The sequence below is a fragment of the Wyeomyia smithii genome, chromosome 2 (assembly GCF_029784165.1).
Source record: "Wyeomyia smithii strain HCP4-BCI-WySm-NY-G18 chromosome 2, ASM2978416v1, whole genome shotgun sequence".
In the NCBI taxonomy this organism is placed as follows: Eukaryota; Metazoa; Arthropoda; class Insecta; order Diptera; family Culicidae; genus Wyeomyia; species Wyeomyia smithii.
The window spans coordinates 44,987,393-45,131,571 of NC_073695.1; the positions used below are offsets into that span (position 1 = coordinate 44,987,393).

The following is a 144,179-nucleotide window of genomic DNA, read 5'->3' on the forward strand; positions in this document are numbered from 1 at the left end:
ACCTCTTTCGACGAACTGAGCATTTTCTGTATGTATGTATGTATGTGTGTATGTGTGTATGTGTGTGTGTATGTGCAACTTTTTTTTTCTCACTCGATTTTCTCAGAAATGGCTGGACCGATTTTCATAAAATTAATTGCAAATGAAAGGTCTAGTTGCGGCATAGGTTGCTATTGAATTTCATTGTAATCGGATTTTTAGTTTAGAGGTTAAGTATCAAAATGTAAAAATCACGAAACATCAATATCTGAGAAACCACATAACCGATTTCAATAAATCTGGTTTCAAATGATTGGGCTGTCTCCAGAACCCTTAACTTTTAAATTTCGTTATGATTGAACATATGGTTCAAAAGCTATGTAAAGAAAAGTTATCCTGAGGTTGTTTAAACTCACTCATTTTTCTCAGAGATGGCTGAACCGATTTCCACATAATTAGTGTCAAATGAAAGGTCTAGTTGCCCCATAGGTTGCTATTGAATTTCATTGTAATCGGATTGTAACTTTGTCCGTTGTTCATAAAAATGTGAAATCACATAATGAAAGTAAACATATTGACTTTCTCCTAACGATCACTGGCTAATTAAAAGGTAGAAAAGTGATCCTGGTAGAAAAAAGGCTGAATATCATATACTACTCGACTCAATTCGACAAATCGAGCATTTTCTGCATGTATGCATGTATAAGTGTATATGTTTGTGTGTGGGTGTGTACGTCTGTATGTGCACCTTTTTTTCGCACTCACTTTTCTCAGAGATGGTCTGACTGATTCTTTCTATCTTGGTGTCAAATGAAGGGTCTATTTGCTGCTTATGTTGCTTTTGAATTTCATTGTAATAAAACTTTTAGTTTTGGCGCTGCGTCAGAATGTGAAAATCGCTTTTATATCTCAAAAGCTATGAACATAGTTGAATTCAAATTAATGAGCGTTTGAACCCTTAAACAATGAATTTCATAATGTTTGAACACGTGGTTTGAAAGTTATAGAAAGAAACGTAACCCGCAGACTGTTTAAAACTATAGCTACAATCAAAATATGTGGCCTCAACATCATTTCAATTTGATATTGTACTATTTCAATGTTTGCGGCCTTGCTCGGGATTGAAGTTGAAATTAAAAGTCATTTCTATCATTTCACTTTTTTTAAAGTCATTTCAATCATTCCACTTTTTCAAAAGGGCCAAATGTCGTATATCCCTCAACTCAGTTTGACGAGCTGAGCATTTTCTGTATGTGTGTGTGTAACGCTCTCATAATCTCACTCGATTTTCTCAAAAATGGCTGAACCGATTTCAATGTAAATAATTGCAAATGAAAGGTCTAGTTGCCACATAAGACCCTATTGAATTTTATTGTAATATGATTTCTAGTTTAGAGGTTATGTATCAAAATGTAAAAATCACGAAACATCAATATCTCAGAAACCACACAACCGATTTGAACAAAATTGATTTTAAATGAACGGGCTACCTAAAAAACCCTTAACTTTCGAATTTTATGAAGATTGAACATGTGGTTTAAAAGTTATGGAAAGAAACGTGCTCTGGAGACTATTTAATCTCACTCAATTTTCTCAGAGATGGCTGCACCGATTCTCATAAAATCAGTGTCATATGGAAGGTCTTGTTGCCCCATAAGTCCCTATTGATTTCTTCTGCAAACGGATTATAAATCTAATTTTAGATATAATAGGTTTGAATGAAAAAAGCTGAGTCTGACCGCTAGGTGGATTAACTTAGGTTTTTTTTCTTGGTGCTACATTCCGATTCGGAACTCGACTTTCTGTTCATTTTACACAGACTATGCAGCCAACTGTTAAGTATACAGGACAATTGCGCGTCTAGCGCTACGATCCTACTGACACTAACAGTCTCGCTCGAGTCGAGACTCGAACCTACGACGACTGGCTTGTTAGGCCACCATCGTGCGAGACCAGCTGGGAGGGTTATTTATTTCCCATCTAACATCCGCATAAATAATGTGCTTGTTGAACCCGCTTTCTTAACCACAGTTACTACTTATTAGAGTCAGGTAATGTGAAAAACATTTTTGGAATCATACTAATGTCAGTATTATAAACTACTCTGATTACAGTTAGACAGATAGTTAGAATATTTAAGCTTTTATTTTCAGAGAAAATAGCTAATCATTCTCACCTAGGATAAACACAAATCAGCTTACGAAGAAATCACTGCATCTTTCCCCTTCACACCCTAACCGAACGGCAGAATCGACGTCTGTTTATGAGTAATTGCATCCAGCAGAAGGTGACAGCGGCAGAAGTGTCGTTTTCCTGGCTCCCCTCGCACAGGCTCAGTGCACTGGTGCCTACCAAGAGAGGCAAAGAATGTGTTGCAGCACGACACTTTAGAAAGAGTTGCTATTTTACTGTCACCACACAATTCAATGTTCTGTTTGGCGGGCCGTAAAAGTGAGACATTTTATGGGCCCCCTTCAACAGAATTACCAGAGAAAAGACTGGCCAGATTGGGATGTTAAGCTCGATTCTCCAAATGTTCTGTTTTGAATATCTGAATGCCAAAAGTGGAAAAGCTATGGAAATGGGATTGATAAACAGATGGGCGTTGGTCTGGCGATGAGGTTGAAAACTCCGTAGAACAGGATTAAGTTGTTATATCACGGACAGATATCCGAAACAGATTCCGCTTGGCAAACGGAAGCTAGTACAAACACAAATACACACATGGCAACGTTGTTGATCCGATGGACGTACGCTAGTTTGGTTTTCCGTTCGTATCATTTCAATCATGGGATTGCCTCGGGTTGGATTAATTCCGTGCTGTTGTTCTGTTTTGACAAGGTCCTACCGACGGAGGTTGCTCGGAATGCGTCGGAAGAAGTGATTACTGGTTGTTAGAACGAGCGGGGAGCACACCTACATACTTATACTGATGAATGAACATTTGCAGTCAATGCTAGTTAAGTTTAAAGTGTAGTGGAGAGTAAGGGAACAATTGATATGTAGAATGATTCGAAGAAGATTTAATCACGCTATGGCCGAGAGCAAGTTTTTATGTCAGTCTCCTAGACCAATAAACCTTTGAGCTTATTAGATTCCTAGAGGGTGCTCATGTTACTAAATCTCCCAATTAGTCTCGAGGAACGATGCTGGTATAACAAGCCAGTCGTCGTGAGTTCGAGTTCGGCTCAGGAGTGACTGTTAGCACAGACGTAACACTGCAAAATATCTCCATCGTCACAAAAAAAGATCATTTCAAATTCCCAATCCAATAACAGTCTTCGCGCGACAACGCCGCTTGGGGCGCTATCATGCAATCTCATACATATTTTGTGGTTTCCCATTTGACACATGCCGTAACGCTAGCGCTGATGTCGAAATACATGACGCAGCGCGAACACGGCAGCAGATGGTGCTGGTGTTACTAACGTAAAGTACTGGTATCGTCCTCCTAACCATGATTTTATTGAAAATTTGTTCGAAGTGTTATGTATGCTGGTCTGTGCTGTTAGTGTCAGTAGGATTGTAGTGCTAGTCCCGCAATTGTCCTGTACACTAAACAGTCGGCTGCGAAGTCTGTGTATAAATAAACGGAAGGCCGAATTCCAAATCGGAATGGCGCAACAAGGCTTTGCTTTTCAATTTCAAAATGTAATAATAATGCGATGGGTATCGCTAAACAATTGATAACGAACTGATAAACCATTTCCAATGGATTAGGGCTCAAAAGCTGCGTCTTCTGGGAAAAAATCCCTTGCAAAATTTCAGCTGAATCGCACTTAAAAAACACGTACTTGATGTTACAATTTTACTTATTCGACTATTTTTTCTCATACATATCATTACTACCATAATGCAAACAACTGTGAAGTAAACACAGAATATTGTATTTAGCTGCACACTGCATTCAAACCTATCATTTCCAACATTGTGAAGAACGCGTAAGTCAGAAACAACTCCTGAAACAACTGATTTACACCTTTCCAATATATTTTTATTTTTCAATCAAATTCGATCGATCCAACTCTGGCTCTGGCTAAAGCTACTTCATCAACCGAATCATCGTTGCATGAAATCCGAATTCCATTCTACCAGATCCACATTCCATCGCTCACCTCTCTTTTTATGCTGTGCAACCAGAGCCAAAGCTGCAGCCTCAATCCCAGCTTCAGACATGAGTGCATAATCAATTAGCAACGACGTGGAAGAAAAAGTGGAAAAGCTATTAGGTGCACACAAAGCGCTTCCACCAAATGCTGCATCGGTCCCCCGAAATGGAATTACTCGCTCTCCCCCCTTCACGGTTGGGCCACCCATCAGATTGACAAAGCCGAATCCGAGGGAAAAAAAGCTGAGCCCTCCTCTCACAGGATTGACGATCTTCTGGCAGTCATTCGCTCCGGTTGCAATAAATGCACGCCCTTCGCTTTTGGTCGAACCCCGAAAGCTCCTTCTCGATTCGGATCGAATCGAGTAAAAGCAGATTTTTACCCCCACCAACATCAGTGAATCGTTTTCCAAAACAATCAAGATTGTACAACATGACAAATAAAGAAACGATTGCCTTCCGTAGTGCTTGCGCGCTCCGAATCGAGGAGGGTGTCACAAAGAGAAAAAAATCAACCACCCAAACGCAAAACGCAATCCAGGCGACGTCTGCAGTTGACATTTTTCCGACTTTGATGTTTTCTCCGCCGCCGCTGTGGACCAAGAGTTTGAAATTGATTTAATCTGATGTTATCGGGGATCGTAATGAATATTTGCCGCTTTTCCGGTCGGTCGATTCGCCTGTCGGCCGTCGTTCGTCGTCTGAATTTTCCGCTGAGGGAGTTTTTATGGCCCCGAGCAAAACGAACTGCTTATATATTGATGCTCATGAGCCGTGAAATCACCAGCTCTCCAGAGGGATCATTACTTCCAGACTGCAGCCTAGCGGCGGTGGTGGTGGCGAAGAAGTGTGGAGGGAGGGAAAAACTTTCTCGCTGATTCGAGTCAACCCGGCATGGGAGTCATGGTTTTGCTCTCGGAGGCGATTAATCTTCAATTACCTTATCATCGCATCTTTTCCAACTGCTTTCGATTGGATTGGTGTGGGTGAAGCTGAGGTTAAATTCTCATTATATCAAATCGCCGTTTACCTACCGCTTAAGAAGGGACCAAAGAAGTGCTAACGAGTGTGGCTTAAGGAGGGCGGGAAGGTGCTACGAGAGTTTGAAATTTAATCTTCCGTTTTCAATAAAGTTTTTATTGGCGAAGCGTTTGGATGAAAAGTTTTTTTTTCCTCCCAAGCGCCGGATGGCCGGATGGCCGGAAGGAAGCATGGGGCTGGAGATTTTCCCGAGAAGCGGCGAAATTTTATTGAATCAAATTGCAATTATTTCGGGGCTGGTGTTCTCATTATTTTGGACTTGTTTGTCAGAATGAGGAGGCCATTCAAACTCTGGGGAAACAACCATTTCACTGTGAGATTTACTTTTTAATTGCTGATTGGAAAATTTCAGTTATGAGTTAATTTAGTATGTTTTGCCGTTCTCCTAGAAAGGTATAGCAATTACTGGAAAAACCAAAGGTATAAAAGTGGTTCCGAGGGCCGAATGTCATATACCACTCGATTCAGTTTGACGAACTGAGCATTTTCTGTATGTATGTATGCATGTGTGTGTGTGTGTGTGTTTGCATGTGCAACTTTTTTTTCTCACTCACTTTTCTCAAAGATGGCTGGACCGATTTTCATGAAATTAATTGCAAATGAAAGGTCTAGTTGCGTCATAGGTTGCTACTGAATTTCATTGTAATCGTATTTTTAGTTTAGAGGTTAAGTATCAAAATGTAAAAATCACAAAACATCAATATCTCAGAAACCACACAACCGATTTCAATAAAACTGGATGCAAATGATTGGGCTGCCTCCAAAACCCTTAACTTTTAAATTTCGTAATTATTGAACATATGGTTCAAAAGTTATGTAAAGAAAAGTTATCCTGAGGTGGTTTAAACTCACTCATTTTTCTCAGAGATGGCTGAACCGATTTTCACAAAATTAGTCTCAAATGAAAGATCTAGTTGCCCCATAGGTTGCTATTGAATTTCATTGTAATCGGATTGTAACTTTGTCCGTTGTTAACCTTCATCCCAGTAGCGTAGCTAGGGGGATGCGGTTGGTGCGGTCCGCACCAGGCCCACCACTCAAGGGGGCCCCAAAACCTTGCGAACACCGAACCGGTCTAACTGCCCATCTGAACTTAACCTCATGTATTTGTACTCGCCACTCTGCTCTCGTGATCCACACGGACAAAGAATACGTAGTGATTCGTGATTCGACTGACGCCGAAGTTGAATGTTTTGCGATCGCGGAAAACATTCGATGCAACGTCGAAACACGCAACGAAGGAGCGATTTTTTGCAATCCTGAAAACCAGACTTGGTAAAGCACGCACCGCACTAGAAGCGGAACGAAAATTGAGCTCTTGCTTGCTAGGTATCACGCACTTGAGCTGGGTGCTTCGGTCGATGATTCGGCACGCGAAGAATGAAGAATACCACCAGCACCACAGAGCGGATATCTCTTCGTTGGTGTTTTTCTAAAGTTACATAGAGCGCACGGTGTAGCCCCGAATCATTTTGCTTACTTTTTGCATCGGGCTAGGTGCTTTGGTCTTCAGCTTGGTGCGCAACAAATTAAAAAAAGCATCACACAGAAAATATCTCGTCACGGATCAAAACAAAACGAAACGCCGAGCTGGTGCTTGCTACGAATGTCACATAAGACCAGGGTTGCCAATGTTCCAGTTTAAACTCGATTTCTCCAGTTTTTTTTTTCAAGTGATCCAGTCAAACAGTTTATTCCCAAAATCTTCCAGTTTTTCAGATATTCACCAGATTTATTAAGTTTTTTATTCACTGAAGCTTCGATTGATTGATGAATATTTTTTTCAAAACGTAAATATTGTAGATTGATAAACTACTTTGACAATTCTTAACAGCGTTCTCAGTATGCTATCTTCTTGCACGAAACACGGTCAAATTAAAGGCTGCATGACATGGTTGAGATAAAACCAAACAAATAGATTTTACCAGACCATGAAAAAATTTTTTGTTTATTTTCTGTTGTGTACCAGTTAAAAAATTATTAGAAGAATTAGATACCAAAAGATAGCGAAGTCAGAAATAATTGAAATTTAAACTTCACTGATGTAACGGAAGAAAATTTTGCTCTATTTTCTTAATTTTGAGATAGATTGATTGCGTAATTTTAAATTGCGCTGCTGTTAGAGGAAATTTTCCAGTCCATAATTTTAACAAAATGTAAGCCCGAAACAAAACAGTTCTGATTGAAATGAGTCATTTTTTGCGAAGAGTTATCTCTTTTAGTTGCTTCATTAAAAACTGTCACTGGATTCAGTCCCCATAACAGAAAAGCACAATCACAATAATTTTTTTACTTTACGAACTAATTCCATTTTTTGTCATATTGACTTACATTTTAAGTTTAGTAAAGCGGGCAATGTATGTAGTTTCGCGGGAATGCGAAGATGAACGGGAATAGAAGGTGTGACTAGAATTAGAAAAATTTTTCCCTCGTCCAGAGTCGTAAAGAGACCACTCTCTCAATTGACAGAAATAAACTTCCACAGGGCAGTGTGTGCAGTTTCATCGCGGCGTGCTGAGATGCGGGAACACAATAGTAGAGGGTGATTCGACATTGGTCTTAGGAAGAGTTACCCTTACCCAGTAGTTTAATTGGCCAAAACACCTTGCCGGAGACAACGGAGATTGCGGGTTCGTGTCCCGTCTGGACGAGGGAAAATTTCTTCTAATTCTAGTCACACCTTCTATTCCCGTTCATCTTCGCATTCCCGCGAAACTACATACATTTCCCGCTTTACTAAACTTAAAATAATTTTTTTGCTTTTTTAAATTTATTTGGATTCCAGTTTTTTCTTCAACCTTTTTCCAGTTAAATCGAAAATTTTATTGGCAACTCTGCATAAGACGATAATACGCTCGTGGTGCTTGGTGTCTATAATGTGGCGATGTCACCGAGCGGCTCGGAGCGGTGCTTTTACCAAGTCTGGAAAACGCTGTCTATCTGTGTTGCTGTGTGGCCAACGAAAACATGAAACAGAGCGAGGGAAATAATCTGCGTTCATGCGAGACTATATGCACTCGAAAACAGTTGGCTCTAAGTTTAAGTTGATCAAGTTTCTCTGAGTTAAAGTTATCAAGAACTATTTGAGGTCAACGATGTGTAACCTGAGATTAACAAACCTTACCCTTTTATCAATCGAACGTGAAATCACTGATTCCATTGATTTTGAACCTGTGATTTCTGATTTTGCCAGCCAAACGGCTCGGAAAGTGAGTATCTAAATACCTTATTATTGATTTTGAGGACAACGGAATAAATAAGTAGAAAAATTTAAGTTTTTTGTTTGTCTTAATTTCTTTCATGGAAGAAAGAACTGCCCAGTCATTTTCATTGGGGGCCCACATTTTTGTTACCGCACCAGGCCCACCCAACCATAGCTACGCCACTGCTTCATCCTAGCCTTGTGTGGAAAACCACACAAATGAATTATGTTTCGATTTTTTTTACGAAAACTTCTCGATCGATTTTGCCAAATTTCTTGACAATTCCTAAACCATCAATTTAACACAAAATACGTTTTTTCCAAGGAAAATTTTTTTTTGGTTGATGAGATATTCAAAAACTTACGTTGTCTACCCTGGTGTGTGGTTTTCCACACATACAACATTTGAATTTATTTTGGACAAGAAACTTAATTTTGCCCCAAACAATTTTTTTTTCATTGAGTTCTTACATACTCGAAGCTATAGGTACCAAATAATCCTGTTTCGAAAATCGAGTAAGGTATGTATGCGTGCGGAAGTATGTAAATGTGTGTTTATTTTCATTCTTACGACCAATATATTTCGATTTTCTCAGCATCGGCTGAACCGATTCGATTGTTCTTGGTCGCGTTTGAAAGAGCTTAAAGTCTAGTTAGTTGATGGAAAATATCGTTTTGATCCGGAATTTCATTCAAAAATGACGTAACAAAATGTGATCAGTTTATATGGGAACTTTTAAACTATCCGGGAAGGATCATGCGAAGACAAATAGTTATTGTATCTTCGAGTATCGCTTAAATTCTTGATATTACATTCAACAGATTTCAAATAAGTTAATCTAACGTCGAGATAAACCTATTCTAGTATTATAGGGGAATCGGGGCGAAATTGACATATAACTGACTTTTTACGTAGATCAGACACCTACCAATCGATTCCTGAGACTTTTTCACTCAATATAAGACAGATTTTAACTACCATTTTTAGATATTAGCGCATTACTATTTAGGCTTATACATTCTCGATATTATTTAGTTTTGTGAAATATACTAAAACCATGCCAGAACCGCGTTTTCGTAAAATCAGCGTTTCGAGCTCAGTTTATGTAAGATTTGAGATCTGTTTTTTTAAAGATTGGTCAAAAGATGCTAATATATGGACAAACTCTTAGAATTTTGATATATGGCTTAAGAACAAAATGGCGTCACAAGAATATCGAAAATTTCCGATTTCTCGAAAATTCAAAATGGCGCCATTGTTGCCCCTTGAAGTGAAAATGGTCTAAGCTCGGGAAAATTTATTTCTACACCAAACTACTTGAAATATCATATATAAAAGTCAAGGTAACAGAAACAGTAAATTTTTGTTGCACTGTGCTATTTGACACAAATCAGACATTTGCACACAAGTAAAAGTATATGTCGCCACAATAAAATCTCAAACATGTCAAAGCGGTTTATTGACCACATCCCTCAGCTTGGTTCATCACGCTTTAGATATACACTAAGTTCTCTTTTAGACGAAGGATGCATTCCAAATTTGTAAAAATTGACTCGTTTGACTATCATAGTAGTCAATCTAGTGGCTGAAAAGCAATATTTAAAACTGGAAGCATTCACTCCAAAAATTGTAGTTTTTTTCGAAAACGGATTATGATTACTTTTGGTCTAAAACGAGAAACGTGATTCAACTAATATCTTGTACCGTTTTTGAGAAATAGAGAAAAGCAAACCGCGTAAGAAACAGCGTGAAAAAACCTTACTGTATTAAGATTGACCTGCACTCACTGTTGACGCCATATAAATAGCGAAAACTTAGTTGCGCACTTAATAATTTGAATAGAATTATTAAATCTATCTTTTTCGTGTGCATATTTTTTTGGCAATTGCTTTCATGTTCCTCTCATAATTGTCATTATGCTTTCCTATGGTTTTCTTATACCTAATTATTACACAAATTCTTGTCTGATTCTGTGTTGTATTTCATCGTTGCCAATATTTTATTAGGACTTAGCATATTTTGGTGCCGGTTTGTTTCGAATGTTTTCCTCAATTTTGCATTTATTAGACATTTTTATGTAGTTATGCATTATTCATGATATGTGTGAGTCATCATTGTGAGGAGATTATTTTATAACCAAATTTTTCATTTCGCTGTTGTCTTACTTTGTTTTATTGTTTTATTATTCAATCATTCATATGCTTTGTAAAACTCTAGTCAAAATATGTTTTATATTTTTTAATTATGGGTCATTCCATACGAAGTGACCACGAAGAAGCACAAAATTGGACAGGACCATCACAGATTTTGTTCCCATATAGTAAAAGTAACTACTAGAAAGTTAGAACAATATAAAAACAAGGTAACAGTTTTCTATGATTGTCAAAACAAAAAATTTTATAAAGTCTTGAGAGTACCTAAGTTGAATGAATAAAATCTCAAAACATTTTGCATTGTTTTGACCATTACAGACAAAATTATAAACAAAAAACCGATTTTAAGGAGGTGTGTTCCACAGAAAACTCGATTTTGTCGTGTCCAACGTACAGATAGGACATCGTAGCATTCAGCAATTGTTTTTCTTTTAAACTTTTCCACAACTTTGCTGAAGGAAGCAATCTGGTATTTTGAAAATCAGAAACAATATTTCATTTATCTAACTGCTAGGTGGATTGATCGAAAAACTAAAAACACCAGAAGTAAGGCCTTGTTCTATGAAAAAATTTTGCTGGAAACATTGAGTACATAAAATCATTTTTTCACAGTCAAATCTAGAACGATCACTATTTTTAGAGTTTAGACCACTGTGCACTGTGGGATTTTCAAATAAATCTTTCCACCAATTGTTAATGTCTTGAAATATAACCCTTGGAATGTGTAGAAACTATTTTGGAAATCATTTCATAAAATGGTGGTTGAAAACCTGCTTGACAATATGTATTTCGTCGTTTTTATATCACTTTTTTATTTTATTTTGTATCACTTTTATGTTGCGTAAATGAGTGCGGTATCTTCTGTTATCTGCCTCTATACAACACTATTATTGAAAATAATAAATGCTGAAACGCAGATTTCGATTGATCTGATTGATCAGTCCTTGCTCGTGCTCCCTAACACGATCGACAAAATATACCTTGCTAACCGGAAATGCACTCTTTGGACTATATAAAGCGACATTCATAAATTACGTAACGCAAAAAAACCCAATTTTTTATCCCACTCCACATATGTAATAGAACGTAACGCCCCAACCCCCCCACATAAGCACAAGAATGCCCTTAATAACAACGCTCGTTTTTAAAGTAGCCTTACCAAAAATTTTTGTTACGTAACGCTGATTCTACCCTCCCCTCCTACCCTATGTAACAATTTGTAACGCTCAATGGTACCCCCCTCCCCCTATGAGAGTTACGTGATTTATGGATGTCACCTAAGAACCTGCTGCTGATTAAACCAATCAGTTTACTAGTGGATAGCCACTAACACGTTCCTCACGAAGTAGCAGCCAGCAGCAGAAGTAGCGGCCGCAGAGGATATCCGATCACTTTTGCAAGAGGTTGATTTATTGCGAACTGGATCGATCAGCAGCAAGCAGAGCTGCAGTAGGCGGCGATTTAGGATATCGTGCTGCCTTCTATAGCGAACGGAAGAACAGAGTGAACAGCGCCTTCCACAGCGCTAGACTTCGGATCTCTCTTCTGTGTGGAAAGCACCATCGAAACAAAAGCATGTCTTCAGCTTTGTGAAAAGTAAAACCAACTATCCTTTTAAGGGGTTATATACCTTTTTTTTTTTCAAGAAAAAAGAGCAAAGTTTAGAATTTTTCAAGCGTGTAGCACCTTTTATATTGCGTAAAATTAGTAATTCTCTAAAAGTTCAGTTAGTCAACAATAACAAAACACGTTTGTTCATTAAAAAATGTCAATTATTTGGGGAGTTATGTCCGTTTCCCCGAAACGCTTTTTTTGACAGAGGTTTGCGGTGTTTACGATAGTCACGCAGCAGATCAACAGAAATCAAAAAACTCATATCATTTCATTAGTTTAGAATTGTGCCGGGTATCTAAACGATCGCTTTCATAAGTATTTTATTTTCAGTGCAAACGGGAATGTTTTTCTCGAAAAAACATATTTTCAGCGCTGAAAATTGCATTGAATTTTTTTTTCCGGCAAATTTGAAATTCGTGTATCAAAAATTGATCGTTCGACTACCGGAGAATTTAATAACGGACATTTTAAAATAAGATGAAGAGGATCGGTTCAGTAGTTTCACCGCAATCGTAAACACGGCGAAGTCATTTTTGAGAAACACCATTCCGAGATAAACGCGTATAAAGTTTCATGTTTAGCTTATGCGCCCGCGGCGAGGTGCGCTGCATATCGCTCTAACTTTTTCCCTATTACTCAGATCTTTATGAAAATTTGTGAAAACGTTCTCAAGATGTTGTACTTTAAGATACTGCAATAAAAAAAAATTTCAATTTTTTGATGAATTAAAAGGTATATTACCCCATATATTTTCAATCGGAGTAGTAAAAATCAGTTTTCCACATTTGAGTACTACAATAACCGTGAATTTTCTATCATGAAACAGAGAGCTTTTTATTACTACGAACTGTAAGGATCCTGGTAAGAAAATACAGCACTCGTGATTGATTCGCAGTAACTTTACAGAACGAATACCGAACAAAAAATTGAAAATGCGTTGCTGCACCAAATTAGAAACCCCAGATGTTTTGAACGAAAATTAACACCAACTTGAAAGTTTCAAAATTTTGTCAAAAATACTTTTTTTAAAAATTTGTCAGTGCCTCAGAACATATTTTTTCACATACTGTTTTAAATAGTTACTACAGTGATCACCCGATTATATCACCCCCTGCTGATTTTTAAGGTGTTAAAATAGGAAAAGTGATAAAATCGGGAAATTTTTCAAATTTTATTTTTTTTATTGAAGATGTTAAATCAATTACTAAATACGTAAATTCAGTGATTTAAATTTTTTTTGGAAAATTTATCTGTACAAACATATGAAAAAAGCTGCAGTTGTTTTTGTATAAATCGATATATCTGAATAATGACAAAAGATAGAGAAAAGTTGTCAAGGGATGAATTTGAGAAAACTGTCTAACCTTTTTAAAAATATTGGAAAAATTCAATTTGAAATCTTGTACTGAAAAAAAAATATTTCAAAAACAAAAAGTGGTTATAAAAAATCTGTCATCACTGTTTTTTTTTAAATTTTTTTTTTTTTGTAGCGCAGTACTACATCCAGAATGATGTTATTCTACACAGAATTATGAAAAAGTTCTAAAATATTGAAGCGTAATAGAAAATCAGTTCATCATGACATTTTTCTAATGAAATGTTTTATGATGATAAAATCGGGCGAAAAATGTGATAAAATCCGGAGCAGACAAAATCGGGTACTGATATAATCGGGTGATTACTGTATTGAAAAAAAAATAAATGTTTTTATGTTGTTTCTTCTTAATGTTTTTATACATTAAGATTAAGATGCATCGCATCTGCTGTGAAAATTTCGTCAATTTCAATGCAATATTCTTAAAGGTATGTCTATTTCAAAAGAAGATTGACTGAAATTTCAAATGACAATAACAACTTGAAAACTCACTCAAATTCAACAGAAGTTGGAAAATCAACTTCCCAAGTGAAGCTCTTGAAGTTTTTATTATATATTTGAAATAATTAGGCATCGCGATTTTTAGTGATCCGTTTCACGAATTCTGACTCAAATGTAAACAAAATTCGAAATTGAAGAAAAAAAGATGGCTCTGGTTCATTGGGTCCTACAGTTTAACATGGTTTTCTGATTTTTATATATCAGCTAAAAGAGTATAATTTTCTGAGCAAAACGTAATTTACTAAAAATGTTTACCATTGTCCTTCGATTTTTAAATAAGGAATGTTGAGAATAACAAAAGGTAACAATGCAATAAACAAAGTTAAAAGCGAAACAAAATTAAATTATCATTTAAAATAAAATAAATCATGAGCAGAGAAAAAAATTAACCAGGCTTGTATATTTTCACACACATGAACTTTTCTCGAAAATTTTCTTCATTTTTTTAAGAAACAGATTTCTTGACAAGTGTAACTTCGCGATCTTAGAGTGATAGAGAATAATCCGATTGATCAAGACGAGAACCCAAATCCACAAAGGTATGCCCTTCAGTGACACTCAGGTAGATTAGAATCGCATTTCAAAACGATAATTACGGAGAAACATGAAGTTACCACCACTTACTAAACGGTAGCGGCCATCGTCTAAAAATGAAGTCGAAACTCCAAGCAAAAAATAATCATTAACCGTCATCACTGTGTACGAGTTTATCTTCAACCTCAGCGAGCAACGAATGATGACGACCAACAGAGGGGCAATGGGAAAAGCGCCTGCGCGTTTTCCCCGATGGGTGGAAACTCTCAGTACACTCCGTTCGCAAGTTCTCTCTCCGAGACTCCATTTTCATCGATTCAAAGCCACACACTGAGGAAGTAGCTTGCAAGTGTTAGTTTCAAGCAGAAAAAAAAGAATTCAGTCCATTCTTGCGAGTAAAATTTATTCAAACGATTTGATTCCGAGAGGCGAACTGAGCTAGAGATTTTGGTCGAATATTATCCCATTCATTCCTCATGAGGGCAGTAAATAAAACAACTCATGCCGAAACGCACAAAAAAATCTCTGCACGATGCTCGAAGGGAAGTAAACTCACATCCATTCAGTTAATGGCTTTATATAAAAGCAAGGCGGAGCAATGTTCTTTTATGTTTTTGCAGCTTGACTTTTTTTTTTCAACAGCTTAGGGTACACAGCCAGCAAACGATCGCTACGCTACTAACCAGCCGCCCATCCAGCCTCGTTTGAATGTTTTTTTCTGGTTTCGGCTTACATAAGCTCCGTTGTTTGGACATAATCCAGTGTAGTTGTGTACAGTAAGGGGCTGATAACTACGCCATAAAATTCATGTCCTTTACCATGTAGAAAGTCGTGCGGTTCACGCCTGGCAAAGAATCCAATATTTATGTACGACACTATTCACAGCTAGCCAGGAATTCAATTAGATGACAAAACAAGACTAGTGTAAACAAATGAATAAATCATTAGCAGCCGTGGTGGCGGAACGTCATCGTAAACCAGAAGGGGTTTTCTGCCTTCAAACGATGTTGCAAACTACAAACACAGTAGGTACCCACCTGAGAGTCCTTGAGACCGAGTCGTTCGGCCAGTTTCTTCCGGTCCGGTTTGCTTATGTATTTTTGCAATTGAAACCGTTTCTCCAGTCCTTTCCGTTGTGAATCTGTGAGAAAAATAAACGCAAATTTTCAAGAATTAGAACCAATTTCTTATTGAGTAGAGAAATAAAGTAGCATAAAATGACAAATTAACAACAGACAAATCATCGTTTGAGGGTGATTTAAACTCATTTTACCGCAATAGAAACACAATTTTAGTATTTGTATCGGCTGTACAATATTACTTATTTAATTTAAAACAAAAACGCATCAAATACCGAAGCTTGCCACATCCAGTGCAGATCGATTGATAATAATATAAATAATAAGAATTACATCGTCGATGTCAAACAAGAGATTCAAATAGTTGAATTTTGGTATGGATTAGTAATTCCGATATTTGATGTCAAATAACAATCGCCCCCCAGCTGGTCTCGAAGTACGATGGCGGCCTAACAAGCCAGTCGTCGTAGGTTCGAATCTTGGCTCGGGAGAGACTGTTAGTGTCAGTAGGATCGGAGCGCTAGACCCGCAATTGTCCTGTACACTTAACAGTTGGCTGCGAAGTCTGTGTATAATAAACAGAAGGTCGAGTTCTGAATCGGAATGTAGCACCAAGACCTTGCTTTGCTTTTTAACAATCGCAATAGCGCAAAATGAAAAAACTCACAGTCAAATTTTTACACAAAACTACGCTTTTAAATAAGTGCACATTTTCAATGACTCAGTCCAATGAAGCTATTGACTAGCTTAATTTTGTAAAATGTTGGTTTAACTTTATACAACAAACGTAAACCGAACGCGATTGAATGGCTACCGTAACGGAAATTAGAAGTTCTAATACTTTGTTGTTTTTATTTATTTATCGGTTTTATAATCTACAAATATTTTCACAGTCAAAACGGTTTGTTTGATTGGCATAGTTTCTCTGGCAAAGTTGTAGATAATAATTTTGTTCTTCTATAAAAAAATGTACCCTGTGAAAAAATATTTTTTTTTTTCAGAAAATCATAACTTTATTTACTTGATTTCTCTATAATCGGACCGGTTTCATTGTTTAGGTAATCTTTTGTAATTTAAAAAAATATATATATTTTCAAAATATAAACTTTTTTATATAATAAAGTTTTACATTTTCTTTTAACTTTTATTTCAAAAAATAAATAATTTTTTTTAGAGTATATGTTTTTTTTCTGAAAGACAAAATCATCAAAATCATCAGACAAACCGTTTTGGCCCAAAAAACATTTGTTATCATCAGTACCTTCCCAAAATAGCATTTTACAATAGCTTCTCTAAAATGAGTCGTGTTTTGAAAAGTTAAATCAATAGCACAAAATGGCATCCTTTGCCTATAGGAACTTCCATGCAAAGTTTCAACCAAATCGAAAATGACAATTTAAAGAATATTAAAACTGGGACATTTTTTTGTGAAACTGCTCCCTTGGAAAAACTTCAAAAAATTTTGATATTGCCTCAGAAACCTCCCGTATTTCAATACCAAATATCAAATTTCGAATATAGACAAATGTTTAAGAACAAATTGGTAAATTTGAGCAGAATTTACCACAAGTATAAAAGTCAAAGGAAAACGCAACCATCTTTAGCCGCTTGCCATCGACTTACATGCAGATATGCAGCTGGAACATTTATCATACCTTTTTTAAGTCCTAAAGCTTTCGTTTGATGGTAATTTGGTGATAGTATTTTGCGCGGAACACATTCAAAAGTTTACATAAATTACGACTAATTATGATCACAGTTTAGCACATACCTATTCAAACAACACCGTTATAGCAAAACGTATCTGTTTTCTGAAGGTTAATGATGAAAGTATGCAGATAAACTAATTGAGTTTTTTTTCCATAACGAATATATACACAATGTAAAAAACATGTACTGCTTAAGCTGATTTTACAAGTGTCGAACACCTTTACTTATTCCGTGCTAAAGAGTAAACTGTTCACAAAATAGGCAAACAAAAACGGCTCTGCTTCATTCTCAGGTTCATAATCGATCCATTGAATCGATAATAACCACGAAACAAACAAACGTTATTTTTTTTTTCAATTTTTGACCTATGTGTTAACCACGGATACGTCGAAAAGACTGGCAACAAGGCCCGCTGAGTGTTGTGCGTGTTTTATCACTACGTGAAGTTTACCTAATTTATGCTATGGTGGCGAACCAGCCTGTGGCTGAAAGCAACCTTAATATAGTAATAAAAAAAAATAATTTAGCTGTTCTCCCTCAAATAAAATTAGTATATTCAGTGAGTTTCAAAGTTACATAGTTGCTGGTTACCGGAACAGTGGAAAAAGTAGCGGATAGAAAAGCGAGACCGTAGAGGTGTGCATAAATAAGTTGCGCATATAATTCACTCATATTCTACTTATATTTTCACTCATATTATTGCGGGTACGTTAGGCAATCCCATTTTACCATTTAACCATTTTACGAACTGCTAAGGTAGGATACACGGTATTTGCTGTTCCATATTTTCTGTGAAAATATTATTCATGAATTTAAATCTGAACGTCTCGAAAAATGGTTTCTGTTTCGCTCAACCTGTGAATCGTCGCATCACGGTGCTCCGATTTTTCCACTTTTTGCCGATAACGTTCGTGGTTGTGATAAATGCGTGAACGTGTGGATGATCTGTTTAGATGACTTTATGCGATGAATAGTCGTAGAAAAGAGCGACACGTCTGGGCAAGCGCTGCAATGTTTTTGTAATAACCTATTTCAATTTATGTTTTCAGCCGCTGAATGGAGCTCAACATGTCATGAATTAGTCTTGAAAAAGTTCAACAATTCTTTTGGGAACACAACACTTTTTATATGTTTTTCGAATTCTTTTTTATTATTTTTTTTTGCGTTCTCCACGTTAAAAATTTGAAAATTTCAGCTATGAAAGGCAGTCAACCGAGATCTTCATTACATACCTCTTACCTCTGTATTTTATAATTTATTTTTATTAATCTCACATTATACATGATCATATTTACAATGTTTGGATGACTTTATCAATGGTTGCGCTGCAATGTCGTTGTAATAACTTATTTCAATAATTGTTTTCAGCCGCCGAAAGCAGCACAATAACTACTATTGAAATATCTAAAATATGTTCATCTATTCTATTTTAGCACAACATGACGGATGTTTACCATATCTTTTTCAAATCTATATTTAATATATCTTTTGCGTTTTCTGTGTTAAAAATTCAGATATTTTAGCTATTGAAGGCAGCTAACCGAGATCTTTTTTACTACCATAGTACTTTTTATTGTATTTAAGAATTCTTCTTTATTAATCTCATATTATATGTATATGATCATATCTATATTGTTATTTTAATCAAATTCCACCCCACTAACAAAAATTACTTTTCGTGGTCTTTGTAGGGATGCAGAGGTATACTCGGTCTCTAACAAAGCAAAAACTACATTCTAACATTCCTTCCATATTGTAGGTTTCATGCGTCACTGGCACAACTCGAAATTCCTAGCTCTAAGTAAAACGGGATTGAAAAGTTGGAGTTTAAAATTAACCATGAGCAAGTTCAAATCTATTTTTACTATCTTTGGAACATGTTTTTGATTTTGAATCCAAAGACGCATCAGCTTATAATTCAGTTTTTATTTTGTGAATTTTGAAACAAGTCTTTGTGGAATAAAACTTAATCATATTTGTCATCATTTGACTGCAAAATGCAAATTTTTGAGTTGTACCGGAGTTGTGCGAAATCGACGATATCCCCACCTGACTTTAAGGACGTGGCCGGTGCCGTTATTGGTCTATAAAATATCGGGTCATTGAATGATGCACAGTGAGAAGGAATAACCACTCCCAGTCTTTCTTTCAGTTGATTTATTGTGCATCATGAGTGGCTCGGACCCATCACGGAGTAGCAATCATTGATATGTACAGTAGAACTAATTATATTTATTATTTTTGCAAGCTTACTTGCAAAAAGTCTTCACCCTTGCGAGCGACCCACAGGTGGTTCGCCCATAGGCCAAAAATAAAAAAAAGGTTTTTTATTTTCTCCTTAGGCTGATACAAATTTCGAAATCTTTTGATGTCCAAGGTTATCAAAGTTAGCAGAGGGGGTGGCAAAAAATAAATAACACCGAGTCGAAAAAAAAGAAATATCTTTGATCAAAGTTTGTGTGCAAGTTATGACGTTTGTAACTTGCACTCAAATAAATGTTGAAAAATAACACTTTATTATTATTATTATTTATTTTCCTTGCCTTTCGACGATACTCTCGCTGTCACCTGACTTGTTTGTTGCTAAATTAAGCATTTATGCTGTCGGAAAACCAATGAAATGAACAAAACGGTTTGAGCTTTTTTTTTCTTCCCCTTCCCATATTCAAGATTTTTGAAGGGGGGGGGGGGGGCATAAAATGAAAATAACATTTTTAACGACCTTATTATCAATTTAATGGATCCTATTGGCCTATTGTATGAACAGTTAACTTTTGAGCGCGAGTTAAGTAAAGGTGTTTGACACTTGCATAATCAGCTTAAACAGTACGTGTTTTTACATGTGTATATATCCGCTTTGGAACAAATTCAGTCGCTTGATCTGTTTATTTTCATTATAAACCTTCAGAAAACATGTTTGTTTTACTATGGCGGTGTTGTTTGGATAGGTTTGTGCTAAACTGTAATCAAAATTAGTCGTAAGAGCATATATTTGCATCCAAGTCGACGACAAGCGGCTAAAGATGGTTACTTTTTCGCCTGAATTTTATGTTTTTGGCATAGTTTCTTGAAAAGGTTGTGGTACATTCAGCTAAAATTTACACATTTGTTCTCAAACATTCGTCCATATTCGAATTTTGATATTTGGTGTTGAAATACGGGAGGTTTCTGAGACAATATCAAATTTGTTTGAGGTTTTCCAATGGTAGAAAAGTCAAACTTTGATCGCTTCGAGGGTTCACATAACGAAGCCCGATTGAGTATAAATTTTGCATAGGGACTTTTTTCGAGAAGGCAAAACTTTTGAAAACTGCCGCATTTTAAAATTCAATGGTCAAACTTTTCTCTATATTCTATAGGCACCCTATTATGTATGCATGATAATGGGAATACGAGAAAAATTGAAACAAGTTGGATGATGACAGTCCCAAAAAGTTTGTTATAGTCAAAACACATCTGATTCTATCGATTTCAGAAGTTTTCAAGAACAATATTGTACAGAAATGATTTATGACCGCACTTGCCATACAATTCGATCCACTGTGCAGCAGTTACCTTAAACATTCGCCATGGCGGACGAAAACATGTTTATGGGTTCTTTCTTCGTTATATTTATCGATTCCTCCTCAGTTTTCGCGACAAAATTGTTGGAGTAGATCTTACGCTTCATGTTTGCTCAGAAATCCTCGATTAGACGCAACTTGGGGACGTTGGGCGGGTTCGTCAACTTGGGTATCACATCGATATTCACCGCTTCATCTCCTCCAACGATCACTTCGAAAAATGGACCGACGCCAGATCCGGCCAAAACAACGTATCTTCGCCCTTAATGAAAGACAGGTACTTCGTGCTATAAATTCCCCCGTTCCAGGCCAGTCCGGAACAAAAGAAAAGCGATTGTCAGCCACAGCACTTCTCGGGGAACTTGGTGTATGAAATGAACTTCACCTCGATGCTCACTTCCTTCGTGGAGGAAGTAGAATACGAAGTGCCCTGCCAATCGTTGCCATCTAGAGTTCGATAGATTTCGTCGTCCTCCACCACCGCCACGTTGCGATTTGCTGGGAAAATCGACTTGATCATCTTATTCAGACGCTGCCGCTGCGTTATTACCAGATACTTTTTCACTGTTTGGCCGCCACCGGCACGCAGCGATGTAGCCACTATTTTCTCGGTTAGTCTCCTCAGCATCCTTCGGAAACTTCTTGTCACTCAGGGTCATCAGCAGTCCGGAACCGGGCTTTCTTTAGATGCTCTGATTGTGGTGCCAAGATGTTTTAGATTACGGAACGGGCGTATCCGGTGTCCACGAGCTGCCGAACGATGTCCGTTTTCGACGCGACGGGGTACCGTTTTTTGAACGCGTACACTTTTGATCGAAGTGTTCTCGCCATCACGGTTATAGTTCGACTGATAGAGCTGTCAACTTTTTTCTGCTGACTCATGGGTTACTATGATTGATGCTGCATGGGTAGTTTCGTCAATGCGTGTGAAGCCAAACCCATGAATAATCAGCAAGCTTTGTCCATTTTTGTTTGATATTGTCAAGCTGATTCGTTCATATGGCGAATTAACGACCGGCAAAGATAATATTCAGCAGAAACCCGGATAGAAGCCAACGATTACGAGGCAACCGAGCAGCGAGTGTAGGGGGGGACTTAAGAGGAGTTGCCCCAAACCAAGTTTTATGGAGACGTATTCTCAATTTGGTATTGGATTTCTATGATCTGTCGTCTGTAAAGTAGTAGAAGTGGATAAATTCCTGATCAGTGTAAAAATCACGTAAAAGCGACTTCAGTGTGCTTGAGGAAGAGCTTCTCTTCTTCTCATCAATCGGAGGTGACGCTTTTTTCACCTCGAAAAAATTTAAGGAAATCATCACCTACTGATGAGAAGACTTTCTTGATAACCAGAAAATTACGTATTTCGTTTTCTATAGAATCTATTACAGAGGATTTAAAATAACTTAAAAATCAGAAATCATTTACAAAAAACGAGAACGATTACATTAATAGTAAAAACAAGTGTTGGAGTTCCACAGGGAAGTAATATTGGACATATTACCTAAAGCCAGATGAAAAATAAGTTTGATTTCTCTCTATAATCTCATTCCTCCCGGCGTGACTGAATTACCTCAGAGCTTTGATTCAGAGTTTGATTCTCAAAAATCGCTTTCTTGATGCGAATCCCATTTAATTCCCTATTTTCCGCCAACTCCGTAGTACTTACGGGAATGTCACTGAGTCGGTGCGCTCCTATTAAGTAAGTATCCCATCATCAATATCCTTTCTCATATCCCCAAGCTACGGTAGAGATGGAAGTGACCAGTAAGGATAATTGCCAGACCTTCTTTAGCTAAGATTGATTCAAATGTTACCTCCAAACATTGTTCTTCAAGCAATCTAAGTGGGAGTGATAGTCATGAGTCTGCAATCTACAAAGTATACCAGGCTTACGCTACGGTACCATCAATTTCTAAATTTATTTAAATTAATAAAAAAAAACAGTCATTTAAAAGTCAATTATAAATCAGTATGAAAAATTATTACCAATTTAAACGCTTGACAATTTCGTATAAAATTGCAACGAATTATTCAAAAAAGGAAAAAAAAAACATTGTACAAAACGACAAACAATATCGCACGCTAGACTGGAGGCATATATCTTAAAATAACAATATAGTTCACTCTCGGATTTCCCATATATTTCCGTGAAGACAGACAGGAAAACACCCCCTCTTGTGGTGAAAAAGGTAACTAAACTCATTGCACAGTGGTATAGTAAGGCATTTTAGGCGGACATAAGCTTTTCGTTGCGATTTTGGTTTGCGGTTTAAAGCCATAGTTTTTGTAAAAAGTTGTTTTTTATACATAGTCCTCTATTTATGTGCAAATGAAAATTAGGGTGGTCCTAAAATCAACGAAATAAAAACAAACTAACTTGTTTTTATTTGAATAAATAATTGTAAACATTCTTTGGCAAACTTGTAGATCAACTAATTCTAAGTAACTTTTTTGTAGACAATAAATTTGGTTTCCAAAAACAGTCTTTTTGCTCTATTTTTTCAATTCAAATTTAAAAACAAAGTTTTCTTCGGTAACTTTAATCAAAAATACGCCAATTTTGACGAAAAAACATGGTCGATATATTGTACAGATGAAGAGTTTTCACTATTTCTATTTTAAAAATAGGCCCTTTTAAAATATAAATGTCTCCGTTTAGGGCAAACATAAATAATATTTTTTGGTATCATTTGAAAGAACAAATATTGTATAAATATTGTGAAGAAATACCGAAAGTTGCTCAAAATTAGTTGATCTACAACTGTGCCGATGAATGTATACATTTATTTCTGCAAATAAAAAAGTTGGTTTTTTTATTTAGTCGATTTCAACACCACCCTAATTTTCATTTGTACATAAAAAATTGACGAAATAGACTAAACTCATGTCCGCCTACATTGCCTTACTGTACCACTGTGCATTGTTGTTGAATTTCTGTGAGCGTGTGACATTCTCACACACGAAACTGAGTTTACTCAATTTTAGATTTAGTTGACTCAATTTCATACTTTCACAGAAAAAAATATGTTGTAGATTTCGTGCGTATATTGTTTGTATGTAAAACTAACGCCATTCCGGGAGTTAAATATTGATAATATAATAGATGTAGCTTATCGAGGCACGAAGAAGAAATATTCAAATAATCAGGCCACGACGTGTAAATGTAAACTAATCCCAAGCAGTGATGGAAACGAAACGAATATGATGCAATCATCGTTTAATCGGCAGTTTCCCATTCACCGGAAGTCATCATTTTACAATTCATAATGTTGTCTGAGGTCGATTTGTAGCTTTAGTGCATCATAACAATCCCGGAAATACCCATAATGAGTGTTATTTGGTCTTTTGCCACTGTTGTTTAGGAACCGGAAGTCGCCATATTTGGTCATTCGCCGCTGTTTTTCAGAAACCGGAAGTCGCCATCTTGGGTTTCAAACTGGCATTTGGCGACAATTTCTGGCCTCTGAGCGTCATTCCGGTTAAAAAAAAACACCCATATTAGGTGGTATTTGGTCATTTTCGGCAGTTTTCCAGTCACCGGAAGTCGCTATTTTACAACTCAAAATATTGTCGGAGGTCGACAAACGTACAAACCGTGGAACACCACCCATGGATTGCCTCATACATTGACGAAGTTTACTATTATAAAATATTCGGCCGAGTCCACTTCACAATAAAATGAGCATTTTTTTCAGTGTACCCATTAGGGTAATATTATTGTCAAAAGTTACTCTATTTCGCATGTCGTGTAGAACAAAATCAGAAGTGGCGCACCTAGCGGTCGAAAAGGTGACTAACGCTTCTGTCATTTTCAATTTGTCTTCATAATTTCACGTAAGTGAACTATATTGATATTTAAGATATTTGCTGGAGGTTAATGCGGTCTCGATCAACTAGATTAGTTGAGAGAATTCGTTATCGATATTGTTTTCAGCACATTTTGCATGTTGTAGGATAAGTACAACGATACACCGTGCCTCAGTGCTGAGTCGAGAAAATTTCCAGCTCGAAAAGTTCCTCGACCTGATCGGGAATCGAACCCGATATCACAACCGTGTGGGAGAGCTAGCCGACCGACATCGCTAACCACAGAACCACGGGGACCACAAAACGACAAACATCTGTAATTAAGCCTAACTCAAAAAATAACACGTTCAGCTACCACTCTACCGTCATAAAATGGTCCATAATCAAACAAGTTTTATTATCTATGCTCTTGATTAGACGTTTCTGGCAAACCATATAAACCTCTTGTCTTGCCGAGTGTTTAAGTAAGCTTTTAATGGCGAGACACAACCCTGTCTCCTACTCAAATTACACAAGGAACGTGCTAAATCATGCCTGAAACGTGTTTAAACTATTGATGAAAAAAAAAAGGTAATTTTAGTGTAGTTTCGATTTGAAACAAGTTTCAGTCGTGGCAAAAACATCGAGGCAATTTCAGAAACAAAAGCAAGTTTTGGGATTATGCTTAGTTAATGTTCAACTCACCTGAGAACACAGCTCGTCGCATCATCCCCCGTCGGGGTTTCCCTCGGGTCGAGTGCGCCCACGGGAAGCCTTGGCCGGGTGGCAAAGGAAACACTTGCGGACCTCCTGCGGTGCGAGAAGGCAAACCGTTAAGAACGTGAGTACGTTATACGAGTAGGTGACACCAGAGAATGACTACTTACCGGGCAGGTATGGATTCCGACAGTGAGCCAACAGCGAGTGGAGATGAGGATGATTTAGTCCATGCTGCAGAAAAGGCATCGGCCGGCTTGGGAGTGGTTTCGCGATGATTTTATTATCTCGAGACTGCTGCTGAGTGGCTCCTGACTGTTGTTGCTGTTGCGTTTGCTGCTGCTGCTGCTGAAGACGAGAACCGTCATCTTGTAGGTCCGGACTATTTGGCAAGCTGCCAGTTTCACTAGTGGTGTTACTACAGCTATTATTGTTATTGCAATTACTACCATTGCTGTTGCTAGTGTTGTTGTTGTTGTTGTTATTGTTGTGGTTATTGCCTACAGAAGGACTGTTTCCGTTGACTCCGTTGACTAGATGATGGTGATGATGAGGGGACAATGGTTGTTGGGGATGGTGATGGGGAAGGTGGTTCGCAAGAAACGCAGGATTTACTAAATGATTTTGCTGGATAAGGTTTTGTTGTATATAAGGCCAAAGGTGTTGAGGTTGTATAAATTCTGAAACGACAATAGAAAGAGTTAATCAGAATAAAATGACTTTAGCATTTTATTGCTGCGTTCATCAAAAACCAATAAAATCAAATCACAAGTTTGAATGCACTTTTTCCCTCCAAACCCTCCATTGCAGTCAATTCCAAAAAAACATATTCCAACAATAAAACACTACAACTATCACTCAAATATGACCAGTCCAGCCCACTTTCGGCTGTCGGTCACTCCCAGAGCTGCCAGGCTCGTTCGGGAAAACGCACTGTTTATTGCATTTTTTTTATCGATTGTTCCCCCGGAAATTTATGCGTCCCACATTTTGCCGGTTCTTTTATCGCTTTTCAATAGACTGTGTGTCATTTAATGGATGGGCAATAAAATGGCATAAAAAGATTCACCCGAGCCGATAATCACCTCGACATGCCGCACAGACAAACCCACTGAGCAAAAAAAAAAATTGGCAGGACCTTCAGTCGAACCCATAAAAAATAAAACTTGCACATATTTTTTGATTGAATGCCCGTTTGTAAAGGTTTTGGACGTTGACGCACGAGAATAAAAAACGATAGACCTAAGCACTCTCAATAAAGCACGAAATAAAATAATAATAATAACAATTGATGATCACTGCTCTCTGCGCCGACAGTACGAGCAACAACAGATGAACAGAACCTCTGAAAAAGCAGATTAGCTAACCCGAAGGGGCGAGGTGATCCTCCGCTGCAACAGTTTATTCCTTTCTTCATGCAGCAAAAAAAAGGGTCTCCGGACAGTTGCACATTTCCCAACAAGCAAGCGAGACAGACAAGCTTCGTGATCCTTAGACAATAATTTAAACATGATTATAAATTACTGTTTTTACAGCCTGTCTCTCTGTTACTCGCGGGCGCAACAAAATACGCACTGTTTTCCTTCTGCTAATGTTTCCATTTTACTGAAGGATTTACGCCAGTCTGGTAGGAATTGTTGTTTTCGTTGATCCCGGACCAATGTTGTTACATGACCGTTTTTTGTTTTCAGCTTTTTCAAGAGTGCAGCAACCACCCTGTTTTGGGGTGTTGATGTTGTTGCTGCTGCTGCTGCTGCTGATGGTGATGACGATGATATAGTGCATTTAAAGACCGGTAACCACAACCGAATGAACGGCTTGCCGTGACGGATACGCCTTATATTTTTATTTGGGATTAGGAAATTTAATAAACTGTTTTATTGAACATCGAGCCAGCTGAATGAACAGAAAGATCGGGTGAAACGCTGAAGAAATGAATTGCCTTGAAGCGTTCGCGGTTTGGCTTGACATGGTTAGAATATTTAACGTATTAAACCTTTAACTATGTGCTGGGGATTTAACTTCATTTGAAATTTTATGTACAAAAGGTTTGAAATAATTTTATCCCTCGTAAGGATTATACACCGGAAAACGAAAACCTAAAACTCAACCTCAAAAGCACATTTTAAAAAAAATATTTTTTTATAAATGGTCACATCATGATGAAATAAAAAATTAAAGAGTTGAAATTTTCTATAAAAAGGAAAAATTACAGCACCCCAGGTTTGTTTGATTAGTGTGCTGTCTTCGGAAAAGTTGTAGATAGTGTTTTTGGTTTTCCAAATATATATACACCATAAGAAAAACAAATGCTTTTGAAGAAAGACACACAAAGAATATTATTTGAACAACCGCCAATATGTAGCTAACATTATGAAGTTTTCATAAAAATAAACAGAAATTTTGAAAAGTTTGGCTAATGAGGTGATAACTTTTCTCAAAAAACTAAAAAACTGATAATTGCTGCAGACATTATATACCAATCAAACAAACCATTTTGGCACCATTTTTTGACGTGGGACACGTCTTTGTTTACTATACTGGGATGCATTCTGTAAAATTGGAAATGAAACGGGCAAATGTTGCGTCAGATTTCAAACGCTAATAACAGCATAACCACATGATGGATAACAATAACCAATATGTTGTTGGATAGATAAAATGTATAACAATTTTGTAATGTGTTAATTATCACTCTAATTTCATTGCTAAGCGGTAAAATTGATAATAATTTCAATAACAAATTTACGCGAATAATGAACCAATTACATGCGAGCATTCCTAGCACAGACGACGTGAATGGACACCATCCGTTCCCTGTGATATTCCCTTTATCAAATTCGAAATAAAAATTGACAGAGTCTCCCCGTCCCAATAGGTCAATTTATTTTTGCTTCCATGAGCTTAGACTAATATGATGTCTCGAAGGTAAAAGTTTTCCTAAAAGTTTGAAACAATACCCATCCTTGAACAATCTCTAAACCTGCGTGTTAGGTACTGTAGAACCTAATAAAAACTGATGTCTTGAAAGAAAACATGCCAGTAAAAGCAACAGTACCAGTGGAGTATAGAACCGCAGGTCTCTCGTCGTCTAAGATTACATTGGTACTCTTCTATTCGTACTGCAGCAGTACTATTCGTATTGCAGTGGTACACTTTTGTTCGTACATTTCTATTCGTATGCAATTGAGGAAAAACTACAATGCTGCTGTTGATGGTGATTGAAAGTTTATTTCATAAATATGATTGCCATGAATTACTCAACAAGAATTGTAAATTTTTGCAACGGATATTTTTTAAATTTTATCTTCGATATTCACTAAATAATCGTGACCGGATAGTATCGAAAGAGTAAATTCCTAAATATATACATTTATAGAAGAGTAAGAACCTGCGAATGCTTGAGATTTTTTAGTTTATTTAGTAAGATTCGTACAGAATCTCTTTTTATATTTCAAAATTGTTAGATGATATATTATTATTCTAAGCTTTACCATAATAAACGTATATTTCCTGTCTTCGTAATACAGCGAATGTAGTTGCAGGCAAATGAAAAATTGTCAAGCAAAAAATGAAAATGTAATTGTGGATTTCTACGATTTTTTGCTGGAACTTGTTAGGAATTTTGTTCAAAATATTTTCTTATGTTTTCCAATTGATGAACCTTTGTAAGGGCTTCCATATTATTTTGAAAGTAATATCCATACTATAGATTTGATTTTGTTAGAGTTAAATAAGACAAAACCATTCATTATGATAACGTAAGCATTATTGGATTTGGTTTTTGAGGATATAGAGATAATTCTGACTTTGACGCATTATGAGAAATTCTTGGTGCTTCTTCAACAAGCACGATATGCTTGTGCCTTGTTAAATACATATTTTTTTGCACAAAAAAAAATACTAAAGGCATAATATCGCCAAATATAAATGATATTTCTTCGAGTGTTGTTGAATATATTCCAAAAATTGATTTCCAGGGGAGGCTGAAAATAAACACATTGATTCTGTCTGCAGACTCTGTATATTTTGTAACAAAAAATCCCCTAATTACAGTGTTTAGTCCCACGTCACCATTTCATACAACCCTAGGGCTGTATACCTTGTAGTATTTTATTAAATTTCGGCTTCTAAATCTTATTTTACCCATGATCAGACTACCATCAATTTTTAGTTCACATTTTACAGGTTTCAAGGTGTTTTTCGCTTTTTAGTGATACCACTTACCGTGCAGCGGATTTTGCTACGGTTTTAGGTTACATGGCGGTCTGCTTCTATCTGTCTTATATCAAATAGATCCGCTGAGGATGACCGAAAAAAAAATAATAAAGTAGGTCGAAAAGTTCGGAAATATTTGCCTTATGAGTCTACCGTTCGCCGAAACTGTCGATTATCCAACATATATAAAAAATTATTCCTCTTCAAATGTTACTTAAGACAAATCTTTGAAAAATGAACACAAGTTCAAAGTTTGATTGGATTCTGAAGGATGCTGCCAACATCTGATCGCGGCGCGATATCCGCCATTTATCATATATTTATAAGTGTCGTAAAAATGTCCTAGATATCCTAAATGTCCTAAACGTCATAAATGACATAAATAAATGTGATTATAGTGACAAAAGTGCAAAAACTGAAACGAAGGATGATTTTAAACCTTCAAAACATGTATCGTTTGTTTACTGCAGAAGGTTTAAAAATAAAGGTTTAAATCGCAAGCGTTCCAAACTGCCGGGGCAGAACGCCCCAGATGTAGTATCATATGCCCCATGCAGTAGCTTCATAGTAGGGATGTTACGGATATCCGCATCAGCATTCGTAAATGCGCATTAAAATTGATATCCGCATTCGCATCCGCATCCGCATTATGTATCCTAGATCCAGATATCCACATCCGCATCCATAAATGCGGAACATCCGCATGAAAATCGACATCCGCATTCACATCTGCATTCGTAATCACATATCTGCATCCGCATCTGCAGATGTCTTTTCTTAAGGTGGCGGGAAAATCTGCGAACAGACACCTAAGAAGAGAACTCAGGGTGTAGCGATGAAACTAGGGGAGAGATGCTGGGGTAGTTACACTCCCTCAAACACCTACTGGTCCCTGTCCCGACCCACTAAAACCCCTCCAGTCTCCAGCCCTGGTCGGGGAGTGACTTTCATGCGTGATGCACCCTCTTTACTCTTATAACATCCTAGTCAACTACCTGGAGACTAATAGCTACCACTGGCTTGTTGGTGGGTGACCCGCCACACACGTTGCAGCTCCAAGACGATCGGGGAGGCGGCCTCACAGGACATCATACGAGATAGTGTTGCAATAGCCGATGAGGCCCTCTTACAGGCATAGTCGAGGTGACTTTCGAACGTAAACTTATCGTCAACAATAATCCCCGAGAGCTTCAGAGATCGCTTTGAGGTGATGGTGCAGTCTCCGACTCTTACCACCGCCTGTTGCTCCGGTTTACGGTAGTTCACAACCGTGACTTCCGTCTCATGATGAGCAAGCTCCAGTTTCCTAGAGCACATCCAGTCCTCGACCTTGCGTATACAGTGCGCGGCCGTCAACTCAACCTCCTCGATCGCCGTAAACCTCTAGCGTCTGCAAAACCGACGATCACAACTCCTACAGGGAACCTGAGTTTCAACACACCGTCATACATGACATTTCACAACACCGGACCTAGGATAGAACCTTGCGGAACTCCTGCGGTGATTAGAACGCACTTCTGACCCTCCTCCGTGTTGTAAACAAGCACTCGATCCTGGAAGTAAGTTTCCAGAACCTTGTACAGCGACACTAGTACATGGATGCTCCTGAGCGCGAGCACTCTGGAGTCCCAACTGGTGCTATTGAACGCATTCTTCACGTCGAGCATAACGATTGCGCAATAGCGTATTCCCCTTCTCTCGCACTGGAGTGCTACCTCCGCCATCTTGGTGACACAGGAGATGGCATCCAGCATGGACCTCCCCTTTCGGAAGCCGAACTGGTCCGTGTACCTCACCAGTCTGTTGGGGATAATCCTCTCAAGCACTTTGTCCGCAATATCCAGCAGGCAGATTGGCCGATATGCAGATCCTCTGGCAGTTTCCCAGCCTTCGGCAGTAAGACCAGTTTTTCTGCCGGAAGGAGACAGTCATCCAGGCACCTCTGCATGACTGCTCGGAAAAGCCCGGGGGCCGTTTTTTTTTTCGCCAGCCCGATTGCCAGGTCAGGGATACCATCCGGTCTTGCTCACCTTTAGGAATTTGGCGATCACAATGAGTTTCTCATTCGTAACCCTTGCCTCCTCCTCAACCTCGACACGGCTGTCGTCGCTCACGGATTTGATGTTCGGTAGGCTGGTCGATCATCACCTGGCCTATGTCTGAGATACTGGAACGTCGGACGTGAGACTCGACCGCCGTAGGCTGGCTCGTGGCGCGGAAAGAGTCCTTCGATGATACGCTCCAGCATCTTTTGTGATCGCTCTGCAGGCGCCAGCGCGCCTCTGGTCTTGGCCATTACGATCCTGTAGGCGTCATCCCACGGGTTCGTATTGGCACTCGCACATTGCCTGTCGAAGCAGGCCCTCTTGCTTGCCTTTATCGCATTTTTTAGCATCGATCACGGAGCCACGCACTGCGAAGGTCGTTTCGCGTCCGTCCACCGGTGGCTTCCAGTTCCTAGGTTGGCGAGTCCTAGGCTGGTGGCGTCACACGCATGCGATAGCATAGCAACTTATTCATCTAATAACAACACTACGTACCTATAAAATGCTTTTCCTTAGGACAAAAGTCGTAGCATGCAACACCCAACGTAAAATTACTTAATTAAATTTATATTAAAATTATTTGAACGATTTTTGATGTTTAAAAAAAAGCAAAAAAAACGCTTGCAGTGTAACCAATTACACTTCAGTTTTCGTTATCGTATATCTAACAACGTTTTCTAGTTTCGTGAGATTTTTTGTTTAGATAACTTTCAAACTATGCGAAAACAATTTTAATATTCGAGCGATTGAAACAACTCATTTTGAAAGGTTGAATATTATTTTTTGTCATAAATTTATATTCAATCAAAAATGGCACTGATAAAATCGATTGTTGATCTAGTTGCACTGCGCAGACACAACACATTTGCGCATGAGCTGGTTAACAATTGTCATAGCGACAGACTTGAGCATTGTCGTATTAGTACTCGAGATGTATTTTGCCACTTCATTCTATCAAATTGGCTTGCTTTTATGCAGTTATATGATCGGAATCGGAATATATATAGTTTCGTAAGCTGTCATTGGTCACGCACACGCCAAACGCAAGTCGCTTAAATTGTCTTCTTTCCTAGCAAACTATGAGCCTGAAGTACACAAGAGTTTGTTCTATTTTTGTGTGTAGCAACGCATAAACTACTGCTACTTTTTGTCGTTTTTGAAACATTACTCAAAATCTAGAATTTCGATCGACTTTTCTAATATTAGATATTTTGAAATTTCGGCATGATGGATTCTAACTTTGTGTGGTTCAGTTGCTGTCCTACAAATTGGATGATATCTTTCGCTTATTCCGTTCCGTTCCGTTTATTAATGCACAACTGGCTCCCATCGGGCCATGTCTGCACCTGTTTAGATTCAGTCACTCTCCTGGTCCTGGCCGCTTTCTCGGCCGCCTTCATTCGAGCTACGAGTTCTTCGTGCTCTTTCTTGGCTTTTTCGATAGTACTCCAAAGAAGGAGGAGGAAAACTCGATTATGGCATCGAGTTATTCGGACAGCGCCGCCACTTTCGGCCGCGTGCCCATGCTTTTTTCGACGGCCTTGACTAGCAAGTAACCGTATACCGAGATGCCTGGTGTGGACACAGACGAATTCGCCGTTTTTCCACTTCCAGGCTTCGACGCATCCGTCTCCGCCTTCTTCCGCCTTCAGATCGCTGGATGCCAACTCGCACCCGTCACTTCATTTTTTTAAGGGTTTATCTTTTATTTAGTGGGTTCCCCTTCCAGCCCATGAATTGCTTGAGACTCCCAATAGTTTCATATATTGCAGAGTGCAATTATTTTTGCCTTGGCTTATATGTAGGGTCATCGCTCCTATATTCATCTCAGTACCTATATTCATCTCATCGCACCTTTTGGATCAATTTATCGTCAAATTTTACCATATTTTCAACGTAAAACTTTTAACCACTTGACAAAATCGAGCAGCAAATAGATTTACTTTCAAAAACTTGTAGAAATTTGACGATAAATTGAACAAATTAGAGAAATAAGATGAATATAGGTGCAGCTAGCTGTTGACATGATAATGGAGCGATTACCCTATGATATTTTTATGTAGTTTGATGCGATAATAAATTTTTCCGAGTTTGGACATATTTCCACTTGAGTGGCAACAATGGCTCCATTTTGAATTTTTGAGAAATCGGAAATTTTCGTTGTTGATCAGTCGTCAGTCGTCAACCAAGTTGGACGTGTTTGTTGTTAGCTCCTATCCACGCGCGAATTTAAATCAAATTATTGTTTTTCGCTTAGTTTTCATTTTGCTTGTTGTGTTTTTGTGTCGGTAAAAATGAATCAAATTTGCGAAGTCTGCGCGAAAGACTCCGGTGCCGAAGTGTTCTGGTCGTGTGTTGGAGGGTGTAATCGAAAGTTCCATGCCTCCTGTGTGGGAGTATCGTGCCCCCCCGAAGTAGTTGCTAAAAGCAGAAGTTCTCTGCGTATCGTTAAAAAAGACAAACAAGACAAACAAGATAAACCAGCCGTAGATCCAGCTGCATTTCTGCTACCGTGCTGCGATTGATTGATGATAATACAGAGGTGATTCATCGACTTGTGACCCAACTCGAACAACCAAGCACAATTCCAGAAACTCTAGAGGGTATCGACAAGTCACTTATACAAATAAACCAAGCGCTAACGTCAAACATCAAAGCCAACAGTGTGGCTGGTGTTATGCCTACACTTAAAAATCACCTGACGCAGCTCGTTAACATTGCTTTTTCGGAATTCAAGAACGAATTTCGGAACGAACTTCGGAATGAATTAACGGAATCGCTGACCAGCATAAATAACGAACTTTCTCAGTTAGGACAGCTGTTTGTAGAAACAGCAACCAGCTGTTCAATACAAACCAATCCGTTAGAGATAAACATTGTAGATAAACTTAAAACTCTGTCATCCTGCATTGAAGAACTAAGATCTAAGTCAGCGAGTGTTGCCGCTCCCCCAATAGCTTCACCTGTTTCACTTCCAAGTTTGGCAACAGAACTTAATTTGGATAATGCCAATAATTCAGGTTGGCGGTTTCTAGGTTCCAAAAAAGTTTGGAAAGCGGATTGGACAGATTATGATGAACGTAAAAGGCGTCGTTTGGTACAGTTGAAGAATGCAGATGCAGCCAGAAGAAGGAGGAATCGACGACAACAGGCTTACAACAACAATACTAACAACAACAACCGCAATGGTAACAATTACAACAACCGCAACAATAACAACCACCTGAACAACAATGACAATTACAATCGCAACAATAACATCTACAACCACCGCAGCAATGACAACCACCAGAACCGCAACAATAACAACTACAGTCACAACAATAACATCTACAACAACCGCAGCAACAACAACCACCAGAACCGCAACAATAATAACTTCAATCGCAATAATAACATCTACAACAACCGCAACATTAACAACTCCAACAACAACAATAACAGCATCAATAATAGCAACAATCAAATCCCGAATCGTTACCTCAATCTTAACAGGAATCTTAACAACAGCTACTACAACCAACTACCACCAGACCGTGTGCTTCTTGCTGCAGCGAAGGATAAATTTTCTCGACCCCCACCTAATCTCCAGCATATCTCTTTTCAACGAGGCGAAATACTTAATCCGTACCCAGCGAATAATGAGTCACAATCATCTTTCATGCCTACCGTTTCAACGAGCCCGCTCAACTTAACGACTCCCGCGACCTCTTCAGCTGTATCGTGTCCTTACCATTTGGCTGGCAGCCACAACTATAACAATAACAATAATTTTAGATCAGCAAGTTTCCCGTGTGATGGATGTTATTGTAAGCATTCGTGTTCTCAAAATCAGTGACGCTCAGAGAAAGAAAAAACAACGCCAGTAGTCAATGAAGTTTTGATTTATGCTCAGAATTTCAACAGGATGCGCAGTGCACTCAAAATTAATCACATTAATAACAGAATAAGTGGATGTTCATCCTCAATCATCTTAGCAACGGAAACGAACTGGAACGAAGATATTAAAAGTGAAGAAGTTTTCAACAGTTCCTTTAATGTGTTCAGGAGCGATCGTGATTTATCACTATCTGATAAGAAATCAGGTGGAGGAGTGCTTGTAGCTGTTGGGGTTCAGCATGATTCTGAGCAAATCATAACCCAGAAACATGCCGAATTTGAAGATGTCTGGGTTAAAGTTCTGTTGAAGGGTGAAATCCATATTTTCGTATCTGTTTACTTTCCACCCCACTTTGCCAAAAAGCAATCATATGAAAAATTTTTAAGGACGGTAGAATTAGTGAATGATGAGTCCCACACTAACTCAAAAATTCATATATATGGAGATTTCAATCAAAATGATGCTGATTTTATTATAAACGATGATAATGAATCGCTTTTACTTCCTGTAGTAGGAGAAAACGAAACTCTGCAATTTATTTTTGACGGTTTTAGTCAACTTGGATTAAATCAGGTAAACTCAATCCGGAATGAGCAAAACTGTTTTTTAGACTTTTTATTCACCAATTGCACGAGAGATTTTAGTGTTGACAAAGCAGAATATCCCCTATGGAAAAATGAAAAATTTCATACTGCAATTGGGTACTCGCTAATGATTGTTACCGAGAGATCACGACCCTCTGATCATGAGCCTGAATATAAATATGACTTCACTAAAGCAAACTTTGAACTAATCAATCGTAAATTAGCTGACATCGACTGGCAATCACTTCTAAAAAATGAAATAGATATGAATAAAGCGGTTGATAATTTTTTATCATCACTGTATAGTGTTTTAGACTCAACTGTACCAAAATCAAAAAAGAAAACGGTTAGCTCAAAAGATCCCATTTGGTTCACCAGAGAAATCAAAAATTTAAAGAATAGGAAACAAAAAGCTCATAAAACTCACAAAAAACTTAAAGACCAAAGAAATTTGGACAAATATTTGAACATTTGTGATGAACTGAATACTAAAATATCTATTGCGTATGCGAACTACAACACAAGGGTGGAAAATAACATTAAATCAGACCCAAAACAGTTTTTTAAATTTGCAAACGATAAAATGAAGTCTAATAACTTCCCATCTCGCATGCAATATGAAGACTTTGCCAGTACTGACTCAAAGCAAATCTGCAACAAGTTTGCGAGTTTTTTTCAAACCGTTTATAAAAATAGCGACGAAGTCAGGGACTTTGAGTATTTCTCGCACTTGCATGAACAAACAAATAACGTATCTATTGAGCAAATAACTGTTCAAGAAATCCTCGCAACACTAGAAGAACTGGACGCTTCAAAAGGTCCAGGTCCAGATGGAATTCCACCCTCACTCATGAAAAATCTTGCTCCTGCCTTCGTAAAACCCTTGTTTTGGCTTTTCAACTTATCCCTTACGTTCGGACAGTTTCCATCAGTCTGGAAAAAATCTTTTCTTATACCGATTTTCAAGTCAGGTAAGAGATCTGACATCAAAAATTATCGTGGCATTGCAATAATATCATGTATTCCTAAACTTTTTGAAGCTATCGTAAACCAAAAAATATTTAATCAGGTAAAGAATCGCATTACGTGTAACCAACATGGTTTTTACAAAGGGAGGTCTACGGCTACCAACTTACTTGAATTTGTTGATTTCTCTCTTGCGTCTATGGACAGAGGCAACTTCGTGGAAACTCTATACACGGATTTTAGTAAAGCTTTTGACAGAGTAGATATTTCCATGCTTATGTTCAAATTAAAAAAACTGGGATTTGAGTCAGGCCTACTTAAATGGATTGAATCTTATTTGACGAACAGGACACAAACGGTTAGGTTTAAGGGACACCTTTCTGTACCAGAAAAGTGACATCTGGAGTTCCACAAGGCTCCCATTTAGGCCCTTTGCTCTTCATTTTATTTGTTAATGACGTTACTCTTGTGTTGAATCGTCTCAAAGTATTGATATATGCCGATGACATGAAACTGTACATGGAAATAAAACACAAATCAGACATCCAACAATTCCAACAAGAGGTTGACATTTTCTACATTTGGTGTAAAAAAAGTCTTCTTGATCTCAACGTAAAAAAATGTAATATTATATCCTACACAAGGAAAAGAAATCCTGAACATGCCAGTTACACTCTTGCACATCAAGTTGTAGAAAGGTGTTATCAATTAGAGATTTAGGAGTAATTATGGATTCTAAGTTAACATTCATTGATCACTACAATACGATCATCAATAGAGCCAACAGTATGCTAAGTTTTATAAAAAGGTTCAGTTATCATTTCGTAGACCCGTACACTATAAAAACTCTCTTTGTTACATATGTTAGATCTATCTTAGAATACTGTAGTGTTGTTTGGTCGCCTTATCAAGACGTCCATTCCAATAGAATCGAATCCGTACAAAAACAGTTTTTGTTATATGCACTAAAAAAACTAGGTTGGAATTCATTTCCTCTCCCTTGTTATGAATCGCGTTGCATGCTTATTAATATAGAAACGCTTGAAAAAAGAAGAGAAATTGCTTCGGTAACTCTTGTCAACGATTTAGTTTCACAATGCATAAGTTCGGAAAATCTGCTTGGAAAACTCAGCTTTTATGCTCCTACATGCTCATTAAGAACGCGAAAAATTTTCGTATTAAATTCTTATAGAACAGAATATGCCATGGCCGGGCCAGTTAATAGTATGATGAGTCTTTACAATAAATATTGTGAAGTTATTGATTTAACGATGTCACGAAATGCTCTTAGAAAAATATTGAACACTAGAATTACATAACTATATTTGTGATGTTAGCAATAGTTTTTAAGATGTAGTCTACTATGATTGACGAAATAAATAAATAAATAAATAAATAAATAATATTTTCTCGACGCCATTTTGTTTTAAGCCAAATATCAAAACTCTAAGAGTTTGTCCACATATGAGTATCTTCTTACCTATCTTTAAAAAAAACATATCTTAAATCGGAAAAAACTGAGCTCAAAACGATGATTTTACAAAACAGTTTTGGCATGGTTTTAGTATATTCCACCACACGAAATAATATCGAGTATGTATGAGCATTAATGGTAATGCGCTGATATCTCAAAGTGGTAGTCAAATTGTTCCTTATATTGAGCGAAAAAGTCTCAGAAATCGATTTGTAGGTATCTGATCTACGTAAAATGTTAGCAACATGTCGATTTTGCCCCGATTCCCCTACAATACTAAAATAGGTTTATCTTGACGTTAGATTAGCTTATTTGAAATTTATTTAATGTAACATAAAGAGTTTAAGTGATAATCAAAGATACAAAAACTGCTTGTCTTTACATGGTCCTCCCCTTTATGTGAAGGTAAGGCAGGAAAAATGTCAATTTTTGATGCACTGTGTTATTTTTTGCATGTTTCCGAATAAATGAACTGTGGCGTTATGCCCTTGGAGAGCGTTTTATACATGCTTACCCTAATTAAAAGAACCCTCCCAGCTGGTACGATGCTGGTCTAACAGGCCAGTTGTCGTAGGTTCGAATCTCGGCTCGAGAGAGACTGTTAGTGTTAGTAGGATCGTAGCGCTAGCCCCGCAACTGTCCTGTACATTTGACAGTTGGCTGTGAAGTCTGTGTACAATAAACAGAAAGTCGAGTTCCGATTCGAAATGTAGCACCAAGGCTTTTTACCCTAATTAAAAAGCGAGTTAGATTAAAAGTGTAATGTAAAATTTAAAGTAATTCTATCAAGAGCTTTGTTAATGATTTACTGTTACTGTGGCAAGAGTTTGGATCCCTCGTATGTGCACCAGGCATCGTTTCGCTTCCAGTTGCTTATCCACTGTGTTATTGTGTTGGTTGCTTGCATGCAGGCTTCGTTTTGCTCATCTTGATCTTAAAAAGAAAACAGTTTTCTCCCTCCAACAACTGTGAGCTTACATTTAATGTCCATCACAAAATCTACTGTAGAGAGAGCGCTGAGTCATAGTTACTGTGGCGAATAAACCGAATAAACGCTCTTAGTTTGACCTCAGTTGGTCTTGAGGTACGATGCTGGTCTAAAAAGCCAGTTGTCGTGGGCTCGAGTCTCGGCTCGGGAGGTACTGTTAGTGTCAGTACCCAATTGTCCTGTACACTAAAGAGTTGGCTGCGAAGTCTGTGGATAAGAAACAGAAGGTTGAGTTCCGAATCGGAATGTAGCACCAAGGCTTTGCTTTTTCTTACAGAGCAGAAGCCCAGTAAAACTCATGCAAATAGCTCATCTGCACACGCAAGATGCACACGCACACGCACACGCTACTTGGCAAAGAACTGAGAATTGCGTTACCGTTCTCATCGCTCTGGGGTGCGGTAGTAACAGTATAAAATCGAACGACGTTCTGCAGAATACGCATTCATTCAATTCAAAAACGGTTAAGATGTGGCTTCAATGTGAACCCAAATGTTTTGTTTTTTTGCCAACTTCTCTTTTAGAAACGGAGAAGCTAACGAAAACTGCTCCCTCTTAAACTGAGAGAGAAAACAATTGGTTACCCCTCGCACGCAATGATTAAGAGTGAAAATGCGAATGAACTCTGCGACTGGAATACTCTACGCCTAAATGTGGATAGTTACTCACTCTGTATAAGAGAAAGTCTAGTTCTTCAAGGCGTTTGACAGGCAGAAGAGGAAATTTGAGCAAAAATCAAGAGAATGAAAGAAACCTGCTAGTATGTAGTCTGTGTGAATAAATAACGAGAAAACTAAAATCATCTCAGATCATGGATAAATGGTAATCTGAAATGACGATTAAGTAAACAAATTTGCCTCTAAATAGCACTCAAAATTAATTTAGGTAATTGATATTTTTCTACCATTGGCCAAATCGATGGTGATCGTATTAAAAACTACGCAATAAGCTTTTCTATGTTAATTTTTTGACCGCGGCCGGACAGCTTTCGAAATTGTTTTAATTTTCTTGCCATTTCCTAGTCTTCCGAACTCCTCTTCCACCTTAAGTATCTCCCGAAATCATGATATAAAGGGTAGCGTGCAGAATTTTTACCTTCAATTTTTCCAACACCGTACCGGTACCATTCGGACGCCAGGTTCTGAAGGTGGTAATGAGAAAAAATTTTAAGGTCATGCTGAACGCGTTAGGCTGGAGCACCCGTCTACGCTGTTATGAAGTACTAAAATTTTCAAAAAAATTTCCCAGAAATAAAAACAACAGAAGTGGAATCATCTCTTGTCATCAGTAAACAGCAATCCGAAATGACGAATAAATAAACAAACTTGCCGGTATAATTTTTGTGACACAACTATGGCACTTTTTAGCATCAAAATTATATAATTTAAGCAGTTAATATTTTTTAACAATCCTTTAAACTTAGCTGATAGTGATAAAACCTGCCATTATTTTTTATCATACCTCAACCATGCGATCAAGACTTGGATACCACCCCTCTACTTTTCTATGTCGTCAAAATATTCATTAGAGAAATTTTATAATTTATGAAAAATGTAACTTATTTCTCATACACATTCATTCAAATTTAAAGAAAATAAAAAGATTATTAAACTGAAAACGAAATTCGTTCTGTGCACAGGATGTGTATTTATTTTAATTTATTCAAGCAAACTGTTTAATACTATTTTTTCGCAATTTCTAATCTGCCTCGAGTTACATAACATCTGCAAAATCCTCATAATGAACAAACTAACGACATCTTGCAAAGTGTCATTCATCGCCACTGTTTCCAAACAGCCTCCAAAGGAACGCTCATAGCTGCTATTAGGGATGGGCGATACTGACGAAAGTATCGATACTTTGGCATCGCGATACTTCAATGAACTTCAATACCATGTATCGAAGTATCGGCAATAGGAGTATCGATCATCAGTGTTTCGATAGTATCGGAATCAGACCAAGCATTTTTTTTTTCAAATCATTATTTATGTAGTATCGATGCCGGTTTTCATCTTTCGCGGTAAGTATCGATGCCAAAACACTCGATACCGCGACCGCGTATCGATACCTTTGGTATCGATGCTAGTATCGCCCATCCCTAGCTGCTTTGTTCATGATTGGATTACAAAGGCTTAAAACTTCATCACACGCCCATCCAAACGAACACGTATGTAAAACTTCTGGCACGTGAAAATACAGGTAAATTTCGCACAAAATTTCAACTTTCCAAAGCGACACCAGCACAGCTCTAAGTTTAGCATATGAAAAGTTTTCCTCCATTTAGATTAGACAATCCCTTAAGCGAAAGTAATTAAGCCCGCACTGCCGCAAGAATGGAAGCGTGTTGATGCGTGTCAGCTAATTGAGAAAGTCGACACAACTTGACGGTGGTGCTAAATTGACGCTTCGCCGCTCCTGCCGACTTCAATCGAAAAATAATGCACTTCCCAAGAGCATCAAATCGAAAATTTATAGCCAATGAAGGACCGATGGACATTCTTGGCCCGCCGGCGAATACCGGCACCTCCTCGCTCTAGCTGCCAATTGATTATGTGCCTAACGGATAATTTATTCGACACTTACCCACGACGAATGAGATTATTAGAAGCTCGTAGAAAAGGAAAGAATAAAAAAAGTTGGCTCAGTGTTACGAAGAGAAAGTTTTTCCCCAAATCAATACTTTAGTCGAATCCTCCATCCGAGCACGTATTAGAAGGCGAAGAACGTTTCGGTAACTGATGCTGCAGCCGTCGTCGTCGCCGTTTTGCCTAAGCAAACCGGTGCAGAAAGAAAATCCAATTTATATCGCTTTGATTCGTCGTTTCCACATTGGATCACACAGATGGTGCCACACAAGAAATGGTGGAAAAACTACGTTGAAAACGACGATGTTATGGTTTTCGCAACCCATTCCACTTCCTCCCGTCCGGGAGGCGATCGAACAGGGAGCAAATCGAGAAAAGTGAGCTCGTTTATGATTATGGTCGTCTGTCAGTGGCGTCTCCAATGGCGTCTGGCTGTGTTCTGATGCACAGAACATCTCGGCTTGTGAGATGGCGGTGGATGATGGGGAGTGAAGTGTGTTGGCTTTTTTCTCGGCTCGGGGCCGGTAGAGGAGCGGTTATGTGTTACATGTGTATGCTAACAACACCCACTGCTGGAAGGTGCTGACGAAGATGGCCACTATAGTCATGAAAAATTGAAATGTGCTCCGAAGGATGCACAGAGAGGGTGGAGGTGAGTCGGGGAGGGCTGAGGCATATGCATAAAATTATAAACACTCTTTATCGAACATCGAACGGGAGGGTCTTCTCGTAACGGAAACAGTGCAGTTCGAACTATCTGATTCAGTTACAGATATTATAGTGATCGGATGTATTTCTCTGCCTGTTAGCACGAAATATTTTCTATCAGAGAAAAGCTGACAATAATTACACTTTGTAATGATTTGGGTATTTAATTTTCCACTATTCAAATTCACTCACATCGCTAGAGATAAAATCAACCAAATCTCCGTCCGGTTATACGGCGAGGACAATATTTTTAGGTCAACGTTCTTTTGTGTATTCATCGGATTGCTCTCGAAGCTGAGGACGTTGTCATCAAGAACCGTCGGATTAAACCTCGGTTGGGGTCATCGGGTATTGGTTGTGTAGCAAATGACGTCTCTCAACCCCTTCCGCTCGAAGGGGTACCCTTATCCTTCCAGCGTTTTGCTCACCACAAACGCAAACAACGCTGTCCTGGCAGGCACGACTCGACTGGGTGCCAAATTTTCCGGCATTCGAACATGTTTATTTTCCTAACGACCGCCACCTCCTTGGCTCAAGGTCTGCTGCTGCTGTTGCTTCGTGAATCAGGGCAAAGAAACGACTCCATCCATTCGTATCCAAAAACCCGGTTCTAGCAGGTAACGCCAACGGCCAAAGTGCTGGATGATTCTCTAAGTGAGCTGCCAGCTGACGCAAATTATATTATTTCCAGCCAACAGCAGCAGCAGCCGCACTCCTCCCGGTCTGTGTCTGAGTTCCGACGCTGTCGGAACGCGTCGCAGGGTGCGAAATCGATTCTCTACGGGGAGTGTATTCCAGCGCGAAGAAAAAACGCTCTCCGTTCGTTGAATGGTGTACGGTTTCTCGGTACGCCTCATCATCATCCCACACTTCGGAGCGTCTGCCGTAGAAGTAGTCCTCATCCTTGATGCCAGTGCATGGGTATTCAGTCGGAAAGACACACACTGTTGGCGTGACTGTCGTTGTTGTTGCCGTCGTCGTCGTCGTCGTTGGGTACTTGGCCCGTCCTCGTCCTTCGGTATTTGGGTTTCTGCACACCGATATGCTGCCAAATCTGGAACAGTTTACGTGCTAAGTGTTTTTCGCATTTAACTCAATTTAGGCGGGTCGCTGCAAGAGACAAGATTCCCGGCAACGCAGCACACGAGGAGGAGAATGGTGTCTGAACATCGTCGTAGATTTGCGACAACGGGTGGAAAGACGCGGGAAGGTAGTTTGGGACAAATTGAGAAGCTTTAAGCTACTCGGGGTGGAGAGGAGGTAGAAGAGTCTGCCGTCGGAGGCTGATGGTGGAAGTAGACTTTTTGCTTTTCAACAGGGCAGTGAGTCCGCAAAATAGAGATTTCATTGGTAATGAGGAAAGTGGTTTTTCGGCGATCGATATTAACGAGAGTTTAATGTCGACAGCACATTTTGAATAATTCAAAACTTGGAAGAAAGGACCAATTTTGCAGTGTTTGAGGACAGTGTTGCCTTGTTGGAAAATTACCTGCAGAAAAGCGAAATGTGGTTTTTAGTAACTACAAAAAAGTATCAAAGTAGTAAGCACAACAATATTAATAATAATAATAATGTTATTAATTATTGTAATAATCCTAAATTAGGCTGTGCAACATTACCGCCTGTTCAGCCGAATATTCAACAGAACATGATGATTAAATGAGAAAAACTAAGAACCAAATTACTCATCAATTAGAGTGGATTACCCTAGACAAGGTCTAGTTTAAATCATTATTCGATAATCCGAATATTCGGTAATTTTCAAAAATAACTTTTTCCCTGCCCTATTATTCGGTGCATCTCTAGCTTTTGAGATAGCGGTTTCTGAGATAGATGTTTACCAAAGATTTACGCCCGGCCTACTGTGATTGATTGTCACTAAGTCAGCTTTAACATTCAATGACTACGCGATGTAATAGTGAAATTATAACATATCTCATGGTGACCTGTACTTAGAGACTTCGTCATCGTTATTTTCACTTTACCGTTAGGATATCACGAGAAAGCAGTAATAAAATGTTTATTATGTGTACAATAGCCTATTCTACGCGTCTAGCGTACGATTGTTAGAGGTTTGGCTTGTGAAGCGTAGTTCTGTGCGATAGCATGATTATCAAAGATTATGAGAGGTCACCGAAATTGCCTCACGATTGCGGTTTACTTGTCTGACGATACTGTGATTATGATAAAGGTACTTATTACTCGAGTTTCTTCACGATGAAATAAATTTCACTCTCACGCTCACTCCTATTCCCGATTCCACCTGAAGTGTAGTGACAAAAATTAGCTCCGTGATGTGAGAATGACAGTGAATTGAGAATAGAACAAGGGAAATGAAAATGTAACCCAATTCAAAAATTTCAAAATCTCCGAAAGACGATTTTTTCCTGTGTTTCAGATACCATCAGATCTGCATTTCTAAGACATTTGGTATCAGAAAAAAATTTTTGAGTCGGTCTCGATAATTTCATGATCTAGTGTGCGTTTTTTCAGCTAACAAAAAGTTGAAATTTCGACCGCTTTGAGGTGAATATCGAATTCTGATTCATTCCGTCACTGGAAAATTAATCTAATATAATCGCGGTGAATCCAGATGAGTGAATTCCCACTAACACTAGCTATTTCCTTGTGGATGATAAGTATTTCTAGGTCTCTAGGAACAACAAGCCTCAAAACATCATACCTGAAAACCTTTCCTCCCCAAAACAGATGGAGAAGATTTGGTTGCTTTAGTGCAAAAAGTACAATAAAAAACAACACAAACCCTTACTAACACGCAGAGAATCCTGAGTAAGAATCCCCAAGATACCGATTATCATGGTGACGGAATCGCGAAAGGAATCGCAAACACGATCCGGAGGATTCCCACTCACGATTCTTATTCAAGAATCCTAGAGCCATATACAGAGCATTCCTGAGGATTCTTTTTTTCAGGAATCCTTTTCAAGGACACTCACGAATCCAATGTGAGGAATCCTAGAGAATCTATGCGAGTCGTATGTGTTCGTCCGGGAAATGTAACAACCCAAAGCCGCAATGCATGCATTAGTGAATTTTCACTCACTACATAAATTGTGTACGAACTATTTTTTGCACGAGAATTAGTGATTATATCACATATAAACCTCATGAATGAGTAGTGTGCTACTTATGCTGAATGAGAAAAGGCGACAAATAAAAACGAACGATAAAAACGAAACGATTTTCAGGAATCCTTTTCAAGGACACTCACGAATCCAATGTGAGGAATCCTAGAGAATCTATGCGAGTCGTATGTGTTCGTCCGGGAAATGTAACAACCCAAAGCCGCAATGCATGCATTAGTGAATTTTCACTCACTACATAAATTGTGTACGAACTATTTTTTGCACGAGAATTAGTGATTATATCACATATAAACCTCATGAATGAGTAGTGTGCTACTTATGCTGAATGAGAAAAGGCGACAAATACTTTGATAGATTACCGATGACAACTTTTTACGCTTATAAGGAATGCATCAATCTAGAGATAAAAACGATGTTTACTGTGTTCAAAGCTAGTAAATATGGCATACTTTACTGCAAAAATGTTGCATGCCCTCAAACAGTTTTTGCATATGAGTTATATACCATAAAATACCGTAATTGTGGGATACCAATAATTGTGTGGGGGGGAGTGTATCAGAAGTGCCAAATTTACTTTCCAGAGTAAGTTTTTCATTCGATCCATCGACGTGGACAATGAAAGTCCAAAGAAATAAAAAGCGTAGCGTAGAATCCGTGGAGGTGTTGAATTTTATGTTTAACAAGCTGACCCGGCAAACTTCGTCCCGCCTATTTTAGTGTTTGATTTAATAATTTTAAGCATTTCAAATTCATTGATTCCTTATGAGTTGTTTATATCGTTTGAAATGATTGGTTTTATCTGAATGACAACATCCTCGACTTTTGGCTTTCGTACATCACCTCTATTCCGGAAATATATTGGGTGCATTTCAGTTATTTTCGTTGCTTTCCAGAAACTGAAAGTGGTCATCTTCGAATTCAAAATGGTGTCCAGGGTCAATGCTTGGCTTCTTTACATCATTTCGATTACAGACATATCCATATGTGGTAGTAATCGGTTATTTTCGGCTGTTTCCCAGAAGTTGCCATTTTACAATTCAAACTGGTGTCTGAGGTCATATTTTAGCTCCTTGCTCAATCTGGATCCGGTGATACTCATATTGGATGGTACTTGGTCACTTTAGGCTATGTTTTAGAAACCGAAAGTCGCCATCTTGGATTTTAAAATGGCATTTGGAGGCAATTTCTGGCCCCTGAGCGTCATTATGGTTTAAGAAACACCCATATTGGGTGTTATTTGGTCATTTTGTGGTCGATTCTAGCTCCTGTGTATCATTTTGTTTACTGAAGATACTCATAGTGTATGGAAATCGGCCATTTTTGGCCGTTTTTTATAAACCGGAAGTTGCCATCTTACAATTCATAATGGTGTCTGAGTTTAATTTTCATTTGGCATCGTAAAGAAAGTTTCGGTTTTGCCAATTTCATGTACTCCCCCCCCTCGTAGATTTTTGAGGGTCTCTGAGTGCTTTAAGGCACCCCTAAATCATGTCGGATTGAGCTGAAATTTTGCACTGATCATTTTTTAGACCTATGAACAAAATGTTCATAATGGATTTGCGAAATTTGACATGACCCTTTTCGCTGCCACCCTAGTACACATGATTCACAGCTCTGTTCGAGCAAGTGCGTCGCTTCACCCATCAGTGTGACAGTAGTTGATGTCGCAGTGAAAGATAATCTCCCACACTTCTTGTTTGTTCAAATTTAACAGTTCGTTTGGCTCGCAACATTCTCTCCGTTCATCTCTCCTTCTGAATATTGCCACTTTTGTCAACTGAAAATGACAAACAAAGAAATCTTCTGAATATCGATCGAAACTTGCGATGCTTGCAGTGGATCGATGAGCAGCCGCATGCCCTCTCATCCTATGCATAATATAATGTGATTGATTCCGATTTAACACTGCTTACGCACTGAAAAACTTTCGTCTAATGAAGTAATGCAATGTTAATTTCAATTGAAATGTCGAAGAAAAAAAGGGTCACAATTTGCGTCACTTTCATTTCAAATGAACCAATGAACACCAGGCAGGAAACAAACTTGTAATCAAACCCGTTTGGCAGCAAGAATGTTTATCGTGGAATCTGTTCGAATTGGAGTGATAGACCCAAATATTCGGTTTTATTTTTATGCTTCAAAAATGTGGCGATCGGATCTAGTGTTCTTCATTTGCGAGACAAGTGTAGACTGGTTTTTGCCAAAGATGTTCTTTACACAGGCATCGAATAAAAATTCATTAAGTACGGTAACTAATAACGACAGGCTTATTGTCACCGCATTCTAACAAAATTTCTGGTTAAAAAATCTTTTTTTGTGCAATTTTTGGCAGTTAGTATCTTCGTGCTGATCCGTACGGTTTTGTATGGCCTTCGTAGTGCTTTGTGTGCGACAAATGGTATGAACGGACATTCGTAGTGCGAATGTTAGCAATTGGTACCGTACAGTTTTGCACGGCAGATAATGTAGAAACATCGCAGTTCTGCTCCGATCAACAATCTGAAATAAAAATTTGAACTGCCAAATTTAGCAGAGAGAACGATTGTTATTGAAGTTTAGATTTTTGAAGTGACTAGGACAACATACAGTGACACAAACTCGGTGCATCGTTATTCGTTTAACATTATTTACTCAAATTCATTATCGTACAAAATTGACAGTAAATAACTACATTTCAGAAACATCTGGGAATTGATGGGCTATTTCGTATAGTGATCTTTGCTCTTCTCCACAGCTTTTAACCGTTCTGCAACACTTTCAACCGGTTTTTAGTTTATTCAGCAAAAATTTTCCTGCCCTCGCCCCGACAGAAATCTGGTGGTTTCTATTTTTTTATTGAAATGTTCCCATAAATTTTTCAATAGTATCGTAGTCTAAAGATTATGGTGCTTAACAGTTGCTTTCATTTTTCAACATTTGTCTTTTTCCATGTAGAAAGGATGACCATCCGAACTACGACACTGGGGTACTTTCATGCTGTTTGGCAAAATGGGAGCCTCTTATTTTTTTGACTGATGGGTTGGTTTTTTTTCGTTGCTTGAGCGTTAAGACTATTGTTTCCCAATTATGTCAGTGCTCAATCATACAGTCAAATTTGAATTCACTGTATCTTCATGTTTTACTCGAACTGTAATATAAAATTTGTCAGAATTTATCAGAAAACCTTACCGCAGAAATTCGCCACCCGCGGTTGTTACGGCTCACATATATTAAAATAGCAATGAGCAACCTGTCACACAAATGTTCGAATCCAAAATCACAACTGCGAAAAATATTACAAACTTGATTTATTTCCGCAATCGAAACGAATCCAACATGCCTTTTAATAGCCTCTCAAGCGTTGAACAAACGCTTACCACGAAAAAAAGCATCATGATCATGAATCTCGTTTCAACGCTTCGAGCACTACTTTGTGCAATGCAACAGAAAAACTCATGTCGCACAAAACAATAAATTGTTTCATTTTTGTCCACTTTACCGTTTTACAAGAGTTGCTGCCGTTTTTCTCCGCGTTGTTTAACATGAATCGATCCCATCAACGAACGGCGCGCGTCCGATTCCACGAAGGCAGAGCCGGGACGGGTAGCGGTAATTTTCCCACCATAAAACATAACACTTTTGAGCTGGAATTGTTTCAAAAACTGGCAAAAATGATTATAATTACGGACAGCTGGCTGGCTGAGCCTGGCTTGACTGGAGTGCCCGCTGTTGGAGTTATTGTTTTTGTGCATCCCCGAGTGGGCGAGTTTTAATATGTGCGTGTGTTTTTGTTGCGACCAGCCGACCGCAAAACAACAACGACCGCGCGACGCGATACAAATTGTTATGTGCTCTGGTGCGATTGTTTATGATGTGAATAATAAATTTTCCACCAAATTTTAGGGATGAATAACTGCATCGGTGCTGTGTGCGGTTGGCAGCAATGGCGCTGTGAACAGGAAAAAGCTGTTCCGGCGAAAAAATATTACGCTGATGTACGGAACGGCTGCGCTGGAAGGGGAGGTTGGCGCTCATTTTCGACACGGTTGCCCCCGTTTTTTTGAGGGAGTGGGCATAATTATGTGTACATTATGTTACTCCTCTATCAAGCGGCATCGAGGGAAGGGCGAGTGCACTTATTAAATTAATTGTTTATTAATTGTGTTTTCATGCATGTTAAATTATGTCGCACCGACAGCGGGCTGTTGTTTTATATTTTACGGTGCGGCCAGTATCGTAACTCAACCCGGTTTATGAAATATAATTTTTGTTCGGGAAAATTCGTATACAAAATGTGCAACGTTCCAATCGTGAGTTTGTACAGTTTGATTTAATGGAATCGCTACATTCTAAAATGTTCCAACGGCAACAGCCATCGTTCGATAGAATAACGAACATCTCGCTTTCGGTGGTCGTGTTCTGACTGACCGTTCTAAATCGTGGACTTGTTATCGTTACGATCAGATTATATACGCCACATAATTGCCCACGGAAACATTCGTAGTTTATCATAATGAACTTGCAGCGCCTATTCTGTCGTGCTATGGTATGAACGAGCGGTCTTAAGCGAATATGAGTACTTCGGTAGCAAAATGTCGGTCTCTGGCAGCAACATCGCCGTCAATGAGGTTCACCGCTATCGTTGTCCGGTCTCGGTCGGCATTAGCGGCAACTATGGAAAATGGATGGATGCCCGTTGCAACACTTCACTCGAAAGGGAGTCGGTGCGGAAATAATTTATATGCAATTAACACCTCATTTAATACAAACAAATGAACATCGTGCTCTTGATTATCGAGACAAGATAAGATAGTCATCCGAAACGGGCTGTGAGGAGGGTGGCGAGGCAGAAAATCCACAACAACAGCTTCGGTCGCTTCACTCGGAAGCGATGACAAAAGAGGAGGGTGCTGGCGATCGTTATTAAGGCTCAGGCGCACGTGGGTGTGTTGCAAATAATCGGCTGCCCGGCGGGGTGGCTTCGGCAGAACAATTATTGGCCACCGACCGCTGATTAAGCTGTTGTGGTCGGTTAATTGTAGGTTATTTCGTTGACACTACGGTAATTGTTACGCGAGAAAAGCAGCTTGAATACATTGCGGACCTACCAAGGCGCACACGGTTTCGAAGAATTGCGATCGCACAAAGCGGATGAACGAGTTTTATTGATTTGACGAAGGCGTGTGCGATTCGTAGAAGATTCAGATTAATTATGCTGATTTTTGTTGTCTAAAGATAGCACTTCCATTGGACGTTGTAGCAACAAATAACAAGACGGTCTGTTACATCGGTTTGTTGGGCAAGTTCTTATAACAACTGGCTTACTGTCTAAAAGGGATTTTAATCAACTTTGAGTTTTTGAACATAATGAAATATGTCATTCTGTATGCGCGTTCCTTCAAACTCTCGGACTACGTCATAACAACTCTTATCAAGTTACTGTCCGAAGAATTTGTTTGCGAGAAGGTTATCATCATTTCCGTGTTAACAAGCAAACAAATAATACGTTGAAGCAGAATCTGGTGTCCAAAAGATGCGCTAGAAAGTACTACAACCAGGCTTTGACGGAGTACTAAAATGCATGCTGATAGAGTACAAAACGTGAATTATAATGAATTTGGACAGCTCCTAAACCGCGCAATCAAAAAATATTGGGCAATTGTCAAGTGATACTTGAAAACAACTGACTGGTGATGCTGCAGACATGGCGAAATCATGGAATAAAATATATTTTCCATGACCTAACAGCATCAGCCATTAACTATTTTTGCTCCGTGGCATTTTTTGAATTTGAAATCACGAATATCCACAATTTCACATGAAACATATATTTTTGATGTTTTTCGGATATCTTAAACTAAAAGCATTTAACCAGTTGGAATCGAATTATTAAAAAAAAACATTTTCGAGCGATCCTTCATTGTTGGAAATTTAAGATTGATGTTCTTCCACCGTCTGGTTCGACTGCCGTGTGGTTGACTCCTCGCTCAAAGTGACATTAACCCCCTTAAATCGAAAAGCCGTCCAACAGTTGAGTTGGGCTAACTTCTTCTTCTTCTCCATATAGAGCTATGAACTCAAAATATTTCTCACGTTATTGTTACGTGATGGTCTAATCTACCAGTAATCTCCCAGATGGTCCCAAGGTACGATGCTGCCCTAACAAGCCAGTCGTCGTAGGTTCGAGTCTTGGCTCGGGAGAAACTGTTAGTGTCAGTAGGATCGTAGCGTTAGCCCCGCAATTGTCCTGTACACTAAACAGTCGGCTGCGAAGTCTGTGTATAAATAACCAGAAGGTCAAGTTCCGAATTGGAATGTAGCACCAAGGCTTTGCCTTTTTATTGTTACGTGAAAATTCCTATAATTGTTATTTTCTGTCATTTTGCATGATTTATTGGACATATATAACATTTACGTGAAAAGCACAAGCATAAAATTATTTATCACGTACCTTCTACGCGAACTTGACAACGTCAAACAGGATGTGTCGCGTAAATTATCTGTGCGAAAATATGCAGAAATCAAAATGGCGAAGCTGTTGTCTGATTCACTGTGACGAAACATTAAACAGAACTTCTCGATGGCAGTGAATTTTTCGATTATCTTAACAGCTTGAGCTTACAGGTTTCACACAATTTCAGTTCAGAGATGAAGGAGAAACCTGAACACAAACAGTTGCAGCGGACAGTAAATTAGTTTTTATGTCGTTTTGTTCACTAATGAATTGACGAATTTGCATACCCGAGCGATTTATTACGTAACGCATTTCGATAATTTTTGAAAACCATTTCATATCTCTTAAAATTTAGAGAAGTAATTGAAAATTATACTTTTCATAAAATGTGATAGCCAACAGAAACTCAAATGCTTTTCACTTTACCAGTAGATGAGTGCTATGTGTAACTCACATGAATTGCATATGTCTACTGAATAAGATTCAAAGGATAATTCTGGAGTACTTCGTGATAAGGTCGTAGGTATGTCTGAACGTAAACAAAACGAGTGAGAAATGATTTGTGCTTGTGAAGTACAAGGGATATAACACTCACTCGTTTTGGTTACGTTTAAAAATACGACCTTACCACAAAGTACTTCAGAATTCATCTCACCAGGTCATGATGAACTCAAATGACAATCACGTAGAATCTATACTTGAAAACGATAGTGGAAAATATTCACGTAACTTTTCCGATAACTATAACGTGAAAAATATGTTGAGTATAGAAATCTATTGCCGGGCATTTTCAAAGAGAGTTCGAATAAAGATAATCGTATTATAAAACAAGTTTTTGTTATTCAGTTCTTTCCTTTCTATTCTTGGATCAAAACTTAATCCGTTTTAAATAAAACTACCCCATATTTTGCGAATTATTGCGATAATTGAATTATAAATCACTACTACTGCGATATATTTACTGTTACTGCTCTTCGCTTCCCAAATTTCCAGACAATTCACCGATTTAATCCATTTTATTGAATATACATGCCGAAACCAGGATTTTCCGAACTCTATTAAAATATACATCCTAAAATATTATGAATATGATCAATTCCACAAAAAAGGGGCAACCAATTCAATCGACCATATTTGATTTGACTGAACTTTTGCATAGACGTTTCTATAGGCAAAAGATACCATTTTGTGCTATTGGTTGAATTTTTCGGAACACGATCCAGTTTTGAGAAGCTACTTTGGGAAGGTATTAATGATAACAAAAATGTTTAGGGCCAAAACGGTTTGTTTGATTGGTGTGACGTCTTCGGCAAAGTTGTAGATAATATTTAAACTTTCCGAAAAAAATGTAGGGTATAGCGAGGCTAGTTGGTCATTTTTGGTCAAAATATTCTGTAACTATTTGTAGGGAATATTATTGCAAAAACTCATTACATGAAAATGTTGCGTTAAGTTTGAAGCTTCTAGAAAAAATATGAACGACTCATAATAGTTTATGATTTTGCGGATGTTTAATGTTTTTTTTTGACCAGTGGTGGGGTAAATTGGTCAGGGTGTGGGGTAAATTGACCATTTTTATTTCGTAAGGACAATTAAGTTATTCTTCCTCACTGCATTTGCGGCAGTCTGTAGCGTCTCAGCGGAAGTCAAACCTCTTCCGGTTTTTTGTTTATACGCTCGCTTTCCAAAATCCCAAACCACGAGAAAAGTAACTCATAATTGCATGAAAAAAATCGTATTACTAATACTTGACGGAAGGTATATGATGAAATCTCTCTGATGGTTTGGTTGGACACCAAATCAAAGACAACACGGATTAAACTGAGAACCGTAGCCGAATTCTAGATTCGCATCTGCCATTACAAGCACACTACCAAAGTCTCAATAGTTTTTTTTGTTGTTGAAAACTTGCATTCACCGAAATTTTCGTCGAGTAGAAGGCATTCTTCGATGTATTAGTGTGTGTATTTCAGATCAATGACTCGGCATTTATAGTGTCCACTAAAACACTCATAACAATGACGATGAAATGGAGATAACTTTTACCAAATTGTTTATCGTTTAAAATAAATGGTTTTGCTAAGCAGAGCACATGCTGTTTTTGCTTGTTTTTAGTTTGCATCACGAAATGCAAACTGTTTCCAAAACGCAAAAACGTGATCAAAATTATTTTGATCAAAAAAATAAAATAGATTTTAGAGCCATAGTGCCTTCAAGAATGTTGAACCATTGGTTATTCTCCATGTTATAGAAGTTGAAATTTTGTGATTAATCCACTTAACAGTGAGAAGCGAATTTTACTTTTTTCATTTTTGCATATAAAAATTCACTTTGTTCGGCTAAGTTGATGCACATTTTATAAGAAACAACTTTTTCAAAGGAATCATACTTCTATCTGCCTTTTTAAATGGACTTTTGTGGAGTTTTCTACAGATTGCCACTAAAAATCAATTTTCTCAATATAACATTCAGTATTGATTTTCTAAAATTTTTCAATGTTCTACATTGTTGGTTGGTATCATAAAACAAACGGTTTCATCGAAAAAAGTTTATTTTTATCTCTCTTATTTCATTGATTATTGTTTATTGAAACAATGCACTAATTTACTAACAGATGTTTAAAAAATCCGCAAATATCTGCAGAGTAAACCATTTCTATTTTTAAGTATAAGTAAAACATCATATAATCCAGATATAGGCATGTGTCTCTCGCTGTCTCCTGTGCAGATATTTGTGAATAAATAAGTGCATTATTTTGGTTAAAAATTTAATAACTAAATAAACTTAAGAGATAAAAGTAAGTTTCTTCAGTGAACTTGTGTGTTTTATTATAATAAACAACATAATTAACAACATTGTAGAACATTGAAAAATTTTAGAAAATCACAATAAAAAGTTATATTAAAAAACTGATTTTAAAGGGGCATTCTAGAGAAAACTTCACAATAGTTCATTCAAATTAGCAGATACAAGTATAGTGTCTTCTACAAAGTTGTTTTTTACAAAATGGGCTAAAACTTTACTCAGCAAAGTGGATTTTTATATGCAAAAATGAGAAAAATAAAACTCATTTCTCACTTTTAGGTAGATGATTCACAAAATTCTAACCTATACACAAATGGAGAATAATTATTGGAACAACTTTACTTAAGACCCTGCGACTCCAAAATCATTATTTTTTGAATAAAGGTAAATTAGCGCATTATTCTAGTAAAAATCGTCAACAGCCAAAATAAACTTTCTTCGGAGATATTATTTGTTTCGTTGTAGCAAACAATTTGGTAGAACATTCAAAAATTGTATAGAACCACCATAGAAAGTTAAATAGCAAAAAAAGATTTCTAGTAGTAATCTATAGAAAACACCACAAAAGTCCATTTAAATAGATAGATAGAAGTATGATGTCTACCACAAAGTTGTTTCTTTTAAATTTTGATACAACTGAACAAAGTGGATTTTTATATTCCAAAATAGGAAAAGTAAATTTCGTTTCTCACTGTTGAGTGGATTGATAATGGAGTTGCAACTCTTCTAATATGGAAAATAATTAATGGAACAATTTTGCTAAAGACGTTACGGCTCTAAAATCAATTAAAAACCTAAATTAATCCACCTAACGGTCAGACCCAGCCTTTCTCATTCAATTTTTTATTTGTAAAAATAGATTTACATGAACACTTCAATCCAATTAATGTATATTCACTCTTTAGGTTCTAAAATATTGATGTTGTAATCTTTACATATAAAAATGCAGTCTACTCTGTCTGTCTGTCTGATCCATATAGGCCCGAAAACTACCGAACCGATCGACGTGAAAATTTGTATGTAGGGGTTTTTGGTGCCGATAAAGGTTCCTATGATAGTTTGAGACCCCTTCCTCTTCTGGAAGGGAGGGGTCCCATACAAATGAAAGATAAATTTCTGCACAACTCAATAACAAACCAAGCAAATGAAACCGAATTTGGCATGTGGATGTTTTAAGGGGTAACTAATATGTCCATAATAGTTGGATGAAACACAAATTTGTGCACATCTCGAGAAATAATCAACCAAATGGAACAAAATTTGGCAGGTAAATGATTTTAGTGGTAACAAATATGTACATAATGGTTTGAAACCCGACTCCCTCTTCTATAAGGGAGGGATCCCATGAAAATGAAACACAAATTTCGCACAGCTCAAGAACCAATCAAGAAAATACAACCAAATTTGGTATGTGAATGTTTTTAGAGGTAACAAATATGTCCATAATGGTTAACGCCCCTCCCTCTTCTGGAAGTACATGTTTCTTCAAAATTTCTGCCCATCTCGCGAACTCATCAACTAAATGGAACCATATTGGCAGGTGGATGTTTTTAGTGGTAACAGATATGTTCCATAATAGACCTCAGACAACATTTTGGATTGTAAGATTGCAACTTCCGGTTTCTGGAAAACAGCAGAAAATGACCAAATACCACCCAATATTAGTTTTTCTTTAATCAGTATGCCGTTCGAAATCCCGAAATTGTCTCCAAATGCCATTATGAAATCCAAAATGGCGACTTCCGGTGTCGAAAGAACAGCGGCAAATGACCAAATACCACCCAATATGGGTATTTCCGGAACCGTAATGATACACTGGAGCCACAAATCGACTTCAGACAACATTTTGAATTGTAAGATGGCAACTTCCGTTTTCTGCAAAACAGCCTGAAATGGACGATTCCCATTAAATATTAGTATTTCTGGAACCAGAAAGATGCACAGAAGCTAAAAATTGATCACAGACACTATTTTGAATATTAGGATGGTGACTTCTGGTGTCTGGCAAACAGCCGAAAATGACCAAATACCATTCAATATAAATGTTTTCGGAACCAGAATTACGCCCAGATGACAGAAATTGATTTCACAGGCAATTTTAAAGTCCAAAATGACGACTTTGGCTTCTGAAAAACAGTCCAAAGTGACAAAATATCACCCAATGAGTTTTTCTTCAACCAGTATCCTAAATTCAATTTTGAAATCCAAGATGGTGACTACCGGTTTGTGAAAAACAGCCTAAAATAAACAAATACTATCCAATATGAGTATCTCTGGAACCAGAATGATGCAAGGAGCTAACAATTGACCTCAGGCACCATTTTGAATTGCAAAATGGCAACTTATAGACAACAGTCGGAAATGACCGAATTATACTCAATATGGATATTTCCGTAAACGTGATGATGCATAGAAACCAAACATTGACCCTGGACACCATTTCGAATTTAGAGACGACCACTTTTAGTTTCTGGAAAATAACCAAAAATACCTCCCAATATGGGTATTTCCGGTGTCAGATTGATGCCAGAATGTCTGCTGAAAATGACAGAATACCACCCAATATGAATATATTCAGAATTAAAGCGATGTACAGAAGCCAAAAGTTGAGGATATTGTCATTTCGATAAAACCAATCATTTTAAACGGTTTGTTATTTGACTTTGATCATATCCTATGACCGATTCGTCGTGCATTTGCAGACTTTAAACACATTGCAAGGAATCAATGAATTTGGAACGTTCAAATAGTACGATACCACATTTAAATTATGTTGAGGCCACATATATCGATCAAAGCAGGTATAGTTTTAAATGGTCTTTGAATTTCTCTTCTTTCCATAACTTTTGAGCCACATGTCAAATTGTTATGAAGTTTGTTATTTGTAAGTTTGAAAGATGACTCGTTCGTATGACATTAGATATGTTCAAATAAGTCATGTAATCTTTGAGATAATAGACTTTCGTTGTTTTATTAACAATTTAATACATAACGGTTGCTTTAGTTGCGGTTGCGATTATAATCAAATGAAATGGGAACGTGTAGGGCAGCCAAAATTTGAAACCACGTGTTCAATCATAATTCATCAGTTAACCCTTAACTAGCCCGCTCATCTGATAATGATAATCAAATCGGTTGTGTAGTTTCTGAGATAATGAAGTTTCGTGATTTTCACAAGTCGGTACATTACAAATGAAGTTACAGTTCGATTACAATAAAATTCAATAGGGTCTTCTAAGGCAGCTAGACCATTCATTTGACACTAATTTTGTGGAAATCGGGTCGGCCATCTCTGAGATAAGTGAGTGAGTCCAAGTAGTCTTCGGAATATGTTCCTTTGCATAGCTGGATTTCACATTTTTAAACATAACAGGCAAAGTGATAGTCCGATTGCAAAACAAATCAATAGGGTCTTATGGGGCAACTAGACCTTCCATTTGACACTGATTTTATGAAAATCGGTTCAGCCATCTCTGAGAAACATGAGTGAGATTAAACAGTCTTCAGAACACGTTTCTTTTCATAACTTTTGAACCAGAAGTTCAATCTTTATGAAATTCAAAAGTCAAGAGTTTTTTAGTAGCCCGTTCTTTTGAGACCAAATTCTACAAATCGGTTGTGTAGTTTCTGAGATATTGATGTTTCATGATTTTCACATTTTTAAACATAACCTCTAAACTAAGAATCCGATTGCAATGAAATTCAATAGGGTCTCATGGGGCAACAAGACCTTTCATTTGCAATTAATTTAATGAAAATCGGTCCAGCCATCTTTGAGAAAAGTGAGTGAGAATAAAAAATCACAGGAGGGTTGTATGTAAAGCCACGACCGCAAGGTTGAAGTAGAATACTTTTACACAGCTCTACTTACGGCTGTACAGTAACATTAACGGCCAGCACAATAGAAAGGTGTTTTCACATTGAAAATTAGACACGGCTTTACTGGAGTAAGTGTTGACGCTAATACCGCCGCAATCGCACGAAAGCGCGTCGTTTCATGTGGGGAATAATATCAACAACGAAAAATGACGCGCGTCTAAGCACACCCGAACTGTTTCGCCGTGTCGCTTCCATTTACTTCCTTATAACACTGCTGCACCTACCGCTGAGGCTGTTACCATACTGCTACTGGTACCCAAAGCTATTAACTCTTCAAATTAAGTGTTTTATTTGTCCTCAAAAGGACAATTGTTCAATTCCATATCGGATATAATACAATCGCATCTCTGTAATATTACCGACAGTAATATTCTTCTGAACAAAATGATCCAACTTTTCCATTAGAGGAAGTGCCGGCTGATGTACGGCAAAAATCTCACCCGATCGCTCGCGTTGGCGTTCAGCCTGGCAGAGGCCTGAGACGTGGTGACAAACCAAACCACAGGGCAAGTGATTCGTTTAATTTGAAGGCAGCCACAGGCGCAACCCGCTGCTATCCTCTGTTACTGCTGCGTGCTGATATCTGCTGCTACTGCTGTCAACGTTGTGGACGTTCCATCCAGCTCACCTTCCGACTAATGAAAGTAGCTAGTTTTCCCAGAAACACTCTTTTATAGCCGAAGGGTGCGACGAAATAGGCCACGCCTTTCTGTTCAGTTTTACCATTTCCTAATGTTCTTCAGACGAATTATTTCACAATTCGCATTTGATTTTTGTATCCAGCAAATAAACACCGATGGTGCTCTCACACACGCAACGATTTTACCCCTAACCGTATTGCGGTTTGTAACATCAAGCGATTTCGTTTGCTCGCTGTTGCGTGTTGCATCATGTTGCAACTTGGCAGCTGGGAGACGACGCAATTCTGTCCATGCTGATTGATAGAACCGTCTTCATATTAGCTCTGCATAGTCGAACTAACTGCTTTTGTGAATGCGTTCTAACAGGGCAGTTTTTTATTCAAAGTTGGTTATGCTGATCGCAGCCTTTGCGCTGCCCCTACAGAGGGAGGTCTACTAAATAAAGTAAAAAATAGACAACTACAACAGAATTTGATTGCATCCCGCACAGAATGTCTGCTTGTGTTGATGCCAGAAAATTATTTACCTCCAATTATTTGTTTATTTGCCTTGAAAAAGGCATTTTGCGGTTCAAGATCGGTTGCTGATCACAACCTTTGACCTGCCCTAACAGTGGGGGAATTAAGATACACGTACAACATGCACTGTGGAAGCTATTTCACATTCATTGAATTAGACGGGTGCGACAGATTTAAATTTCTAGGATCCAAAACAGAATACTTGCTTGCGTTGTCAAAAATTATGAACTTTCAATGACTCATTTATTTGCCTTGAAAAGGGCATTTTGATGCTCGAAATTGGATTTCCTGATGGCAATCTCCATGCTGCCCCAACACGGGGGGAATAATGGCAGTCTGGCGACACACGCTGAGAAGAACCGCGCTGCGCCTGAGACGTGGTGGCCAACCACAGGGCTAGTGCTGCTGCTAAGGAAGGACGACTGCTATTGTCGCTGTCTAGAATTATTATGAGCGGCTTCGGCTGAAAGAGGCTCTCATATAGGCCAAAGAGCATGTTTTCAATTGCAAGGTATATGATTCTATCGACCATGCTTGGGAAGCAATTATATGACGACCAATCAGAGGTCGAATTTTTCGTTTTGACAAGGCTTAACTATTTTCAATAGTACAATAGTGTGAATAATAAAATTACAATTATCTTCTTTTGGGAAGAATCTTAGAAGATTTTCCAATCTATTGCCGCAAGAACAAAGGAAATCCATCGAATACTAACAGATTTATTAGCATTTGAAATTGGACATATTTTTCACTTATTTCGGTTTTAGATTTTCATTTTACATCCCTATGTAGCCGAACTTCCTGAGAGAAGTATTCTACTTCAAAATCTGCACATACACACACACACACACACACACATACAAAAAATGCTCAGCTCGTCGAGCTGAGTCGAGTGATATATGCCGTTCGGCCCTTTGGAGCACTTTTATACTTTCGGTTTTGCAAGTGATTGCTATACCTTTCTAGAAGAAAGACAAAAAGCTTAATTTTTAAAAATCTAATTTTCTTTTATAAAAACTACAAAGATTACCTAAACGATGCAATCGGTCCAATCATGAAAAAATCGAAGAAAAAAGGTATGATTTTTTGAAAACAAAAAAAAATTATTATTTTTTTTCCGGAGAACAGGTTTTTTGGAAGGACAAAATTTATATCTATAACTTTGCCGAAGACACTATGCCAATTAAACAAACCGTTTTGACTGTAGAATCATTTTTATTTCCCAATAGAGCACTCTCTAAAACGACTTGTTTTATTAGCATAATCGCTTTGGCAAAGTTGTAGATAATGATTTTGTCCTTCCACAAAACAATGTACCCTGTGAAAAAAAAATATATTTTTTTTTTTTTTAAATCATTACTTTTTTCCTAATTTCTCATTGGTAATAATGCATTGTTTTGGTAATCTTCTGTAATTTTTATAAAAAAAATCAGATTTTTAAAAAATGAGGACTGATTAGATACCTAGTTTGAAGAGGTAATTTTTTCTCGTTCATCATTAGACTTCATTCAGAACGTCCTTTACAAAAGACGCTTGTAAATTCGACATCATGTCCATGTCTCAGCACGAGCTGAATTTTCTTTTCCTACAGCAGTATGCCACACCTAACAGCAGCGTAATAAAATGTTGCGTAACTGTATTCAGCATCTTCTGTTGTCTGCTTCCGTACGACACTAGAACGCATAATCAAGCCTTGAAAATGGTCAAGCTTTAATCAAACAAACACTTTTCTATTGAAATTGACCAACTCTTGCTGAAACGCATATTACAATTAATCTGATTAGTCGTTTAATGCTTGCTTTCCCTAACACGGTCTACAGAATTATCTAACTAATAAACCGGGAATGCACTTTTTATGCGATAATATAAAAGCCTTCTTCTACTCAAACTAACCAGTTTACTAGTGGACGGTTTTAACTAAACAGCTGTGGAGCATTGTTGCATTCGGAAGTGACCGCGAATTCTTTCCATTGAATATGCTAAGATTGCGATAGACTACCCGAGCAGGAGAAAATATCATAATAATATCAAACCCTGATATTGAAAACTTGATAATACAAATGTGGTTTATATAGTTGGTAAAATGACAAAAAAATACCAGACTATTGTTCTTTCAAGACCATATTATTATCTCAGCTTAATATTCTATTAACAAACCAATAAATTGCATTTAAAATCATGAAATTAACCGGTTCATATATTCTAGAATTATTGGATACTAAATGCATAACTGAAGGTATAGTAGGGTAGGGAACATATTTTAAGCAGCTTTAGGAACCGCCTGTGTATTCAGACGAAATACTCGAAATATGTTGGGTGAAATTCGAACAGTAGTATATCAATCTGTTCTTTATCGTTTTGTCTGTCAGAATTTGTTTTCAGATTGTAAAACTAAGTTAGCAAACTTTAACAATAATCAATTAAAGTTACCAATCGTGGGACACTATTCCAATCACCCCGAACCTATTTTAAGCAGTTTCCATCTGTTTTGCAGGCGTTTTTTTGCAGCATCCGAAGTGGCTCCTGAATGGCTGCAATATAGGTCGATTTGTTTCAAACGATGTTTGTTCACAGATTTTTTGTGATTAATGGTATTTCTTAAATTCGTAAGACAGCTAGACAATCAAAGTTTTCGTTTTCATAATTGAAATTGTCAATATTGATCAAAAAGCTGGAGTTTGAGGCCTGTTTTCTGCGACTGATTAAAATAGGTGCTACAGCTTAAGCCGTTCCTTACCCTAGATATTCAATTACGAATTATTTGCAGACGTAACGCTCCTTTGATGAGATCTTAGAAAATCAATTCAAAGATCTTATAAAAGGCACAACAAGGTATGATATCAAAATTTGATATTGATTCCATATGCATGCTAGGAACGTGAATGTCTTTCGGATAACACTATATGACCCTATAACAAAATATGTTATTGATGAGTTATGATTTTGGTTCTTTATCCCGCCCGGGTATCTTCTCAATGTTAAAAACTTTCATCCAGCACTATTCATTGATTTAATCCTCTGGAAATTATGTGGTGACCCTGAAAAGGCAGCTGGGGTTCATTTACGGCCTCTTAATGTCATCCCAGCTCAGGCAACAGCAAATTAAAATGGTATTTGCCCATATTTGGTTATTTACCAAGGACATTATTTCCAGAGAGTTATTTTATTAGTATTGGATAAAAGTTATTGTTGAAACTCTGGTGGTGACAACGGAATGAGGTGTGATGATGTTTTTGCCTCGTTTTGGACCTCTTTTCAACCCTCTGCGACTTGAGCTGATTATAATATATTACTCAGGAGATTGTTTAGAATTCTGGCTTCACCAAAATATTTCCATTTTTTCGATTTTATACATGGTTCCAGGTTTCAGAAGATGCAAATTATGTTTTCTTTACATAATATTCAACAGAATATGGAATAGAATATGGAATTTGAATCTAATTAGTAGATTTACTTGTTTTATACTCTGTGAATAATTATCGTTTTGAACCACAAGTGTTCCCCCGACAGCACAAGAATAAAATAAGCTAAAAGTATGAGATGTTAACAAAGGGGGACATGACTATTCATAACAGTCAAAGCAATCATGCAATCGTCTCACGATAAGAGGAATCCTAAACCACACCACGACAACTGAATAATGCTTAAGCAGAATAAACTTTCTGGAAGCTCCTTCCGCTGTGAACCATGTCCTTGATTCGGAGTAATCGATGCACTCCATCAACAAATCACAGTTTTTATGTAAATATTTTATTCTCTGCTCTTAAATCTGATTAGTAGGGAAACTGCTCCATTATTCATCTCATTAAGCCGATATTCACGAAGAATGCACGAATTAAACATTAAACTTTCATGAAATCATTGCACAAATAAACAAAATACGTTTACGTGCTCTTATAGAATCGTTCAGCATTGTATATTAGGTAAACTTAGCTGGATTTATCCTGAATTTTGTAAAACAAACCCTTTTCCACAACGCTTCCATATCCATCTCAAAACTTGAATCACTGCTCGATTATTAATCTCACGACGCCCCCATATTCATCACACTGTTAATCATGAATGAATCACATTATCATGAATGAACGTAGCCGCAGCCCGTCGTAGTAGGTTACCTAGATATTCGCTGTAGTTGCTTACGTGCAAATATGCTAACCTAGGTAACCACTGCAGTGCTGTTCATTTATGTCAATTATGTCGGAATAATTCAACATTTTCAGTATGATTTGTTCGTATTAACAGAAACCGATTTGGCAACTTTAGATTTTCTTCAAGGCAGTTAAAACAGATGAAAATACATACAGTTGAAATTTAGAAATTGTAGAAATTCATCTCATATATTTCTGCTAATTCAAGCTTGTTATTGTAAATTTGAGGTGAGCATTTCAAAGATTAACGTATTCTTAGTGTAGTGAGTGATTTTGTTTAGTGATTAAAATAAAAATTGGTACAATACAATTTTACATACTGGTTCTAGAGCGTCTCGGGTTTTTTTCAAAGCCCTTCTTGCTGGTTCACTTAACGCGCATTTCTGAATTATCGTGTTTTTTTTACGCGGATTTTTGAAATAACGCGGTTTTTTACGAGGCACGTATCCCCCGCGTAATAAAAACCTGACTGTTTACATACAAAAACCGGACTGTAGTACATACAAAAAACCGTCTCTAATTCAATTTCTTTACAACTTATAGACTCGTGACTGCATCTTCTGCATCGAAGGGCTTGTGTTTTGGTAAAAGAAGTAAAGGTGTTTAAACAACTTAGTATGATCCATGTCTGCAGAAAACACAGAAACTATTCCGGAAATGAAACTAGTATCTTGTAATTTTCTCTATTAAAAGCCACAAAAAAGCAACGATTTTTCTTTGGAAATCCAAGTGATTGTTTATGAGCTTTTAGAAGATTTTAGGATGCCACAGATAAAAACATTTGAACAGATCTCGCTGCAATACTTTGTGCAATGTTTTAGTGTATTTTTTTTTTACCTGCAAAAAAATCAGTCTTTACAAAAATGCTACGTCGATTTTACTAGAACCCCCCTCCCCCCTTGTCACAGTTTGTCACAAAATGATGATATCCCTCCTCCCCCCATAAATGCTACGTCATTTAAGTATGGTTCCTTGGCTGCTGAACGAGTCCCGTTGTAGCCGTACAGAACAATGCGCGGATTTTGTTTTCTGAGGTAGATGATTGAAATAAATAAGTTTTCTAGTGCAGATGCCTGACTATTATATCAAATTTAGAGCTTTTAAGTGAGTTTATGAGGATTCAACTTTATGAGAAATCTAAAGTGAACTAAGAAGAATCCATTCCATGGATTCGCAGATTGATTTATTTAGAAAATATGCGTTTTTTCCTGTTTTTAATTGTGTTTTCATATTGTATGAGATGAATATATGGGCTGAGATTAATAATGGAGCAGATCCCCTATATCAGCGGAATGGTATGAAAAATTCAATCACATATTTTTTCTTCACTTCGAAAGAAGTCAGAATTCTAACCTACGATTTGAAGCTATATGTTCCAAATCTTATTTAAATATACTCATGACAGTTCAAAACATTCTCGACATGCTTAATACCTTCTACCCAAAATTAGTACACAAGCTCAATTGTATCAGCACAACCCACCTTAGAAAATGAATTAATAAAACACGTTTAAGGCTGCCAAGAGGAAACTAAAACAATCTTTTAATAATTTCTAAATTCTAGAAAAAGGTTTCGTGTGACGGACTCACTCAAAGCAGGTTTACAGTAGTTTTTTAAGGAAATTCACAAAAAAAAGAAAAGCAGTAGAGTAATTGATGATAGATTAAGTTCCCAGAAGAAGACAGCAATTTTTGGTTGTTCTATTTTCAGAACATCAACGGACGTGAATTACGGACTTTCAAATTTACTGACCGGAAAGATTAGCATTACGCTGATTAATAAATCAAAGTGATCTACTTTCAAGTTGATATTGGATTGATATTGGATGGGGATTGAAAGGTGATGCATACAGAGCCTGCATCTAGGATCTAGTTGCTATAAAAATGTTTATTTTGAGTAATGAGTTACTCTGACTTCCAATATTCCGCATCAGTAGGAAATCAACTGACGTTTAAATTTACGACTGTCAAAATACAAATCCATCAACTATGGATGGCACCCGACCAGCAATAGTTCTCACGTTTACGACACACCATGGCTATCAACCTCAACTTACCATTCCGCACTTTCACGCACTCCTTCTTATCACCCAGAATCGCCGATACACTGAACTTTAGCACCGGCTTGGTAACCTCCTTCAGGATTGTCCGCTTGGAGGCGATAAATTCACTAAAACCACACTTTTGACACCGAAACTCATAATCACTCTCGTTGCAAAAGACCTTCTCGTCTGCCGCACCTTGCCGGACCGTCGGTTCCGACTGATAGTGGCCACACTTGCCACAGCAATAATCCATCAGCATATTGTTTTCATCGTTCGCACTGGGGCCGTTGTAAGGGCGAAGTACCGTCGCCGGTCCGAGCTCATCGTCCGAGAAGGACGAATTGTTCACATGGTAGGAGCTATGGAAACTCTTCGGCGAGTCACACAAGCTGTTGGAATCCTTCAGATCGGACACGTGTTCTTCGAACTCACTGTCCGAGCCGGACACCGACGCCACGGACGAGTCACCGCCGGCACTGATTCTGCTGGACGAATGCAACCGATTGATGGCGCAATGCTCTACATCCTTTTCCTGCAGGATGCTGTCGACCATAAACGCAGTGGACATTCTGAGAACCGCACTACAAAATTGCTCAAACTAATTTTCCACTACAAGGTACAGGCTCATAACTAGCGCACAAATGGCACTTCGCTTGGCACTTGTCGCTTTTTCTCATCCGCGGAAACCCCCCGTTACCAGTCGTCGTCACCAATCACGCATCAATAAAATCTAATAACGATAATAATAAATGTTATTCAGAACTGCATCTCCCTTGTCGTCGCTTGCCGAGAATTCGATTAAATCTAGTCCCTGGAATTGCTGATCTCGCACTGGTTGCATTCACCCTACTGGCGAGGGTCGAAAGTCGAACGGCACAGATTTGCCACACACCGCTGTTGCCTATTCGGTACCCCGAAACAAGGAGGTTTTCACCGCCACAGTGTACCAGCAGCAGCAGCACATAGAACATGGGAGCAGCTTCTGTGACCTGGACGAAAAGCGAATCCCAGTCATCCGCAAGGGGTGCGCTTCCGCCTATTGTCGTGATGCCTTCCCCTCCGGAGCGGAATCCAACATGAAGAGTGTAACAATTTTGGACATCAATGATGATGATGACGATCGGATTGTGTCAGGATTAGTGAGTGTTCATCTCGATTTTGCTGGCAAAGTTGCCAGATACATTTTGACAACCAAAACAATCAAAAACAAAATATTTCGGAACGAGATTTAGAGCAAAACCACGAAAATAATTTCGCCATTAGGGCAGATGCCAAACTTTGTAAATTAGGGAGTAATAGCCACTGGAAAACCTGGAATTATCAAAGAATTTGATTCCAGTTGTAAAAACCTTGAATGATCAGGGAATTCTTGCTGTTTAAATAAACTTCCTCAAAAGGAAACCAAGTTAGAAAAGAAATACAACATGATTCTTATCAATAAGCATTGAAGTAAAATAAAAAACCGGCAACATAATCAGCTTGCACCGTGAATGCTTGGCGATTCTAACAAAAAGCATGAAGCAATCATCATCCCGCTCTACCCATTTTACCACCTCTTTTTTCGCGCAAATCTTTTCACCAATATGCTCTTAGCAAGTGATTGTCAGAGGAAAAAAAACTCCCAAGAATCGAAAACAAACACAAACTTAGATGGGATGGAAAAGCAGAGAGAGAGAGAGAGCAAGGACTTCAATGCATTGGTTCTCTTTCACAACGTCTCTCCTAATCCCAATATACGTGCTCAGCAAGGACGAAAATAGGCGGAGTCTATTTATTTTCCTCTTTCCCTCCACACAACTTATGTACACCCGAAACGAGACGTGCAGTATCGTTTTAAGGATTTCATTTTTATTTTCCAACTTACACAATCGCGCGTGCACACACACAGAAAAACCCATTCCACGTTCCGTAGGTTTTTTTTTCTTCGTTTGACAACGAGTGCGAGAGAGCACGTGTTTAGATACTGTCGGTTTGCACATCCTTGCCGAGTGCGCGAACTAACGAACTCCACTCCAATAAATAAGGATTCTCTAACTACTCAACACGGCCGGTGGGAGAGGAGGAAACCGTGAGTGTGTGAGAACTGATAATGATGGCACTGGGGAGGAGGCACACTCGAGAAAAAAAAACTCCCATCCATATATATTTTCCAATAAAAATTTATCCTTTTTCCTAGGTCATTTCCATCGTACCGCAGCACGACTAACAGCATCCGAACCATCCAGTATCATCTCTGGCGTTTTTTTGCCAATTGAGACAGGGTTTTGCATAATCTCATTTAACTTTTCCTCTGTGATAATATTTTTTTTTTTGGTGCGGGCTCCAGTCTCTGTTCTGTCTGCTTCGGTATCTGCCATCTTGTGCCGTGCGTCTTCATCCTTCGAACTTCCTTCCCCATGGCACTGAGTGGGAGGTAATTCGAGATCATCGTTTGCTTGTGCTGTTTGTGCTCTGATATGTTTGTTATGTCGTTTTATTGATATTGCTATAGCAAGTGCAACCAAGGTTTTGCTCCTGTCTGGGTCTTCTGGATGAGTGTATGTGTGTGTGTTGGTGGATGTATTTTTGGGACGTTTGATATATATTGAATAAATTCATGATAGAAAGCGCACATTATGTTGTATATTATTTGCGGTTGACTGCGACGACTTGTTATTTGTTCATTTGATTTTATTGCCCCGAGAGATAAATTCGGTGCGGAATGCTGGGATGAATTATTCAGTTTGAATTAATATCCAGCGGCAATCGAATTCTGAATTGGGAGCTAATTATCATTACGACAGAAACGTTAATGAAGTGCGGAGCGATTGCTGCATGTGGTATCAGGGTTTTTGTTAACCATTTTGTTGAATTTGGCTCTATATATTCGAACATTTTTATAAGTACATGGTATTCTCCCGAATGCACCTAGTCCTGATAAATTTCCTTCTAAGATGGAAAAATACACCTAATAACAAATGTGATAGTTATAGGTTTTTTAGGATTTAGCAAAGGACAAGAAAAAACTACTGGTTTTTTCCCTGAATTAATTTTATAAGTACAGACGAGCCACTAAGATATGTGTCCATAGCATTTTCACGCACTTTAACAAGCCAATTATACATGCAATGGCAATTTCATTTGTTCTGCCATTCTTTAGCACAGTTAAGAAAGTCCAATATTTATTTATGTGAAACTGTGGAGCCACTAAATATTATTATTTTAAAACCAAATTGTCGGGCAATTTGATCTTTAAAAAGATCTTCTGTCTCAACTGTCCAAATAACACGTAATTTTTGCTCCAAAGTTAATGAAATACGCATTTTACGACTCATTTCCCACAAAATCTGAGTTCATAAAACGATACATATTGCATAATGAGAACACAAGACACATATGAGAAATATGTTTTCAATGCACTTTTTACAACTGGAACTACATAATTATTGATTCAAAGATCTTTTGAAAAAGCATGATGAAATCGAAACAGAAGGTGTAATAAAATTGAACGGTTATGTGGCGAGTAGAGATAAAAAGGAATGATGATAGAATCGAAAAGCACCCTTAAATGGGTTGTTTTGAAAAAATGTTTCCGAATGGTGTAATCCAAATGTTTTACATATGTTGGCCTTCTATTTTTTTCTTTTCGAGAAGGAACCGATTTCTAGAGCCGGTGCGCACAATTATGAGTTCGAACGAATTGCAAAATACGATCAGAGACCAAATTGATAGCGCTGGAAGTTGATTATGTTTAAATTGATTATTTTAAACTTTTTCTTGGCGAACCCATAACATATTTCGCTCTTTCGCTTTTTTTCTTCAATAAATCAACCTTTCTGGTCGTAGTAATAAGGCACAGGGAAAAAGAGGTTTACAGCCAAAATAAATATAAAAGCTTCTAGAAAAGGAAAAAGATTCTGAATTATTTCTTCTTCTATTTACACTTACATATGATTATATTATTAACCAAACCAAAGTATATTCTATTGGAATCTGTACATAGAGTTCACCAATCACCCATATTTTAATATGGTAATATTTTTGTGCAAACAAAAATGATTATTTTGGTTCAATACAAGTGCCCATAGCGTTGAAAAGTTGAAATAAATAGTTTTAGATAGTCTTCGGTTTCAATAGACATTGTTGTAGGTACAGAATCGAACCATGCCAAAAATAGACTTTTTTTCATCATATGATGTACTTTTTATGTGGGTAATGATGACTTAGACTCTAGATACGGCCACCAATAGACCAGTTTTAGGATTCCAAATCTTCACAGGTGTCGTTTGATGGTTTTTGGTTCAATAATCCGGAAGAAATCGGAACATAACCGGAATAAGTCCACATGTGGCTTATGACGATCTAAACACTTTATATAAAGTGTCCGAAGTAATAAGAGGACTGGTACGGTTCTGCTTCGATAATGGCCATTATATTAGCGGAACATGTTTCGGCCATATGCCCGGAACCAGTTGACCGATTCCGGCTATTCTCGTTGGCAACACTAAGAACCATAAAACCTTTCTTTTGGCGATTTTTAAACTCAAATTTGTTACAGGAAAAACGAAAAAACCTAAATATATGATTTAAAGAAACCTTTCATTTTTGGCACATGTGCCAAAAACAAACAGTGCCAAAATTGAACTGTGCCAAAAACGAAACGTGCCAAAATCGAACAGGGTCTGTAGCTAAAAATATTAGAATAAAGAAACAATGCTGATTTTTTCTATACTAACCCTGCATTAAACCACCTTCAAAATCTGAAACTCACTACTTTTCCCTTTCACTACAATTGTGGCTGAAAGAAATGGTGACAATAGGTGTTGATCTAGAAAAGCCGTTCAGCTTTTTCTCTATTGCTTTTCTACGCTCTCTCAAATTCTTCCTTTAACTTCAACCCTCCACTGTTCCTAGTATGAATATCTTACTTCTTTTTCTACACTGAAAATATATTTTAGTTTATTACACGAAAACGTATGTTTTATATACAAAACCTTTTGTTGTTTTCTGCAACGAAACCAATGCGTAATAAATATGAAGGTACTTTCGTCAGAACTGTCAGAACTGTTACAGATTTATATTCGTATACGTAACGAAAGGTTTTAAAAATAAACGCAATCAATCGTACAAAAAAGGCTGCATAATGTAAATAGTACGAAAAATTAGTAAGCTCACGCAAATAATTCGTACAAAGAACGCCGCATTATGTAAATAGTACGAAAAATTAGTGAGCTTACGCAATAATGTGTACATTATACGAAATCAAAAATAAAAGAGAGAAAGAGAGAGCTTGATTGATTGATCATCACCGGTTTTGCCACAACGCGATTCTAGTTCTATCGATTGCGAGAGAGCGACGACGCGCGCCTTCCATTCCAACTCAACCCTGGAGACGTACAAATGTTCACGGAAGTTATTTCAAATACGAAACCTGAGCGAAGGGTAAATGTATCGCGGCGGTTCTATCGATGCGAAAGTGATGTTGTTCTAGAAGCGTATAAATGTTCTCTAACCTCACCGTGGGAAAGTAACGGATTCGGACCAAAATAAAGGAGTGGAACTCACGACCATCTGCTTGGCAAAGCGGACCCTGTAACCATGTGGCTACCAGCACTGTTTATACGAAATCGAAAATAACAGAACACCTTCAAGTAATTACTCGTTGTTATCCACGTTCATACGAAAGTACATTCGTGAATTGGACAAATTATGCGTGAGTTGCAGTTCCATTCGATAACTTGCAATACGAATGTTCTATGAAATCAACAAAAGTGCGGTACACTCTACGAAATCCATGTTTACGAAATGTGCGTGAGTGGAATAACGAAAAAATATTTGCAGTGTGGTATATCTTTAATAAGTATTGTATATGAAGGTTCTTTTATCAGAACTGTCAAAATGGTTGCAGATCTCTATTCGTATACGTAACGAAAGGTTCAAGAAATGAACGCAATCAATCGTACAAAAAACGCTGTATGATGTAAATAGTACGAAAAATTAGTAAGCTTACGCAATAACATGTACATTATACGAAATCAAAAATAACAGAACACAAAAAATTCGTTCAAGTAAATACTCGTGCTTCCGTTTTTTTTTGTTCGTTGTTATCAACGTTCGTGTGAAAGTACATTCGTGAATTGTACAAATTATTCGTAAAGTTGCAATTCTATTCGATAACTTGCAGTACGAATGTTCTATACATCCAGCAAAAGTGCTGTACAATCTACGAATTTCATGTTTACGAAATGTGCGTGCAGAGAATAACGAAAAAATATTTTCAGTGTACTCTTTAAGTCATTTCCAAGTCCTTCTCATTAATTACTTCAATGTCTATATTTTCTAATCTCACCTAAAATAATCTAATCCAATCCAATCAAATCCAATCCAATCCAATCCAATCCAATCCAATCCAATCCAATCCAATCCAATCCAATCCAATCCAATCCAATCTAATCTAATCTAATTGTTTGCTCTATTAAAAAATTACAACATCTCCTATTCTTCTCTAACAAAACATTAATTTGTAAATCTTATTCTCTCTTTATTTATATTTTGATTTTATAGCCGTTCGCCCTGTTTTTATTTACAATTAATCCTTTTGTGCCGTGTCAAATGAATGTTGCGTGAACAAAAAAAAAAATTAATCCCTTTTCCATTTCATTTTTTTTTCTTTCAAGTTCTGAAGCACTCCTAGATATTTCCCTTTTCAGATTCCAGTTATTATCTGCCATACATTATTGTCGTTTATTCTTATTTTGATGTAACTTCGGCTTTCGATCTTTATTCGTAGCTTCCTCTTAAAACCTCTTTCACTCTTTTCTTTATGTGCAATCAAAAATCTTTTATTCTAGATGGTTTTTCAAATTTTGTCTAACATGCTTCTTTTATCTCTCCTCTCCATCTCTCTCTCTCTCTCTCTCTCTCTCTCTCTCTCTCTCTCTCTCTCTCTCTCTATCTCTCTCTCTTTCTTTCTATCTCTCTCTTTCTATCTCTCTCTCTTTCTCTCTCTCTCTCTCTTTCTCTCTCTCTCTCTCTCTATCTACCCATCTATCTCTCTCTCTCTCTATCTATCTATCTATCTATCTATCTTTCTATCTATCTGTGTCTCTCTCTATCTTTCTATCCATCTATGTCTCTCTCTATCTCTCTATATCTCTCTCTTTGTCTATCTCTCTCTCTCCTTTTCACTCTCTTTCTCTTTTTCTCTCCTTTTTTTCTTTATCTCTCTCTTTCTTTATCTCTTTTTTTTACTTCCTCTCTATCTCTGCTATTGCTATCTACTTTTCTATTCCAATCTACTATTCTATTTTCATCTACGGTAGTTCTTTAACCGTCATCTTAGTTTCCTTCTTGTTCTTTTTTTTTTCATTGTCTCTCCAATCTATCGCCACGCTTTCATTCTCTCATCATTTGCTGCATCGTGGGGCTATATGGTCTTCAAAAGAGTTTTTTCCCAGGAAAATTTTCTATCAATATCATTTATCAATATATTTTTAGAAGTCAACCAGACATCTCTAGAGAATAAGTTTTGAAAAAGTGGGTTTGCCCATATAAAATCGTATGGAAACTTTGAAAATCGGGCGCAAAAATATAGTTCCATCGATCAATCTGAAAAGTTACACAGTAATTATAGGACCCATAAGAAACATGAAAAGTGCATGGGTGCTAACATTTATTTTTTGTCCCACCCTCAATATAAATGATAAAGCTTATTTTCTAGAGAATGAGACATCTCAAAAACGACATAAGTTTCACAAACTAAAGCAAAACTGTTTAAAACTTTACTACAAACAGCCCACTATGCTTCGAATAGTGAAATCATAACTCAGAGTCCATCCTTATTCACTTTTTCTCGTGAATATACGACAAGTTTACGAGAGAGTGATAAATTAAAATATTTGAAACTTAACGTTTTCAAGAGAACGGATGGTTTAAAATTAAAGGATAAATGAAACAAACAAAGTAATGCTTGTGATTAATTTATATGTTTTACATGTCAGCAACATACACTATTCTAACAGTTTAGTGAGAAAATTTGGCTACAGTTAGTAAAATGTTAATAGACGTTTTAAATTTGGAGTGGAATTTATAATACAGCAGTCACTTCACGGTGAAATCAGAGTAAAGTTAATACAGTCCTATTACAAGACTCACGTAGGTGAAAAAAAACGTCGCAAAGTGACAACTGCTATGAAATCTGGGTTATTATGAGTGTCATATCACTGAAATGACAACGGAACAAGTGAGGTTTTGCGTGGAAATTTTTCATAACCATTTTGAACGTTGAAATGATTTCACGAAGATGAGGAATGTTTAAAAATCGATTAATTTGTGATCTAATGAGAATATATATATCGGATTTATTTTTCAGTAACAAGACTCTCTTTGAAACTAACAGATTTTTTAACTGCAGCTAATGAAGCGTAAGGGAAAAAATTGATCTTTGAATTTAGTTTAGCAGTAGGGCTCAAAAGTTTCGTCTTCTCGAAAAGTGTCCTCATACAAAATTTCAGCTCAATTGAACATAAGGGTCATTCCATACGAAGTGACCACGAAAAAGCACAAACTTGGACACGACCATCACAGATTTTCTTGGGGGAATTGTTCATCTACTGTCTCTTTGGAAAAATCCCAGATTTGGTGTCGATTGGAATACCCCCCGCTCTCTAACCCCCCCCCCCCCCTTTATTGCAAAGTCGCGCAATTTTTGTCAAAAATCTCTTTTTTGTTTTTCTTACAATTTCTAGACGTAAGATGTCCGAAAATAGTTTTGAATATCGTGATTAATTATTCGTAAAAATGTTATAACTCAAGATTGGCTCATTGGCCACGGGGTGGAAAGTGCTTCTTACGTAAAATTTTCTGAACAACACGATAAAATCATCGAATTTAAAATAAAATTAGCTGCATTGGCCAAAATATGCAAATTAATTTTCAAATTAAAAATTATCTATCCGGCAACACTTTCGGGAAAAAACAATATTTTTTCTGGATTCCTTGGTTTATTTTCTTCAAAATTCACCTATCACTATTTTTCGGGTGTCTTACGTCTATAAATTACAAAATTAAATAATTACTAAGTTTACAACTTTTTTCGTGCATGTGAAATTTTTCAAGAAACACGATGAAACGATCAAATTTAAGATAAAAATGGCTGCATTTGCCGAATCACGAAAAAATATTCAGAAATATCTAATTGATCAAGCCCAAACCAAACACCATGGAAGCAAAGCCCAGCACACGAAGCGGAAAATCGCTTGAAGTCTGAGAAACACACCCGATTATGATATAATTTTTTGGTCCAGTCATGATTCACCCTGGTCCGATCATTATACAAATTCTATGATCAGGAAAAACGATATATTTTAATGAATTTACGTCGGATTTGCAATAAATTGTTATTTTTGTAATCTAGACAGATAGACTTTTCCGATAAATGTATTTTATTTATGACTAGCTGAATGTACCCGGCCCTGCTCATGTAAAAATTTCTGCTTTTTCTATAATTTTCTATATTTCCATATATTTTTTCCAACCCATCATTTCTAACAATATTTCTATTTTAGTTAAAAACTTGCGTATATACCACCTTTTTCGTTGATTAACAATCGATGCGGAGGCATTCCAGCTAAGTCGAGTGAGTTCACAAATTCCGTTGGAAAATGGAATGCCTCATCAGCATCTTCGACGGTATCGATTAACTTACAATAATCTCAAATTACACTGAATTTACATATTCAATAGCCTGAACTCACCTCTGATAGTTGAAATTATTGCTTGCTATGTCTTCTCGTTTTACTTTTTTGTGTAAACAATATCAACATCATCCTTATAGATGAATAGCAAACTTCATGAATTAATTAACAATTTGGAGATACGGGGACTATCTCCACATTTTCCTCAAGTTTTGAATAACTTCCAATGCAGAAAAACAACGCTGACTATACCGAATGTTCGGACACCAATTTTCGGTTTTGGGGAGTCAGCTCTGGCCTATGAACCTTATATCAGGGAGTAATTGAATATCTTTCTTCTTAAATTTGAAAATAGCGTTGGACGCCCGTTGTCATTTTCTGAACATAGTTCTCTTTCTAGAAATATTGACATTATTTAACCATTTTACTCAGTTTTACATAGCTTGACAAAAAACAGTAATCGTAGTAAAAAGCAGTAAAAACAACGCACACTGGGAAAATATAAACCAAAATTCCCACTAGATAAAAGCCGCTGGGCTTTTAATGAAAAATATAGCATTTCTCATGTAAAATTGGTCGATAAATCGATTGGTGATATTTTCATTCTATGCAGGGCACGGAAAAGTGTCTATATTTCCAAAAATACGCAAAAATATAGTGAAAAAGGGGCAAAATAGACCATTTCCCGTGCCCTGTCCAAAATGAAACCATCACCAATCGATTTGTTGAACTGCTAAATTTCATGCTGTTAGCCCAGCGGCGATTATTCAATGGAAACACCGGAACCCACATTTCTTTTTTCCCAGTTTCAATGTTACGTTCAAGCCTTCTTCTGTATTCTAGTAACCTTTTACGGAAAATGTAATCCACCATGTACGATTTAAAATTTGCGCCGGACATGAATATTTAGATTCTGGACGTCATCTAGATATCGAAAATATACATATTGCAGAGTATATTCGTTTTTCACAAAATTCTGAAACCGGAAGTCGTCATGATGAATTTAAAAAATGCCGTTGGACTTTTATTTCTAGTTTCTAAAGGTCATCCTGGTTCCGGAAATACCAATGTTTGGAGGTTTGTAAACGATTTCTACAGTTGTATACTTCCCAGAAACCAAAAGTCGCCATCTTTGTTTTAGAAAAACCGGGGGCATGAAAGTTATCGTACCTTTTCAAAAAAAAAGACCTGACTTTCTGATAAATTAAAACCCCCTCTAGGGTGTCCCAAAATATTGTTATTATTATTTCAAATATTATTTATTTATTTCGTCAAACAAAAGTAGACTACATATGTTTATAACTAACTTACATGCTATATGTTATTTGTACTAGTGAAAGAGGAAAAAAAAAGAGTTTATACATAATTGAATAATGATTTCTTTACTTGACGGATTATTACAATGAATGTATTCTATCGATTTGAATTGCGCGTTAAATTGAAATATTGTTTTAATTTAGTTCTCGACATAGAAAAGTAAATTGCTTCACAGTGTTGGTTATACACTGACATCATTTGATTAACAGGCCCGTATTTAGCATAATTGTTTCGTTGATGATTTAAAGAAAACAAAGTTCGAGTTCGTAAATTTCTAGAAGGTACATAAAAATTGAGTTTTGATAATATTTCGGGTGAATCGACACGCTGAGATACGATATCGTTCAATTCGACAATTCGACAATTCACGACGGGCTTTCAATGATTGAATGTCAATAAGTCTGCAGCGTTCGTCATATGATGGTAGGGGAAATGACGTCCATCGTAGATTACGAAGTGCATATAACACGAATTGTTTTTGTACTGATACTATTCTGTCTACATGTATTGAGAAAACGGAGACCATACAATGCTACAGTATTCTAAAAGTGACCTGACATAGGAATTATAAATTGTTTTTATTGTGTATGGATCTTGAAAATTATAGCAGAAACGTTTTATAAAACTGAGCATGTTACTAGCCTTATTGATAAATGTATTGTAATGATCAGTGAATGTTAATTTTGAGTCGAGTATGACTCCTAGGTCCCTAACTCGTTCACATTTCTCTACTACCTGATCTTCTAAGGAAATAATAATGCTTGGTATGTTTCTTTTTCTGCCAAAAGCCATCGAACTACATTTTTTTACGTTTAGCTGAAGAAGGTTTTTATTACACCAAATATAAAAATATTTGATCTCGTTACTAAAAATGTTTACATCATCAGCGTTTTTAATTTCAATGAAAAGTTTTATGTCGTCGGCATAAACAAGGGTTTTTACATGTTTTAGAATAAAGGAAATGTCGTTCACAAATAATATAAATAGTAGAGGGCCCATGTGAGAGCCTTGAGGAACTCCCGAGGTTACCTGAATAGGTTTCGATAGTATGCCTTTAAATTTGACTGTTTGTTGACGATCTGTCAAATACGATTCAACCCATTTGAGTAATTGTGGATGAATTCCAATTTTTCGTAACTTGAAGAGAAGCAGGGGTATATCAATGCGATCGAAAGCTTTACTGAAATCAGTATATAAGTTTTCAACATAATTTCCTTTATCCATTGCGTTTAGAGAGAAGATAATAAACTCGAGTAAGTTAGTTGTTGTTGAGCGACCTTTGAAAAAACCGTGTTGCGTTGGAGTAATTCTATTTTTTATTTGGTGGAATAACTTTTTGTTTATTATTGCTTCAAAAAGCTTAGGTATGCAAGAAAGAATGGCTATGCCTCGACAGTTGCAAATGTCGGATTTTTTACCAGATTTAAACACAGGCACTAGATATGAGTTTTTCCAGAATTTCGGGAAGCAACCGGATTCCAGCGACATATTGAAAATCAAGAACAGTGGGGAAGTTAGCTCTTTAGCTAAATGTTTCATAAATGCTGGCGGAATTCCGTCTGGTCCCGGACCTTTAGATGCATCCAGAGCTTTTAAAGTATCTTCAATTTCATGTGCGCTGACATGTTCAATATTGAAATAGTTGGAAAACTCAGGAAAGTTGATGAAGAATGTATAATCACGATGTTGAAAAAGTCAAGGTGCTCAGCCCTAAATTGAAAGATAATGTGATTTATAGCATTTTTGTAGAACATGTTCTACAAAAATGCTATAAATATCATTATCTTTCAATTTAGGGCTGAGCACCTTGACTTTTTCAACATCGATTTTTTTTGGATTAGCCTACAACCACCCACCCCCCCCCCCCCCCCCCCCAACCTCTTTCTTTGAAAATATTTTTTCGTTATTCTCTGCACGCATATTCGTATTGCAAGTTATCGACATTAACATTACACATAACTTGTACAATTCACGGATGTACTTTCGTACGAACGTGGATAACAACAAAAAATTTCGTAAAATGTATATGTTATTGCGTAGGCTTACTAATTTCTCGTACTATTTACATTATGCAGCGTTTGTTTGTACGAATGATTGCGTTCATTTTTAAAACCTTCCGTTACGTATACAAATACGTACTTTGACAGTTCTGACCAAAGTACCTTCATATTTATTACGCATTGGTTTCGTTGCAGGAAACAACAAAAAGTTTTGTATATAATACACACGTTTTTGTGGAATAAACTAAAATATATTTTCAGTGTAAAATTATCTTTTAATAATTATCTATTAATGCGATTACATATTCTATAATTAGGTTTACAGTATTTCGCGCAACCTATTTTAGCTTTGACGCATGACCGTCATAAGAGTATAAATAAACATTTTAATATTTTTTCAAGTATTTCTTTTAACTAAAAATCAATTTCTTTTTGCGAGAAGTAGGTTCATTAATCGGGTATAATTATGACACACACATAGAGTTTGTGGACATTTTCTTTTCAAAAATCGTATCGATTAGAAGACATTCAATTCTTTAACCTCATATCACCTTTTACTGTCAGTCCGAACGAAGATGACTCTTGAATATTAACTCTCGCTGCTCAGTTCCGGATCGGCTTCTAACAATAAAAATTTCATTTCATATTTCACGCAATCGTCACAACTGCTGGAGGAAAGTCGATGCGAAGCGAATCAACCGTTTCCATAGGGCGTAATAATGGCAAAAGGGGCAAAGTGACAGCTTGTGGAAGATCCCAAATTGGAAAGCTCGAACCACGGAACCAAATGACTCTTCCAGCACAGCGAGAGCGAGTGAGAAGGCAGGCAGAAGAAGATAACAGGCTGGCGCAATTCTATAATTCAATTATCGTGCAAGCGCAAAACTTTTGCGGTGCGGCGGGCTTGATTCATAAACTCGGTTCGGTTCGACTCTTCGAGCCGACGACGACGACGACGACGACGGGGAAATGCAGATGATGTATGATGAATAATTAGATTGATGATGTTACGGTCGTCAAATTAGTGTTTTGTTCGGTTGGTTGCGAGCTGAGAGTTGTACTGCATTCTGGAGTTAATTTCCAATTTTGCGAAGCGTTAGCAACTGACAACTGTCGCTACTTTACCGGGCGATGAAGGTTCGGATGAGTTCTCAGCTCTGTCACAGCCGGTAACACATACGGGCGCAAATTGCAACAGCTTCGAACAAAATGCGGCGGCGAAGTAAGTTGTTCATAATGAGGTGTAAAATTGCAAAAGATTGATTGTTGTACATTGTTTCGAACTCGATGGCAGGCTATACCGAAAGCTTGAGTACAGAGAGGCACTAATGGATTGTGATGCTGTTATTAGCAATCGTTTTATTATGAGCAATACATTGTACAATGAATTAGGCTTTCAATGCAGTCATTTCATTAAGCAGTGAATTATATTCAGCTGTTATAATTAGACAAATCTCTGATAAACACGTTTAACCAGGCACCATGAGCAAAAGTACCAGTTAATTGAAATTGGCCGACGTTCCTGCTGCATTAATTCTTCTTTCAGGAAGGAAAAACAAAGCACGCTTCCTCTCGATCATGATCGTGTCTCACAACTCAACCCGAGACAGCGAATATATAATAAACCGTGGAAAACAAAAGAATGTTGAGAAAACGAAATCAAATTATGTTTCCTCGGCGAAGGTTGCCTTGAGTCGAAATAAGCTTTCCTTTTCCGGTTTGCTCCACCGTTCCAGTATTAACTTTCTTCTGGAAGGATCCCTATTGAGTTGAAATAAAAAGCAAAACTGGGTAAAAAAAACAGAAACAGAAAATCATATGCGAACAAATCCAACCCAACTGGCAAGCCTAACGTCGGATTTCCCCACTACCCAACAGTCATTCGTTCTGGGGGTTGGGCGAGAGGGAGAAAATCCGATTGTGAAATGCGTGACGTTTCCATTCCCGGAGAGGCGAAACGGGCCGCAAAAAAATCAACAACCGAGGAGGCTGAGCCAGAGAGAGGGGGATAAGGAAAGATTACTTGGCGACATCTGTTCTAGACATCTTTTAATAAAATTTTCATTTTTATTGCTATTTAAGAGGGATGATAAAATATATTATTATTACAAAAGTTGAAATAATAATAACCGGCGCGCTGATGGCGCACTGTACAACTCCGCTCGGGCGGCTATCGTAAGCAAGAAATAAACGATAACAATAATAATATGACGAGGATATTCGAGGCAATGATGATGACAGTCGACAGAACGAAATAAATACATTTGAGTTCGCTGGCCAGCCACCCGGACAAACAGGACGATTGTGTTTGGGGTCAGCGCGGGGTGAAAATGGAAAAGTTTTGTCCAAGAAAATCGAACGGCTAGAGTGGGTGGAACAAGTTGTTCGGACGATTCGGCTATGAATTGTGAATGAACATATGGTTTTGCCGGAAGAAGATTTACTTTGCAAACACGGTGAATGCAAAGGGTGTGAAATGGATCGGATTGGATAGAAGCGATTCACAGCAGTAGCGGCGTTTGCTGGGTTATTAGTTGGGTATATCGATGGTGGCACATGCTGGTGACATATTATTACAAGTAAGATTTGGTTTTCAGTCGAAGTGACAATGATGGAAAGGAACTGCAAAAATGATAGTGATTGTTACTGGCAATGTAAGCCGTATCATTCTGAAAATGGCTCGAACACTTTTGTCTTATATATTGGAACAAGTTTGCTCCAATTTGTATATGTACTTGTACTTGAACGATTTTTACAATATTCTCAAACGTATATTTTTATTCATAAAAGTATAATTTAGAGATTCATTTTGAGCATGTTTGTTTATTTGTTAAATTTCAATTTTTCTTAGAAATCACATTTATTGCTGTTTTTATGCATTATACATATATCGCTAACACATTATGTAAAAATATATAACGCAAAATGGACTTTCTCAGTTCAACAAGAAAACCAGAATTACTCCACCTAGCGGCCTTCGTTATACTAACTGTTACTATATAATTATTATATCAGTAAACCACAAATCGTATACCAACGTAAGATGTCCGGATTCAATAATGCATTAAATAGAAGACAGTTTTCCAGAGGGTATACCAAATACGATCATTGAATCAAAGCGCGACGTGGTTTTTACAAATAGTGTGAATTTTATCATTTTATTTTATTTTATTTTATCAAATTTTTAATTGCTGGCTGGAAGCAGCCTAATTTTTTTTTGGAATAATCCAACGTGCGGAAAATGATGCTTGATGATATAATGATATATAGTGAAAATGATACTTGATGATATAGTTCCCCATATTCCCGATTTGAATTCCACAATGGTTTGGTTTTTAGAAATTGTAAGACCTATAATTATGAATCAGTTAATTTCTACAAACCTAGTTCAGAGTTATACATAAATGCCATTCAATGCATTTCCTTATTACATAAACGTTGCTTGAATCTCTGAAATTATATGCATTTCAACTGATGAAAGTTGTCAATTCACTTCTATTTCAGAGTGCAATCGGGAACATTAATCTTTTTAAAGGCCGAAGCTGTATGGTAGAATCCGAAACAAGCATGAACGGGGTGAAATGGATCAATTCTTCTAATATTTTCCAATTAACTCGCTGGATGTACATTTTTCCCGAAATAATATTTATTTAAAACAAGTACTGTTATTAGCTCAAGAAAACCTTTATGGCTATTGATGAAATTTCTATCGCTCACTTTATGAACTAAATTCGAGAAATCTATAGAGTACTATGAGATAAATCGGGTGAACTTGATCACTCTAGAAATCCAAACATTCTATTGGAAATGTGCTATTATTTATAATATTTTCATGATAAATGATGATGTCTAAACTAAACAATATCAATCAGAGCTAGTTTAGACACGAAAATAATGACATTTCAGGTTAAAATTTATACATTACAGTTAACGAGATGCAGTTCACTCAATTTGCTCGTTAAATCGATTTCAGTTGCAAATTTTTTACTCAATTATCACTTTACATTAATGGTATGGAATAATCATCAATAATTTTTTTGTTTGAGCTCCAATCAAACTTCTTCAAATATTACCTAATCTACCCTTAATTAAGATTACTTTAAGTAGATTCAATTTTTTTTATTGTTATTTTGAAACATTTTTGATTACATTTGATACAGTTTTGACTGAGTTAGAACAGTTTTTAGCAAATATATAACATTGCAACGGGCATGTAAGGGTTAACTTTGACAAGTACGAGAATTTTACAAAAGTTACATTTTAGAACATGTAAACATTGCCTAGTGTTGTAAGATCAGTAGCATTTCATCAGTCTTTTTTATCACGAATTTCAGGTGATCAACTTCATCTTATTCCACGGTACTCTGTTTGCACTGAGTCTCAAAATAAGAAGCAATGTTTATATCTTAGATTAGCATAGTGTATTATATCATATATCTTTTCTGAAGGTTTTCAAAATATCTGCATTGCCAATTGTGCTACATTTGTAAGCTGATTTTGCTACAATGCTTGACTCCCGAAAGCTGTAAATATTTCTTATTCTTCGCAAATTTCTTATTCTATCTGGATTTAACGTACAATTTTATATGTATTTTAAAGGAAGTGAGACCAGAAGCTTCGCATACCAGAAAAGTAGCTAAGTAAGCACTACAGTTTATTCTAGAATCTATTTCAAATTGTTAAATAAAGCTTACGAAGGCATAAGGGTCATTCTTTTGCACCAGTTAGGACGCACTACGAAAAGTATGAAAATTACGAAAATCTGTCGGTGGTTGAAAATTTCCTTTGAGAAATAAACGGTAATACGAGAAAAAACGAAAGAAAGAGAGAAGTTATTCAAAAAGTAAAATATCCTCTGTCTAAAATAAACTTTGGTCATCATTCTAAAGTTAAAAAAAAATCTCACTCAGAGAAATTTTCAAAGAGCACTTCAGCTTTCATTCGAGCCTGCGAACAACAAAATCGGAATATGTGTTCTGTAGACAGTGTTTTTTTTTTTGTTTTTGTTTTCCTATTGCGATTTAGATAAACTACACATATAAACAACATATTTACACGTACGTACATGCAGGCACACATACACATACATACAGAAACTGTTCAATACGTCGATCTGAGTTGATTGGTGTGCAACACACATGGCCCTCCGTGCCATTCAATTAACCTTAAAAGTTGAATGTCTCATATAAAAAATACTCTTTGGTCAATATTTTACAATCTAATTCATTAATCGAAAATCCACTCGGTAGCATTCTAGGGGAGCAAAGTGGTTTTCATTTGCGTATAAGATCATCCAAATCGGATATTGCGTTCTGTAGAAAAGGTGCGTTAGTATTTTGCGTCACATAGGATAGGGAACATATTTTAGGCAGCCTAGGCAGGAACCGCCTGTGTATTGAGACGAAATACTCTAAATGTGTTGGGTGAAATTCAAACAGAAGTACCGTGCTGGATCGAAATCCGTACACCTAAGCACATGATAATGTTCGACGGTCAATATTAAATCAAGAAATTACATATTGCTTTAAACTGACATGTTTAGTTATAGGTCTACCCTTATTTTATCACTATTTTCAAGCAAAATGATTAAAATCACTCTGAAACTCGAAAAAATCATATTTAAATAGAACATGTTGTGAATCGAAATCCGTACATGGTTTTTTGCTTGAATCAAAACCCGTACACTTTTGAATCGAAACCCGCACACACGCGATATAGACTGCATCGAAGTCCATACAGAAATGAATCAAAACCCGTACAGATATAGAGATACATAAATGAACATCTTTTATTTATAATTTATCTTTGAATTTACGAATAAATATATTTTTAAGATCAATTGGCTCCTAAAGTTTCACACGGTTTTCTAATTTTTTATATCAGCTGAAATAGTGCAATTTCCGTAGCGTTTAGTTGCGGCACCCCTTATTGTAGTAACCGAAACGCCGGAACCTCTCGAAGCTTTCCGGTACGACTTTCCCTTGCGCACCTCAGTCACAGCTCCTTCGAAATTGTTTGCCGTATATTTATACTTGTTTCCTTCCATTATATGCTGAAAACAAGAAGTAGGTTCAACAATATATGCATGATAGACACGCTGTACGGATTTCGATTCAAGCAATTAACAAGGATCAAAATCCGTACAGCACATTACATTTTCGATATTTTTATGTCATGGCCTACTGGCGCATAGTTTAATTTAACAGAAGGCCAACAGCTCAACGGACATGTAGGGGTTAACAGGGTAAGACCGCCCACCGTAGTTTTACTATCAAGTTATAAAATAATTGAAAAATTTCTTTAACGTGTCTATTACAGTATAATTACATAACATTTTGCACGTTTTTCTGTTTTGATAGTGCACGAACGGTTGTTTTGCGGCAACGCGACTTAAGGTTTTTCAGTCTAAAAATCTATTGTTTTGTTCGTGAATATACGTTTAATCGCTTACCTGAATCTATCTTCTTTCGGGAATATCGAAGGCCGTGAGTAATCTTGTAATTTTGACTACTTTTTCGATCAAATATGAAAATGTTCCACTGGGGGTAAAGTCGCCCACTATACAAGGGGTAAAACCGCCACGAACCCAACTGCTTGTTGTTTTACTTCAAGACCCAAATGCCTCGACACTACAAAGGGAATATTTACAGGATCAGTAAAGCAACTCCAAGCCACATAAGACATCGATGTTAATCGACCATTTTCGATTTGGTTTAAGCTTTTCTAGTAATATATTTTAACAAGATTTTTTTGGAAAAAAGTGAACCTGTGTGAAAATGGTGTTAATGAACCAAAATAATTTTAGAGCCAGGACGGTGTGTTTGATAGGTATGACGTCTCCGGCAGAGTTGAAAATAGTAGTTTTTTACTTTCGAAAAAAGTACACACTCAAAAAAAATTGAAAGAAAATATATAGAAATAGAATTGAAAATATATTTTTTTTCAATTTTTTTTGAAAAAAACATGTTTTTGCCTGTAAAATCTACAAAAGGTAAGCTTAAATTTTATGGTTATTGGATCATGGAGTTATAGAAATATTAATAGCTCAATTTTTGTGAAGAATTTTTTTTTTGACGGTTTATTTGGTGTATAGAGTCGTTGGTAATTTTGTTCTTCAAAAAAAAAACGTAGAAAATTAAAAATATAAATAAAAGAAATAATAATTATTATTATTTTTCTATACATAATAAGTCTTCAAAAGAATCATACAGATAGGTATAATGAGTTTTAATTTTTAGCTTGAAGATAGGTATATTATGAATTCAATATCTTGAAAAACCCCAATTCTGAAAAATCTATTTATTATGAAAACCAAAAAAGTTACCTAAACATTGATTTGAACTTGAATAATCAGAAAACAAAATAAGGTAAAACTCAGAAAAAAAAATTTTTTTTTCAGTTTTTTCACAGTGTATATTTTATTTAAAGAGAAAAAAAAATACCATCTACAACTTTGTCAGAGACACTATACCGATAGAATCAACCGTTTCGGCCATAAAAATATTGTTTATCCTCAAAAAATGGTGGGCGATCTTACCCCGCTGGTGGGCGGGCTTACCCCGCATGAAAAAGATCTGCACATTTTCAATGAATTTTTAAAATTTAAAAAAAAGCTGGAAAATAAACAAAAATATTTCAGTTCTTATTTCTTAAATGCGGGTATTGAATAGAAGAACCTCTTAGCGAAGAAAAAATGAAATTGCAGCCGCAACTTTTTTTTTCTATAAACAGAATTGCTTAAGGGGGCGGTCTTACCCCGCTTACCCCTACATGTAACTATCATATGAATTTTCATTTTGATAATGCTTAAAACTGAAGAAAAACATCAAGGTGTACGGATTTCGATACTGTACGGGTTTCGATCCAGCATGGTATATCAATCTGTTCTCTATCTTTTTGTCTGTCAGAACTTTTTTTCAGATTATAAAACTAAGTTAGCAAACTTTAACAATGATCAATTAAGAGAGAGAGAGAGCGAGAGAGAGAGCGAGAGAGAGAGAGAGAGAGAGAAAGAGGAAAAGAGGGAGAGGGAGAAAGAGAGGGAGAGGGAGAGGGAGAGGGAGAGGGAGAGGGAGAGGGAGAGGGAGAGGGAGAGGGAGAGGGAGAGGGAGAGGGAGAGGGAGAGGGAGAGGGAGAGGGAGAGGGAGAGGGAGAGGGAGAGGGAGAGGGAGAGGGAGAGGGAGAGGGAGAGGGAGAGGGAAAGGGAGAGGGAGAGGGAGAGGGAAAGGGAAAGGGAGAGGGAGAGGGAGAGGGAGAGGGAGAGGGAGAGGGAGAGGGAGAGGAAGAGGGAGAGGGAGAGAGGAAGTTAATGAGAGCAAAAATTTAATAGTTATAGAAAGTGGCCTAAATAGACACAGATATATCGAGAGATAGAGAAAACTAAACCAGAATAAAAAGAAAATATGAAGAGTTTTCCTTATGAAACTATTGAGATAGAGAATAGGAAAATTTTATAAAAATTAATAAATGAAATTCCACTACTTACTAGAGCGGGATGGTAGTTTTAAACATTACATCTGACGGAAATTGGTAAAATGACCATGTTATTAAAATAAAATTGAATTTTTATTTTAAAAACAGCGAAAACTCATTTTAAGATTACGCTTTCCCGGAAATTAATGAAAATATCAGCAGTTTTCAGATATTGGGAAACAAAATAGAGTAGCACAGCTTTGAAATAAGCGAAAATATTGTTGGTTTCACATTTTCGCTTCGGATGTGCACCCGTAGTGTGTATTCGTAATGTTATCACAAACAAATATCAAATAGGGAAAATTACCAATTCTCGTCAGTCTATGTCGTTTGTTATGTTTAAAACTGTCATCCTTCTTTAGTAATCTCAGCTATTATTTTTCTAGCAATAGCATACTTTTCTACTTTTTAACTTATTGGAAAAATTAAGAAAACACACGAAAAGTTCAACGGAGCTTCTAAATTTAATTGTAAAGAAGCCACTCTTACAGTTCCTTTTTGGTCAAGCCATTTCCATTGTAGTCAGAATTTGGTTTAGTTCGTCAGTAGCAGAAAGATAGAAAGAAAGCTTGTAAAACTCTACTCGTTTCATTAAGTTTCATTGCTATGAATTGCAATAAAACGTTCTTCGTCATTCCGCCATTCAAAGTATAAGTAGAATTCTGACGCCATAAGTTGTAGGTGCGAATTGATACTAGTGGTGTCATATTTGTATTTTGAAGTAGAATACTTCTCTCAGGAAGTTCGGCTACATAGGGATGTGAAATGAAAATCTAAAACCGAAAAAAGTGAAAAATATGTCCAATTTCAAATGCTAATAAATCGGTTAGTATTCGATGGATTTTCTTCGTTCTTGCAGCAATAGATTGGAAAATCTTCTAAGATTCTTTCCAAAATAAGATAATTGTAATTCTATTATTCACACTATTGTACTATTGAAAATAGTCAAGCCTTGTCAAAACGAAAAATTCGACCTCTGATTGGTCGTTATATGCTTGCTTCCCAAGCACGGTCGACAGGATCATATACCTTGCAATTGAAAACATGCTATTTGGCCTATATAAGAGCCTGTTTCAGCCGGAGCTGCTCATAATAGCTCTAGACAGCGACAACAGCAGTCGTCCTTCCTTAGCAGCAGCACTAGCCCTGTGGTTGGTCACCACGTCTCCGGAGCAGCGCGGTTTTTCTCAGCGTGTGTCGCCAGACAGCCATTATTCCCCCCGTGTTGGGGCAGCATGAGAATTGCCATCACCAAATCCAATTTTGAATAGCAAAATGCCTTTTTTCAAGTCATTGAAAGTTAATAATTTTTGTCAACGCAAGCAAGCATTCTGTTTTGCATCCTAGCAATTTAAATTTGTCGCACCCGTCTAATTTACTGAATGTGAAATAGCTTCCACAGTGCATGTTGTCCGTGTATCTTAATTCCTCCAATGTTAGGGCATCTCAAAGGTTGTAATTAGCAAGACTGCGATCAGCATAACCGACATTGAATAATAAACTGCCCTGTTAGAACGCATTCACAAAAGCAGTTAGTTCGACTATGCAGAGCTAATACGAAGTCGATTCAATCAATCAGCATAAACAGAATTTCGTCGTCTCCCAGCTGCCCAGTAGCAACATGATGCAACACGCAACAGCGAGCAAACGAAATCGCTTGATGTTACATACCGCAATAAGATACGGGTTAGAACCGTTGCGTGTGTGAGAGCACCATCGGTTTTTATTCGCTGGATACAAAAATCGAATGCGAATTGTGGAATAATTCGTCTAAAGAACATAAGGAAATGGTAAACCTGAACTGAAAGGCGTGGCCTATTACGTAGCACCCTTCGGCTATAAAAGAGTGTTTCTGGGAAAACTAGCTACATTCATTAGTCGGAAGGTGAACTGGGTGGACCGTCCACAACGTTGACAGCAGTAGCAACAGACATCAGCACTCAGCACTCAGCAGTAACAGACAATAGCAGCGGGTTGCGCCTGTGGCTGCCTTCAAATTAAACGAATCACTTTTCCTGTGCTTGGTCACCACGTCTCAGGCCTCTGCCAGGCTGAACTCCAACGCGAGCGATCGGGTGAGATTTTTGCCGTACATCAGCCGGCACTTCCTCTAATGGAAAAGTTGGATCATTTTGTTCAGAAGAATATTACTGTCGGTAATATTACAGAGATGCGATTGCATTATATCCGATATGGAATTGAACAATTGTTCTTTTGAGGACAAATAAAACACTTAATTTGAAGAGTTAATAGCTTTGGGTGTCAGTAGCAGTATGGTAACAGCCTCAGCGGTAGGTGCAGCCGGTAATTCCATGAGGCCGATGTTATAAGGAAGTAAATGGAAGCGGCACGGCGAAACAGTTCGGGTGTGCTTTGACGCGCGTCATTTTTCGTTGTTGATATTATTCCCCACATGAAACGACGCGCTTTCGTACGATAGCGGCGGTATTAGCGATCGATGCATTTGCCAACACTTACTTCAGTAGAGCCGTGTCTAATTTTCAATGTGAAAACACCTTTCTATTGTGTTGGCCGTGCGCATTAGGCTTCTGCCAGGCTAAACGCGAAAAGTGGCGCGAACCGATTCGCCCGCGAAAAGTGGCGCGAAACCGATTCCTGCTAACGGAGCATACCTGCCGGTTGAGGGTTTCGGCCTTCCTCCGGTGAAGCTCTGCCTTATTTTGGCAACTACACAAGCATTCTGGATTTTTGTATTGTGCCGTGTCAAATAAATGTTGTGTGAACAAAAAAAAAAGCATTCTGGATTTTGGCAATCAAAACTTCTGCTGGCTGTCTGATTTTCAGTGTGAAAACAGTATTTAACTTTGTTATCAGAGTGCCTGACTACGATTTGGTAATATTGTTTGAACTAAATGTTTACAAAATTTCACAATATTCCTCTTTCTCCCATTCAATAAAACAGGTAATACGAAAAATGGCTGACACGCAAGCAGCCGGGTTGTCTCTCTTGTAAAAGTATTCTACTTCAACCTTGCGGTCGTGGCCTTGCACACAACCCTCCTGTGATTTTTGCCTTTCTCCTAGAAAGGTATAGCAATCACTTGCAAAACCACAGGTATAAAAGTGCTCCAAAAGGTCGAATCTCGTATATCAATCGACTTAGTTTGACGAGCTGAGCATTTTCTGTATGTGTGTGTATGTGTGTGTGTATGTGTGTGTGTGTATGTGTGTGTATGTGTGTGTATGTGTGTGTGTGTGTATGTAACGCTCTCCCAATCTCACTCGATTTTCTCAGAGATGGCTGGACCGATCTTCATGAAATTAATTGCAAATGAGAGGTCTAGCTGCCCCATAACCCTTTTGAATTTCATTGCAATCGGATTTTTAGTTTAGAGGTTAAGTTTAAAAATGTGAAAATCACGAAACATCATTAACTCAGAAACTACGCAACCAATTTTAACAAAATTGGTTTCAATTGAACGAGCTACTTAAAAAACCCTTAACTTTTGAGTTTCATGAAGATTGAATGTGTGGTTCAGAAGTTATTCAAAGAAACGTGTTCTGGAGAGTGTTGAATCTCACTCATGTTTCTCAGAGATGGCTGAACCGATTTCCACAAAATCAGTGTCATTTGGAAGGTCTAATTACCCCATAAAACCCTATTGATTTTTTTTTGCAATCGGACTATTACTTTGCCTGTTATGTTTAAAAATGTGAAATCCAGCTTTAAAAAGAAACATATTCCGAAGACTACTTAAACTCACTCACTTTTGTCAGAGATGGCTGAACCGATTTCCACGAAATTAGTGTCAAATGAAAGGTCTAGCTGCCTCATAACACCCAATTGAGTTTCAATGTAATCGGTCTGTTACTTTGTCTGTAATGTATCAAAACATGAAAATCACGAAACTTCATTATCTCAGAAAGTACACACCGATTTGAACAATATTGGTATCAAATGAAGGGGCTAGTTAAAGGTTAATTGATGAATTTTATAGTGATTAAACACGTGGTTCAAAAATTGTGAAAAGAAACATGTTCCGGTGACTTTTTAAATTCACTCGTTTTCCCAAAAATGGCCGGACTAAATTCAGCAATCTTAGTGTCAAATGAAAAGTTTGGTTTTCCTATAGGTTCCCATTTTATTTGACTTTATTCGTATGTTTATTCCAACCGTTATGTATTAAATTATAAAAACAACGAAAGTCTATTATCTCAAAGATCACACGACTTATTTGAACCAGTGTCATTTGAACGGGTTATCTCTCAAACTCACAAGTTAGAAATTTCATAGCAATTTGATACGTGATTCAAAAGTTATGAAAAGAAACGAAATTCAAAGACTATTGAAAACTGTAACTGCTTTGATCAAAACATATGGCCTCAACAAAATTTAAATTTGGTATTGTGCTATTCGTACGTTCCCGGTATTGCTCGTGATGGAAGTGTACGAAATTCAAAGTCATTTCTTTTATTTCGCTATTTCTTCAGCACGAATGTTTTACTCCTAATTAATATTTTTTTTTAACTTTTTGCCTTTCTCCTAGAAAGGTATAGCAATAACTTGCAAAACCGAAGATATGAAAGTGCTCCAAAGGGCCAAATGGCATATATCACTCGACTCAGCTCGACGAGCTGAGCATTTTCTGTGTGTGTGTGTGTGTGTGTGTGTGTGTGTGTGTGTGTGTGTGTGTGTGTGTGTGTGTGTGTGGGTGTGAGTATGTGTGTGTGTATGTGCAGATTTTCATTTTCACTCACTTTTCTCAGAGATGGCTGGACCGATTTTTACGAAACTAGTGTCAAATGAAAGGTCTAGCTGACTCATAACACCCTATTGAATTTTACTGTAATCGAACTGTAACTTCGTCTGTAATGTTTCAAAATATATGAAAATCACGAAACTTCATTATCTCAGAAAGTACACAACCAATTTGATCAATAGTATTATCAGATGAACGGGCTAGTTAAGGGTTAACTTATGAATTACGATTTAACACGTGGTTTCAAAGTTTGGCTGCCCTATACGTTCCTATTTCATTTGATTATAATCAAACTAAGCAACCGTTATGTATTAAATTGTTAATAAAACAACGATAGTCTATTATCTCAAAGATTACACGACTTATTTGAACATAACTAGTGTCATACGAACGAGTCTTCTCTCAAACTTACAAATAACAAACTTCATAACAATTTGATATGTGGTTATGGAAAGAAAAGAAATTCAAAGACTAGTTAAAACTATACCTGCTTTGATCAATATATGTGGCCTCAATATAATTTAAATGTGGTATCGTACCATTTGAATGTTCCAGGTATCGCTCGTGAGTGAATTGTTTGAAATTAAGAGTCATTTCTTTTATTTCGCTATTTCTTGAGCATTTACATGACGTCAAATTTCATATTTTATACTCCAATTACAACATCATTATTTTAGAACCCAAAAAGTGAATACACATTTATTGGATTGAAGCGTTCATGTAAATCTATTTTTACAAATAATAAGTTTGAATGAGAAAGGCTGGGTCTGACCGCTAGCTTGATTCATTTATTTTATATGTATTTGCTGCGCTTCTGTACACACAATTGTCGAGGAATTGATACATGTTGTCGTTAACTGTTTGAGAACAAAAGGGATCGAGATATTTGCGCAGTGCGCAGCGTGTGCAGTGGCTCCAAATTTACCGCAAAATATGTTTGTACTTTAAATCTGATTACTATATCTATTTGATTTATACAGTAATTTCTTTGTGTAAGAATATGCAAATAGCAATAAGAGTTTTTCCAATTCTAAAACATCAAAACAAGGTTTCACATGTCATAAACTCTATTCAAAAAAGGATACGGCACGTTTTGCAACAAAAACAATTCCCTTTTGTTCTGGCAACAAAAACGCCAGCAACATGCCGTGCTATCTGCTGACGAAGTAAACCATCCTGTTGGATGTGTTGGATAAATTGAAGATTTATTTATCCCGTATCCTCCATTAATCGTAAGTGTTCAAAGTGCATGAGTTATTTGCTTTCGCGAGTGCGACGTAACTAAGGTTACTTGAGGGTGAACGAGTGTATAGGGTAACGGGGGTATTTTGGCCAGCTTTGGGAAGTGTTCGCAGAGTTCATTAAAAATGAACACAATTTTTCAACATAAATACCTATTCTAATATACCATTGTTAAAAGCTTAGTGTCTATTTTAATATACATTGTTCAACAATGCAATATATTGAAAAATATCCTAGAAATATCAAAATTTCTACGAAGTACTAAAAACATATTTTGGTCCACCAAATTTTTGCTCTGGCCCACCTTTATATCTACAGACGTGTATGGAAATAGTTCGGACTAATTATATTTAAGAACATCATCGGTATTTTTAGAGCAAAAATAGTGGGTTTGAGGAGAATATCCTTCTGCTGTGAATTTCTGTAAATTTTAGACATCTAAAAATGAAATAATTTGGCTTATAGCGGTTTGACAGGCATTCTCAACCAATTTCATATCGTTAAATGTGATAAATTAAGAAGTAGTTACCTGTAAATTGTCACAAGCTGCTTCTTTGTTCACGTGCAATGGCCGAACGGTAATCAAAGAGATGTCAAAAGTTGGCATGGCCAAAATATGTTTGCTTCAGAAAGAGGCAAACATATTTTGGCCATGCGTTTAACCACTTTTTCAACTTTTTCCAACATGTTAGAGTATACAAACTGTTTCTATGACATTTTATTGATGTTACTACAACAACGAATTGTTTCAAAAGCATACATATTTGTTACAATAGCTTCCGGACGTTGACTTGTATATTACCACTTCCTCTTGACTTTGGGTTGACTCAGCCATGACTTTGAATATGTATGATTTAATTCCAAAATAACACTACCTAGTGCCAGTTTTTCGCCGAAAATTATAGTGTAGTATGATTCTTAGATGTGTTATTCAATGTTGCATGCATAATTTTATAATAGTCATTGAATTTATTAGATAAAATGCGTAAAATGTTACCGGGTGGGCTAAAATATGCATGTGGGCCAAAATACCCCCGTTACCCTATTTATCGAGAAAATCGTAACCCAATATCGCTAGCGGCGAAGATGTCTTGCGTGAAAGTTTTTTTCGGCCGGGTGAAATATCTAGATGTGTAAAGGTGGCAGTTTAATTTTTGTCAGAAAACAATAAATATGTTTGAGTTTTCAATGGAGTGATTCATTCATGCGAACAGAAAAACTTCAACGTTCAAGGTATGTTAACATACAATGAGTTTCTGAGTGGAATAAAAGCAGTAGAGCTTGGTAAACTGAATCTTGCCCACAATGCATATCACCTGACAAAGCCGTCGGTTACCCTATTTCTTAACTAGACGCACAAAAAAGATTGTCGCTAGAATAACACATTATCGTAATTTGTTAATTTTTGCGAAAAGTTCCCACTTATAAAGCTTTCTTTATCTCAAGCTACTCTATTCTGGTTTGCTTTTAAGAGCGTTGGTACAGTTGCGTTCGTAAGTTTTAAAATCGAAAAATTTAAAATAATGAAATGACTGCTTTTTTCGTAATCTTATATTTCTAGATGATTTTAGGATTTCTAAAAAGAAATGCGCGTATATATTTGTCACAAATTGCAGTGTCCGTTCGTTACAACTCATTTCTTACTTTTCTTTTGCTAGTAAATGTGTTCGAATGATAGGATTTTGATTAGAGCATGTTAATAAATTCATGCGTGACTCCCGAGAAACAAAAAACATTTTTTTTTAAATTGTTGAAAACACTATACCCTTCATGTGCTCAGCGGTTTCTTCCGCATCCGCACATTGTGGGCACATCGGTAACTCCGCGTGTCCAAACTTGTGCAGGTACCTACTGCCTAAAGCAGTATCTGTGTCAGGTGGAAGTTAACTTCCCCATGGCGACTCTCGTTTCATGCGGCTATCTCCGGGATGAGTCGGCACGTCTATCTACGGTTGGTAGAATTGAACCATTCCCTCTGTCACCTGGCCTTTCGACCACACGGATCCGCCATACATGAGTATGAATGTTGCCACGCTAGCTAGCAGCTTTCGCCTGCTGCTAAATAGAGCCGAGCTATTCGACATCATGCGCGATATAGTTGTGGAAGCTTTCTTGCAGATGTAGTCGATGTAGCTCCCAAACGTGAGCTTATCGTTGACCATCACCCCCAAGAGCTTCAAGGATCGCTTCGAGGCGATAGTGTATCCACCGGCACTGATCGCAGCCTTCTGTTCCGATCTGCGCTTGTTCACCACGATGACCTCTGTTTTATGATGCGCTAACTCCAGTTTCCTGGAGTGCACCCTATCCTCAACTACGCATGTGGATAGCGCGGCTTTCAACTCGACCGTAGACCTCTAACGTTATATCGTCTGCGAAGCCCATAATCACCGCTTCCGGTGTGAGCTTCAGCTTCAGCACACCGTCATACATGGCATTCCACAGTACCGGACCCAGGATGAAACCTTGCGGTACCCCTGCGGTAATCAGGACGCATTTCTAACCCTCACATCTGTTGTAGACTAGCATTCGATTCTGAAAGAAGCTTTCCAGAATCTTGTACAGCGGCACCGGCACTCCGAGACTCCGAAGCGTGTAGGCTATAGAGTCCCAGCTGGCGCTGTCACGTCTGGCGTGACGGAGAGAATAGCATCCACCGTGGACTTACCCTTGCGCTGGCCGAACTTGCTGCCTGACAGACCGGTTTCACTCTCGATGAATCTCACAAGTCTGTTGGGAATTACCCTCTCAAGCACCTTGCTCGATGTGTCTAGCAGACAGATTTGTCTATATGCCGATGCGTCACCTGGTGGTTTCCCGGCCTTCGGCAATAGAACCAGTCTCTGTCGCTTCCACTCATCCGGGAAGAGGTAGTTGTCTAAGCATTTCTGCATGACCGCCCTAAACAACCCGGGAGCTAACTTTATGGCCGTCTTAACGGCCAGGTTTGGGATTCCGCCCGGTCACGGTGCCTTGCTCACCTTCAGGGTGTTTGCGATCTCAATGAGTTCACTGTTTGTCACCCTTGCCGCCTCCTCGTTGTTTACTTCGCCGGGACTGACGAGCTTCTGGTCTTGACCCTAACGACCTTTTAGGCATCACCCCATAGGTTCGTATTGGCACTTTCGCAAAGTCTATCGAAACAGGCTCGTTTACTAGCCTTCATCGCGCTCTTAAGCGTTACCTTAGCAGATTTAAATGCCGCTTGGCGCTCTGATCTTCACGCATCGATGCGGGCGCGTTGCATCATCCGCCTCGCGCGAAGTCACGCGCTACGGAGGTCGGCTATCGCGTCGGTCCACCAGTAAGCCGGTGGCCTTCCATTTCTAGGTTGACAAGACCTAGGCATGGCGGCATCGCACACCCGCGATAGTGTAGTAACAAGATCCTATCTTATTGCTTCCGCAAATACATCGGCATCCAAGTGCGATGTCTTCCATCCGGGAGTGGTTGGGGTATTGGCCCTACCCGTCGTTTGCCGCCTCGTGTCCACGCTATAGCTGACCGACTGGTGGTCGCTTTTAGTGTGGTCGTTGTCTACCTTCCAGTTCGTGATCACTTTGGGGCTGCCGAACGTCACGTCGATAATCGATTCCGCGCCGTTTCTGCTGTAGGTACTTTTAACACCGACATTTGCCAAAGCTTCCAACAAGATCTGGCCTGGTTAGTGCAGCAACTTCCCAACTCAACAGCCCAAGCGTTGAAGTCACCCGACAAAAACAAACGGTTTTAGGCCCGTTAGTTCCACGGTTATCCGATCGACCATCTGGGCGAGCCTTTCCGTAGACCGACGTGGCGGAGCAAAGCAAATGCAGTAGAATATCCCGTCCACCTTAGCAACCACGTAGCCCTCGTTCGAGGTCGACACAATCTCCTGAACCTGCAACCAGCCATCCCGGACTTATTCGCTACCCAGTAGGGATGCAGTAGAGGTCCGATACAATGGCTCCAACAGCGACTTAGTAGCTGCTTGGTATAGCAGTTGCTGAGCCACGTAGCAGTGGTTCAGGTTTAATTGCGTCACCCTCACGCCTGCGGTTTAGTAGTGCTGGAGGATGCCCAGTGGGCAAAGCGACCAACCAACCTTCAGCTTGGTTTTCTTCAGTGCTTTGGACGATGGAAGCTTTACGGTGGCAACCTGAGTCCCAAAGGGACCCTTTTGGAGGCGAATTGCCTCTATGGCCACCATGACCCCTTCCTTCAGCTAAGTGTCGTCTCTCATGGCCCTCAAAACCTCCGAGTACTTAAACCCGTCTGTCTTGAGTACGAGCGCGTCACCCTTGCTTTTCCTCTCTTTCTTCTGTTTCACGGCGCGGTTTTCGAGTTTTTTGCGAGTTTCCCGCTTCTGCTTCTTCTTATCGACCACGGTAGTCCATTTTCCACTACCCGTGGTGTCCCTGTTGGACTTTTCATTCTTTTTTTCATGTGTGAACTCATCACTGCGACCAGAGCTTAGATCTATTGTGATATTGCCCAGGTGTTTTTTGTACTCCGCACGTCATATTATTGGCAGTATCACTATTGAAGTAAGTGATACGCTTATCATTCATATCCGTGCTTGTGTGTAAGTTTTACCTTTCCGTTTCAAGCTTACTACTCTACTATACCGAGCCTCTGGCCCTCCTAACAATATCGCCCAGTTACAATTCCCTGGAGAAAACTTCCATACGTTACTCACACCAGTTTTATTATAACAGGGACTTATTTTTGTTAGAAGGAGAGTCAACAGAGGTACTGTAGCATTCAGATTGAAGGAAAGGTGGGAAGCCTGAGAATAAACCCATACCAAAGTCCTTTGGCAACCAAATGGCCTGATTCTACTAAGATTCGAACCCACGACCATCCGCTTACTAAGGCGGACTCTGTAACCTTGTGGCTACGAAGCTCCCCACATTTTATTCTTTAGTCGTTCGCCGTTGACGGACCAGCTGGTGGGCTTGTCACGATCAACCTTCTTTTGATGCTCGCGAGGCCTGCTCTCCCGGAGACTGCCTCGTTCGCCTTGCCTCCGGTTCTGTAGAACAAACCTCGGCGAACGACAATGTGACCGTTTGTGTGCTTCAAGACTTTCTCAGCCGCTTTCGCGCACTTCATTCGACTCGCGCACTGTTGATGCAGATGCGTAGCAATAGAAAACTCTGTTTCATGTGCTTCGAGATATTGCTACGGCAATCCGCAAACTCGATTATGGCATTGAGTTGTGCCGACAGTGCCGCCACTCTTGGTAGCGTTTCCACTTCTGCCTGCACTTCCGCTACCAGCAGATGAAAATGATTGGTTGTAATTTTCGAAGAATTTTGCTGGGAAAAATGACTTTTATCAGCACTGGTTGCCACACGACTTTACTAAGAGAGCTCGGTGCAGGTGCCAGCTCTACGTCGTGGTATAGAACGTGTACCGACTCATATCCTCGAAACTGTGACCAGGTGTCATAGTTGGAGCCTTACTGGTATCGGTCCCCAATGAGCGGGCTAGTGCATTTGGGCGATGGGAGCGTCGACGCTGGCTTTTTCGGGGGGTCGACGGTCCTGTGCACGATACCCAACCACGCTTCAGGTGCGCTCCCGCTGCTGATCACCAAAACACCAAGAGCTCGCCGATCAGCCTCATTCAGTGGCCATGCTTCCTGGTCATAGAGGGTCACCTGGAAAATCAGTTGTTTATGGAGTGTAAGTTTTGTACGGGTTTGTAGGCTGCGGGCCCCAAGATGCTTACGCAATCCGTATCCGCCTTCTCATCTCACGGTTAATCTGATTGTCGCAAGTCACTATTGTACCTAGGTGAATAAATTCGATCATTTTTTTAAGTTCGTCTTTCAAGTCATCTTTGGCTTGTACATTTCTTTAACAACAAATCAAACATGTTAGTATTGTTTTCCAGTAATAAATAAATGATTGGAATTTCACGGCAATAATGAAACTTAAAATTTAAAAATGAAAACCACGTGATTGGCTTTCCAAACGAAGCAACGTCACTATTGAAGATAAACATCATTTCCCACTTGGTGCTCATAGTTTCTGTGGTCCCAACCCAAGTGTGATAGAAGTCGCGTCACTTTTTATCGCTTCGCTGATGCCGCCAGACTCATAATTGTAATATGATGAAAAATGAAGTGCTATCCAATCGCAATAAAACCATAGCTAATCGCCGAACCTGAACGCTGACGACAAAGCCGACAATATCTTTGTCTTTGCTTGGTTTCGACGAAAAAAAAAGTCGTGGATGAGGGTGAAAAGTGACTTTACGACTGCGCTGCTCGTTTTCGATACAATTCAATCGAACCCGAGCGGGAGAGGGGAAAAGTTTGCACGCATTTCTCGATGGCTGGCCAGCATCTGTTCGAACAGGGTACAAACAGGGGAGAAGCAAATCCGATTGCGGAGTGAGTATCGACCGTCTGTCGGCTAATCGTTTCATGTTATACGGTTTCAAGCAGCGATGATATTACTGTTTAGTTTGTACCTTTGACATTATTCTCTTAAAATCACTAAACAAATTAGTTTTGTGACAATATTTACAGTCATTATACAAAACCTGAAATTTCCTAAAGTTACGCTGTGTCACGTCAACCCAACTCAGCACAAAATCAGACAGAGCAAATCGATGCAACTGTGCGCAAAATAAAGGGTTGGAATTAAAAACCTCGATTTGATATTCAAATGTCTGAATTCAATTAGCGTGCGGCTCGCTTGGCAAGACATGTTTTGACTTCCTTCCCATCATCGAAATCGGACTTGGAAGCGCGAGACCCGGGCAGCAGAACACGGGAGTTCCCTCCCGGTTTGCAATCAACCGCCAAATATGAATATTCCATGTCATCGGAAGAGTAAATAAAAAGACATTCCGTAAACATTTCAATCACAATGGCATCAAATGTTCTCGCAGGCAAAAGTGAAACCGGCAAATAGCGCAGCTTTCCCTCGTCCCGGAAGCGGAAGCGTACCGATGTCGAACGTCAATGTAAATATTCCCCACCACCCCGAGTGGGAAAACCATATTTTAATAAAACCTGATTTAAACATAATTTCATTCATTTAAAATAATTATAATATTACCGTTTCGGCTGCGGGGTGATGCCAATGTATTTTTTTCTCCTGTCCTCCACGTTGACTGTCAGCTCGGTCGATGTAAATTAAACGGTTCTCACACCGCTCGGCTTCGCTTCGTGAAATTATGCCGGCAGCCGGCCGCGTTTAATGTGCTATACGTGCACGCTTTCACACATGCGCGCGTTCGGCAACTGATTTTACATGTGCAACAATTATAATGAGCTTCCGGTTTCGATGCTTGCGGGCACCCACTCCCCAGTTTGGCGTTTTCAATAGGGAGCATGTATCGCTTATGGAGTAATTTGTTCACGCTATTAACATGCCGAATCGTGGTTAAGGTGTAATGTCTAGTGACTCTGGTAATTTCTCCCATTATTCTAAAAGCATCCAGATTTCTGATTTTTGATTCTTGAAAAAAAATGTCTATCAGTGTAATAGACAGATTGAACCCCAGCCCAAAGCAAATTATTAGTAAAAATATTTATTTCTTTTATCGTTAGTGAGAATGACATTCACAAATGAAATTATTAAAAACGTTTTGCCTTACTGTTTTTCCAAACATGAATCTCAAAAAAGCAGATCTTGTTGTTGATAAAGTCCTATTGAGTAGCCTATGATAGGCTATCTCAAATCTATGAATTTGATTTTCTAGTGTTCTCAATGGTTAGTAGGCAAAAAAAACGTGACTGCTTTTACAGTACCCTCAACAGAAGAATCATCCATAAACATCAGCAGTATTTGAAGCTGGATAAATGTATATACTGGCAGTGAGCAGCCTTGAAATTTGGTCACTCCATCGTTGTTACGTTTATGAATGCACGTTCCACCTCACGCAGGGACCAATTTGTGGTTAGTCCATAAGTGGCCTCAGCGCAATCTTCACACCAGGCATACAGCACTCTCAGTAAATGAAGTTCATTGCTCAATGTCCCCGCCAAGCATGGCCTCATTTCGCTCGGCTAAGCAGGACCCGAGTAGCGGTGTAAGTTTATTACCTACGGTAAAAGCTCTGCTGTCTGCTTGAGCAAAAACCCCAGACTAGATACGTGCCGGACTGATGCCCAGGCGTCGCGAATCATAGGATCTCTAAGTACACGGCGTTAGATGCAAGATCTAATCTACGGCAGTGTGGCGTGCCAGTATGTCTATCGATAGGGGTGAAAGATAGAAAGACCGAGCGACTGAGTGGATTTTGCTTAATCATGGTCCGATCGCTTTTCCATCAGTTCGTCCAATTGCGAATATAGAATTGTGGTAAGTAGTATGATTTGTGTGTGTGTGTTGGTTTCACCAACCAAAAAAAATAATAACCACCAACTTTGCTAAGCTTGCCGCGCATTGCTAGTAATGGTAATAAATGAATGTGTGCAATAACAATACTGGTAATTTCCTCCACCTAATGGCGGTGGGCACTTCTAGGTGCAAAAGCTGAATTAAACGCTCTAGTCGAGTTGATTTACCAGTGTTTGCTACATCGATTATATCACATGCCACGGGTGACAACGGCTGAGTCGGAGAAAATTTAATCTGGCAAGTGGGTATCGATTTTAGCTTTCCAAGAAATCATTCTATCGATACGATATAAACCCCCTCCGACAACAGTTGCTTTTGTTGCGTCACAAAAGAAAGAGAGATATATAATTATTGCTGCATGGAATTAACCCGCAGCAATCAGACAGGGCAATGCGTCAGCACTTTTTCAGCACGGCACCGAGCAGATTAATTTCCTAGATGCAAAACCCCCCGCGCATCGCGCGCAGGCTGTGTTTATCAACAGGTCGGAAATAATGGCGTGTTGACTTCATGTTTGGAATGTTAGGGTCAAATTGACGACGTCAAACCGAACGCATAGAAGGACAAGCAGCGAGAAGTGTTTTTTTTTTTTCAAGCGGGGGATTTGTTAGTGGCTTAAGTATTTATGATAAATATTAGTAAATAATGAGTATGTGTGTCCAATCACAAATGGTGACTTCTCAACACTGTTAGAAATTTGTAATTTTAATTGTTGGGATTTGTTGGCTTTCGCAGTTAGGACTTATCATTCGTAGGGATTTGAACTTACTTGTCTGAAAAGGGGAAGTAAACTCACAACTAACTTAATTGCTAACTTATTGGCTATAAAGAGAGCTTATCGTAGCAATTGAGGATTGCAACGATATTTGTCGAAAATTGTTAATAATTTTATTTGACACAGCTTCTAATGGTTCAACACCAGTAAATCTATGTAATTCGAGTGTACCAAACCAAGGAGGACGCTTCAAAATCATTATTAGAATTTTATTTTGAATCCTTTGGAGCGTTTTCTTCCATGTTGAACAGCAACTTGACCAGATCGGTACAGCATAAAGCATTGCTGGTCTAAAAATTTGTTTGTAAATCAAAAGTTTGTTCTTTAAACAAAGTTTAGAATTCCTGTTAATGAGAGGATATAAACATCTCGTATATTTGATGCACTTGGCTTGTATACTCTCAATGTGCTCTTTGAAAATAAGTTTTTTATCATAATATAGTCCCAAGTACTTAACCTTGTCAGACCAACGTAAAATAACCCCATTCATCTTGACAACGTGATTATTGTTTGGCTTGAGGAAAGAAGCCCTAGGCTTATGCGGAAAAATTATCATTTGAGTTTTAGAAGCATTGGGAGAGATTTTCCACTTTTGCAAGTAGGAAGAAAATATATCTAAACTTTTCTACAATCGACTGCATATGACACGAAGACTTTTTCCTTTTACGGAAATGCTTGTGTCATCGCAGAACAATGACTTTGTGCATCCTGGAGGCAGATCAGGAAGATCTGAAGTGGATATGTTGTACAGGACTGGACCCGAGACTGAACCTTGAGGTACACCTGCTCTGACAGGAAACCTATCAGATTTGGAATTCTGATAGACAACCTGCAGAGTTCGGTCAGTAAGATAATTTTTTAAAATTTTGATTAGGAAAATTTGAAAACTAAAAGTTTGCAATTTCGCAATCAAACCTTTATGCCAAACACTGTCGAATGATTTTTCTATGTCTAAAAGAGCAGCTCCAGTGGAATAACCTTCAGATTTGTTAGCTCGTATCATATTAGTAACTCTGAGAGCGAGAAGTGTTGATTATCACCTAATTATATGCCTTTCATATCGACTTGGAAGCCAAATTTATCAATTTTTCATAGAATGTTTCAATGATAAATGAAAAAAAAACACAAATTTGAGCGGCTTCGATTTCAAAGGAACACAAATTATTAAAAAATACGTTTTGAATTTTTCTTTCTATTTGAAAAAAAAATGAAGATCAAGTTTTTCAATTTCAACTTTTCCGAAAAATAATTGCTTTGTACAACATACAAGGTGCTGCAAATTTTTTTTAAGTTTATTATTAGGTTCATTTGTTTAGCTGATGATATATTTTAATATATTGACAGTGAATTGTTAACATTTACTTTCAATCATGTGAACATCGGAATTGTTTTATTGCAAATTTTTTAAACTATTCATCAAAAAAGTAATTACAGTCATACCTTGATATCAGGTTACCTTAATATAACGTAACTTTCACCGCGGTATAACCAAACTTATTTAGATGTCCCAGAATTGAAAAAAAATAATACAGTTTAATTGTTTTGAGAGTATAAATTGTTTCGAATAACTGTATTCTCAATACGAGTGCTGGCCTAGTTGGAGCGGCGAAAATAACGCTCAGATTTTTCAAACATCAAACTTGTTACAATAATGCTTCACGTCCAGTTATTACTTTAAATCTCAATCTGGATAACGTTAAATTGAATTAATTGAGTGCTAGAAATATTCGGAAAAATTGCCTTAAATGGAAGGTTTATAAATACTGCTAGGTAATAGTGAATAAGTTTTCGTGCACTTTTGAGTAACTATGGCAGTTCTGCATCAATATTTGTTTGTGCTTCGATAGGGCAGCTCCTAGTCTCAAGGCTTTGACAAGCGAATGGTCATGAGTTCGAATCCTAATAAAATCAGACCGCTCGATTTCAGAGGGACTTTCACGCATGTGTTTATTATCAGGCTCCCTCCCATCCCCCTACGCCAAATTCCAGAAAAAAGTTAAATCTTAGAAGATAACCCCTCCGGGCTGTTATAATTGCCGATATTTCGCCGAGTAGCTAAACAAGGCTAAATAAAGAAGGGTAGTAGAGTCTATAAAAATAGGCATGTAGAGAGAAAGGTAAAAGTATAAAAATCCGTCACTGACCAAAGTACCATCCTGTCCCGCTATAGTCGTTAGAGATGCAGAGGTAAATCGGTCTCTGGCACATGTAACATCAGACTTCAAACTTCAAACGATTATAGCAAGCCATCAGACTTCAAACGATTATAGCAAGCGAATGACTTACTACATCTTAATCATTTATGCGTCGGTAGATAGACAAAATATGTGACAATTGTTTGATATAATGTTTAACACTGTTGCTTTACTACTAAAAGGTGAAAATAGATGAAAAGATCCAAGGTCAAGTTTTCCCATACATTTTCCTCACTATTGCCTTGCTTTCCGAGCACGTATAACAATAACATGGACGGAATAAATTCCACTGTCTACTTACTTATTCTCAACAAAGTATTTTGTTTCGTTTCTCTCTTCCGAGACTGCGTGGCCAAGCCTTCAACACAAAAATCTACGCTCAACTCAATCAAAAGAAAACAAAAGACTGCGTTTAGAAAATTCAGCTTCATTCTTGTTCGTCACACGGTAGCGAATGGAGTATGGCTGTGAGAGGTACGCGGCATTAAAAAATGAGAGTTGCTGTTGTTGTATGTTGCAGGATATTTTGCAGGCACGTCTACGGGAGGACAGAGCGGAGAGCAAATTTATTATGTGCGGCCAAGCAAAATATTCGATGCTATTTTATATTGTTATTATATATGCTATATAATTATGGAATCAGTTCTTTTCAGGAACTACGAATGTTTGAAGATAAGACTTCTGAACGGTAGTATTGCCTATGAACTAAATTGGGTGATTTTCCGGTTCAATTGTTCCTTTGTACCCAGTCGAACAACGCTATCGGTCCAATATCGATAACGCAGATAAGTTAATTTAGAATCAGGGTAATTTTGGCATCAGAAAAGTACAAATTTTCTATTCGTTGCTCATGACAATAATTCAATAGTATTGAAGGTGTTTTGTTTCGTTTCTCTTTCTCGAATCTGCGTCGCTTCGCCTTCATTGCAAAAATCTACGTTCAAGTAGATACAAAAGACTGCGTGAAGAAAATTCAACTTCATTCTTGTTCTTAACACGATAGCAAGTGGAGCCCTCATACCTGTGTGAGATACACAATGTATAACAGGCGTAGTGAAATATGGTAAACAAGAGTGAAAATTAGTATTTATATTTGTCCTACGTCACCATTTCATACAACTCCTAGGGCTGTATACCTTGTAGTATTTGATAAAGAGGTCGTTCTATGATATCAGTTCTTCATGTAGAGTCACGACTGCTGTTTCATAAATGCCTATTCAAAAATGAGGCTGCAAAGTAAAGCAAAGCCTTGGTGCTACATCCCGTTTCGGATCTTGACCTTCTGTTTATTTTACACAGACTTCGCAGCCAACTGTTTAATGTACAGGACAATTGCGGGGCTAGCGCTGCAATCCTACTGACACCAACAGCATCTTCCGAGCCGGAACTCGAACCTACGACGACTGGCCTATTAGGACAGCATCGTACCTCAAGACCAGCTGGAGGGCACAAAATGCATGACATAACAAATTGAAGTGTAAAACACTTGATGTTGTGCTGTGAATTGAAACGTAAATGTATTCGACGTGGATGTGAAATGTTACATCTATTAGCACAGAAGTGAGTGGAATCCATCTCCACGACACTTAACGTGTCGATTTTTTACAGTGTAGAACCTTCTGATAACAGGGTTCGCCGGTGAGTTACGAATATTCAAATTCAACAGGGCCAGTATAAAAAATATTGATTATGGTACAAAAACAGCGCGTTGAATGGGTATCATACTCTTAGGGATATTTTTTTAGCTAGCAAAAAACAACAATTAAAAAAAGTTTTAAGCGAAAATGTAAAAATAGTCAAGTGTTTATAACTTTTTGGTTTTTCATTTAGATAACAGACAGTTGTACATATTGTCATCTTCAACGTGCAAAAAAATAGATTTTTAGTAAAGGTACTTTTTGAGATATTCAATACATTGTGATCAAATAAAAATTTGCCCAGAAAAAAAGTTTCATCGTATTTTCAACACTTTTGGTATTTTTTTTACTCGTCATGATCAAAACAAGTTGCCAAAGATCATTTGTGAGAGTATTGCAGTCAAATTCCGATAAAGACGAATATTTTTGTTATGAAAAGTTGAAATTTTACATAGACTTGTTCGGAATTCAGCCGCTCCCTTCTTTCAGTGGCTCCTCTTTCATTTCTCATACGCTTTTGGCTACCTCTAATGTGTAAGGAGCAAGTATGTCAAGTTTGGTGAACATCGGTCCAAACGATCCGGAGATATGATAGAATATGTATATACATACTAGGGTGGGGAAAAGTGATCGATTTTCCAGAACCAAGTTTTTTTGGTTCTTTTTGGGGCCCCAAACAACCCTAAACTTACCGAAGGTCGATTGGTTTTGTCTCCGCTTGGCGCATTGCATTTCAAATTTGTATGCAAATTTATATGGGAAATCCTACATTTTTGCATTCACCTTTATAGAGAGCTCAATAATACTCTAATAATGCACAACATTATGTTAAAGTATAGTATTTTAGATGACTAACAACTTTGTAGAAGATACTGAAGAGCTAGGATGTCCCTAAGAAGATCTATTGCTGTTCAAAGTTGAGTTTGTCGATTTAAATGCAGAAAAGTTTGTTTTCTGCCAACATTACCAATGTACCGGCGTCAGTAGGATTTCCATCAGAAGTTACCTGTTGTAACGAGTTTATACACTCAGCTAGATCAAGCAAACAAATTTAGGTCAATATTCTTGGCGTAAGTAGATTCTACAACGTGTTTCAGAGGTTACTTCTGATGGAAATCTGACTGACGCCGGTACACTGACAGTGTTGGCAGAAAACCTGAATTGCAACATAAATTTCGACATAAGCAACTTTGATCAGCTCTAATATTTTTTTGGGACACCCGAGCTCTTTAGTGCCTTCGGTTAAGTTGTTAGGCATCAAAAAATCTACCATTTGAGGCCATGAAACCTATGGTTTGAGCCATTCTGAGCTCTTTGGAATGGAAAATGCAAAAAAGTTGGTTTTTCCATACAAATCTCCATATAAATTTGAAATGCAATGCGCCAAGCGGAGACAAAACCAATCGACTTCCGATAAATTTAGGATTGTTTGGGGCCCCAAACAGAACAAAAAAACTCGGTTCTGGCTTTCTGCTATCAAGTTTAGTTTTTTCCATATAACGATTCCCCACCCTAATACATACATACAGCGATTCTGACAAAAAAATTTCAAGTACTTCAATTTTGCTCAAAAATCCAGAGACTGGTCACCAGCTCAAAAAATTGTATGCTTTGTTTGTTTTTTGGGGTGTCCAGTCTAAAAATAGGGTGACAATATGTTTTCCTAAAGAAACCAAAAAAATCTCAAATCGTTAGGTCACAGGAGGTCGCGGCAAAACTCTTCAGAACTTGTCAGTAGATACCCTTGCCGAGTGAGTGTGCGAGCGACAAATTTTTAGATAGAAATCGTTGAACGATAGGTAATCAAGCTACAGGTTTATGTACAGTTGTTTCTTAGGTAAAAATATCATTTCTTAAATCGTTCCCGAATTTGTTAGTTATCTCTGAATAGTCATCAGCGTCTTTCTGATTTGTGCCGAATTAAAAACGATTTAAAATTTGCAATTTTTTAGAATCAGCTCAATCATGTGGTAAATCAAATTTAAAATAATAACAATACATTAAAGTTGCTTTTTACGCGAAAGAACGCCTGTAGATATTCGCATGAAAAAATGCCTCTATTCTGAAATCCATGTGAACATATTAGATGGTGACAATTTTGAATCATACTTGCTAAATGAAGTAAAAAAAGACACTCTTTTTAATTTCAAATTATTCTTATCATCTCCGAGTTTCATTTATCATAAAGTTCAAAAGTTTGTCTTTTCGAAAAAAAAATCCGATGCGAAATTTGAGCTTAATCGGACTTCGGAAAGTAGAGCCTCAAAGCGATCATAGTTTAAGTTTTTTCACCGTTGGAAAAATACGGTTGGTATTATCCAGAATTTTTTTCCATTTCCAAGATTTTCTGAAACTCAGTAATTGCTCGAGCTAGGAGATTCTTCTGCGTGTACTGCTGTAGCACGAGTCTCCCAGCGCGAAAGTTTCCAGAAAGCTGATTATTTCAAATAATTTTTCATGAGATAACATCAGATTTCGACGTTTCTTGCGTTTCTAAGAGATTTGTTAACGAACGAAATTTCGGTGTCGAAAACTTCAAAAACTATTCTGGTGCATTTTTTCGTTGGTTCAAAATGCGAGAGTTTCACAACTATAAGTGGAACCTTACTAGAAGTTTGATTAAGTCTGAATATTGGATGGAGACTTTTATCCAGTAGACAAAATTGTTGAGCCCTAACGTTTGCATTAAAAAATGCACAAACATTGCCGATTTTTCATGGGTTCACTTTTACACTCACTGACGAAACTAACCATGCAGTATCAATCATAGTAACCCATGAATCAGCAGAAAAAAAATAGACTTGAACTCTACCCGCCATGGCGGAAACAATGAATTTACTCAGTTAGAAGTGTGCGCGTTCAAAGAATGGTACCCCGCCGCGTAAAAAACGGATATCGTGCGGCAAAGGGACGCCAGTTACGACCGTTCCGGCATCTACAACATCTTCGCACTATTGGACAACAATCAGAGCATCGAAAGAAAACCCGGTTGGTTCTAGACTACCAACGACCCTGAGCGACAAAAAGCTCCAAATGATGCTGAAGAAGAAGACCGAGGGAAAAGTGGCTACATCGCGAGGTAAACATTGAAAATGTACCTGACGAGTATCCCAAGTAACACAAGTTGGTATAGAATAGTTGACGTTACCTATTCCATGACATCTCTATCACCAGAAAAGCGCAAAACATGAAGGCTAAAAGAACAAGTACCGATAACTGCATGAAAGCGGGCCAACTTGATAGAATTAAGTGGCAAAATACATCTCGAGTACTAATACGGCAATGCGCAAATCTGTTGCTATGACAACTGTTAACCAGCGCATGCGAAAAAATGTGTTGTGTCTGCGCAGTGCAACTAGATCGACAAAAGCCTTTATCAGTGGCAGTTTTAATTGATTATAAATTGATGACAAAAAATAATATTCAATCTTTCAAAAAGAGTTGTTTCTTTGGCTTGAATATTGAAATTGTTTTCGCATAGTTTCAACGTTATCTGGATATAAAATCTAACAAAACTAGAAAACGATGTTAGATATGCAATAACAAAAAACTGAAGTGATATTGGTTACAAGGCAAGCGTTTTGTTTATCTTTTGATGGCGCGTTTTGACCCGCTTCAAATAAATATAGGAATCGTTCATATAGTTTGAATATTAATTTGATCAAGTATTTTAAGTTGAGTGTTAAATGCTACGACTGTTGTACTAAGAAAAAGCATTTTACAGGTACGTAATGTTGTTATTAGATGGTGTAATGTCTTACGAAAAGACCAAGTGATAGTGATTGTTATTCTTGAACTCATGTTATTAAAAACATCTCCAAAACCAGAAAAAATGAGCTTGTTCTTGAAATACGGTTGTATTACTGATGAAAAACAACCTCAAACACAATATAATAACACAAGTTTTTAATTTCGCTTGTAGTACACTTATATGACAACTTTCGTTGTTACTTATTTTCTAACATGTTTTGTGTGTTACTTGGGATAGACCTACATGTCAGGAAGCGGCAGTCCCGTCCACTGGTCTCGGAGTTGCAGGCAATGACGCGGCGACAGCTCCTGAATGAGATGACCAAGTAGGTTTTCTCGACGAGTTGCGACGTGGCGGTGATGGACGTTGAGAGCTATCTCACCATAGATGGCAACGACTGGCAGGGCACAACGTATTTTTCTTTCCCCACGAAGGAAGTTAGCTCCTAGGGGACATTCATTTCACACACCAAGTTCCCAAAGAAAGTGCTGCGGTGGCTGACAATTAGCGAGAAGGGGATACCGAAGCCGCTCTTCTTTTGCTCCGGACTAGCAGTAAATGACGAAATTAAAAGTACGAAGTATCTGCCGGAATTTGTGTCGTTCATCAAGAAATACCACAAGAGCGAAGACGCGGTGTTCTGGCCGGATCTGGCCTCGGCTCACTACTTGTAGCAACCGCTGGAGGAGATGGAACGGCTGAATATCGATGCGGTACCCAAAATGGCGAACTCGTCCAACGGCCCCCAGCTGCGTCCCATCGAAAGTTTCTGGGCAAACCTAATTTAATTTGTTTGTTAAATGTAAATATTAAAATTACTTCATCAAGCCTACTCAGTTTCTAATATCATTCAATTCGCTTGGTTCCGAAAACTTAACTGCGATTTAGTGATTGAAATCCTATAACACACTTCATCTATTTGAGTATAACATTTACCAAACTACGTGATACAAATCTCCAATCAAACAACTAAACCGAACTCGAAGGATTTGGCGATTAACCGAAAAGTTCTTAAGCTCTCATAGCATGTAAATTATTTTTGAACGCACCAATCGGTGCTCAATTGTGGATCGTTGTAAAAAAATGAAATTTTTGTGATAATATCAACTTCAATTTGATTTTCACTTTGTTACAATTAAACCGAAACGAATCACAAATCGATAAGAAGCCGAATTCAATTTGCCCTAAATTTTATTTTCCAATTATGTTTTCCTTTAATTTGCAAATTACTATAGATATGTACAGATTCTTGATTCTTGCTTATTTGCTTGGTTTGGACCGTTCTTTGAAAAATTTTGATAGTCTTTGCAAAGACGTCTTTATTATTTATTTATCTGGTGAGACATCAGTTACGTAAATTCGCCAAGTTACTTGAATACCGATGTCACCATACTCACAAAAGGCACTTTCAACGGTTAAAGGAAATAGCGTGAAATCCTTCTATAATGTATACAGCAAACAACCCTTCTCACCGTTTATTGTCCCTTGTCCAATCCAATCCTTGCTTCAACCGCATCGCCAACAGCTTCACACCGAGAACGCAGGGTGAAAACCCAAACCAGTGCAGGAAAAATTATTAAAATTTCCTGCCGAAAATATCCGAGCATCGTGTCGAAAAAGTCAAAACAAAAATTAATTAATTATTTGCATGCAGACTTGCCGCCACCGGTGGATGCGAAGACAGCGTACCCGAGATGCTCGCAGACCAGCGCAACGCAACACCAACAGCACTAGCCTCCGATTCCGATCCGGGCGACCGAACCGAGAAGAACGGAGAAACATAAATCAATGAAAAATGATAAAACAGGATAAACACATTTTATCACTCGGTCTTCTCGGTTCACTGCGCCGTAAAGATCACGACCGGGCCCCGGATGGACCACATTAGCATGAATAACCGAAATTTTCATGCGAGCTTCGCTTGCAGTTGACACGTGACCATAACTGATTTGTTTATATTGGAACTGTTTTAGGGAACCCCCTTCCACGCGTTTCGGTTGCGTTGCTCCGGTGGCTTCCAGCAAAAGGGGGAAACGGATTGCGATTTTCCACCTATTAGAGAGGAAAATTTATTATGCACGCCGATTAAATTAGCCTCAATGAAATTTTTATTGGACGGTGAGGACAAGTTTTCCAGCAGCTAATAAACTCTACACACAAGATCAGAGCCCGGAAACCGGAGAGTTAGAGTTGGTCCAGATATTCTATGCGGCCGTTCCAGGCCGAATGGCATTCGAGACGGTTATTATTGCTGAATGGATTCCAATTGAAATTAAGTTGGGTTATTCGAAGGAAAAAAATCTAAAATGTGTTTTATTAACCCGATGGTAGAGAAATTTCTTTTTACGGTCTTCCCCTGTACTCCGCCAGTTAGCGACTAGCGATCCGGAAAAATGGCAATAAAATGCAGAAGAGATTTTTTTTTTACTCGATCCAATTTCAGACGCGCGTGAAATGGGCATTAAAAATGTGTAACGTGATTAAAGCTCGAACTAGACCACGTGCGGCCAGGGACAATATTCTGTCACCCTTATAAAATGTTTATTTGTGGACTACCGGCAACGGGATGTCACATGCATACGTCACACTTTACCGGAATACTCCAGCTTTTGGTGACAATAAAGGGCTGCAAGCATGTGGGCAAACTCGGTAGCAAGAGCCACGTGTCACAGGACTGCGTTTGACGTTTATTCTAGGTTTTACCGGGACAAATATCAGCAAATAACTGGTCTGCTACAGATATGACGGAATTATTAGACTGCTTAGACTGCTACATACGAGGAAATTTATTTTAATTATAGTAGGGCTACCTAAAACAAAAATTAAAGTTGAATTTTGTTCAAAACAAAAATCGGAAGATGGCTTTAAATCGATTTTATTCAAATACGATGTTCTTGGCTTGATACTGTTTAATGTTTACTGTCTACTCTTTACTCTTTACTCTTTAATATTTACTCTTTACTCTTAACTCTTTACTCTTTACTCTTTACTCTTTACTCTTTACTCTTTACTCTTTACTCTTTACTCTTTACTCTTTACTCTTTACTCTTTACTCTTTACTCTTTACTCTTTACTCTTTACTCTTTACTCTTTACTCTTTACTCTTTACTCTTTACTCTTTACTCTTTACTCTTTACTCTTTACTCTTTACTCTTTACTCTTTACTCTTTACTCTTTACTCTTTACTCTTTACTCTTTACTCTTTACTCTTTACTCTTTACTCTTTACTCTTTACTCTTTACTCTTTACTCTTTACTCTTTACTCTTTACTCTTTACTCTTTACTCTTTACTCTTTACTCTTTACTCTTTACTCTTTACTCTTTACTCTTTACTCTTTACTCTTTACTCTTTACTCTTTACTCTTTACTCTTTACTCTTTACTCTTTACTCTTTACTCTTTACTCTTTACTCTTTACTCTTTACTCTTTACTCTTTACTCTTTACTCTTTACTCTTTACTCTTTACTCTTTACTCTTTACTCTTTACTCTTTACTATTTACTCTTTACTCTTTACTCTTTACTCTTTACTCTTTACTCTTTACTCTTTACTCTTTACTCTTTACTCTTTACTCTTTACTCTTTACTCTTTACTCTTTACTCTTTACTCTTTACATTTTACTCTTTACTCTTTACTCTTTACTCTTTACTCTTTACTCTTTACTCTTTACTCTTTACTCTTTACTCTTTACTCTTTACTCTTTACTCTTTACTCTTTACTCTTTACTCTTTACTCTTTACTCTTTACTCTTTACTCTTTACTCTTTACTCTTTACTCTTTACTCTTTACTCTTTACTTTTTACTCTTTACTCTTTACTCTTTACTCTTTACTCTTTACTCTTTACTCTTTACTCTTTACTCTTTACTCTTTACTCTTTACTCTTTACTCTTTACTCTTTACTCTTTACTCTTTACTCTTTACTCTTTACTCTTTACTCTTTACTCTTTACTCTTTACTCTTTACTCTTTACTCTTTACTCTTTACTCTTTACTCTTTACTCTTTACTCTTTACTCTTTACATTTTACTCTTTACTCTTTACTCTTTACTCTTTACTCTTTACTCTTTACTCTTTACTCTTTACTCTTTACTCTTTACTCTTTACTCTTTACTCTTTACTCTTTACTCTTTACTCTTTACTCTTTACTCTTTACTCTTTACTCTTTACTCTTTACTTTTTACTCTTTACTCTTTACTCTTTACTCTTTACTCTTTACTCTTTACTCTTTACTCTTTACTCTTTACTCTTTACTCTTTACTCTTTACTCTTTACTCTTTACTCTTTACTCTTTACTCTTTACTCTTTACTCTTTACTCTTTACTCTTTACTTTTTACTCTTTACTCTTTACTCTTTACTCTTTACTCTTTACTCTTTACTCTTTACTCTTTACTCTTTACTCTTTACTCTTTACTCTTTACTCTTTACTCTTTACTCTTTACTCTTTACTCTTTACTCTTTACTCTTTACTCTTTACTCTTTACTCTTTACTCTTTACTCTTTACTCTTTACTCTTTACTCTTTACTCTTTACTATTTACTCTTTACTCTTTACTCTTTACTCTTTACTCTTTACTCTTTACTCTTTACTCTTTACTCTTTACTCTTTACTCTTTACTCTTTACTCTTTACTCTTTACTCTTTACTCTTTACTCTTTACTCTTTACTCTTTACTCTTTACTTTTTACTCTTTACTCTTTACTCTTTACTCTTTACTCTTTACTCTTTACTCTTTACTCTTTACTCTTTACTCTTTACTCTTTACTCTTTACTCTTTACTCTTTACTCTTTACTCTTTACTCTTTACTCTTTACTCTTTACTCTTTACTCTTTACTTTTTACTCTTTACTCTTTACTCTTTACTCTTTACTCTTTACTCTTTACTCTTTACTCTTTACTCTTTACTCTTTACTCTTTACTCTTTACTCTTTACTCTTTACTCTTTACTCTTTACTCTTTACTCTTTACTCTTTACTCTTTACTCTTTACTCTTTACTCTTTACTCTTTACTCTTTACTCTTTACTCTTTACTCTTTACTATTTACTCTTTACTCTTTACTCTTTACTCTTTACTCTTTACTCTTTACTCTTTACTCTTTACTCTTTACTCTTTACTCTTTACTCTTTACTCTTTACTCTTTACTCTTTACTCTTTACTCTTTACTCTTTACTCTTTACTCTTTACTCTTTACTCTTTACTCTTTACTCTTTACTCTTTACTCTTTACTCTTTACTCTTTACTCTTTACTCTTTACTCTTTACTCTTTACTCTTTACTCTTTACTCTTTACTTTTTACTCTTTACTCTTTACTCTTAACTCTTAACTCTTTACTCTTAACTCTTAACTCTTAACTCTTTACTCTTTACTCTTTACTCTTTACTCTTTACTCTTTACTCTTTACTCTTTACTCTTTACTCTTTACTCTTTACTCTTTACTCTTTACTCTTTACTCTTTACTCTCTACTCTTTACTCTTTACTCTTTACTCTTTACTCTTTACTCTTTACTCTTTACTCTTTACTCTTTACTCTTTACTCTTTACTCTTTACTCTTTACTCTTTACTCTTTACTCTTTACTCTTTACTCTTTACTCTTTACTCTTTACTCTTTACTCTTTACTCTTTACTCTTTACTCTTTACTCTTTACTCTTTACTCTTTACTCTTTACTCTTTACTCTTTACTCTTTACTCTTTACTCTTTACTCTTTACTCTTTACTCTTTACTCTTTACTCTTTACTCTTTACTCTTTACTCTTTACTCTTTACTCTTTACTCTTTACTCTTTACTCTTTACTCTTTACTCTTTACTCTTTACTCTTTACTCTTTACTCTTCACTCTTCACTCTTCACTCTTTACTCTTTACTCTTTACTCTTTACTCTTTACTCTTTACTCTATACATATCTCCTTTTACATTTCTTGTTTTTTTTTTTTTTTATTTCTCTCTCTTGTTTTTCTTTTTACTGATTTTCATTCCACTCTTCCACAACTTTTTACGCTTTCTGCTGTTCTATCTTCACTCATTGCTTCTGTCTTTCTATGAAACTGTCCTCAAAAAAAATAACAAGAACAAACTGTCCAAAAGTCTATCATCACTTTATGTTCATACCAAAGCGATAACCGATCTCGCAGCCGTTAGTTTCCCTGTTCGCTTACGAGAACCACAAAATCTGCAATTTGGTGCACCACAATGGAAACCGCACACCCGCACCTCGATTGCATCGATCGTTTTTGCATTGGTTTCGGTAGGAAGGAAGCAACAAAAAAAAATCGGAATAACTGAAAATTCATTTCCCATCCAAACAGCGAGCGTTCGAAAACGTTCATCTATTGAACGCAAAAAAAAAAATTTAAAAAAAGCAACCGAAAGCGCATCCCAATTTCAGGCCAACAAACGCAGCTGCCATCATAAGCGAAACTCGTTCACTATCAGTTCGCGGAAAGAATTGGCAAAAAACAAGCAGATTGCAGTTCCACCAGGTCGAATGGAAAAGCCGTTCCACCTACACACACACACATCCAACGCGAATGTCGGTAAAAATTGAAAAAATGAACAGCACCCACCGAAGGATGCAACAAGGATCCAAAAAACCGCTCCGAAGGGGGGAAAATATGCTGGTTAAATAGAGCCATAAAACAACAAACATTGCACAAAAGAATGATTCCATTTTTTATTTCCTCCATTTCAACCGAAACCAGAATTTTGTTTTCACATCTATGATGGGCACCAGAGCGGCTGCTCGCCTTTTTTTTTGTTCAACCTCCCGCAAGTTTCGTATATCCCCTACTGGCTTGGCTACCGGGGCAACGTACAAAATCGTATGTCGAATTTTTATTTCGCGAACCCGCCCAGGTGCAACGCGATAGATTCTGCGTGCCGTCGATGGTGGTGACTTTGAGTGTGAATTCAAAAATACTGTACATAGTGTTACCAAAAAACTGAAACTACTTAACTGAACGGTATTTTTTGTTTTGTTTTAACTGAAACACAGAGTATGTAGCTCTCATAGCTTTATTTTCCAATTTAACACTCGAAAAAATCCTTTTCTAGCGGTTTTTTTTTTTTTTTGATATCAAACTGGCTTTATTTTCACATACTTTTTGGTTAGTTTCGGTTTGGGTCGCGAGCATGTCCGCTTTTTTCTACGCCCGTGATTGATTTTGTTTAGAAATGCAAATGCTTGTGAAATAATGTCGATGAAAGTGATTTTTTTTTTCGTTTTGTTTGAAGTTGAAAGCCAGACAACGCTGAAGTAGACTCAGCACAAAAATAATACTTTTTTACAATTCATCGATCCCATAATCGAATGAGTGAACACACCAATAATAATTTATCAATCACCGCGTAATTAAAACACTCCTCTGACAGCTAATATCTTTTCTCGAAAAATATATAGTTTTTGTTTCGTCACACGAAGAAACATATCGTGCAAAAAGCCCAGGTATTGATTTATTGACCCCACTACGGCCGGTGGCAACAATGGCTAGAAAAACAATTTCAATCTCACCCCTAGCAGCCACAGCAGAGCTGCCGGGATCACAGCAAAGATAACCGTTTGCTTAGTAGCTTCCCCTTTCGTGCATGCACGCGGTACCGAGCAACCGTGAGGTTTTGTTTGCAGTCGTAAACAGAGTCATTAGCAGCATCAGTCGTCATCTATAAGGCGACTGAGATCACGACATCCTGGAACAATACTCCCGGACAAACTTTTTTTTTAGCTCTGTTATTGAAACTGCTCGAATGCTGGGAGAGCGGGAAAATCCAGAACCCGGCTTCCAGCTCTCATTATAAATCGTAGTGAAATAATAAAATCACCCGATTCCGGATGATGTACGTGTGTGCTCAGACCGAGCCGTTGGGCAATTACACACAAGCAGTTTCGTTATCGATTCTCCGGATTCCAAACGAAATTTTTGATAATCTGTACTAACAATGTTTGGCCAATTAAAATGTACATCAGCAATTGTCATTGATTATATTACAGATGAGGGCTTCCGTGCAGTAACTTATTTTTCTATTCATCACTTCTAGTTCGAGGTCAGAAACGAAAATTTATGTTGTATATTCCTTCCCATAAAATAGTACACTGTAATCATTCGTTTCGTTCTCAGCGACGCCATACATTTTGACTTATAATACTTTTTAAACACCAATTACTCAGCTTTTATATTCATAATATAGCATTGAAACTTTTAAGAAGATGGCTTGTTGGTTAACTCCCAGAAACACGACAATAGGCACTGACAAAATGCAGTTACATAATATTAGCCTCTTGATAAAATTTGCGAATTGACCGGAAGGCAAACACCTCAAAAATTCAACACTAAATTAGAGAAAAATAAGAAAAAAAAACTTTTTGGTAGGAGTTTTATACGTTTAATCAGACAAACAAAATTACAACACTAAATATAAAAAGGATAACGGGTGACAACTAAAATTTTGAAAAAATGCTTTATTTTTCATGAAAATACATTCATTATCAACAAAACTAAGCATTTGAGAAAGGTCTGTAATTGGCCTCTTGACGAAACTCTTCCATGATACTGAAATAAGAGCCGTATACGGCTTCCACATAGACATAGGTCAACACAGGTGGTCCTAAAGCTCAAACTAGAAAAAATAAGAGATTATACTTTTAAACCATTCCTGTGAATGTTGGCGCCCCTAGCCACCAACATTTTTGCAGAGACTTGAATGAGATTTTTCGTGAACATAACGTTGAAGCTAAGAACCTGGCGAGCAATTACAGTGCGATGCTCTGACGTAAGTTCACGCTTTTCTACACTGGCTAGAGGCATCAAACTTCACAGGAAAGGTTAAAAAGCTATAATCCTACTAGGGCAACTTGTTTTTTCGCTTTTGTCGACCAGTGTAAATATTGATGCTTACAGGATATTATACACAGTAGGCTGTCTCAAAAAAAATTGATGTTGAAAAAGTAGGAGGGTGGTATTCAAGACACGACCGCATGACGTTGACTACCGTATTCTTAAAAAAAAAAAATATTCCATTGAAGCAAATAGTAGAGGGAATTGCAACGCTTCTTTTACAAAACTTCTGTAACAAAATTTCGTGGCTCCAAAAGGTACCAGTTTCCGATTATTCTCGTCCAGAATTCCAGCCATTTTAGTATTTTGCAGTAGCCATTTATTACTAACAGCCACCAGCATAACGGGTGAAACCGACACGAAATGACCGGTACTATTTTTTTAAGAATACGGTAGTCAACGTCATGCGGTCGTGTCTTGAATGCCACCCTCCTACTTTTTTTTCCGCTAGCAGCATCATTTGGTAAAACAGAAAATTCAATTTGCCGCTTCTGTAACAAAATTTAGAGGCACCAAAAGGTGCCAGTTGCCGATTATAGTTTCCTGGTTAGTCCGTCCAGAATTCCAGCCATTTAAGTGTTTTGCAGTAGCCATTTACTACTAAAGCCACCAGCATTACGGGTGAAACCGGCACGAGATGACCGGTACTATTTTGTATTTCCTCCTTTCAGCTGCTATCACCTAGCGTCCGCATGTCACTGGTGCGGTTTTGGAATCAGAATGATGGGGCGCCGGCCGCTGTCGTAAAATTAACACCAACAAAAAGATGCATATTTGCAAGGTTTTTTCCGCTAGCAGCAGCATTTTGTAATAAAACAGAAAATTCAATTAGCCGCTTCTGTAACAAAATTTCGAGGCACCAAAAGGGGCCAGGTGCCGAATATATCCATGTTTTTGGTCAGTCCGTCCAGAATTCTTTCAAGATAGCGTCCGTATGTAGCCGGTACGGTTTAGTAATGAAACTGATGGGGTGAAATGTTCGAACGGTACGTTTTATACCAAGGCTTCGTCAGATAAATTAAAAGAGGGATGGGCTACATAAATTATGGAATGGAAGAGACAAATGTTTCTTGAAAGCTGCGCCGGCCGCTGTCATAATATTAACACCAACACAAACATGCATTTTTGCAAGGTTTTTTCCGCTAGCAGCATCATTTGGTACAACAGAAAATTCAATTTGCCGCTTCTGTAACAAAATTTAGAGGCACCAAAAGGTGCCAGTTGCCGATTATAGTTTCCTGGTTAGTCCGTCCAGAATTCCAGCCATTTAAGTGTTTTGCAGTAGCCATTTACTACTAAAGCCACCAGCATTACGGGTGAAACCGGCACGAGATGACCGGTACTATTTTGTATTTCCTCCTTTCAGCTGCTATCACCTAGCGTCCGCATGTCACTGGTGCGGTTTTGGAATCAGAATGATGGGGCGCCGGCCGCTGTCGTAAAATTAACACCAACAAAAAGATGCATATTTGCAAGGTTTTTTCCGCTAGCAGCAGCATTTTGTAATAAAACAGAAAATTCAATTAGCCGCTTCTGTAACAAAATTTCGAGGCACCAAAAGGGGCCAGGTGCCGAATATATCCATGTTTTTGGTCAGTCCGTCCAGAATTCTTTCAAGATAGCGTCCGTATGTAGCCGGTACGGTTTAGTAATGAAACTGATGGGGTGAAATGTTCGAACGGTACGTTTTATACCAAGGCTTCGTCAGATAAATTAAAAGAGGGATGGGCTACATAAATTATGGAATGGAAGAGACAAATGTTTCTTGAAAGCTGCGCCGGCCGCTGTCATAATATTAACACCAACACAAACATGCATTTTTGCAAGGTTTTTTCCGCTAGCAGCATCATTTGGTAAAACAGAAAATTCAATTAGCCGCTTCTGTACCAAAATTTCGAGGCACCAAAAGGTGCCAGTTGCCGATTATAGTTTCCTGGTTAGTCCGTCCAGAATTCCAGCCATTTAAGTGTTTTGCAGTAGCCATTTACTACTAAAGCCACCAGCATTACGGGTGAAACCGGCACGAGATGACCGGTACTATTTTGTATTTCCTCCTTTCAGCTGCTATCACCTAGCGTCCGCATGTCACTGGTGCGGTTTTGGAATCAGAATGATGGGGCGCCAGCCGCTGTCGTAAAATTAACACCAACAAAAAGATGCATATTTGCAAGGTTTTTCCCGCTAGCAGCAGCATTTTGTAATAAAACAGAAAATTCAATTAGCCGCTTCTGTAACAAAATTTCGTGGCTCCAAAAGGTACCAGTTTCCGATTATTCTCGTCCAGAATTCCAGCCATTTAAGTGTTTTGCAGTAGCCATTTACTACTAAAGCCACCAGCATTACGGGTGAAACCGGCACGAGATGACCGGTACTATTTTGTATTTCCTCCTTTCAGCTGCTATCACCTAGCGTCCGCATGTCACTGGTGCGGTTTTGGAATCAGAATTATAGGGCGCCGGCCGCTGTCGTAAAATTAACACCAACAAAAAGATGCATATTTGCAAGGTTTTTTCCGCTAGCAGCAGCATAAACATCGGAAACAGAAAGTGACAACAACAATAACAACAAAGTCAGATCGATTGTATCCGTTAGTGTCGACTGTGCTTGGGAAGAGAGGTAGTGATTGGCTGCGCGGTATGATTTAGACAATCGATATTAATTACCAATATTTCAATAGTGTATCTCAAACAATAGTTTGTTTTTGTTACATAAATTTAACCGTAAAAGAATTTCTGATCGATTGATGCCAAAACCTCGAAAACCTGATTATAGATGACTGCAAAATAAGCGCTCAAAACCTGACCACTTTTCTCTGGTTTTCCCTGGTTGAATTACTAGATTTTTAAATTCAGGGGCCTAACTTCGATATAGACGTTAGTCAACGTCAAAAGTCATGGTGCTCAGCCCTAAATTAAAAGATAATGTTATTTATAACATTTTTGTAGAACATTTCGACTTTCTAAAAAATCGTTTTCAGGTTGCCCAAACGTGATTTATGAAAAAATGGCTTTTTCAAGCTACAAAACCACTCTTCTATTTTTCTCAAAGCTGTTCGATTCCTAAGTTTGTCCATATATTTTTTTATTTTTATGGGATTATTTTTGAATATTTTGAATGGTTTGATTCAGCATCACATTCAATTATTTGACTTACAGAGCCCATTGAATATCACAAAAAAGTGAATTTTTCTTATAATTTTCAGATAAAACCTTTCAAAACACATTTAAACAAAATTTTTTGATCAAGAACTGAAATTTTTATTGCGAAGCGGGATTCAAGACAAAAATTTACATGAATAAAGATCCTTGAGATCTTTTTGGGGGGCTGAGATATTGGCGTTTTTACATGTGATGGAAAACTATGCATTTTCTCAAAAACGACACTAACGCTCAATATTTCCATTGCACAGTGTTTTGTTTTGCCGTTTATGCATATAATTTCCTAAATAGTGATTCAAATGTTGAATATAGCCATAAGGTATGTTCGAAAAAGTTTCAGGATATTCAAAAATGCATCTTTTAATGTAAAAAGATGGGTGATTAATCGACCAATGAGTGAGATAAAAAAATTACTTTTTAATCAAAATAAGATAGATGCAAGGTGTCTTCGACAAAGTTTTAGGATATCTGAAAACAAGAAACTTTACCGAAGACCTCATGTTTCTATCTCTTACATATTACGAGCAATATTGAGTTTTCTATTAGAAGGCACTAAAATCACAATTTTCGTTCTAACTTTTTTCGTGGATTTTTCCGAATATTTAAACTTTCTACTAAGTAATCAGACATCTTAAATTGCATTTGTTTTCTGAACATAGTTATTTTTTATCTCCCAAAAAAAAAACAGTTATTTAACATATTTGTTAAAATGCATAGTTTTCCATCACAAAGAAAAATGCCAATATCTCAGTTCCCCGATAAGATATCAAGTATCTTTTTTCATGTAAATTTTCGTCGTAAATCCCGCTTTGTAATGAGAATTTCAGTTCTTGATCAAAAATTTTTTTTATTTGTGTTTTGAAGGGTTTTATCTAAAAATTATTAGAAAAAATATATATTTCATGATGTTTAATGGGCTCTGGGAGTCAAAAAACTGAATGCAATGCTGAACTGAACCATGCAAAATATTCAAAAACAACCCTACAAAAATAAAAAAATATATGGAAACATTTAGGAATCGAACAGAATTAAAAAAAGTGCAAAAGAGTGAGTTTGTAGCTTAAAAAAGCCATTTTTTCATAAATCACGTTTGGGCAACCTGAAAACAAATTTTTAGAAAGTCAAAATTTTCTACAAAAATGCTATAAATAACATTATCTTTCAATTTAGGGCTGAGCACCTTGACTTTTTCAACATCGATTTTTTTGGGACACCCTAATACACAGTCGCTTCTGCAATATTTTTCTTTTAAATCTATTTGCAGTAACTTTTTTGCCGAGATTTTTGTGCAGTTGAGCTAAACCTGTACAATGCTCTTGCACAATGCTTTTTATTTCGACGTCATTATAAACAGAACTGAGCAGTAGGATACCAATAGAAATCGACATTTTAAATGTCGTTTAGCGAGCTCAGAAGATTCGTCTTCTCGATAGAAATCCCGATGCAAAATTTCAGTTCAATCGAACTTAAAAAAATCGGCTTTCTAAGACTTTCCTAGCAAAACACTCCACGGGAGTGAAAGTCTCAACAGCAATTTTCTGAAAGGCCGTATGCATTTTGACATAGACTATACCCAAAACATTGTAACTCAGTAACATTTGATTGTGTCAATCTGATCTGACAATCTGAGAGTGAGTTGTGAGGAAATAATAATGCCTTGCAAAAAATTAACACCGTAGAAAAGTTGTTATTTTACTACAAAAAAAATCCCAAATAAATTTAGATAATTTATAAATAATTTTTTGTTTAAATAAACTTGAAGTTGGAACAAAACTTTTGCTAAAAAGTAGGAAGTTTTATGAAAGACACGATTGCATAGCCGACGTAGAACTGCGCACAACATTAACAAATGCATTGTTGAGAGGGTTTTAATCATGAGTCATGAGTTGCTTGCTCAAACCAAAAAAGTCTTCATTAAATAAACGCTGGGAGTCTATTGTACGAGAAAAATACTAAAGTGTTGTAAATGTAAATAATTCTGCAATACTTTGAGTAGGAGACGATTTGCTCATTTTGTACCGTACTGGAGTACCAAATATATACATTGTCGTTTCGATTTAATCACGGTCAAAAAATACTTTCCGTTGAATCTAGCGTGGATTCGAGGAAATGATGGAGGTTAGTATTTTTCATTGAATACCATTGAAATCTAACAAAAAATTCTTATTTTTATCATTTCACCAAATCCACAGTTTCATTCGATTCACGAGAAGATGTTTTTTGGACCGTGATAAAATCACTGCTATCTCTGTACTAAAAGAGGCCAGCTAAACATGAACGAAAATAATAACAAATGAACATTCAAAGATTAAACATGAAACGATGCTATATATTTGAATTACTGTGCAAACGACCAGAAGCTGTGCAAACGAGCCAGAAGTTTATAATTCGCACATAAAAGTACAATATCACTGTCTGAACTGACTCTCAAAAAAATGATTATTCTTCAATTATTTGTTTAAGTGCCCTTAAAAGGGCAGTTTGCAGTTCAGAATTGCATATGATGCTGATCGTAACCTTTATGCTGCCCCGACAATGAGCGAATGAGGTACTCCGACAACACACACTGGAAAAAAGTGATTTGCTTAAACCAAATTGAAAGCAAATTCTAAAAGCGCCAGCCGATACTGTCACAGCCCGTTACACCACTGTTAATATAGGACCGTTCGTCCGTTCACCGAAACGAAAGGAATTAGTTTGACGAATATAATTAGTTTGACCTGAAGCACTCTTTTATAGTCGAAGAGTGCTTTGAGGGCTCCGCATTTTTGTCAAGATTCTTTCATAGTAAATATAAAAGTTTCCATAATTTGCACATAATTTTCATACAATATAACCAGAATCTGTGAATACGAATTGACAGCTTTTGTTAAAGCATTTACAAAAATGGAGTGTAGTATTTTCGAATATTCGCGTAAACGATTTATTGAAGGGCTATCAGCTTTTAATTTAAACATAAACATTAGGGTGGGACAAAAAATAAATTCTAGCTCCCATGCACTTTTCGTGTTCCTTATGGGTCCTATAACAACTGTGTAACTATTCAGATCGATCGGTGGAACTATATTTTTGCGCCCGATTTTGAGAGTTTCAATACGATTTTATGTGGGAAAATTCCATTTTTCAAAACTAGTTCTTAAGAGATGTCCAGTTGGCTCCTAAAAACATATCGATGCATGATATCGGTAGGAAATTTTCCTGGGAAAAACTCTTCTGAAGACTGTAAGGCGATACGATGCTTGTAGAAAAAATTATTCACCTCAAACTGATTGAATGTCTGACGATCGGCTCACTATTGAATTTCACTAGCAATACCGCTGCAGTATGCTGCTGTTGCTAATTCAATCATATGACAAGAAATGATATTGTGGAAAATTTTTCTTGGAGGCTTCTCCGAAAATACTATGAGTAAAAATTACACTTTGCAGCTTACTTCCACGAAAAATTATTTCTCATTCTTAAGCAAGTGTGCAATAGCAGCATGCTGTAGCAGTTTTGCTGGAAAAATTCAATGGTGAGCCGTTCGTCAGACATTCAATCAGTTTGGGGTGAATAACTTTTTCTATAAGCATCGTAGCGCCTTACTGTCTTAAGAAGAGTTCTTCCCAGAAAAATTTCCTGCAAATATCATGTATCGATATATTTTTAGAAGCCAACTGAACATCTCTAGGGAATAAGTTTTGAAAAAGTGAATTCACCCTTATAAAATCGTATAGAAACTTTTAAAATCGGGCGCAAAAATATAGTTCCACCGATCGATCTGAAAAGTTACACGGTTCTTATAGGACCCATAAGGAACACAGAAAGTGCATGGGAACGAAAAAATAACACCATCGCTTTTTTCCCATATGACCGTGTCTGGGACATAAACATACGATATCACTGACTGATAAGAGTAAGAAAGCATTCACTTCCAAAGCTGCTGCTCAAAATCGAATGCTTCCTTGTGTTGTTGCCAAAATAGCGCAAAGCTTCACCGTGGGAGAGAAGGCCGAAGTCCTCTACCGGCAAATCGAAACGTTCGCTGCTACCGCGTTGCTACTTAGATATGAAAGTAATTTGTTTGAGCCGAAAGCAAAACTGGAAAGCCAGCAGATACTGGCTTGACCCGTCTCACCTTCCGCCAAAATGATGTAAATAGTTTAACCAGAAGGAGGCTCTTTTATAGCCCAAAAAGTGCATTCCCTGCTCTCTCGGTATACTATTCTGTCGACCTTTTTAGGGAAAACCAACAAGCGAAAAATCAGAGGAAGTTTTAACAAGGCTTGACGATATGATAAGCATTTAAAAAGGCACAAACTTCGTCCCCTTTGGCGTCGTACACAAATTACGTAGTTATGAAGGGAAGAGGGCGGGGTTCATTACTTATTGTTACACAAAGGTGAGGGGTTCTAAAATCTAAATTTTTAGCGTAAATTAATTTGTGTACGTCACTTTTCCGATAATAAATTTTTGATTTACAGCCCTATGTGTCAGGCTAAAGAATTACCTACCAAAAAAAGTTAGGTCTCTTGGGTTGGTGTAAAAAAAAAACATTAGAAAGCGAGGCGCTGCTTTTCCATTTAATTTTTGCTTCTTTGAATGTTCATTCGCTGTTATTCTCATCATCTTCAGCAGCAGCTCGGTAGAAAAACATTTCTTGCGTGGGGGTGTAGCTTAGCTGGTAGAGCGAGAGGTACCTACAAGGATCGATGCTCCGCAACTCCGACCGATATTTTTTTTTTTCGAGTAAGCTAATATAATCAAATTTAATCAAGAGTATTTTTATCAACTTGCAACTGTGGTCAAAATTTGCTACTGAACTTGTTCCAGAAACCTTATTACACTTCTTCAACAGTTGGAACGGCTTAACAAAGACGGTTAACTCGACTTTACAGCAGTATTTCGAACTGTGTTCTCATGTCTGCAACCAGTCAGCATGATCAGCGTTTTTTGTCCCACAGCCACCCAGCACAATAAACTGTTGCGTGGCAGAGAGTGCGCTGCATCTTCTTTTTCCATACGACACGAGAAGTATTTGGTCATTTTCCTCCTAAACCGCAACACGATCCAGTGTTTTTCTTTGTTCCATGGATGACAATCCCATCAATTCAGGTCCACTGGTTGCCAATACGAAATAAGATTCATTTTTCGTACATTTGCGAAACTGGAAAAAAGGAATTACTTGTAAAAAAAATTGAGCATCTTAATTCATCTTCACAAAAGCAACCATGTGATTGGTTCGGTATGCATTCGAGGAATCACCAAAATTAGTGCATCGGTGATGCTGGCAGCTGAAGGACTACCAACTGACTTAAACCTGCTACGTGAAATTTTTCTGGACGTACATGAAGAACTGGGAATATCACGCGATGACGCTTTAGCAGACCTGTAGTCTCATCGGACATCGTTATCCAGTGAACGAACACACCGCCTACAACAACTAAGAGAAAGCACCGACAAATTTTACAAACCGAGTTTTCGGAAATAACGACCCCTTTCGATGAGAAAGAAGAAGACTTACAGGTAACACTCACCAACCCTCAAACATCGTCAACCACCATATCCCCAAAAATTTCATCACCAACACAAAATGCGACTTAAATTTTGGTTTATTGTCAAAATTTCAATCGCATGAAAGGCCCAGCCAAAATGAAACAAATTTACAACAATCTTTTAGGCTCATCCTTTTCAGTCATATTGGCGACTGAAACAAACTGGGATGAAAGTGTCAAAAGTGAAGAAATTTTTGGAAATATGTTTGATTTATTCAGGAATGACAGGAAACCTCAAGAATCCGAAAAGAAGTCAGGCGAAGGAGTCCTCATAGCGGTCTCTGTGAATTTTAATTCAGAAACTGTTGCTGCACCTAAATTCAAAGAATTCGAGCACATTTGGATAAAATCGCACATAGCAGGTGAAACACACGTATTCGCCTTTGTGTACTTTCCTCCACATAACGGTAATAAAATTACGTATGAAAAGTTTTTTAATTGCGCAGAAACATTTTTATCTGAACTACCTCCAGAAGTGAAAGTTCACATCTATGGGGACTTCAATCAAAACACCGCTGACTTCATCTTGGACCCTGAAAACGAAAGCATCCTACTCCCAGTCGTTGGAGATAACATCACTTTGCACTTCATGTTTGACGAACTTGCTAAACTAGGTTTGAACCAGATTAACCATGTAAGAAACCGTGAAAATTGCTATTTGGACCTACTCTTAACGAATATCCATGAAAATTTCTGTGTGACCGAATCAGTTAACCCACTGTGGAAAAACGAAAATTTTCACACAGCAATTGAATATTCTTTATTTCTACATGAATATCAAAGACCCAACGACTGTGAGTATGAGGAAGTCCTTGATTTCAAACTCGCGAACTATGCAAATATTAAAAACAAATTAAACTGTGTCAATTGGCAACAAATTTTTAGAGATGAAGGAAATGTCGAATCATCTGTTAGCGTCTTTTACAAAATTCTGTACAACATCATCTCTCAAGAGATTCCATTGAAGAAGAAACGACGCCACGCTAACACTTAACATCCAGTCTGGTTTAACAAACAAATAAAAAAATTTATAAAACCGCAAACAAAAAGCCCACAAAATTTTCAAAAAACACAATTGCAGTGAAAATCTAGCAATTTCTTTGGAAATATGTGATCAACTGAACTTTGCAATCAGTGATGCATTTGAAGAATTCAATGCAAAAACTGAACTAGAAATTAAGTCTTGTCCAAAGAACTTCTTCAATTACGTCAAAACAAAACTAAAATCAGACAATTTTCCATCAATATTGCAACTCGATGAACATGTTGGTGATAGCTCGGAGAAAAATTGCAATCTCTTTGCAAAATTTTTCCAGAAAATCTATACCACATTTTACGAAGAAAATCGCGACCGCGATTCTTCAAAGGCCGCTCTACATCCACAAATTTACTTGAATTCGTAGATTACTCATTGAATGCAATGGATAATGGAACCATGTTGAAGCTCTTTGTACAGACTTTAGCAAAGCATTTGATCGTATTGACATACCAATGCTACTTTTTAAACTGCAAAAAATTGGAATTGAGTCTGGTCTCCTGAAGTGGCTTGAATCATATTTAACAAACAGGCAACAAATAATAAAATTTAATGGAAAAAAGTCAAATCCCATTCAAGTTACTTCAGGTGTTCCCCAAGGCTCCCACTTAGGACCACTTCTTTTTATTTTGTACGTAAACGACATTTCCTTCATCCTCAAAAATAATAAAATTCTAATATATGCCGACGACATGAAGCTGTTTTTGGAAATAAAAAGTCAAGAAGACATCAATGTATTTCAGAATGAAATCCACACATTTTACATCTGGTGTAAGAAAAGCCTACTTGAATTGAATGTAAAAAAATGCAATGTAATATCCTTTAGCAGAAAACTAACAACGCCCAAAAATGTAATTGCATTAGGGGATCAGAATGTGAAGAAATGTGATAAAGTAAGGGATTTAGGAATAATATTAGATTCTAAACTTAATTTCATCGACCACTATAACACTATCATACACAAGGCAAACAACATGTTAGGGTTCATCAAACGCTTCTGCTACAATTTTCAAGACCCGTACACTATCAAAACTTTGTATATTGCCTATGTGAGGTCAATACTGGAATACTGTAGCATTGTGTGGTCTCCTCGACCTGGCGTACATGAAGAAAGAATAGAATCAGTACAAAAGCAATTTCTACTATATGCTCTTCGTAAGCTTGGTTGGACCGCACATCGTCTTCCGTCATATGAAGCACGCTGCATGTTGATTGACATTCAAACATTAAAAGAACGGCGAGAGTACGCGATGGCTTCATTTGTAAACGATATCGTTTCGCAGAACGTTGACTCAGCAGTACTACTTTCTAAATTGAACTTTTATGCACCCATTCGACAACTTCGACACCGTAGCTTATTTGCTCTTAACCATCATCGTACGGAATACGCAAAAAATTGACCTATAAATAGTATGATGAATTCTTATAATCAACACTGCGAAGCCATTGACTTTACGATGTCCCGGTATAAACTAAAACAGTATTTCAAGTCCTTGAGGCTGAGGACACAAAATTAATTTGTTTTATGTTCGTGTATAGTTTAGAAATTATTGTAACCAGTCTACATATATGATTGACGAAACAAATAAATAAATAGTTTTTTTTTATGCTTTCAAAATGGTACATGACACGTATAATCCTTCACTATACCAGAAGGTCGAGTTCCGAATCGGAATGTAGCACCAAGGCTTTGCTTTGCTTTTTTACCAAGTTCAAATATTCTAGGAATCAGAAGGTTGAGTAACCTGAGTCAATGAAGTCTAAATCTAAGAAGAAGTCTAGGTTAATTATATTTAAACCCATAAACTTTCAGGGCGCACATAACGCAGAGAAGGTCATGAAGTCCAAGTACAAGTTTCAGTCGAATGCCGATACCAAGAAATTCATGTCTAAGTGGTCTAAATTCAGTGATGTGTAGTCTAAAATGTCCAAGTTCCGGAAATACAAGTCCCAGAGTTACAAATTTAAGAAGTTCAAGTCCAAAACTTAGTTCAAAGCATTCATTTCAGAAGTCTAATACAGTACAAGTGGAAGAATTCCAAAAAGTCCACGATTGTGAAGTCTGAATCCATGGACTATGCATTCAAGAAGTTCAAAGTCGTGACTAATTTTTTTCTACTGCTGTCAAAAAGGTGGATGAACTTAAAGAACAACTGATTCATTTCTCATGAAGATACACTCATTATGAACGAAAAAAAATTGGCCCTTTGAGATAGGTCCGTTACCGGCCTTCCGACGAAGCTTTCTCATGATGCCGTAACAAGAGCGTCGTACGGCCTTTACGTCGTCTTTTCAAATGCATTTATTGATGCTACTAATCAACTGTTTGCTGTTCGTTGATTCACTTCTTGATTGGTAGCCAGACCACTATATTTGAACCATGTTTTTGACACAAAAGAAAAGTCCTTTCCTGTGCACTCGGGTGTCTCAAAAAAATCGATGTTGAAAAAGTCAAGGTGCTCAGCCCTGAATAAAAAGATAATGTTATTTATAGCATTTTTGTAGAACATTTCGGCTTTCTAAAAAAGGTTTTCAGGTTGCCCATAGTTGATTTATGAAAAAATGACTTTTTTAAGGTACAAACCCACTCTTTTGCACTTTTTTCAATTCTGTTCGATTCCTAAATGTTTCCATTTTTTTTTTATTCTTGAGGGATTGTTTTTGAATATTTTGCATGGTTTGGTTAGGCATCACATTTAATTATTTGACTCACAGAGCCCATTGAACATTGAACATAAAACCCTTCAAAACACATATAAAAAAATTTCTGATCAAGAACTGAAATTTTTACAGCTAAGCGGGATTCAAGACGAAAATTTACATAAAAAAGATCCTTGATATCTTATCGGGGGGCTGAGATATTGGCGTATATACATGTGATAGAAAACAAAGCATTTTGTCAAAAATGCCATTAAAGGTCAATATCTCTATTGCACAGTGTTTTATTTTGCCGTTTGTGCAAAAAAAATTCTAAATAGTGATTCAAATGTTGATTATAGCCATAAGGGTCGATCCATTAATGATGTCACGCAAAATTTGGGAAAAATCAACTCCCCCCCTCCCCCTTGTCACAAGCTGTCACAATTTCCTTGTCTCCCCCTTAATTACGAAAATTTGTTAGGAATGCATTTTTTCATAATAAGAACTATTTACTGAAAAAAAAACTGAAAGTGAAAGGAAAAAAAAAATATAGAAGATAACTAGAAAAGGCGTTCACTTCTTAGTCCAAGGATGCCGTTGATTTAGTCGCATATCGACGACATAGAAAGCCGAGACAGTAACTGCAGCAGCATTGCTGATTTTTGAAAGACCATCAATATTTAGTTCCTCTTCTTCAATCTTTTCGGAATCTTCTCTATTCTATTCGGAAATCTTCTCTGTAACATGTATAGCCAAGCATTCTAATTTACATTTTGTCACAATTTTTGTATTGATTGGATTGAGAGACACTAAAAATTAATGAAATTGCGCTGTCATTCATAAACGAACATGCTCGGTGAAACAGAATTAACGAACGTTTTTTATTTATTTATTTATTTTTTTTTGAGTTGAAAAGTAATGTCACACTCAAGCTAACCCCCCCCCCCCTATGTCACAAAATGTCACAATAATCAAAACCCCCTCCCCCCCCCCTAAACGCGTGACATCATTAATGGATGATCCCTAAGGTATGTTCGGAGATGTTTCAGGATATTCAAAAATGCATCTTTGAATATAGAAAGATGGGTGATCAATCCACCAATGAGTGAGATAAAAAATTACTTATTAATCAGAATAGGATAGACGCAAGGTGTCTTCGACAAAGCTTTAGGTTATCTTAAAACAAGAAACTTTACCGAAGACATCATGTTTCTATCTCTTACATATCACGTGTAACATTGAGTTTTCTATTAGAAGGCATTAAAAATCACAATTTTCGATCTAACTTTTTTCGCAGACTTTTCCGAATTTTCAAACCTTCTACTAAGTTATCAGCCATCCAAAAACGCATTTGTTGTTTGAACATTATTATTTTTTATCTCCCAAAATAAAACAGTTATTAAACATATTTGTTAGAATGCATAGTTTTCTATCACACATAAAATGCCAATATCTCAGCTCCCCAATAAGATATCAAGTATCTTTTTGCCTTTCTCCTAGAAAGGTATAGCAATCACTGGAAAAACCGAAGGTATAAAAGTGGTCCCAATGGCCGAATGTCATATACCACTCGACCTCTTTCGACGAACTGAGCATTTTCTGTATGTATGTATGTATGTGTGTATGTGTGTATGTGTGTATGTGCGTGTGTATGTGCAACTTTTTTTTCTCACTCACTTTTCTCAGAGATGGCAGGACCGATTTTCATAAAATTAATTGCAAATGAAAGGTCTAGTTGCGCCATAATCGGATTTTTAGTTTAGAGGTTATGTATCAAAATGTAAAAATCACGAAACATCAATATCTCAGAAACCACACAACCGATTTCAATAAAACTAGTTTCAAATGATTGGGCTGTCCCCAGAACTCTTAACTTTTGAATTTCGTTATGATTGAACATATGGTTCAAAAGTTATGTAAAGAAAAGTTACCCTGAGGTTGTTTAAACTCACTCATTTTTCTCAGTGATGGCTGAGCCAATTTTCACAAAATTAGTGTCAAATTAAAGGTCTAGTTGCCCCATAGGTTGCTATTGAATTTCATTGCAATCGGATTGTAACTGTGTCCGTTGTTCATAAAAACGTGAAATCACATGATGAAAGTAAACATATTAGCTTTCTCCTAACGATCACTGGCTAATTAAAAGGTAGAAAAATGATTGAAATGGCCGAATGTCATATACTACTCAACTCAGTTCGACGAAACGAGCATTTTCTGCATGTATGCATGTATAGGTGTATATGTTTGTGTGTGGGTGTGTACGTGTGTACGTGCACCTTTCTTTCGCAATCACTTTTCTCAGAGATGATCTGACCGATTCTTCCTATCTTGGTGTCAAATGAAGGGTTTATTTGCCGCTTAGGTTGCTATTGAATTTCATTGTAATCAAACTTTTAGTTTTAGCGCTGCGTCAGAATGTGAAAAACACTTTTATATCTCAGAAGCAATGAACATAAATGAATTCATATTAATGGGCTTTAAAACCCCTTAAACAATGAATTTCATAATGTTTAAACATGTAGTTTGAAAGTTATAGAGGGAAACGAAACCCGCAGACTGTTTAAAACTATAGCTACGATCAAAATATGTGGCCTCAACATCATTTAAATTTAGTATTGTACTATTTCAATGTTTGCGGCCTTGCTCGGGATTGAAGTTGAAATTAAAAGTCATTTCTATCATTTCACTTTTTGCCTTTCTCCTAGAAAGGTATAGCAATCACTGCAAAAACTAAAGGTATAAAAGTGCTCAAAAGGGCCGAATGTCGTATACCACTCGACTCAGTTCGACGAGTTGAGCATTTTCTGCATGTGTGTGTGTGTGTGTGTAACGCTCTCCCAATCTCACTCGATTTTCTCAGAGATGGCTGAATCAATTTCAGTGAAATCAATTGCAAATGAAAGGTCTAGTTGCCCTATAAGACCCTGTTGAATTTTATTGTAATATGATTTCTAGTTTAGAGGTTATGTATCAAAATGTGAAAATCACGAAACATCAATATCTCAGAAACTACACAACCGATTTGAACAAAATTGGTTTCAAATGAACGAGCTACCTAAATCCCTCAACTTTTGAATTTGATGAAGATTGAACATATGGTTCAGAAGTTACAGAAAGAAACGTGTTCTGGAGACTGTTTAATCTCACTCATGTTTCTCAAAGATGGCTGGACCGATTTTCATAAAATCAGTGTCATATGGAAAGTCTTGTTGCCCCATAAGACCCTAATTATTTTTTTTTGCGAACGGATTATTACTGTTCCTGTTAAGTTTAAATATGTGAAATCCAGCTATGAAAAGAAACATATTCCGGAAACTACTTAAACTCACTCACTTTTCTCAGAGATGGTTGACCCGATTTCCACAGAATTAGTATCAAATGAAAGGTCTAGCTGCCTCATAACACCCTATTGAATTTTTCTGTAATCGGATTGTAACTTCGCCTGTAATGTATCAAAATGTGAAAATCACTAAACTTCATTATCTTAGAAACTACACAACAGATTTGAACAATATTGATAACGAATGAACGGGATAGTTAAGGGTTAACTGATGAATTATGATTGAACACGTGGTTTCAAAGTTTGGCTCCCCCATACGTTCCCATTTGATTTGATTGTAATCAAACTTAAGCAACCGTTACACATTAAAGAAAATTTACATTACTTTAAATGCACATAAATGGAGCATTGGAAACCACGTGATATTCCGTGTGGCATTATATTCACATGCAAAGTAAATGAATTCATTTGCATGCATATTTATATTCGAAGCTTCAAGTTTATATCAATTAACGTACAAATTTACATGTCTTAAAACGATTCTGTATTGTACATTATTTACGATGTGAAATTGTATATGTTTTTCACTTTATGTGCTAGAAATCGTTATGTGCTTTCATTTGTATTAGTAGTAAATTTCATTTTTTGGTACTGTGTATGTTTTAATTTGTAAAACAACGAAAGTCTATTATCTCAAGTATTACACGACTTATTTGAACATAACTAGTGTCATACAAACGAGTCATCTCTCAAACTTACAAATAACAAACTTCATTAAAATTTGATATACTGTTCAAAAGTTTTGTAAAGAAAAGAAATTCAAAGACTATTCAACACTATAGCTGCTTTGATCGATATATATGGCCTCAACATGATTTAAATGTGGTATCGTACTATTTGAACGTTCCCGGTATCGCTCGTGATTAAATTGTTCGAAATTAAGAGTCATTTCTTATATTTCGCTATTTCTGAAGCACTAACATTACGTCAAATTTCATTTTTTATACTTTTATTACAACATCAATATTTTAGAACCCAAAGAGTGAATATACCTTTTTGGATTTAAGCATTCATCTAAATCTATGTTTACAAATAATAAGTTTGAATGAGAAAGGCTGAGTCTGACCGCTAGGTGGAATAATTTAGTTTTTTTATGTAAATTTTCGTCGTAAATCCCGCTTTGCAATGCAAATTTCAGCTCATGATCAAACATTTTTTTATTTGTGTTTTGAAGGGTTTTATCAAAAATTTTTTGGGACACACTGCTGTTCACTACTCTGGCCGGTCTTCCACTACCTTCCTGGCGGATTGTTGTTGAGGTTGGCAGCAAATTACACACAGTCGAAACCGAAAGATTTTCGCTTTCAATATGGTTCACCGTGGTCTCTTTGCCAAAATTGCTGTGCAGTTTATAGCGAACTGTACAATGCACTTACGGAATGCTCCTTGTTTCGAAGCCTTTTTGAATAGAACTGGGCATGCATTAACAAAAAAAAAACTGACATAAAGTGGAGAAAGAGACCGTAGTTATACATACTCTCATTCCTCTCTGAGCGTTTTTGGTGTGGACTAAGAGAGCCTCATAACGGTCAGCTCCATGAAGTCTATGTTCATAAAGTAGAATTTCACGAAATCCAAGTTCATGAAGTTCCAGTCCATGAAATTCAAGTACATGACTAAGAAGTCTAATTCTAAAATGTCTAAGCTGTAGATACCCTAATATTAAGAAAACACAAGTTAAAGAAGCCTAAATCAAAGAAATCCATTCCCAGAAAAACCAAGTCAAAGTAGTAGAAGGGTAAGAATTTCAAGTGTATGAAATCCAAGTTAAGGAAATCCACATTAATGAAGTCGACGGTAATGTCGTTCAAGCCCATGAAGTTCAAATTCACGAATTCTATGTTTATAGGGTAGAAGTTCATAAAGGCCAAGTACATGCAGTCCAAATCCATGAAGTTCACGTCAATGAAGTTTAATACTTGGCTTAGAAATCATCGGAATTAGAGCCAAAAACTGTAAAAGAAATTAATTCTAGTACAGGAAGCTCCAATCCATGGAATCCTGATACAAGAAGTTCAAATTGATTGATCTCAAGTCTCAGAAATCCAAGCTTTCAAACTTCAATACGATTAAATCTAATTCTAAAAAGCCCATTTGCAATAGATCTAAGTTAGAACAAAACCAGTTTGAAAAGATTAAGCTCGTTCATGACTGCAAAGTTATAGCTTAAAAAGTTCAACTCCAATCAATCCAGGTCTCAGAAGTGCAAGTAGCCCGACTCATTGTTCGTTGGCCCGTTGGATTACAATCCATGAAGTTTGAGTCCATAAAGTCCAAGGCCGTGAAGTCCAAGCACAAAAAGTTTCAATCGAACTACGAAACCAAGAAATCTAAGTCTAAAAAGTCCAAATTCAGCAAGCGAATGTCACGGAAATCCAAGTTCAAGAAATACAAGTTCGAAAGTCACTAATTTAAAAAGCTCAAAGCCAAAATTTACTTCAGACAGTTCAACTACAAGAAGTCATGAAGTCCATGTTATTTAAATTCAGGTCCATGAAGTCCACGTCTATAAAAAAGCTAATATCTTTGAAGCTCAGGTTCAAGTCATATAGTCGGAATGTATAATGTTCAATTATGGATTATGAAAACTTATCATTGATTCCTCTGATTGCTTAGAAAGATTTCAAATGGAGTTCAGTCAAATAACCGAGAAACGATCTCTTTTGCAATCAGTAAGCGGTATATTGTGATTTTATGGTACAAGTTATGGACCAATTACATCCGACCTTGGCGGTTAGCTGAAGTGGCCATTAGCAAAATCGATCATCAACAGCTTAAGCAGCAATTGTTGAAAGTGAACTCAACATTCCACACAGTCACAGTCAGCCCACAGTTATTATTTTGCACCATTTCACGCGCTCACCTCTTGATTTTTTTCACCTTTTTCAAATCCCCCTTCAGCACATCTGCTAACCGGTTCGTTTGCGTTCTAAATATGCATGCTAAACCGCACGGCGGCGTTCGCACCCCGGTGACGGTAACCGGTCACAGATCAGCTGACCGCAATAACCACGCCAAAGACCAACTGCAAAGCAACCTAACTGCATTTTATTGCAGCTTCTCACTCTCCGTAGCGGCCAGTTGCCCGTATGTCTTCTCCTCTCCTGGACCGCTTTCGTTGGCGATCCACCACCAGCAGCGAGAAAGAGATATAACTGTTTTGCAGTGTTAGATAAGAGCGCAATTTCATAATTTAACAGCTCAAATTTAGGTTAGATCGAGGGTTTTTATTATTTTCTTTAACCAATAAATTGGTCATACAGGGTTGCAGGCAGTAAACACATTCACAACTTGGCTGCGAACCCGAACGGTGCGCCACAGTCCGATATTCACACATATAAGCATCTAATTGTAATTAGGAGCAACTGCTGGTGGTTTGCTTGGTAATGTTTCTGTCAGATTTGGACTCGATGCTAGTGTTGCAATCCGAATTGGGTCTCAGCTTGGCACGCTGTGAGTCCACACCTTGCATATGTGAGCCCACTTGTAGGCCCGTTGTTGGGGGTCTCGGGGGGAGGGAGTCGATGTTTTTACCAAAGCGATGAGCAACCGGTTCAATCTCTAGTTGCCATCCGTTCGGTGGCTGTACAGAAATTTACGCACATTCAAGTCGTGTTCTGCAATTACCAGCAGGCAGAATCACCTGATGATGATCGTCGCTAACACCGCCGCCGTGGAGATTTGGTAAACGGTTTCCCTCTCGGGTCGATTTGCTGCCGCCAGACGGGCAGCGCAATTGGAGGATAATTGAAGTGGTCAATCGCCGGAGCCACCCGATTGGTGTGAGCCCCGAGGATCTTTCGCAATGGCGGTGCAATTGAACGGTAAGTTTCGCATAATGATTGGCATCAACAGCATGCGAAATGTTTCGTGTGATTGATGACGAATTGAAATTCTTGTGAAACTATGTCTGCTGTTGAGTGATGATTTATTAACAGCACCAGAGCGGTTAGGCTTTTGTTTACAAAATTTAAGGATTGCAGCGCATAACTAAAGCACTTCGCTTTGTTTTTCTAGCAGACAGTGCTTATTTTTATGTCCTAAGCAAAACTTTGATCGATCTAAAACCGATAACTTTACACATAGATTTCAATCAGAAAAGAGCCTTACAAATGATTTCGAAATGAGAGGTTGTTTTAAGAAACAAGTCATCGTGAGCACTTGTAGAAGGATTAGGTTTAAAATAGTTTAGAATCGAAATAGGTTTTGGCTATTTGATATTTTAGAAAATTTTGTCAACTTGACACTCCTACATGTTAACATTTTACTCTTTTTACCATTTTGATTTTTCTGACATTTTTGACGTTTTCGACATTCATGACATTTGTATCGGTTCTGACATGTTGGTCGGATTAATTCTTGGCCATTTTTGACAATTGTGAGATTTTTGAACATTGATTTGGATTTGAACTTGAACTTGGACTTGAACTTGGACTTGGACTTGGACTTGGACTTGGACTTGGACTTGGACTTGGACTTGGACTTGGACTTGGACTTGGACTTGGACTTGGACTTGGACTTGGACTTGGACTTGGACTTGGACTTGGACTTGGACTTGGACTTGGACTTGGACTTGGACTTGGACTTGGACTTGGACTTGGACTTGGACTTGGACTTGGACTTGGACTTGGACTTGGACTTGGACTTGGACTTGGACTTGGACTTGGACTTGGACTTGGACTTGGACTTGGACTTGGACTTGGACTTGGACTTGGACTTGGACTTGGACTTGGACTTGGACTTGGACTTGGACTTGGACTTGGACTTGGACTTGGACTTGGACTTGGACTTGGACTTGGACTTGGACTTGGACTTGGACTTGGACTTGGACTTGGACTTGGACTTGGACTTGGACTTGGACTTGGACTTGGACTTGGACTTGGACTTGGACTTGGACTTGGACTTGGACTTGGACTTGGACTTGGACTTGGACTTGGACTTGGACTTGGACTTGGACTTGGACTTGGACTTGGACTTGGACTTGGACTTGGACTTGGACTTGGACTTGGACTTGGACTTGGACTTGGACTTGGACTTGGACTTGGACTTGGACTTGGACTTGGACTTGGACTTGGACTTGGACTTGGACTTGGACTTGGACTTGGACTTGGACTTGGACTTGGACTTGGACTTGGACTTGGACTTGGACTTGGACTTGGACTTGGACTTGGACTTGGACTTGGACTTGGACTTGGACTTGGACTTGGACTTGGACTTGGACTTGGACTTGGACTTGGACTTGGACTTGGACTTGGACTTGGGCTTGGACTTGGACTTGGACTTGGACTTGGACTTGGACTTGGACTTGGACTTAGACTTGGACTTGGACTTGGACTTGGACTTGGACTTGGACTTGGACTTGGACTTGGACTTGGACTTGGACTTGGACTTGGACTTGGACTTGGACTTGGACTTGGACTTGGACTTGGACTTGGACTTGGACTTGGACTTGGACTTGGACTTGGACTTGGACTTGGACTTGGACTTGGACTTGGACTTGGACTTGGACTTGGACTTGGACTTGGACTTGGACTTGGACTTGGACTTGGACTTGGACTTGGACTTGGACTTGGACTTAGACTTGGACTTGGACTTGGACTTGGACTTGGACTTGGACTTGGACTTGGACATGGACTTGGACTTGGACTTGGACTTGGACTTGGACTTGGACTTGGACTTGGGCTTGGACTTGGACTTGGACTTGGACTTGGACTTGGACTTGGACTTGGACTTGGACTTGGACTTGGACTTGGACTTGGACTTGGACTTGGACTTGGACTTGGACTTGGACTTGGACTTGGACTTGGACTTGGACTTGGACTTGGACTTGGACTTGGACTTGGACTTGGACTTGGACTTGGACTTGGACTTGGACTTGGACTTGGACTTGGACTTGGACTTGGACTTGGACTTGAACTTGAACTTGGACTTGGACTTGGATTTAAACTTGGACATGGACTCGTACTTGGAGTACTTGGACTTGAACAAAAGAAGTAAGAAAGTAAATAAAAGGAAGACAGGCGAAGTAAGAAGTAAGAAGTAAGAAGTAAGAAGTAAGAAGTAAGAAGTAAGAAGTGAGAAGTAAGAAGTAAGAAGTAAGAAGTAAGAAGTAAGAAGTAAGAAGTAAGAAGTAAGAAGTAAGAAGTGAGAAGTAAGAAGTAAGAAGTAAGAAGTAAGAAGTAAGAAGTAAGAAGTTAGAAGTAAGAAGTAAGAAGTAAGAAGTAAGAAGTAAGAAGTAAGAAGTAAGAAGTAAGAAGTAAGAAGTAAGAAGTAAGAAGTAAGAAGTAAGAAGTGAGAAGTGAGAAGTAAGAAGTAAGAAGTAAGAAGTAAAAAGTAAGAAGTAAGAAGTAAGAAGTAAGAAGTAAGAAGTAAGAAGTAAGATATTAGGAGTAAGATATTAGGAGTAAAAAGTTAGAAATATAAAAGTAAGAAATAAGAAATATAATTTTTTACTAATTTTTTCGCTGCCTTACGTTGGTGCAAGTTTTTCATTATTTTTTTTTTTAAATTTCAACGTTTGGCGACTGTTGCCCTCCTGTTAACCCTCATTATTTGTTTCTATCGATCTCAAAATTTTGAGAAACAGCCATTTTTTCGATAACTTTGACACATACTTGAAATGAAAATTCGTTTTCTACATTTCTGCCAGAGCTCTTGACAATTCTGATCAAAAAAAAATTCTTTGCTTCTTCGAAAACCTGATCTCAACCAAATCAACCTCATCTGGCTTTTCTGGCTGCCACCGCATCAGTTAATCAAATCAACCATTTTGCACGTATTCAGTGCCAATCTGTAACCATTTTCGGGGCGGCTGCCATGCCGTCTGGAAGGCCATTAATGCGTTCAACCAACTGCTACCGCAGCAGACACTGACGACCTGTGCCCCGAACAGTCCGACCGAAAATGCCAATGACTGTAATGGATGAAGCTAATCTAGTGGAACGGCAAAATAAAAATGTTCCACCCGTGAATCAAACATACGTACTAGGGTGAGAGGAGCACATTGGGCTTCCTTCAACCGCATTGATTCAGTAGGATTAAACTGGTCGAAATCGGTTCCAGTTACCCAAGCGCCGTCTAACGTAGCGAACAGCGAGATTAAACAGCCGCCGCAAAATCACGACCCATTGCTTTGAGCAGAGAGAGAGTGAGAGCAGCAAAAAACTACACATGGGGCGGGGGTGACGGTGGCAGCATCGGTTATATTGAGTTTGTAAGGAAAGGAAGTTTCACAGCAAGCACGGGCATGGGCAAAAAATCACATACAAGTGCGACTGACAGTTTCATCGTCTGAATAATTGTATGCTTTTTATTGCTCCCGTTTTTTTTTTTGGCTTCTTGATAAACGCGGCAGATTTCCCTTTTTTCCGCGCCGTTGCCAAACAGAAGTTTGCGACGAAGTTATTGATTAAAAAATTTTAACTTTTAAATTGCTTTCGGAAAGCTGAATGGGTCATTCCACGACAGCAACGTTTGTCTATAAAAAAAGGAAAATCCTTATTTTTGATATGGGTGCTGGGAATATTCACTACGATGGTTTCTGTACTATCAGAAATCCCGGCAAAGTTAGACCTCTTCACATCCGCCGGAAAAATGGTATCTACCCTCTTTATTAGCTTTGTCAACGGCCGATAAAAACAAGCCCACTTACAACACATCCGTTAACAATGTTTTGACAAATTAAACTTCGATTTCATTCATCTCAAAGTGTCATAAAATTTTAAATTTATGACTTCACTTTAAAATACCTCTATTCAACTAGATACAACGGAGCCAGCAAAAAAGGGGCAAATCAACCGCCGTTAGCCCTGCGACTGCTAGGGACAGGACCAGGTACACAGCAGCGGAGATTGATTTCTCCTCGGGACCGGCGTGTCCTTTTCAATTGAACAAATTGCTTTACCGAAAGTCAAGCCTTCGTTTTTCTCCTGGTGTCGGGATCGAAACCTGACGAAGGGTTGGTAGTCGATTATGGTCGTAATTGTTGTTGTCGTTTCACTCTGCTACATTGTGTTTCTGCCGACCCGCACGCACTGCATGGAAAAGGGTTACTTTTAATAACTTGTCCCGGCCTCGGTTGGGCTGGAGAGCAGGGAAGGTAAATTAATAAACGAATTTAGTTTTGGCCGTCGGGATCATAATGGGAAATAGTTTGTGTTGCTCACATTTCATCCCTACCAGAGAGGGTAGTTGATGATTTTGTGAAATCAAGCCACCTTAAAGCCATGAACGGCTGAATCGATAAGTGGAGATTGTTAAATATACAAGCACTAATTATTGCATAGAAGAATGATTTGTGTTTATGTTGTTTACTAGGTGCTGGAAAGTAATTACTGTTTAAAATTCAACTCAACCTTTATTTTTCTTGCAACTATTATCATAAAAATGCTTGTTTGGAATACCACTTCATCAAATTGAGAATATCACTTCGGTAATATTTTTCATCATACAGCAATGTTGCAATTATAATGGACCAATAAATAAGATTGATTTTATTGAATAAATAGTTTTATATACGATAATGCCATAAATTATAACCAGCTCTGCTTTAACGGTGGAACAGACTGATCAAAACATACTTACATTATTTAAAAGAAAAATCAGTTTAATCTTTCTCGTCAAATACTTTTAATATGAAACGTGTTTGAAAAAAACGAAAAATTGAAATTTGAGTTAGGAAAAAAATTGAACAGGAATGGGTTTGACTCTGCGAAAATAGTAGGAGGGTGGTATTCAAGACACGACCGCATGACGTTGACTACCGTATTTTTAAATTCCATTAAAACAAATAGTAGAGGGAATTGCAACTCCAGTATTGGTTGCAATTTTATCTAACAGTGTATTTCTGAATGCTGAGACGTTAAAACGTTATAAATTATAATATATACTAGAAGAATGGATCTCTCTTATTTAATCGCTGTCATTTCATACATATTCGAATCAAACCTTTGTTCGTAACTGCACTACCAAGACAATCATTTAATTTAGCGCATTGGGTAAAATTTTCCTATCTAAGCAAAAAGCAAACTCAACGGAACTATCTGAAATTGGAGACCAGAACGATTCAAGCAAAAATTTTAAATTTAAAAATTGTTTGACATTAAATAGATAAAGCTCATGCTAGGTTAGGTCCAG

At 37.6% G+C, this 144,179-nt stretch overlaps 1 protein-coding gene across 1 annotated transcript; it reads right to left on the bottom strand.

Annotated features, from left to right (window-relative positions):
• Positions 1–15,452: 15,452 nt before the first annotated feature.
• On the bottom strand, positions 15,453–67,288 carry LOC129719591 (myb-like protein H). The gene is made up of 4 exons (XM_055670982.1): positions 66,399–67,288; positions 25,534–26,043; positions 25,352–25,456; positions 15,453–15,649 (listed from the first exon to the last, which is right to left on the bottom strand). Exons 1-4 carry the CDS (start codon positions 66,952–66,954, stop codon positions 15,453–15,455), a joined length of 1,368 nt encoding a protein of 455 aa, XP_055526957.1. The 5' UTR covers positions 66,955–67,288.
• Positions 67,289–144,179: the final 76,891 nt, after the last annotated feature.

Bases quoted from the DNA above. Each gene is read 5' to 3' on its own strand.
- LOC129719591 (XM_055670982.1), bottom strand. From the start codon at position 66,954: ATGTCCACTGCGTTTATGGTCGACAGCATCCTGCAGGAAAAGGATGTA. The intron at 26,044-66,398 runs GTAAGTTGAGGT...TTGTCGTTTCAG, and splicing joins GTGCGTGAAAGTGCGGAATG to AATTTATACAACCTCAACAC. The intron at 25,457-25,533 runs GTAAGTAGTCAT...CTCGCACCGCAG, and splicing joins TCGGAATCCATACCTGCCCG to GAGGTCCGCAAGTGTTTCCT.